Below are 144,179 nucleotides of genomic sequence, written 5' to 3' on the forward strand. Positions count from 1 at the left end.
TATCCATTAAAAACAGTGTTACAAAATACTAATAATGAAGAAACAGACAAAAAATACGACTGTTTCCTGCGTTAAACATCTAAATATCGAGGGAAACTCTGCATGTCACTGCGCATGTCCAAATAAATTATTGTTCGGCGAGGTAGATTTATCTTCATCAGATTAATAAGATAACTAATTATCTTTATCTTTTTTTTTAAAAAAAAAGCCCGTTGGATTCAACACCAGGGACTTAATAACGGCAATGTTTATACTATAGCTGCTAGGGATACTGTTTCCGTAGGCAAATGAGGCTTTAACAGAAACATATTGTATTTTACTAAATCGCATTACTGGAGATAAATCTGATTTCATAAACATCAACAAAACTTAAAGTTGATATTGAGGTGATATAATATTTATATCCAACGTGTGGTTAAAGTCTAAAGGCGTTTTTGTTTTACACTTTAATCGACGTAAACAAATCTATCATTTAATGATGGACATCAAATGGTTAAGCACAGGTTTTCCATGAGGACGCCACTCCCACCCAGACATGCCCATGTTGCAGTTTTGAATGACAGACGACAACAAAAAGATTAAGTGAGAGTAGTTAAAGTAGTCCGTGGTCAAATGCCAGAGGTTAGCCAATCAGGCGTAGTTATAGGGAAGAAACATTTCAAGTGTACATTTTTGATAAAGATTTTTTTTTTTTTTTTTGTATTTTTTTTCTATGTCTTAACATCTTATTCAGAAAAAAACATGAATATTAACAAAATGCACAAATATATCAAATGGAAACTGTCCGTTTGAATTGACACGTATTCCTATTATCTTACCTGTAGACCTGTTACGGAACACGCACGTTAGCACACCTGAACTGACAGGTACATAATTAAGTACATATGTTAATTTCCTAAAGTGGAGACGGGTCGTAAATCTCACCTGTCAGACAAGGTGTACATTACGCACCTACCTTCACTCGACTATTGTTTTTGTTTTGCGTTGTTTTTAATCTGACTACAGTCATCGTATAAATGATAAATTAAAGGAAAAAATAATAATATTGTTTTAATTATATTAATAAAAAATCATCGCTTCATGTTACATGTTTCACATACATGCCTACAATATATCAATGTGCTACCAGATTTGTAAGTAAGTAAAACAAATATAACATCGCACCACATCAATTCACATCAGGAAAATATAACGAGCAAAATGTATCAATACACATACGGGATGAAGTACAACACATCATCGATACATGAGGGCGAAATATAACACAGCATCAATACACGAGGGTGAAATATAACACAGCATCGATACACGAGGGTGACATATAACACAGCATCAATACTCGAGGGTGAAATATAACACAGCATCGATACACGAGGGTGAAATATAACACATCAATACACGGGGGTGAAATATAACAGCATCGATACATGAGGGCGAAATATAACACAGCATCAATACACGAGGGTGAAATATAACACAGCATCGATACACGAGGGTGAAATATAACACATCAATACACGGGGGTGAAATATAACACAACATCAATACTCGAGGGTGAAATATAACACAGCATCGATACACGAGGGTGAAATATAACACATCAATACAGGGGGGTGAAATATAACACAGCATCGATACATGAGGGCGAAATATAACACAGCATCAATACACGAGGGTGAAATATAACACAGCATCAATACACGAGGGTTAAATATAACACAGCATCGATACACGAGGGTGAAATATAACACAACATCAATACTCGAGGGTGAAATATAACACAGCATCGATACACGAGGGTGAAATATAACACATCAATACACGGGGGTGAAATATAACACAGCATCAATACACGAGGGTGAAATATAACACAGCATCGATACACAAGGGTGAAATATAACACAGCATCAATACACGAGGGTGAAATATAACACAGCATCGATACACAAGGGTGAAATATAACACAGCATCAATACACGAGGTTGAAATATAACACATCAATACACGGGGGTGAAATATAACACAGCATCAATACACAAGGGTGAAATATAACACAACATCGATACACGAGGGTGAAATATAACACATCAATACACGAGGGTGAAATATAACACAGCATCAAAACACGAGGGTGAAATATAACACAGCATCAATACACGTGGGTGAAATATAACACAGTATCAATACACGAGGGTGAAATATAACACAGTATCGATACACGAGGGTGAAATATAACACAGCATCAATACACGAGGGTGAAATATAACACAGCATCAATACACGAGGGTGAAATATAACACAGCATCGATACACGAGGGTGAAATATAACACAGCATCAATACACGAGGGTAAAATATAACACAGCATCAATACACGAGGGTGAAATATAACACAGCATCAATATACGAGGGCGAAATATAACACAACATAAATACACGAGAGTGAAATGTAACAGCATCGATACACGAGGGTGAAATATAACACAGCATCAATACACGAGGGTGAAATATAACACAGCATCAATACACGAGGGTGAAATATAACACAGCATCAATACACGAGGGTGAAATATAACACAGCATCAATACACGTGGGTGAAATATAACACAGCATCAATACACGAGGGTGAAATATAACACATCAATACACGAGGGTGAAATATAACACAACATCAATACACGAGGGCGAAATATAACACAGCATCAATACAAGAGGCAGAAATATAACTTAGCATCAATACACGAAGGCGAAATATAACACAGCATTGTGCATTAGGGTGAAGTATAACAAAGGGTCAATACATGATGATTAAATAAAATACAAAGACTTTATATACGTTATCACCTTGGTATGTAAACTAGTCAAATACCTTATTAACTATTGGTTAGGATAAAGACCCAATTCTTCCGAGACAGAATTACGGATGTCGTCTCTTTCACTCGCCGTCCCTTCCCATAGGTTGTGGGCATAAGTTTGATTTTTAATGACGAAATACTTGTCCATCATTTATGATACATGATCATAAAGACACGGATAATTTTTCATTAATGAATCCATCAACTGGCTCAAACAAAAACCGTTATTGCTGGCTCGTGTAGTAGTTCAATAACGTCTTCTTTAAAACATCTTGGGTAATTCCATTCTCAGTTCTAGGACGTATAAGCCAAAGACGTATTGTAACACAGTAAACTCCGGTTTTAGATTAAACGGAATGTGGGCTTCGAATAACTCTTAACAACTTTTGTTCCTTTTTCTATAAGACATTTAATTTTCCCATTCTGTATACTACTTTATCACATTAAACATTTGGAACACCTTCCTTTATTTTTATATGTGTAATGCATGACATAAATCATAATTCTATTGGCTCTTTGATGTCAAGCTATTTAAAAAAGATAACATAGTGTGGAATATGTTACTTCTTTGGACTTAATAATTCAAAGTATAAGTGACGTAGATCCAATTGATAGATGATTTGAGGTTAAAAAATAGACCCATCTCGACATACCTGTCCGCTTTGTAATCAGTGTGGACTGTGTGCCGGTTAAGGAGCACCCGTCTCACCACACGAACCACAAATCAATATTTCATCTATACTTCACTCCTAACTTGGATCTACGGGTGTATATCTATTTGTTAATTCAGATTTTCTTGCTATTCCCTCTATAATACGGATGTTTAACTAATTCCTAGCGGATTTTACTTTTAAATATTCGGGAGCCTATCCTGTAGACATTTCTTATTTTACACTGTGTTATGTAAACGAACAATAAAAGTCACGCGATTTCGCAGTTAACAGGGAAATAGTTTTGCTATTGTTTATCAATTAAAAATGTATTTCGTATGTACTTAACGTCAAATATGCGAAATTGAACGTTAAAACAAATGAAACGTGTTGGTAATCATATTCTGTCACGCAGAGTTTTAAGTCATGTGACATTAAAGAAGACAGTAATTTTTTCAATTTTTTCAATTTTTCAAAATTGACGAGGCAATGGAAATATAAGTATTGCACAGTGGTTTTAACGAGTTCCTCATGACCTTTGCCCACCATGCATCATGTTGCCATATCGACTATAACAACATTAAAACCACTATTAATTGCGTACATATATGGGATCAATGATTCAGTGCACGTATCTTATCTTGTTAGGTTTGGTTTCGGCCGTCACGATTGCCCCGTCACAAGGTCAGGAAACATGCAATAACCACAAATTATCCATAAGTTCACGGTGGTTGATTACGATTGGTCCAGCGAGATTGCACGCGAAGAGGCGATTAAAAGTGAATAATATGTTCCTAACAATAACATTATCGTCGGAATGATAGTCTTTAATGACGATGTCTGTCACCGTTCCAAAATGGCGACTTGGTGTTCAACCAGCCCTCAATAAGATCGTTGTTAGAAATGGGACATCGGTTTTACAGGCGTTTCCCGGCTGGGAAATGAAGGAGATAGGTAATGCCCTGCAGTATGTGTAAAGTCTGGAAATAGATCTTAAAACGGGTTGGATGTGAATAATCGATACCGGAAGGATCAGCTTCCTGTCAACCGACTGATCAGAAACCGAAAATCTTTGTCCAGCCAACCTCGTCATGAATGCCATCAACAAAATGGAGGAAGTGACTCTTTTTAATTCTTGGGTTCCAGAACGAGGTTGTTAATCGTCTGACAAATTCCCTAAATGACACCATCACATATAGCAACAACGAGCCTTGATTTGCCTTCATACACTTGACTTCAAATTAGTGGTTGTTAGCTTCTGGTATAAATGGTGCCAAAATGTCATATGGCACGTATTACATGTACTACGCCCCTGATTCTTGTTCAGCATTATATCATATATTTCCGCAAACTTCCAGATGCAGCATCATGGGGTCCATTCGGAAGATTGGATATAGAGAGGATATGAAGAGGACAGTATGGCTTACAGTAAGAATGACTTACTCTACTTACTTACTGAAAACGCTATCTATAAGTGGAACATTGAGTATGATTACACTTTACAGGATTTAGATAATTTCGACGAAGTAGCAACACTGATAGATATAATGTCGGACGACACATGAACTTGGTTGATATTTTCAATGACGATAATAAATTTCTATGGTTCAACAAGTTGTGCAGGTTTCATTTAGATTCGAAGGATTTCACCGGCAGTTGTGTTCCATTGTACTAACGTTCTTATATATCCATATGGGAGACACTGGTAATTTGCAAAGGAGGAAAAAAACTATACTATAGTCACGATGGAGAAAACTTCTAATGTCATCAAAACGACGACAGGTGGCGCTGGAGTTGGAACTATGCCGGGAATCACTTTGTAGCTATTCAATGTAACGAATGGGCAGACACGTACAAAGAGTACTATGGCTGTGTTATTTATTACGGGTAAGACATATTGCGTGTGTATAGGGAAAATAGTAGAACCATTTGTGCAGTAGTAATGAACCGTCTAACTAAAGGCATTTCTGAGTAAAAAATATCTGTATGAATTGGCAGGTAAACATCTTTATGGAGCGTCTGGGAGTGAATTTGGTAATACGGCCGGTAACTTATTATCTGCATGTAGCGTCTGACAATATATCGAGTGATACGATAGGTGACTTACTATATATATGCAGCATATGATATGAATTCTTAATGGTATCATACTAGTATATTTGTTTTGTTTTGTTGTTTGTTTTTGTGTCTCCTTCATTGACCTTACAAAATTTGACAAATTTTGAACAAAATTGATAAAAAAAACTGTATAAGCTATGGGTCTGTGTATAGTGACCAGGTAACTCTACCGTGAAAAGCATAATTACCTAAAAACAAAGTAATACTTTCGATAAGCCTCGAATTTGTTTATTCTTACAAGTTATGCCAATGTGATACATACATTTTACAACTCGAAATTTTAATCATACGTGGTTATATCACATACATTTTAATAATTATCATTGTAAATATGTAAATAAATTCATATTAGCTGTATTTGTTCTGATACAATTAATAAATAACGAAGATAACTTCAACTGATCAAAAATGTTTACTCTCAATATTGTATATTCCATTCTTATTTTCATCCTCTTTTTCTAACATTTTCCCATTCTGGTCTGAATTATGGATGGAAATTTGCGTAGATCTTTCGCTCACTTAGTGGTTGTATTGGACGACAGTTCCCGTTCAGTGTTATTTCTTCATTTCCATGTCCGTCGTGCATTTTTCTGAAAACTTTCATCTGAAGAACAATGGCAGGATTTTAAAACAATCGTTAAAATGTGTATTTTTTTTTTTATCAGAATTACGTTTGATACGATCAACTGTACTTCTTTTTATAGCATTTTTCACAATTAGTTTTGAATTGAAAATAGATCTTGTGATTACAAACTGTATAGTTTAGAGATTAAACAGAAAATTTGTATTTCTTTAATCATTAACGTTTTGCTTTCATTGGGTCACAGGAAGTGGCAAGGTATGTACTCTTAGATTTTTTCTTGTTATTTTCATTATATTGTTGCTAGTTCCTGCTGTTTCCTACTATATGATACTTGCGTGTAAACCATAATTTGACTTAGGAAGGGAGATAACCTACTGTATTTAAACTGATGTTAACTGGATTTCGTAGGATGACCCAGGAGACACTCTCGAGACAGCCGGGTGTGGTTAGGGACCCATTGTATACATATGCCTCCTTCCGTCGTGGTATAAGAAGGAATGGATTAAACATTGTTTCCTTTCCAGTTTCTGTAAAAATGTTAGAAATATTGAATTGTTAGCAACAAATAATATATTCGCCAGTAAATATAAATTTTACCTCTCTCGACAAAGGAATATGATCAGAATTTTACATTAAAATCGCATAAAATTTAGTATTCACTTCTGTCTCTGAAACCCACCAACACAAAAACAGAAAAAAACAACAAACAAACAAACAAAAAAATAAATAAATAATCAACAAAAAAAACCCAAAAAACAAACAAACAAAACAAAGTATGAAAACATTACTACCTGACACTTCCAGTATATATTTCGCATTATCATCCATGAATCTATCAAAGCGCCCTGTTCGTTCGTCTGTAGCCTGAAAATAATCAAAGCATAAATTAAATGAAATAAATAAATAAAATAAATAAACACAATATATCTTCAAAATGTTCTTCTTTTCTAGGATAGCATATGTCTATGCTTAATTTACCTGAAGTAATAACAGGTGCACATTTTTGATGATTCAATTGTTTCATTTAACATATCCAATTATACTAGCACACATTCGATATCTATCAAAAATAGTATACATTACTTCAATGTTTCTGTTACAGTCGATATCATAATGTTATATAAACAACAAATGATAACGACAAATACCATATTTCTAACTCAAAATCGACAAAACGAGGACACAATACCAACAAACTATATTGTTCTGAATGTAGACTTCTGAAAAGTACAAGGGGAATAAAGACCATGTGTTTCACAGAAGGATGCGTCTTTTATTACTTCGACAGCACCCGCCCTAAAAATCTAGATCAAATTTGCGGTGGTGACAACGGAACCATTAGGCATATAACAAGCATCAAACACGTCTGACTTCATATCTCGTAAAGATATAGGATATGTCATAATTAAATTATGATGTCGACCATTAACCTTCCCGTGGTCTTCACCAACCTACATCTCTTGACACCTCGTGTGCGAGTTTCTTTCTGTGAGTTTTCACAGTAGTCACCAACTATCACGGATGTCGTGACAATGACTTTTGACCACGGACGTTACAGCGTATCATAACGAGATTTGAATATTTCCTCGTGGTACTTCTGATGACATTGTCTTACCTGGAAGAAGACAGCAACTACTGCCAATCCATCTGGCTGTTCCATTGCTTTATCAAAACTCTCGTATTTAGTATTATAATGTACCATATGCATCTGTAATATAACCAAAGTATTCATTAAATACTCGGAAATTTTATATCAAAACAAATGATTTGGGAACCTTTAGAATTGATCCTGATTATTGACAATCAAATATGACATGGCTCACTGATAAATTATCAGCTACAGAGAGATGAATGGCATTATACGGATTTATTCATCGATTTATTAACATATGTAGGCATTTAATTGTAAGTACATTTTACATGTGCTAACTTACTGGCACATACTCGTGTGCAGTAGTACTCGTACGTACAGGGCCCGGTTGTTCAAAAGGTTCATTTTTAAGATGACGATAAAATAATTTGTGGTAATGTTAACTGACAAAATTTAATGAAACTATAGCAAATTTCTTCATATTTGCCCATTTTAAAGAAGATATACATTCGGGATTTAAAGTAAAGAAGAAATCAATACCTTAAGCTAATCAACTGGTACATATATTAATGTAGATATGTTCAAATCACCTGCTACATGGCATAGTAAGTATATCAAAATTAACAAAATGTAAAAGTGTGTTAAGATTAGCTGATACATTTGGAATAGTAAGCATATCATAATTTATATTAACCAGGAAGTGTTTATCTTTAAAAACAAACACTGACGGAGCGGAGAACAATCATAAAGCTATATCCAACATATCTGTCATTCCAATAAACTTACCTCGGCATCCATTCTGTGGCCATTGATTTTGTGCTCAGAGCCACCTTCCTCATCACAGGCAAAGTGAAAGTGAAACTGGATCAGTTTATACTTTACATCCGGTGAAGTTGGTATACCGCGAAGGGTACTGCCATCAACAAGGAGTGAGAACGTCGGAGCGTGACCTGTAATAATTTTGTGTAACAACAACAACAACAACAACAGCAACAACAGCAACAACAACAACAACGATTGTTTTTATACACTTGCACCTGTGTTTCATACTTCCAACAGTGTCTCAGAAAGACGAAACGATATTAAACAAAAACAAATGAAAGTTTATAAACTTTATAAAAAAAAGTCACTTCTCAAACTTTCAAACTGTATTCAAACAAAATCATTTTAAAACAAATTACAACAATTCCACATCAAGTCGGTAATCAATAGAAAGCGCAAAACATAAATACATTATTACAAAAGCGACATTGATCTATTCAGTTGTGTATAATCAAAAAGTATACCGTTGTTAAAGAATTTTCCTCGGAATCCTAAGACTGGAAGGTTGCTGAATTTGATTGAAAAGTTTGTGTAAGTAGTCACAGAATCCTCGACGTTGATTGGAGACTGACGAGTTCCGGTACAATGGCCCCAGAAAAATGACCAATTTTCAGGTCCTGAAAAAACAAATATTCTCCGAATAAACTACGGGAGTGTACATATATATGGAATAAATTTTAAAATAAGATCGTATAGTCAAGCTCTCTTTTACGCGGTAAAACATGTCTACATTAAAGTGTAGAATTTATTAAAAGCAGAAAAATCAACAAAAGAAAAAGCAGAGCTCTGCGCAATGAGACCACCAAACCAAAAGAGCAGTGTCCAGATTAGCAAGTTTGGGCAACAGGACGGTCAGAATCGTTGTAGCTAGTTAAGCAAGGTTGACCAAAGGAACAGTCTGAAGAGTAGTGGCTTGGTTAGCTATTTGTCCAAAGGGACGGTCTGAATAGTCGTAGCTTGGTTAGCTATTTGTCCAAAGGGACAGTCTGAAGAGTAGTGGCTTGGTTAGCTATTTGTCCAAAGGGACGGTCTGAATAGTCGTAGCTTGGTTAGCTATTTGTCCAAAGGGACGGTCTGAATAGTCGTAGCTTGGTTAGCTATTTGTCCAAAGGGACAGTCTGAAGAGTAGTGGCTTGGTTAGCTAGGCAGTCTGAACAGTAGTACCTGGATTAGCTATGTCGAACAAAGGGACGAACCGATTAGTAATAGATGGGATGGAGTAGTATTCCAATCAGCTTGGTTGTGGACAAAAGGATTAGTATTTGATCGTCGCGTTGTGAATTAAGTACACGAATTTAAATGATGATTACATATACCAATCACTTGTTATTACAGCCGGGAAAGCCAAATACCGTTTGGTTTATTAAATACTTACCTGCTGTAAAATGTCATATTTTAAATCAGACTGCGGGATTTGGCGTATCTCTTTAAGTTATGTTTCTATCTAATGCACACGTACCATAAAAGCTGGCTCTGTCATAGTCAAAATCATGCTTCTCTTCCTTTTTAGTTTTGTCGTCAGCTTGTGCAGCGTTGTCGTACTGGTGCACTTTCCCGTAAATACCACCTCTCTCCAAGCTGGTTTTCCAAGGGTCCTGAAACCCATTGAAGCCTTTTTGTAGCCATGAAAAGATTTTTTGTCTCCATAAGTCTCTGGTTGACAATTGTGAGTTTTGTGTCTGGTCGCCCGATGTGGCCGATACCACGCCGCCATTACTGCTGATTGTTCCTGTGTAATAATGACGTTCAGTCCAGCCCTGAGATCCATCATCTGCTGTAAACTTGTCACGTGATACTACGTGATTTCGCCCCCATGTTCCATGAGATCCATCGTTTCCATCCCACGTGCCTTGTTGTGCATTATGCCAGCTTCCAACTGGCCCATGTTGATCGTTGTTCAGACCTCCGGAGGCCCCTTGCTGACTATAGTCCCAGCCCCCAGCAGACCCTTGTTGGGCATGGTCCCAGCCCCCGGCTGACCCTTGTTGGGCATGGTCCCAGCCCCCAGAAGACCCTTGCTGGCCATAGTCCCAGCCCCCGACAGACCCTTGTTGGGCATTGTCCACGCTACCAGCAGACTGTTGTTGCACGTTGTTATGTAGCCCTGTAGATCCAGAAGAAACGACGTAAGAAGTGTGAGACCCAGGATCTCCGTTCCATGCTTTTTGAGATCCAAATTTTCCTGCCCATCTACTTCCGGACCAAGAATTTCCATCTGATGGCCCGTTATTATAACTGTTCTGGCCTCCACCTTGCGACCCGCTCCAGCCATGAACATGGACATACGCACTGCAGATAAGTAGCGAGATTCCGAATGATAAACAACCTCTGTCCATGGCGGCCAGTACACCGTTGTGTAAGTCGTTATTCTTTCCTTGTCCTTATGTAAACCCTATATCTCTACTCGCTCAAGCACGTGCAATGTCAACATACGGAGATATCGTTATAAGACGATTCTTCTGAAAGTGATGCTAATAGGTGATTACATGCACTCCGTCAAGATAAACAAGACGAACACCCACAAGAAATAAACTTATTTGATTTACTGTTAACGACATACATGACCAATGACTCAGTACTGAACACGACCACCTGCCACTGACATGACCAAAATCAAAGTCATCTGTGGCTGAATCAATGCTGTTACACATAAGGTGCATTCATGGGCAAACTGTAACATACACTCACCATTGAAATGGACGGTGATAATGCTCCGAGTACTAGTAGTTCTAATGGGATTGGTGACACGGCGCAGTGTTTGCTTTCCATTTAGTACAGAAATTCATAAGTCTTCGTAAATCCAGCAAATCTGTATAAGATACAAAACTACATTTTGTATTAGTTATATATTTATTAGTGAAAACGTTTCATTTTTACAGAAAGTATGAAAGAATAGCTAGAAAGAAAAATCCTCACTTTTTTAATTAAAAGTGATGACGTAAGTTAAGACTTATAACACTGGTAAATCTAAGGCGTATGTTATTTGCACCCAGCGCATACATAAAAAAGGCGTACCTTTGACGTGTGTCCACCTGATCCGTAGCTAACGCTATTAAACGTCTAACCGCGATATGCTCCATACTTTGTAATTCAAACACAAGTTATTGCAGATCGAGGCTCATTGTACAAGGCGATATTGCAAACCCTGCCCAAATTATTGATATTAAAAGATTAGAAGCATGTTGTATTGGCGAGGAATATTTCTCCCTGCGTGTAAATCGTGTTCTGTGTGTTTAAACATCCTTGCTATTTAATCCAGCGTTACATTGGTATAACAATATTTTCTCATCTGGTCGTATTTACAGAGTATTAAAAAACAAGTTAATAACGCCTAAAGATGAAGTCGAACTAGATACATTTCATTTAAACATATTTTATTTGCATAAACATATTCTAAATTTCATTATATATAACCGTCCTCTTTCACATTGATGTGGCTGCTTACAATGTAAACCTACTCCCTTTTAATTTGTTTCGCTCAAAATGTATAAAACAGTTGTAAAATATGAACAAAAGATTTTTTATTGAGATAACTGTCATTTTGGATATACTTGTATAGATTTCTTTAGATGACGTTCTACAGACTGTTGAGACGATTTAGTTGCAATCAGTATCGCGTAATTTTACATCGAACCACGTGGTAACCGAGACTGAGGTAAGTGATAGACCAATTAGTTGCTTCAACGTTTTTTTTTTTAAATGGCCGTATCAACCTTAAACTTGTTGTGGTTGTTTTATGCAAAGCTTCTGGTATCTGTATACGTAAACATCTAGACTTGGTCAGTAACTACAGTCACCTAACACAGAAAATATCAAAATGGACGGCCAACAACCAAACGTATGTCAAAATAATTCCAATTGGATTCCCTTGTAAATATAACACATAAGAATACAATGTCTCTCGATCGGTTCATGCAGAGATTTTGGATGGACGTTTATTACAAAGATACCAATAACCAAAATTAATAACCCTTAGCCGTTTATTTATAAACTTGAAAATTCAACTGTACATAACAAATTATAGAGTCTATGTTTTATTTATTTGGAAGAAATCCTCCAATAGTGTTGCAAATAGTTGCATAGAAATGAAAAATACTCAACCAGTATTATGAACTACTGAGACGAAGGATGTATGATACTATTTCAGTTCGATTCAATGTATGAAAAGACCGATTTTTTAGTATTCGATATCATCGTCTTGAAATCTATTGAGACTCCTAAAAGAATGCAGAAATGCCGGTTTTTTACTGAGACACAAAAGCCTTATGTCCCAAATCTGACTGCTTGCAATTACCTGGCATCCGTCATATCCGAAAGTTATACAAACAGTCCATCTCTCCCCCCTTTCCCCCATTGAGCCTGGAATACCATGTTAAACATGGAAGGATGTATAGATCCTACGCATCAATCCCTTTCAGTTCATTGATTTTCAAAAATTCATGGCGGAGATTTGTCGGCTACCAGCCTCTAAACTATAGTATATATTACCTACCGTACTGATTGTGTAATGCATTATAAATCGTGTTATATATTAAATATTTTAAGTATGTGTTCTCAGGCGCGGATCCAGGATTTTCGAAAGGGGGGGGGGGGGGGGGGGGGGGGGCAAGTAATTTAGTGATAATGCGAGCGCCGAAGGCGCGAGAGTTTTTTTTTGGTTTTTGGCGAGGGGTCCAGGGCAGCGCCCTAGCTGGTAGGGGTTTCTACAATCTAATTAAAATCTAGATGGTCATTATCACTACGTTACATGAATGTAACGTAGTGATAATAACCATCTAGATTTTAATCAGATTGGGGGTTCTAGGGGGTCGAAGCCCCCCCCTCCCCCGGCGGAAAATGAAAAAAGCAATTTTGCAATCATTCGGTTTGGTTTGGTTTGGTTTATTTTGTTTAACGTCCTATTAACAGCTAATGTCATTTAAGGACGGCCTCCCGTGCGTGCGACATGCATGCGTGTTGTGAATGCGTACGTATGTGTGTTTTGGGAGGCTGCGGTATGTTCGTGTTTAGTCTCCTTGTGATAGGCCGGAACTTTTGCCGATTTATAGTGCTACCTCACTGAAGCATACTGCCGAAGACACTCAGCAGCACACCCCACCCGGTCACATTATACTGACAACGGGCGAACCAGTCGTCCCACTCCTAATATGCTGAGCGCTAAGCAGGAATAGAAACTATCATTTTTAAAGACTCTGGTATGTCTCGGCCAGGGGACAGAACTCAAAGCCTTAAGCTTCCTCACAGGGGCGAACGCTCAACTAAAGGCCAAAAGTGAGGCATTGTCAAGGGAGACATTAGGAAGAAGAAAGTTGCTCAGAAAGAAGAGAAAAGATAAGATCCCAAATTTAGTCGCCTTTTACGATCATGCAATGGGGGCAGCAGGTACAATTCTTACGCCCTGCCCTGCAATCATTCGGGATCGTTTTCTAGAGAGTAAGTTGCTCGAATTCATTGAAGCATTCAAAGTTATATCTGACGTGACTTTGATGTGCGAGAATAATATCGAATGTTTGTAACTTGCTCGTGTAGAGAAAGTTATTGACTTTTCGTTAATATACCATATTCATAAAGTCAACATGGACTAAAAAAAAAAAAAAGACTTTTCGCTAACGGATCAGAAATCGGAGATCGCGGTGTGTTACGCGTGCGTGACCGTTTAAATATATATATTAAGCTTCAATTTTCGGCCATATTATTTTTCAATTTCATTAAAACATGTTTTATTTGCATCAATATATACAAAAGAATTGGGCTTTCAAACTTATATGAAGCCATTTCCCAATTTTATATATGTTTTTAGATATATTCGTGGGGGGGGGGGGGGGGATGTCCAGTAAGTTAGTGATAATGCTTGGCGAGGGGGCCCGCCAAGGCATTTTTAAGTCTTTAAAACAATTTTCGTCCTCCAAAGAGGGGGGGATTCTGTAATACTTTCATATATAAATTTGATGGAGTTAAGGAATTGACCGAGGAACGGTGATGAAACGTGGTCAGGGAGGCTTACATGTAGGTTATCGTCTTCAGGCTGATCACTAACATCATTCAAATCCTTCAGAGACCTCAATATAACCGAACTGATGATAGCTTTAGTAATGGTACTTATTTATTATTATTTGATTTTCCTTTAGTGCTCAAGCATTGGTATTTTTCTCTCTTTTTTTTCTTTAAACTTGCTGCTGATGTACACATAAGGCCGTGTTCATACAATAAACCTTGTCTAGATATATTTAAAAGATCTCATTTATCTTCACGGCAAACATATCCGGAAATATTGTTCCGCTCTATACTAAATTTATCCAACTTATTGGACATCCGGTTGTCTAAATTGTCCTTGATGGAGTCGACACCGTGAACGAAAACAGCTTCATACACGTTTCTTCTGAGATGGCATCGAAGATGATGAAGTCAGCAGGATTCCTGCGTTCCTGTGTTCATCGGAATGGCTCTTCTACAAAGGTAGAAAGCTGTCATTGACCCAAAATCGATATCCTTCATGCTCATAACAATACTACTCTCGGTTCATTCCGGAATTACAATAATAACATTCGGTAACTTAAGTAAGCTTAACGTTATACTGTATTGATAACAGGCGGCTTTGTCATCTATGTGGTTATCAAGTTAAACGTTTGTAATTTTCTGCTGCTGTTGTTAACAATAACCTTGAGCATGGTCTGGATATACGGTATATCCATACCCCCCCCCCACCAAAAAAAGAAAAAGAAAAAGAAAAGAAAGAAAAAATATGAGATTCCTCCCTATGATCAAAATACTACACTGAGTGTATTTCTATCAATAAGCATTGGACAGTCAGAAGAAACCATGACTAATGACATAATATCAGTATATATGTTATGTTTAGTTACAGTATACAAATGCAGAATCATGACTGTACTAGGCTTAGTGTTTCGGTTCGAGTTTACCCATCCTATACTGTCATATTTATTTATTGTACTGTACTGTAGTGTGACAAGAGTGGTACCTACTCCCTTCATCATTTCCCTCATTTCTGATTGACAGACCGTTAGACGACTTCTTCCAGATTGGTTTTATAGTTATGGTTTGAAGAGTACTGGGTAATAAACCTAATATAATTTCCTAGGCTAAAACCTATCTGACCGGATAACCCATAAACAGAAGATTATAAGATTGAAATAAGATTTGTTAACACTATTGATGGAATGTCTGATGATTTGAGAGTGTGAGGTAAGGTTTAGAGTACTGTAGGTCATATAATCATCAGCTGGAGAGAAAATTTATTTTAGTTATGTAGGGTGTGCAGTGTACACTTGTAGCAGAGGGAGAGGTCACTGGTTTAAATTAATCCAGTGAAGACTAGTGTATCATAATATTTCCAACCTGTATTCAATTTTAAGTACAGTTAAGTTATATATATGTATACATTACCATACTAAAAAGATTTTATTTACAATGTCTGTGTTTAGTTCGTCAGGACTGGGCTGGTCACTTGTCACCCTGGTACTTGTAGCTAATTATTGATAGCATCAAAGCAGTAGTCAGTGATGAAATTTCCCAATAATTGGAATATCCCGAGAGTTCCAAGGTCTTGGGTTAAAGTCCTTGTCTGATCATTGCATTTTCACCTCCTTTAATATTAGACACTATCAATGCCCTGCTAAATAGAAATACCCTCCTGCTATACAAAGACTTAATTTGTTGAATGAGGGAAGAATGATCGAGCGCTATAAGCTTGATTGGTTAAAGCAACTGTCTAGCGTGTTCAGAAATCCCAAGTTTTTCCCTCTTAATTTACACAAACACAGAAAATTTATCACCTGTATGCAGAAGTTATGCAAGGGATCCCATTTGAACTAAGAAGGATGTTATAGAATATAATTAATTTTCTGTTAACCAGAAATCAACTGTACCACTAACATGGTGTAGATGTCTACACAGACAGCCTCTAGACCCTGTGTGGGAGGAGAAAGCAAAGAAAGAAATCAAGGGCAAAGATCCAATGGAAACCCTGACATGGAGGACACCAGAGGTATAACTATATACGTTGTTATACTGTCATCAATTAGTATTCAGTCTAGATCGCTAAAGGAGCTTTTTAAAAAAAAAAACAATTAAAAAAAAAAACTACAGGGAACATATTATTTTTTTCAATTTATAAGCTTCAAAATACATCAAACACAAGACATTTGTATCTCTACGCTCTTGATCTGTAGATCATTTATAGTCATAATTTGATATCAACCAATTAAGTACCAAAGGTACCTTCATTTATATAAATACAGAGGTGTGATACAATGTGTATCAGTAACTGTCTTGCTAACTAAAGTAAGCAATATAAATTATTTTATTATAATTATGATGACAGTAGAGGATGAAAGGAAAATTCTGTAGTTAGGATAAAATCAATGTATCTGTGTATAAACTTATAGTAAGTTGAAAATGGAGGCAGCTGGCCATGGTTTTCTATCTAAAGGCAACACATTAAAGCCTGTGATTGCCTTACAATTCTTTGCAGGTAGCGAGTGCAGTTTTCTTCTTTCATCCATAGATTATGATTAACACAATCCTGAAAACTTTTACGAAGAAGAGAAAATTAATGTTGAATGACTTGATGTTTGAAGGAATATCATTCAATTAGAAATAGTAAGTTTAGCTGGTCAGTTTGAAATCCACAAAGCTTAACCTATGTCAACATTGGTAGAGTGTAACTGTTGCTCCCAAATTTGTTACAGTTGACTTGAATTTTTTTTCTTTCTTAATTGTACTCAATTTGATAATTGTCAGGGAATCAACATCAAACCAGTGTATACAAAAGAAGATACTACAGACCTAGAGAAGGAGATCCCGGGCGAGTACCCGTTTACCAGGGGGCCATATAGTACCATGTATACATTCCGCCCATGGACAATCCGACAGGTACTGCAGTCTTTGTCCGACAGATCTAGACAGATATTATCTATTGCTCCAGTCCATGTTTTACCAGGATCAGTAAATGTTCTGTAGTACTGGAGTAGGTAATTTAAAATTGGGCTTTTCCTGGCCTTTTTCTCAACTGTTATATAACTTATATAGATATTTTCAATCTAAAATTGGTACATGTATATGTTGAAACCATGAATATGTCCCATTTGACAATGTTAAGCCTTATTTAAGCAAATTTAGTATTGTTCATAATTTACAATAATCAAGATTAAGTAACATATATATTGGTTTAATTTATAATCTACAGTATTCAGGATTCAGTACCGTGCACGAGAGTAACAAATTCTACAGAGACAACATTGCTGCAGGACAACAGGGACTCAGTGTGGCATTTGACTTGGCTACACACAGAGGGTAGGTACAGTGTTAGATCTATAATTACCTACACACAGAGGGTAGGTACAGTGTTAGATCTATAATTACCTACACACAGAGGGTAGGTATAGTGTTAGATCCATAATTACCTATACAGTGTTAGATCTATAATTACCTACACACAGAGGGTAGGTACAGTGTTAGATCTATAATTACCTACACACAGAGGGTAGGTACTGTGTTAGATCTATAATTACCTACACACAGAGGGTAGATACAGTGTAAGATCTATAATTACCTACACACAGAGGGTAGGTACAGTGTTAGATCTATAATTACCTACACACAGAGGGTAGGTACAGTGTTAGATCTATAATTACCTACACACAGAGGGTAGGTACAGTGTTAGATCTATAATTACCTACACACAGAGGGTATAGGTACAATGTTAGGTCTATAATTACCTACACACAGAGGGTAAGTACAGTGTTAGATCTATAATTACCTACACACAGAGGGTAGGTACAGTGTTAGATCTATAATTACCTACACACAGAGGGTAAGTATAGTGTTAGATCTATAATTACCTACACACAGAGGGTAGGTACAGTGTTAGATCTATAATTACCTACACACAGAGGGTAGGTACAGTGTTAGATCTATAATTACCTACACACAGAGGGTAGGTACATCAGTGTTAGATCTATAATTACCTACACACAGAGGGTAGGTACGGTGTTAGATCTATAATTACCTACACACAGAGGGTAGGTACAGTGTTAGATCTATAATTACCTACACACAGAGGGTAGGTACAGTGTTAGATCTATAATTACCTACACACAGAGGGTAGGTACAGTGTTAGATCTATAATTACCTACACACAGAGGGTAGGTACAGTGTTAGATCTATAATTACCTACACACAGAGGGTAGGTACAGTGTTAGATCTATAATTACCTACACACAGAGGGTAGGTACAGTGTTAGATCTATAATTACCTACACACAGAGGGTAGGTACAGTGTTAGATCTATAATTACCTACACACAGAGGGTAGGTACAGTGTTAGATCTATAATTACCTACACACAGAGGGTAGAGTACAGTGTTAGGATCTATAATTACCTACACACAGAGGGTAGGTACAGTGTTAGATCTATAATTACCTACACACAGAGGGTAGATACAGTGTTAGATCTATAATTACCTACACACAGAGGGTAGGTACAGTGTTAGATCTATAATTACCTACACACAGAGGGTAGATACAGTGTTAGATCTATAATTACCTACACACAGAGGGTAGGTATAGTGTTAGATCTATAATTACCTACACAGAGGGTAAGTACAGTGTTAGATCTATAATTACCTACACACAGAGGGTAGGTACAGTGTTAGATCTATAATTACCTACACACAGAGGGTAGGTACAGTGTTAGATCTATAATTACCTACACACAGAGGGTAGATACAGTGTTAGATCTATAATTACCTACACACAGAGGGTAGGTACAGTGTTAGATCTATAATTACCTACACACAGAGGGTAAGTACAGTGTTAGATCTATAATTACCTACACACAGAGGGTAGGTACAGTGTTAGATCTATAATTACCTACACACAGAGGGTAGGTACAGTGTTAGATCTATAATTACCTACACACAGAGGGTAGGTACAGTGTTAGATCTATAATTACCTACACACAGAGGGTAAGTACAGTGTTAGATCTGTAATTACCTACACACAAAGGGTAAGTACAGTGTTAGATCTATAATTACCTACACACAGAGGGTAGGTACAGTGTTAGATCTATAATTACTTACACACAGAGGGTAGGTACAGTGTTAGATCTATAATTACCTACACAGAGGGTAAGTACAGTGTTAGATCTATAATTACCTACACACAGAGGGTAGGTACAGTGTTAGATCTATAATTACCTACATACAGAGGGTAGGTACAGTGTTAGATCTATAATTACCTACACACAGAGGGTAGGTACAGTGTTAGATCTATAATTACCTACACACAGAGGGTAGGTACAGTGTTAGATCTATAATTACCTACACACAGAGGGTAGGTACAGTGTTAGATCTATAATTACCTACACACAGGGGGTAGGTACAGTGTTAGATCTATAATTACCTACACACAGAGGGTAGGTACAGTGTTAGATCTATAATTACCTACACACAGAGGGTAGGTACAGTGTTAGATCTATAATTACCTACACACAGAGGGTAGGTACAGTGTTAGATCTATAATTACCTACACACAGAGGGTAGGTACAGTGTTAGATCTATAATTACCTACACACAGAGGGTAAGTACAGTGTTAGATCTATAATTACCTACACACAGGGGGTAGGTACAGTGTTAGATCTATAATTACCTACACAGAGGGTAAGTACAGTGTTAGATCTATAATTACCTACACACAGAGGGTAGGTACAGTGTTAGATCTATAATTACCTACACACAGAGGGTAGGTACAGTGTTAGATCTATAATTACCTACACACAGAGGGTAGGTACAGTGTTAGATCTATAATTACCTACACACAGAGGGTAGGTACAGTGTTAGATCTATAATTATCTACACACAGAGGGTAGGTACAATGTTAGATCTATAATTACCTACACACAGAGGGTAGGTACAGTGTTAGGTCTATAATTACCTACACACAGAGGGTAGGTACAGTGTTAGATCTATAATTACCTACACACAGAGGGTAGGTATAGTGTTAGATCTATAATTACCTACACACAGAGGGTAGGTACAGTGTTAGATCTATAATTACCTACACACAGAGGGTAGGTACAGTGTTAGATCTATAATTACCTATACATTGTTAGATCTATAATTACCTACACACAGAGGGTCATACAGTGTTAGATCTATAATTACCTACACACAGAGGGTAGGTACAGTGTTAGATCTATAATTACCTACACACAGAGTGTAGGTACAGTGTTAGATCTATAATTACCTACACACAGAGGGTAGGTACTGTGTTAGATCTATAATTACCTACACACAGAGGGTACATACAATGTTAGATCTATAATTACCTACACACAGAGGGTAGGTACAGTGTTAGATCTATAATTACCTACACACAGAGGGTAGGTATAGTGTTAGATCTATAATTACCTACACACAGAGGGTAAGTACAGTGTTAGATCTATAATTACCTACATACAGAGGGTATAGGTACAGTGTTAGATCTATAATTACCTACACACAGAGTGTAAGTACAGTGTTAGATCTATAATTACCTACACACAGAGGGTAAGTACAGTGTTAGATCTATAATTACCTACACACAGAGGGTCATACAGTGTTAGATCTATAATTACCTACACACAGAGGGTAGGTACAGTGTTAGATCTATAATTACCTACACACAAAGGGTAGGTACAGTGTTAGATCTATAATTACCTACACACAGAGGGTCATACAGTGTTAGATCTATAATTACCTACACACAGAGGGTAGATACAGTGTTAGATCTATAATTACCTACACACAGAGGGTAGGTACAGTGTTAGATCTATAATTACCTACACACAGAGGGTAGGTACAGTGTTAGATCTATAATTACCTACACACAGAGGGTAGGTACAGTGTTAGGTCTATAATTACCTACACACAGAGGGTAGGTACAGTGTTAGATCTATAATTACCTACACACAGAGGGTAGGTACAGTGTTAGGTCTATAATTACCTACACACAGAGGGTAGGTACAGTGTTAGATCTATAATTACCTACACACAGAGGGTAGGTACAGTGTTAGATCTATAATTACCTACACACAAAGGGTAGGTACAGTGTTAGATCTATAATTACCTACACACAGAGGGTAGGTATAGTGTTAGATCTATAATTACCTACACACAAAGGGTAGGTACAGTGTTAGATCTATACGTACCTACACACAGAGGGTCATACAGTGTTAGATCTATAATTACCTACACACAGAGGGTAGGTACAGTGTTAGATCTATAATTACCTACACACAGAGGGTAAGTACAGTGTTAGATCTATAATTACCTACACACAGAGGGTAGGTACAGTGTTAGATCTATAATTACCTACACACAGAGGGTAGGTATAGTGTTAGATCTATAATTACCTACACACAGAGGGTAAGTACAGTGTTAGATCTATAATTACCTACACACAGAGGGTAGGTACAGTGTTAGATCTATAATTACCTACACACAGAGGGTAGGTATAGTGTTAGATCCATAATTACCTATACAGTGTTAGATCTATAATTACCTACACACAGAGGGTAGGTACAGTGTTAGATCTATAATTACCTACACACAGAGGGTAGGTACAGTGTTAGATCTATAATTACCTACACACAGAGGGTAGGTACAGTGTTAGATCTATAATTACCTACACACAGAGGGTAGGTATAGTGTTAGATCTATAATTACCTACACACAGAGGGTAGGTACAGTGTTAGATCTATAATTACCTACACACAGAGGGTAGGTACAGTGTTAGATCTATAATTACCTACACACAGAGGGTAGGTACAGTGTTAGATCTATAATTACCTACACACAGAGGGTAGGTACAGTGTTAGATCTATAATTACCTACACACAGAGGGTAGGTACAGTGTTAGATCTATAATTACCTACACACAGAGGGTAAGTACAGTGTTAGATCTATAATTACCTACACACTGAGGGTAGGTACAGTGTTAGATCTATAATTACCTACACACAGAGGGTAGGTACAGTGTTAGATCTATAATTACCTACACACAGAGGGTAAGTACAGTGTTAGATCTATAATTACCTACACACAGAGGGTAAGTACAGTGTTAGATCTATAATTACCTACACACAGAGGGTAGGTACAGTGTTAGATCTATAATTACCTACACACAGAGGGTAAGTACAGTGTTAGATCTATAATTACCTACACACAGAGGGTAGGTATAGTGTTAGATCTATAATTACCTACACACAGAGGGTAGGTACAGTGTTAGATCTATAATTACCTACACACAGAGGGTAGGTACAGTGTTAGATCTATAATTACCTACACACAGAGGGTAGGTACAGTGTTAGATCTATAATTACCTACACACAGAGGGTAAGTACAGTGTTAGATCTATAATTACCTACACACAGAGGGTAGGTACAGTGTTAGATCTATAATTATCTACACACAGAGGATATAGGTACAGTGTTAGATCTATAATTACCTACACACAGAGGGTAGGTACAGTGTTAGATCTATAATTACCTACACACAGAGGGTAGGTATAGTGTTAGATCTATAATTACCTACACACAGAGGGTAGGTACAGTGTTAGATCTATAATTACCTACACACAGAGGGTAGGTACAGTGTTAGATCTATAATTACCTACACACAGAGGGTAGGTATAGTGTTAGATCTATAATTACCTACACACAGAGGGTAGATACAGTGTTAGATCTATAATTACCTACACACAGAGGGTAGGTACAGTGTTAGATCTATAATTACCTACACACAGAGGGTAAGTACAGTGTTAGATCTATAATTACCTACACACAGAGGGTAAGTACAGTGTTAGATCTATAATTACCTACACACAGAGGGTAGGTACAGTGTTAGATCTATAATTACCTACACACAGAGGGTAAGTACAGTGTTAGATCTATAATTACCTACACACAGAGGGTAAGTACAGTGTTAGATCTATAATTACCTACACACAGAGGGTAAGTACAGTGTTAGATCTATAATTACCTACACACAGAGGGTAGGTACAGTGTTAGATCTATAATTACCTACACACAGAGGGTAGGTACAGTGTTAGATCTATAATTACCTACACACAGAGGGTAGATACAGTGTTAGATCTATAATTACCTACACACAGAGGGTAGGTACAGTGTTAGATCTATAATTACCTACACACAGAGGGTAGGTACAGTGTTAGATCTATAATTACCTACACACAGAGGGTAGGTACAGTGTTGGATCTATAATTACCTACACACAGAGGGTAGATACAGTGTTAGATCTATAATTACCTACACACAGAGGGTAGGTACAGTGTTAGATCTATAATTACCTACACACAGAGGGTAGGTACAGTGTTAGATCTATAATTACCTACACACAGAGGGTAGGTACAGTGTTAGATCTATAATTACCTACACACAGAGGGTAGGTACAGTGTTAGATCTATAATTACCTACACACAGAGGGTAGGTACAGTGTTGGATCTATAATTACCTACACACAGAGGGTAGGTACAGTGTTAGATCTATAATTACCTACACACAGAGTGTAGGTACAGTGTTAGATCTATAATTACCTACACACAGAGGGTAGGTACTGTGTTAGGTCTATAATTACCTACACACAGAGGGTAGGTACAGTGTTAGGTCTATAATTACCTACACACAGAGGGTAGGTACAGTGTTAGATCTATAATTACCTACACACAGAGGGTAGGTACAGTGTTAGATCTATAATTACTTACACACAGAGGGTAAGTACAGTGTTAGATCTATAATTACCTACACACAGAGGGTAAGTACAGTGTTAGATCTATAATTACCTACACACAGAGGGTAAGTACAGTGTTAGATCTATAATTACCTACACACAGAGGGTAGGTACAGTGTTAGATCTATAATTACCTACACACAGAGGGTAGGTACAGTGTTAGATCTATAATTACCTACACACAGAGGGTAGGTACAGTGTTAGATCTATAATTACCTACACACAGAGGGTAAGTACAATGTTAGATCTATAATTACCTACACACAGAGGGTAGGTACAGTGTTAGATCTATAATTATCTACACACAGAGGGTAGGTATAGTGTTAGATCTATAATTACCTACACACAGAGGGTAAGTACAGTGTTAGATCTATAATTACCTACACACAGAGGGTAGGTACAGTGTTAGATCCATAATTACCTACACACAGAGGGTAGGTACAGTGTTAGATCTATAATTACCTACACACAGAGGGTAGGTACAGTGTTAGATCTATAATTACCTACACACAGAGGGTAAGTACAGTGTTAGATCTATAATTACCTACACACAGAGGGTAGGTACAGTGTTAGATCTATAATTACCTACACACAGAGGGTAGGTACAGTGTTAGATCTATAATTACCTACACACAGAGGGTAGGTACAGTGTTAGATCTATAATTACCTACACACAGAGGGTAGGTACAGTGTTAGATCCATAATTACCTACACACAGAGGGTAGGTACAGTGTTAGATCTATAATTACCTACACACAGAGGGTAGGTACAGTGTTAGATCTATAATTACCTACACACAGAGGGTAGGTACAGTGTTAGATCTATAATTACCTACACACAGAGGGTAGGTACAGTGTTAGATCTATAATTACCTACACACAGAGGGTAGGTACAGTGTTAGATCTATAATTACCTACACACAGAGGGTAGGTACAGTGTTAGATCTATAATTACCTACACACAGAGGGTAGGTACAGTGTTAGATCTATAATTACCTACACACAGAGGGTATAGGTACAGTGTTAGATCTATAATTACTTACACACAGAGGGTAGGTACAGTGTTAGATCTATAATTACCTACACACAGAGGGTAGGTACAGTGTTAGATCTATAATTACCTACACACAAAGGGTAAGTACAGTGTTAGATCTATAATTACCTACACACAGAGGGTAGGTACAGTGTTAGATCTATAATTACCTACACACAAAGGGTAAGTACAGTGTTAGATCTATAATTACCTACACACAGAGGGTAGGTACAGTGTTAGATCTATAATTATCTACACACAGAGGGTAGGTACGGTGTTAGATCTATAATTACCTACACACAGAGGGTAGGTACAGTGTTAGATCTATAATTACCTACACACAGAGGATATAGGTACAGTGTTAGATCTATAATTACCTACACACAGAGGATATAGGTACAGTGTTAGATCTATAATTACCTACACACAGAGGGTAGGTACAGTGTTAGATCTATAATTACCTACACACAGAGGGTAGGTACAGTGTTAGATCTATAATTACCTACACACAGAGGGTAGGTATAGTGTTAGATCTATAATTACCTACACACAGAGGGTAGGTACAGTGTTAGATCTATAATTACCTACACACAGAGGGTATAGGTATAGTGTTAGATCTATAATTACCTACACACAAGGGGTAAGTACAGTGTTAGATCTATAATTAGTGGAGGCAGTGATTTAAATTTAATCAATCATGTGCTCTGGTATAAAGATATTTGAGGTATGAGATAAATTTTAACTTATTATTTTAGAGAGCAAATTCTATAACATTGTAGTTGAAAATAGTAAAAGAATTGTACAGTCATACACATGCAGTAACAGTTACTGTAGTAATAAAACAATTTGTGCCTGCAGTTATGACTCTGACAACATACGTGTCCAGGGTGATGTCGGAATGGCTGGAGTTGCTATAGACACAGTGGAGGACACAAACATTCTGTTCAGTGGTATCCCCCTCAACAAAATCTCTACCTCCATGACCATGAACGGAGCGGTCCTACCTGTGATGGCTATGTATGTGGTGTCTGCTGAAGAACAGGTCAGTGTTTACAGAAACAGGTCAAGGTAATTCTAGAAAAAAACAAACCAAAGTAATTCTATAAATAAACAGACCAAGGTAATTCTAGAAATAAACAGACCAAGGTAATTCTAGAAATAAACAGGCCAATGTAATTCTAGAAATAAACAAGCCAAGGTAATTCTAAAAATAAATAGGCCAAGGTAATTCTAGAAAAAAACAAACCAAGGTAATTCTAGAAATAAACAGGCCAAGGTAATTCTAGAAATAAACAGGCCAAGGTAATTCTAGAAATAAACAAACCAAGGTAATTCTAGAAATAAACAGGCCAAGGTAATTCTATGGGAAAAAAACAGGTCAGGATAATTCTGAAATTAAAACTAGGTCAGGGTAATTCTAGAAATAAAACTGGGTCAAGGTGTTTCTAGAAAAAAGAACAGGTCAAAGTGATTCTAGAAAAAAAAAAAGTCAATTTATATTAATTTTAAAAAATAGAGGTAAAGGTAATTCTAGAGAAAAAATGTGTGAAAAAAAAATGTAATGATCAAGCTAGGGTTAACTGAAAGCCCTGTGAAGACTTTGGCCATATCATAGAGTTCAGTATTGCTCACCAATAAGGTTATGTATAAATCATGTATATTAATGTGCCTTTGATTTCTTCCATGTTTATCAATAGGGTGTGAAACAAAGTGAGTTATCAGGGACAATACAGAATGATATCCTCAAGGAGTTTATGGTCAGAAACACCTATATCTTTCCACCAGAACCCTCCATGAAGGTCATCGGGGACATTTTCCAGTACACATCAAAGGTCATAAAATCTTTGTCTATGTGGTCATTGTAAAGTTTTGTATTTTTGATCTTGTTTTAATTACTCTTGTTTTAATCATGGGACATATTGTATTAAATTTTATGGTTAAAAAAAAAATTATTACATAATTATTACAGGGAAACAAAATAGCATTTGCTAGCCGTTTTTTGATAACTTAACTGCAATAGATAGTGTACAAAATGTACCAGACATTGCGGGTTAATGCCTGATAAATACTTTTTGTGTATTTTCTGCACATCAGATGTATTTATTAAGCAGACCCGATTTTGTATATCATATGTTTTATTCATAGTAATTATGTAAGTCTTAAATTGTGTACATTTTGTATGCATGAGTGTTACCTGCTATCAATGCTTAATGTGAATTTACATAAAAGCTATATAAAATGAACTTTTCTGCAGACAGAGACCTGTTTCTAATAATGGTTTAAATCTGTAGCACATAAAAGGATGTATGCATGTACAGGACTTTTTCTCACTGGTTTGGGATGAGGACTTTGTCTTGTTTTGGGAAAAAAATTGGCAAGTTGGGAGAGATTTTTTCAGGAGAAAACTGCAAATTTTGGGAAAAAGTGCTCAGAAAAAGCCCTACAATATAGATCTATAACTATGTACTAAAGCTAGATAAGTAACCGCGACTGTTTTTGATCTTCAGAATATGCCAAAGTTTAACTCCATATCAATATCAGGCTATCACATGCAAGAGGCTGGAGCTGATGCTGTTTTAGAGTTAGCCTTTACACTGGCGGACGGACTGCAGTATATACAGACAGGTGAGCTCTTAGTGTTATAACAGTTGTATCCTGCTGCTACGTTGTCTTAGATTTTCAACGGTGCTATTGTAATATAGTGTTAGTGCTATCAAATCTGGCTACAGTTTTACTAAAACATTTTAATTGAAAGTCCATCCTATTGTGAGCAGACAGTTGCACGGATGTTAAATCCCTTAAAAAACTAAGCCTGAAGACTTAAGAAAAATTCCTTAACTTCCTTAAGTTTTCAATAGGAAGGATTAAAATCCTGAGATGACCACTCAAATTCAGAGCTGGTGGGATGGTACAGTGGTAACACACTTGCCTTTCACCTTGGTGGCCTGGGTTCGATTCCCCTATCGGATGTAAAAAGATATGGGGTCACCTGCCCGACCACGTGGGTTTTCCCAATGTACTTTGGTTTCCTCCCTCGAGCACTTCCATCTAGGCCAACAACCATGATTAATATAAGTTAATATAACTTGTTTTCCAACTGATGTAAAATAGATAAAGTTTACAAATTCAGGGCTGTTAAAAAGTCAACTAGTCTGACTCCATGCAGCTCAAGATATTAATTATATTCCTCCCAGGATTATGCTCCCAAGTTATTTAAGAAATAATTAACGATGATTCGTGTATTATTGCAGGATATACAACGAGGACGAGGATATTTTGCAATTAAATTAATAACAAAGGCCGCAGGCCTGAGTTATTAATTAAAATTGCAAAATATCCGAGTCCGAGTTGTATATCCTGCAACAATACACGAGTCAAAGTTGATTATTTCTATTCTACCATGTACTGTTTAGTTCTGAGATCGACCTCTTTCTAATAGAAAAACAGCAAAGAAACCCCGGGAAAACCTTGTACTTTATTTCTTGAGTATTGCATTATTTGTTGATGAAATATACAGGCAATACAGTACTACGATCAAGAGCATCTATCATATGGCATTGATTTTGAAAATAAAAAAAAAAGGATAAAAAAAAGAAAAAAAAGTGGGGGCCTCCGTAGGATTAGAACTCGCGTCGTGATAAAAATATATTGAAAGACTAACCCATTAGCCCACTCAGCTATAGTAACCTTTTATGAAACGGGTGAATATTAGATATTTAAAATTGTAACAGCCGTGACTCACGAGCGTGTATTATTGGCACGAGCATGGGTTATTGGAAAATAATACATGGATTTTAACCAATCAAAACTGGCGTTACATAGCAAACATGGTAGAATCCTGTATAAAGTAACCTGAGATGTTTATATAGGACAGGGAAATCAGCTACCTTTCACTACCAGTCTAACAACTACATTGTATCCTAACAACTGGAAATAATTAAGAAGCCAGTGGTCAATGATATTAGAACTATTGCATACGGAGATGATGGCTGCCAGGCATATTCAAATGAATGAGTGTATATGATTATGGATCCTTTGTAAATAAATTCTGCTGGATAATCAAGGCATAAGTTTAAAGGTCATGGTTTACATTTTAGGCCTGTAGCAAACTAAGATATAGATTGGTCAAATTAATTATCTTTACCCATTTTTAAGTTCACAGGAAACAAATGTTATTTAAAGAATTAATCAATTTTTTTTCCAAGATAATGGTGGTAACAATTTTTTGTTTTTACTTATATCAACTGTTGTGATGGTTACAGGGTTGGACAGAGGTCTGGATATTGACACCTTTGCTCCAAGACTATCATTCTTCTGGGGAATCGGAATGAACTTTTATATGGTATGTACCCTTTTTGAAATAAAATATTTTGACATTATATTTTCATACAAGTTAAATACTTACTCTCCATGCTTGGTCTACATTGTATTCTGTATTCGAGAATAACATAATCTGTCACCAGGTTCTGATGGTGCATGATTAGCATCTTCCTTTCTAGTTAATATTGAGAGAAGTTCATGTTAAATGTACCACAATGTACATAGAAGTACTAGTAAAAGTACAGATTAATGAATTAACATGTGTCAATTTCTTGTTAATATTGAGAGAATTAAGTACATGTTTATTTGGCAATGTACATACAAATGAAAAAAGTACTTGTTAAAGTACATACATGTACACTGTACATTCATGTGGTGATTTTTGACAGATTCTACAGAAGTTAACATTTAGCCGACATTAGAGAAATCAATATTTCAGTTTAAAACCTCATCAGCTCTTTTTACCTATAAACTAGAAGGTCAGACAGTATAAGTACAAGTATTATCATCTGTCAATTTCTAGCCAAGGCTCCTAAGAGAATTGTCATTGTTATTTAATTACATGTTTTACTATTCATCACATTCCTTTTTTTTCTTTTTCTTTTTTTTTTAGGAAATCGCTAAAATGAGGGCAGCCAGAAGACTTTGGGCACATCTTGTGAAGCAAAAGTTTCAACCTAAAAGTCCGAAGTCATTGTTGTTGAGAGCACACAGTCAGACATCTGGCTGGTCACTCACAGAACAGGTACTGTATACGTACTGACCATGGGTCAAATATAAGCTGTATAATAGGTTCGTAGTATAGTAACTCCAAGAACTAACCAGATATAGAGACAAATCGCTTTAATAGACATTTCCACCCAATGGTAATTCAGACAGAACAATTTTGAATCCAACATTTCATTAATATTTCTCCATTGCTTACAGAGGGCACTTTGGAAATAAATCTGTGTTACCAAAGATTTATATTTTTGGTAATAAATAATTGCAGCTGAAGGTTTAAGCTGAAACATGCTGTGAATATTAATTATATTTACCAGGATCCCTACAATAACATCATGCGGACTGTGATTGAGGCTATGGCTGCCGTTTTTGGAGGGACACAGTCATTGCATTCCAACTCTTTTGATGAAGCCCTTGGCCTACCAACGCCGTTCAGTGCCCGCATCGCTCGCAACACACAGATCATACTTCAGGAGGAGTCTGGCATCCCTAATGTGGCTGACCCCTGGGGAGGATCGTACATGATGGAGAGTCTCACAGAAGACATGTACAACGCTGCACTCAAGGTCATCACAGAGGTCGGTCCACTACATTCTTGTTACAGTTTAGATTTTATGTAGTAGTGCAGCATCTGCCAGCTGTCTATTGTCAAGAAAACCACATTTTTTAGCTTCTCAATCAAGAGGCTTAGAGTCTAAATATATTTTGACAGTATCATATTCCGTTAGAGCTCTCAAGTTTACTCTTATGAATTAATTACCTTGACCCTGCAGCCTCTTTGATATTCACAGGTGTTAAAAAAATTTCAAAGGTTTTTTGATATAAACAATTGAATTCTCTGGTTGTGATGTTTGGCCAAACGTAGCATGCTTTGGATTAAACAGTATTTATTACCAGCAATACATATGTCAATATATACAACAATTAAATACAGGGATATAAGCCATCATGCTTTAATGTATGGCTATGTTAGTCTCTTTGATTATATAACCTTAGACTTACTTACCCAACAGTCACACCTGTTGTCAAATATGTTTGAATATTGCAAAAATTATTCCTCAAAAACTAATTCAATGATTTTGCTGGACCAGAAGAATGCTGAAACGAGCAATGTTATAATGGTCCATGCTTTGGAATTCAAGTGAATTACCTACAATGTAAAAGACAACTTAAAATTTTCATAGTTGATCATTGGTGAGAATGATATATCCATTTAGAGATGTGAACAAAGATGAAATAGAATAAACTTGTCTTAGCCATTTGCTATATATAAATTTTGATTTCAACTTTCCATGGAAATGAAGTTTCTGTAAAATAAATACTTCCGGAATGTTATTTTTAGATTGAAGAAATGGGTGGTATGGCTAAGGCAGTGGCCAGTGGGATGCCCAAACTAAAGATAGAGGAATGTGCTGCCAAGCGACAGGCACGGATTGACAGTGAACAGGAAGTTATTGTGGGAGTCAATAAACATCGACTGGCTACAGAGGAACAAGTGGAAGTCCGGTCTATTGATAATAATCAGGTCCGCGTGGAACAGATTGAGCGACTCAATGCTGTCAAGGCCTCGCGAGACCAAGATAAGGTATGTCAAGGCCTTACGAGACCAAGCTAATGTACGTCAAGGCCTTACGAGACCAAGCTAAGGTACGTCAAAGCCTCACGAGACCAAGCTAAGGTATGTCAAGGCCTCGCAAGACCAAGCTAAGGTACGTCAAGGCCTCACGAGACCAAGCTAAGGTACGTCAAAGCCTCACGAGACCAAGCTAAGGTATGTCAAGGCCTCGCAAGACCAAGCTAAGGTACGTCAAGGCCTCGCGAGACCAAGCTAAGGTATGTCAAGGCCTAATGAGACCAAGATAAGGTACGTCAAGGCCTTACGAGACCAAGCTAAGGTACGTCAAAGCCTCACGAGACCAAGCTAAGGTATGTCAAGGCCTCGCAAGACCAAGCTAAGGTACGTCAAGGCCTCATGAGACCAAGCTAAGAAACGTCAAGGCCTCATGAGACCAAGCTAAGGTACGTCGAGGCCTCGCGACACCAAGCTAAGGTATGTCAAGGCCTCGCGACAACCAAGCTAATGTACGTCATGGCCTCACGAGACCTAGCTAAGGTATGTCAAGGCCTCACGACAACCAAGCTAAGGTATGTCAAGGTCTCACGAGACCAAGCTAAGGTATGTCATGGCCTCACGAGACCAAGCTAAGGTACGTCAAGGCCTCACGAGACCAAGCTAAGGTATGTCAAGGCCTCACGAGACCAAGCTAAGGTACGTCATGGCCTCACGACAACCAAGCTAAGGTATGTCAAGGCCTCGCGAGACCAAGCTAAGGTACGTCATGGCCTCACGAGACCTAGCTAAGGTATGTCAAGGCCTCACGAGAGCAAGCTAAGGTACGTCAAGGTCTCACGAGACAAAGCTAAGGTACGTCAAGGCCTCGCGAGACCAAGCTAAGGTATGTCAAGGCCTTGCGAGACCAAGCTAAGGTACGTCAAGGCCTCACGAGACCAAGCTAAGGTACGTCAAGGCCTCGCGAGACCAAGCTAAGGTACGTCAAGGCCTCGCGAGACCAAGCTAAGGTACGTTATGGCCTCACGAGACCACGCTAAGGTACGTCAAGGCCTCACGAGTCCAAGCTAAGGTGTTGTACTTCTTCTTATATTGATACGCAAATTAAATTTTGCATTTATTATGCTATTTTAATTAGTGCATGCATATTCATACCATGATTTTTTCGGCAAATAATGCTATTTATTTATTTTACCCTCACATCAAAGTTGGCTGACTATACTCGAAGGTTCCGGTCAGTCTATCTGTACAATGCAAGTTGTGAAATTATACACATACTAATTTTATCAGAAGTGTGATAAAAATCCTTCTATAGATAACATTTTCTCTTTATTCACTATATGTGTTGTGAGACCATAACACCATTTGGTCACATGATTGCTAGTCTGATATGTCCTGATTTCATGTTGACAACTTCAAACTTCAATAAAGGGTATTAAAACTAAAGCTAACTACATGTATGATACACTCCATATAAATGGTAATATAAGTAATGTATGTTTGTTATGATCCTACAACTCACATTGCTATTGCTGAAACTAACATAAAACCTTGTACATTATAGAATCATACAATACTCTGTTTGCTATTGGACTTGTAGGTTTAATTCAACTAGATGTATATTTATACCATTTTTAGGAATTATAAGACTTCTATCACACACTTTAGGAAAGTTGTGTTTATTTTCTTCAAAATGCATGTATAAGCGCAAAAAGTATCATACAATATTTCTAGATAAAAAACTTTTAATCCTTGAATTGCTTGGCTTGAATTTAAAGTAGCTCTAATAGTAATTTTTTTCAATAATTCCACTAATAGGCAACAGAATCATTGGAGGCCATTTCTAAGGCTTGTGAGAGTGGTGATGGTAACCTGCTGGGTCTCAGTATGGACGCAGCTAGAGCAAGATGTACAGTGGGTGAAATTACAGACGCCATGACAAAGGTATGACATTATAAAAATATAGGAGTTTACAGGGGGTGTGAATACTGAGACTATGACAAAGTTATGACATTATCAAAATACAGAGACTATGACAAAGTTATGACATTATCAAAATACAGAGACTATGACAAAGTTATGACATTATAAAAACATAGGAGTTTACAGGGGGTGTGAATACGGAAACTATGACAAAGTTATGAAGTTATGAAAATATAGGAGTGTACAGGCGGTTAAATAACTGAGGTCATGACAAAGGTATGACATTATTATAGGGTTGTACAGGGTTCCATCTCCTGGTAACCCTCAATACTTTAATTTGATTTGTAATAAGTTTAAATTTATGAAAATATTTATTGGTAGGAAGAATTATGTGAAATGCAATCACAATATTGTTAATGACAGTATCTGTTTATATTTTAGAAATAAATGTAATCTATGTACTTGTTATATTGTCTCAGTGTTTAATCCCCCTTAAAATGTTTTTCATTTTAACTGTATATTGTATTTGATATTAATTAAACATGTAATGTATAATGATATGATCTGTTTAGCTACATTGTATGACATTGTGATGTATACATTGTTTGTACATGTACTGCAGCTATTAAGCTTTGATTTCATTTTACATTGTTGAATTTATAATTCTGACATTGTAAATTAATTAACTCTTAATCAGAAAATATTGTAGCAGAATGAACAGTGATTTATTCCCATAAAAAATGTGTAATGTCCTGATACATCTGTCATGAAAGTTGTGTTGTTTGTACTTAATTAAGGTGTTTGGTCGCCACACAGCCTCAGACAGGATGGTCAGTGGGGCGTATAAATCAGCTTTTGGGGAGGATGATGAAATAAGCAGAGTAACGAAAAAAGTGGAGGTGATTATATATATGTGATTCCAATAAAATGTTTATGTGACATTTCTAAGAATTACTGATGGGCTTTGATGCCATGTTTATATGACATTCCTCAGAATTACTGATGGGCGTATAGACACCATGTTTATATGACATTCCTCAGAATTACTGATGGGCGTATAGACACCATGTTTATATGACATTCCTCAGAATTACTGATGGGCGTATAGACACCATGTTTATATGACATTTCTCAGAATTACTGATGGGCGTATAGACACCATGTTTATATGACATTCCTCAGAATTACTGATGGGCGTATAGACACCATGTTTATATGACATTCCTCAGAATTACTGATGGGCTTATAGACACCATGTTTATATGACATTCCTCAGAATTACTGATGGGCGTTGATGCCATGTTTATCACCCTTGGTGAGATCAAGTAGAAAAATTAATTTGTTTAATTGATGTGTCATTATACATGTATTTAGTGAAAGAAAACACTGTTGTCTGTATTGTCATTTCCATAACATTATAGTTAATGGTCTGGCTAAATGTCATTTGATTATCTAACTAAGAGGAATATACATGTAAGCGTATGGTGAAATTAGATTGCCAGAGTTATTTCTCTTAGATCACTTTCTAAAGATTCTTTGCCTTCGACAGGCCATACAAGAATATAAACCCATACTATGGTAGAGTTTGACATCAGGTTAGAGGGCCCTCACTCTGATATATACTATATAAAGTTTGAGTTCATCCCAGGACACACAGTTTAAGTTTGATACATTTTGAAAATTATCAAACTTAAAGGATGTCTGGAGAATTTATATGTCTGTATACATAGGTAAAAGATGTTTGGGAATGTCATTAATTAATGTATTTGAATATGATTTGAGAACTTCCAAGAAAACTTTGACATATCAATATAATATTTACTCAAATGTTCCCTTGAGACATGTAAATAAACCCACAATTAGTAAAGGGGGCAGGTAGTAATAACTCTGTATGTCCATGATAAGCTTGCATGTGTACAAGATATCTCTTGAACCTCTTGACTTTATTTCATATTTACACCATAATACCACAAAATAAAATTCTATGACTGATTTAATTTTGGTGGTCATTGGTCAAGGTTAAAGGTGAAATTTGATTGCTTAACAAAAAAAGTTGATTTATAAGATATATCTCATGAACCCCTGGACATATTTATTTTATTGATGATTTCACAGGGAAATATATATGTGTGAGCCCTGGATCTTTGATTTGCTTTTGTCAAAATGGAATATATGAGTGATATTATATATATGAGAGATGTGTTTTTGAACAACTATGCATAACATGAATGGTTTCCTCACTGTTTAAACATTTTTTTCCTAATTTTTATATTTAGTGCTAATATTTAATTGTTTTACTGTATATATTTTTTTCATTTGTCAGAGTTTCTCTGAAAAAGAGGGACGTCGACCTCGTATTCTGGTTGCCAAGGTTGGACAGGATGGCCATGACCGAGGAGGCAAGGTCATTGCTACAGGATTTGCTGACCTTGGCTTTGATGTTGACATTGGACCACTGTTTGCTGTAAGTGTTGCTATGGTTACCTTTCAGTCCCTCCATATATATCATAAGGGACTATACACTTTGTCTGTCTGTGTGTCTTTGTATTACTTACAAGTAGTCTGGAACAGATTCATACTCTACAGGTAAAAAATGCCTATTTGCATGTTTGTTCCTCATTTGATGATGGAGACCTGGGCCGTTTTCATTTATCGTGGTCCGATTGGTTGGCCCAGTATGATCATAGTTGTTCATTTATGAAATAAGGATGGACCTGGTGATTTATGTTGTTTCTTTAGAAAAATCTTGACAAAGACATTCAAGGTCTTTGTTAACATCTGCAGGTCCATCAAGGTATATGCCTGAAATTAAAACAATTTAAAAAATAGATGAACCAGTTTGTCTGCATAAACAAACAACCCCAGCTTGAGTTGTATTCTGAAATCAAGTCTTATGTGACACACTCCAAAACATTGTGGCCATTCATTCACTGTTTATTAGTTTAAGAGTTTATTTCTGACCCTCACCTCTGATATTTGAGTGATGTAAGTACTTTGTGTTTGTCCTTGTACGTCCATCCATGATTTTGTCCTTCACTCTTCACAAGTGATATTGTACATTGTACATAATGTGAATTAGCATTTGGTATGCTATACCATTTTGTTTGGCTAAACTAACTTTCATATTTTGTTGTTTATGATTATGTTTCATTCATTTGGAAGTCAGACATTTAAGTCTGTATTTATATATATATATATTCACAAACATTATGTTTCTGTTACAGAAGATTTTCAATGTGTCCGTAGTGTGTATACCGAAAAGTATATCCATGAATACTGCATTACACTATCTAATATACATCTTCACTTAATTGTTCAGGCTGAATAAGAAGAAATCATGACAACTTCATTCATTGATAGGAATGAGGGATCAGTCTTCGATATAGGAGATTTCCAATGAAAATATTACCCAGGGGGAATGTCTATGATTCCTCCCGGCCCTCCCGTCAACACCCCACACTAGATTTGATAGATTGTTTTATAAATTTTTCACTACCACATCTTTCGCTTGCACAATCCAGCAGTTTATAGAAACAAGGACAGATTTTATCAATCTAACTAAAATCAGATGTACATTGGTGCTATGCTACTCTCCGTATGGATTTAACGTTCATACAGGGAGTAGCGTAGTGCAAAAAAATTATGTACATCTGATTTTAATTATGTAGGTTGAGATTTTATGGACATATAGTGTAGTTATTAACTTATTAATGTTTGTATATCACTTTACGTTAATCATCAAAATGTACATCAAGATGTCTAGGCATATGTACCACATACAGTGTGTCAAAAATCATGATGATGATGAGGATGATAATGAACCAAGCAGTTCAATGCTTGAATTTCATTGAGATTGAGCGTTTGTGGAATTAGCATTAAGGATATTTATATATATTATGTAAAAGTCTTCAAGAATAAAAAAATAAGATTGTTCAGGTATATTGCTACATACAATGTATACATCAAATTGTTCCAGTATATTGCCAAATATGATTATACAGTATATGTGATAATATCCCTCAATATGGTTCAAAAATGGAGAAATTCTCCTTAAATATCAATCTAAAATGGTGATATTTTCACTCAGTGTCAATCTAAAATGGTGATGATTTTACTCCATGTCAATCTACAATGTTGATATTTTCCCTCCATGTCAATGTGAAAATGTGATATTTTCCCGCCATGTCAATCTAAAATGGTGATATTTTCACTCAGTGTCAATCTAAAATTGTGATATTTTCCCGCCATGTCAATCTAAAATGGTGACGTTTTCCCTCCATGTCATTCTAAAATAGTAATATTTTCCCTCCATGTCAATCTCAAATGTCGAAATTTTCCCTCCGCATCAATCTAAAATGGCAATATTTTCCCTGCATGTTCAACTAAAATAGTGATATTTTCCCTCCATGTAAATCTTAAATGGTGATATTTTTTCTCCATGTCAATTTAAAATGGTGATATTTTCCCTCCGTGTCAATCTATAATAGTGATATTTTCCCTTCATGTCAATCTAAAAGGAATATATTCTCCTCCGTGTTAATCTAAATTGGTGATATTTTCTCCATGTCAATATAAAATGATGTTATTGACCTTACATGTCAATCAAAAATGATGTTATTGACCTTACATGTCAATCTAAAATGGTGACATTTCCCCTCCATGTCAGTCTTAAATTGTGATATTGTCCCTCCGTGTCAATCTAAATTGGTGATAATTTCCCTCCATGTCAATCTAACAATATTAATATAACAATTTTAGATTCACATAGAGGGAAAATATCACCATTTTGGTGATATTTTCCCTCTATGTGAATCTAAAATTGTGAAATTTCCCCTCCATATTAATTTAAAACAAAGACACAGACAGTGGTAACTAAAATCTAACAGCTACTTAGCCAAGCAGTGTACGTAGACAGGTAACTAAAATCTAACAACTACTTAGCCAAGCAGTGTACGTAGACAGGTGACTAAAATCTAACAGCTACTTAGCCATTTAGTGTATGCAGACTGGTAACTAAAATCAAACAACTACGTAGCCAAGCAGTGTACGTATACAGGTAACTAAAATCTAATAGCTACTTAGCCCAGCAGTGTAGTAGACAGGTAACTAAAATCGAACAGCTACATGTAGTTAGCCCAGCAGTGTACGTAGACAGGGAACTAAAATCAAACAACTACTTAGCCAAGCAGTGTATGCAGACAGGTAACTAAAATCTAACAACTACTTAGCCAAGCAGTGTATGCAGACAGGTAACTAAAATCTAACAGCTAGTTAGCCCAGCAGTGTACGTAGACAGGGAACTAAAATCTAACAACTACTTAGCCAAGCAGTGTATGCAGACAGGTAACTAAAATCTAACAACTACTTAGCCAAGCAGTGTATGCAGACAGGTAACTAAAATCTAACAACTACTTAGCCAAGCAGTGTACGTAGACAGGTGACTAAAATCTAACAGCTACTTAGCTAAGCAGTGTACATATGTACGTAGATAGGTGGCTAAAATCTAATAGCTACTTAGCCAAGCAGTGTACGTAGACAGGTAACTAAAATCTAAAAGCTAGTTAGCCCAGCAGTGTACGTAGACAGGGAACTAAAATCAAACAACTACTTAGCCAAGCAGTGTATGCAGACAGGTAACTAAAATCTAACAACTACTTAGCCAAGCAGTGTACGTAGACAGGTGACTAAAATCTAACAACTACTTAGCTAAACAATGTATGCAGACTGGTATCTAAAATCTAACTGCAGACTGGTAACTAAAATCTAACAGCTACTTAGCTAAGCAGTGTATATAGATTAGTAGCTTCAAAGAACATCAGAGAACTTACTGCGCACCTATTTACATATTCGCTCCAGTTGTGTGGCCAGTATAAAAGTGGGCGTATACCATGTTATCAGATAAGATACTGCACAGCTTGTGGTAATGAAGGGCTGAATTATACTGATGTTTGATCAATGCTCCTGTAGAGTTAGTGGTTTCGATGACCGACGTCTTTCATCATCAAATAAACAAACAGAATCCATATTGAACCAGTCATATCTGGACATATAAAAAAAAAGATCAGTTTCATTTTGATTTTATAATCTCCATTTTATAGACCGAGGTCATTTTCTTTGGGATATGAGGATAACAGAGTATTCCAGACAGTGTATTATACATCAGTATCTTAGTTTAATTAATGAACTATCCGATTTAACTTATACTGTGATACACTGCCATTTTCTACCCCCAGAATTATTTGAAACATGATAATCATAAAGTAATCTACTCATAGATACAATAGAACTTACTTTTAGCGATAAAATAATTTGGCAACCTAACAGGGCATTAATTCAGAAGCATACGCTGAGCTAAAAATAGTGAATATTGAAAAAAAATAACAGCAGAAAAACAAAACAACCCATCAACTTTGTTTGAAAATGCGTATAGAACCGTTTCCATCTGTAGATTTGTTATTGCTAGACTATAGATAACAATATATATAAAAGATCGATGGTGTACCGTTTCAAAATGAAGAATATTCTTGTGTCATGTTCTTATAGAGTTGACATTTATAGACAGGGGTTTGTTTTAACATAGTACCTGCAGTCTTGTGTGTACAATTGATTAATCAGGCCGTGGATATACCTCTTTGGTATACAGCTAGTTCCGTTTCCCCTGTATTGTCAAAGACAACTACGCGACTTCTATCGGTGGTCGGAGAACACCATATCCTTCTGTTCAAAGTTTTCACCATTGAGGAGTACAGGAATACTTTGACGGGTCATTTTCTGTCAGATTTATGGCCGTAGGTTGCTCAGTCGGAACATCAGTTGACACAGCTGCCGTATAATAAAGGAACAATACACCTTATTAGAACTTGATATTTTCAGTTGACAGTCACATTTTCAGGAATCAAGTTAACTAGAGTTCTCATACGATGTTCTATTTTCCACATCTCGTGGCCGACCTCCAGAGTGTAACGGAAGGATCTGAAGAAAAGTGCACACATGACGTCGGTCGTCTGCGCGTTTAAGAAAATGCATGAAATTAACTCGGAACATGAATCTTCTTAAATAGTGCATCGACAAATGTCTTTAGGAAATGTGGATGCTGTTTTGTAATTAGTGAGCCAACATTTGCCTTAATCTGAATACACGATTGCGACATGGTGCGGAATCATTTGGATCAATCGTAACTCAATGAGGTCCTGTTCTGATCCTCGTCCTGTCCATTTCCGTAAAGGAATCGCGCGCTATGCAGGTGCAGAGTATCAAAGTCTTATCTTACTGATTTGTCGACAGACGAAAGACCACTTAATGGATTTTCTGCAACATTCTGCAACTATTGAATCTAGGGACAAGACCGGCATTTGTCGGTTGTCGAACTACAAATCTGTTCGTAAAATGATCCAGCTAATACCTTATTAACACGTTATAAACAGTAGCTTTCTGACTAGGTCGTCAATGACACATGGCTTGTCGATTTTGCATGCTGATATCCTAAAAAAGCTTTCTATCGCATTGTCTATTTCCTATTCTAAAACCCAATACGGTAATTGAAGGACAGTGTTTACGAATGAAAGGGCGACTGGCGGACCTACGTATGTGCTATCATACTGAAATGTCACACCTAGACACGGTAGCATGACGCCTCACCCGGTCACTGACAACGGGCATAGTCTTTACCGTCACCTTTACAGCACTGAACAGCATGTACCTGGTTCATAGATCACAGTTAAACTGTAGCAGTGTTTGTAATGCAGCCTTATTTTTGGTTTCCTGTCTGTATACTGCGAGTGGGTTTTACATACAGTTGAACTGAAAATTTTTGCTAGAGTATATTTCAAATTCATACAATCTCTTGCAGAGTATAATATCCTTACGCTTGGCACACCTGATTAATTTTTGTCCAGTGGAACATGTTTTATTTGACGGCGTCGACGTTTTAGATGCTAGCTTCAGTTACTGTTAATGTAGCATATATACTGTAATAGGCGATTTTGCTAAAACGTAATATCAATATCTGGAGATTGATTACTTTGCACGTTTTATTATGTTTGACATCTTGGTTACACAGAACTATTTATAAGATTATACTATACACTTATACGTATCAAGGATTCTGGTTGTTGCTATGATATTGACTGTAGCACAGGGTAAATACGTTATTATTACGTGGTGTTTACCGAAAAACAATTCATCCGCCCTACCAGCAGGGCAGGCAAAGTACAAACAAGGATAGATACGGTACTATGATGTGGTGTCTTTCGTAAAGCAGAGTACACACAAGTGTAAGTACGGTACCTTGACGTGGTGTATTTGGTAAAGCAGCGTACACACAAAGATATTCGGTAAAACAAAGTAAACGTATACACAATGGGTAAATACGGTACCATGACGTGGTGTATTCGGTACAGCAGAGTACACACAAGGATAAATACGATATGGGGACGTGATGTGTTCGGTAAACAAAGTAGAAACACGGATAAATACGGTACTATGACGTGGTGTGTTCGGTAAAAGTGCCCTTAGATTAATTAGATTGTTGTGAGTGTAATATAAGTTTTAGGAGATGCACATGTTACGTGATTGGAAGATTGGCAGATAACATCAGATGCGACCTTTTATCATTTCAATAAATGTTAATATGTTGTATAATAACACTTTGCAACCAGTACTTGATGTTCCATGTTAATTTGGAAATCACAGGAGAGGCGTGTGAGAACTGTTGATTACACGACAATACTACAATTCGTCCTCATTAACGTGTTACCCAGTATTTGATGACTTGCATTTCCTCTGCTTTTGCTATTTTTTAGATGCAATTCTAGCCTTCAAAGCAAATTGAAAATGATCCACTTAATTATTGAGATTGCGTACAAATAGGAAATAAACTGCATTGTCAGTGTAACTACAACCACACTACAATCAAAGGTAACCTTGTTGGCCCTATCGGACTGGGGGTACAGGGTTCGTAACATACATGTACATCAGGGCATATACGTCATGTTTGTTTCCAAGTCGCGAGTAGAAATATGATGAATCATAAATATACATCAGGGCTTATACGTAATATTTGTTACCAGATGAAAGTAGATGCAGGGACATTGCTTTTGACTTATCTAGTTGTCCTGGTTGGTAGGTGCTGTTTCTTTCTTATATTGCAGAACGTCTTTTTGTATGTAACACGTTACAGGATTCTAGGACAAAATCTCACAAAGTTATAGCTTATACGCTTTGATGATCGCCCTGGTTGGAGGATTTAGGACAAAATCTCACAAAGTTATAGCTTATAAGCTTTTATGATCGCCCTGGTTGGAGGATTCTAGCAAAAAATCTCACAAAGTTATAGCTTATAAGCTTTTATGATCGCCCTGGTTGGAGGATTCTAGCAAAAAATCTTACAAAGTTATAGCTTATAAGCTTTGATGATTGCCCTGGTTGGAGGATTGTAGGACACAATATCACAAAGTTATAGCTTATAAGTTTTGATGATCACTCTGGTTGGTTTTACCTTTGCAATATGTAGGATGATAGATCGTTTCAAAACACCAGCAATGCAAACCAATCTCAATGCTTTCAGTAACAGCAAGTGACTAAAGAAAGTCGTCAATTCCACAAAAAGTTGATACATAAGAATAGGTGTTTACGTCAGCAGTGGTATTCAGTAAAAGTATACAGGTTACTAGTGATCTCTGGGAATCATTTTTGGTCGGCATTCCTATGCTGAAGGTACATATTGGGTCGTGGGAAGGACGAAATTAGAATTACCTCGGCTGAGATTGATTTCTCTCGTGTAATAGTAAACCTTACTAGGTATTGTACAAAAGGCACTCAAGATATTAACTTCTTTATATTAATATTGAATTAAAGACAGTAGAACAAAATGAATTAGCTGCATCATACAGCTGTGATTGTTCTAGGACTCGTGATACATTTGAGGCGGCAGATGATTTTCAAGATAGGTCGAAACAAATGTCAAAATCTGGATGGGTCATTTATTGTTAGTGAATAAAATAATTTCCAGAAAACTCGCACTTTTTCACACAGGGTTTAGAACAAATTATAAACTCTGACACATAATATAAGTACAGCTCACTATCGTAGAGTCATAAACTGTAAGAGTCACGTCTTAAGTGTTTTGGGCTGTAAGGCTGTCAAAGTTGTCATACTGTAGGTGAATAATAAGTACTTAGGAGAGAGAATCTGTCCTATTTCATCCTCTGTAATAGATCGTTGTGACTGTTATTGATCCTGTCAGGGCCGTAAACTATTTCTAAACCAGCTTGGAAGTGTTGGCGGAAACTATATATGTTCTATCCTATGTAACAGATGTACAGATTTAACTTCCTGGTAAAGTCAGTGGATCAAGGTCGTGTTCTGGCTGAAAGGTTTATTGGTATTCCTTTATCATTGTTACACGATGTATTGTATTGGTTACCACTCGTCCCAGACGAGGAATTGGTTCTACTTCTTAGTAAGTCTAAGAGCAAGGTCGTCTAAGGCACTGTTTAAATGTCCAGTTTGTTAGAATACAACCCAACCCGACCTCTGTAAGAATATAACCCGTCCTTCGTCGGATCAATGTACGAAGTAATACTGTCTGAAGTAATACAGTATAACACTCCAGGCCTTACTCTGAAGAAATGCAATATAACATTATTGGCCTAACTCTGAAGAAATGCAATATAACATTATTGGCCTAACTCTGAAGAAATATAATATAACCGTTTTGGCCTAACTATGAAGAAAAACAATCAAACTCTCTAGTAAGTAGTACTCGTTCGTGATACCATGAATTACGTTCGTGAGGTTTTAGGTTTGATCACAAAATCAATTAGTACCACCCCGACATTTCAGCCACTACCGGTAAACCAGTGTCTGTGACCTTCATTTCGATTGAGCACCTCCAGATGTTGGTAGAGCTGGTTCACTGACCTAACCTGATGGACACTTGACCTAGACACGTGCCAGCCTGTTATAAGTTAACACATTCCCGGCCTCCCACGACCCATATATATTTATTATGACCTTGTTCGTGTAATTGGGGAGAAGGCATTGATACGATGAGGGCTGTCGGGTCCTGTTCCTGTTTTCGTTAGGAATTATATTTCCATATTTCATTTATTTTACCATATCTTATGGATACTTTTATTACAAAAAATTGTCTATGCCACAATCAGTTGATTGTCTCGAAAAGAACCTTTTATTCAATAGTTAGTTCCCAAGCTTGTATTTAACGTCATTGAATTCTATAGAGGCATCAGTTTGATAAAAATTACGGACAATTTAGATAATTGCAAGGAGTGGATATGACGTCATCAATTTATGTCATTGAGGACTAAGGGTTATATATACATTTTGGCGCCATAGTAAAAGCAAAATATATGTCTATAAGCAAACTGAGACCGAGGTATTTTTTCACAGGATTCTGTAAAAAGAGTAGATTGTACCTTAGATGTCAAAGTATCCTATTCATGTTGATAAAGAATAATACGTGTAATTGTATGGATTCGTTTTCTTAATAAATCCAGGTCGAATGAAATTGAAAAACTTACAATATTATTGAAGGCAAGAAGCAGCAGCTGTAAGCCGCCTATATTATTAGACACATATAAGACATAAAACAAGATTGTTGGATTAAGATCTCTCGTGTATTGGGATATAGCCAGTCACACATTTGCCAATTCATACAATCATGTAGTGGGATACAGCCGGCATCAAAATATGCCATCTCATACTATCATATAGTGGGATACAGCAAGTCACACATAAGTCACCTCATGCTATGATATAGTGGAATACAGTTAGTCACACGTTAGTCACCTCATACTATCATATAGTTATATACAGCAAGTCACACATTAGTCACCTCATACTATCATATAGTGGGATACAGCAAGTCACACATTAGTCACCTCATACTATCATATAGTTGTATACAGCAAGTAACACATTAGTCACCTCATACTATCATATAGTTGTATACAGCAAGTAACACATTAGTCACCTCATACTATCATATAGTGGGATACAGCAAGTCACACCCTTAGTCACCTCATACTATCATATAGTTGTATACAGCAAGTCACACATTAGTCACCTCATACTATCATATAGTTGTATACAGCAAGTCACACATTAGTCACCTCATACTATCATATAGTTGTATACAGCAAGTCACACATAAGTCACCTCATACTATCATATAGTTGTATACAGCAAGTTACACATTAATCACCTCATACTATCATATAGTGGGATACAGTAAGTCACACATGAATCACCTTATACTATTATGTAGCGGGATACAGCATGTCACAAATTGGTCACATCAGACTATCATACTGTAGGATACAGCATGCCCCGCAGTAGCCACCTATAATTTTGTTGTTGGTTATATCTGGTTCCACATTGGTCACCTCACGATCATGTCATGATACATATCATGTTCTAAATTAGTCCTCTAATATACCATTTAGAGATGTAAAGGACGTTATGTATTAATCACCCGATAAGATTTTGGATTACTATAGTGTAAGTAGTGGCGAGGAAATGGCAAGTTTTTTTCTGGTTGTAATAAGTACTTCTTAGAAATAGTTTTTGTTTTGTCATAACTTTACATATGAGGATGGTCACATTTGATTTAGGTATGCAGATTTTATTTTCAAACTTGCTGATGTATAGATAAATTGTTTAGTAACGTAGCAGTTTACCCGACATATGGTACAGCTGTATCAATGAGAGATGGCAGCTGTTTATAGATAACATGATAAATTCACACCTTCATCATAAACAATATAGTATAGCGAGGTTTATTGACCCATGGCCTTGTCTTTGTTTATTGAGCGTTGACCTTTCCTTCAGAAAATTACAAAGCTTAATTAATGAATGACTACTGCTGTAAGCAACTCATCATGAATAATGAATGAAATACCTTTAGGAAAAAATATCGTTTAGACTCTGAAACCCTATCATCAGAAGAAGTTTTAAAGCTTTTGTGGTGTTAACTTTCAGACTAGAAAATTGGCTCTGTAGTCGGGCTGTTTACAGATTCCACACAGATCACTTAATTGAGTTTCCTTCGCATTGTTCTGAAACAAAATATAGAAATTGAATAATGGGCAGAGAGAATGAATGTCTACATCATAAATACTTTCTTTGAAATTCTTTCTTCATCTTCCTGAACACAAAAATACTCTACCGTGTTTTCGATGTACAGCGTAGGTATATGGTGATTAGTTCTTACAATTATGTTATATAGACATTATAAACACCAATAACAAGATAAGATGAAGCTACTTTATTGAAATACAGGTACAATGTACTTACCAAATGAAAATCCCAGACTTGTGCACTATAAAAAAAATCACATTCACGCGTACAAGAAAGACCCTAAATGGAGCAATTTGGATGCCTTTTGCCGCTGAATGGTGGGGACATAAAAGCCATTTCCGTCGAATCCACGTCAGTACTCTGAAAGACTGTCCTTACAACATCCTGACAAGCCTTTCATATATTCATTACCAGATATTAGCTCCATATAGGGATACTTATCCCTATATACTCATATTTATCACACGAGGATGAGCTATATCGTTGACTTAACTCCTATATAGGTTGCCTATTATCGTTGACTAGGCTCCTTTGTATATCAAAGGTGTATTTCCTATATCGTTGACTAAGCTCCTACATATATCTATATATATAATGTGGATAGCCTTAATATTGGAATATATAACATAATATCTAATATGGGAAACCTTTAACACTCCATTCTGTTTTGCAGAATTATGCATATCTCCATTACCATCAAATCGCCCTATTTGTACATGTTTGGTGTCTAATTTCCTGTGAATGCCATATGCATTTTAATTTTCCGTCAATGATTGAATCTCCGTCGACGTGATTTTAGGTCATCTGGTTTGAAGGGTCAGAATGACCTATATACATCGTACTCCGAAGGGCGTCGTGCGCCACCCGCCCGTCCGTCGAGAGAAGTGCGTTTACTGTTCACATTCCGAATTCCTTCGGATTCGGTCGGATTGATCTGATGAAAATGATCCTTATATGGTGCTCTACAAGTGTTATCACTTTTCGTGCAGGTCTGAAATCCAAGATGGGCACCATTGCCGCCATCTTGAAAAATACACTTTGAACTTCCGAAGTTCCACTTGAGCTACTGAGCTAAATGTTGGTGAGGATGTTAAGGAAAGGAAGCGGACAAAGTTTACCTATCATTTGACCTCATCGAAAGTTCATATTGCAGCCGTCGACGGCCATTTTGTAACTTGATTATGCAAGCATGGTTTTGCTGAGCAACCCCTATTTCAAACTACTCAAATTGAAACTTGCCACAAATAATCATGAGATGGTGCTGACCAAATACCTGTTCTAATTTCTATGGCAGGTCAAAATTCAAGATGGCCATCATGACTGCCATCGTGAAAAAAAAATTAAACTTCATCTGTTTGACAAGTATCAGTAAACTGTTATTATTCTTTTGGCCTTCTCAAAAAGTTCCACCAATGGCATTACACCAGTTCATTTTGTTTTATAGAAAGATGACCGTTGAGACCCGGGGACCTCTTCTAGCAATACCAAATTGGGACACACACACATTATACATGGGTTTGCTTTGCATATATTGACCACTGCATCGGGAATATCATCGATTCACGTAGAATGGTGCCTAATGGTGGATCAGAATGTCTATTTACCATATCCTGGCTAATTTAATGTAGTCACTATAGTGGATAACGCTCCATATCTAATTAAGATATTCTAATGGTATATAGTGTTTGACTGCATTATATCATCATAACAAATGATCACATGGAAATCTTAGTTAAAATTTTAAGCCTGCTGACCTTCAGGTAGGACATAATATTTGCACACCCTGCTCGAATAGCATAATTTGTAAGAGGAGACCGATATTTAAATCTTATCTCCCTTCTTTCTGAAGAGCTCTTCCCAGTGTCTCGTTTGTCACTTCCTCTTTTTTCACATTTGTTGAGCGTTCGCTACTATAAGGAAAGTTAAATGTCCTGTCCCTTGTCGTGACAAACTGAAGATGTGACTTGGTGGATGTGACGTGTCCAGGTGTGTAGTAGTTTATGTCTGATTGCACATCGTATGTCAGTGGCTATCATTAGTAACAATTAATGACTTCTTTTGATAGGAAGTTTAACAATATCAAACCAAACAAAATCGATTCAGAGCCGAGCCGATGATAGCTTAGGTTTTCCAATAGAAAAAATGGATTTCATCTTATCATATGCAATTTGATTAATTTTACAGCGAAATGTTTTTTTGAATTGACCAATATAGTATATTAAAATATTTATATACATATTTCCTTTATGATTGAATCCGGTAAAGCGTTATGCTGAACTTCGTTGCTCCGTTATTTGGATTCATCTTGCGGAACACTAATGATCTATACAGTTCACGTCGCCACGAGCTATATTTCTGTTTCGGTGACTTTTGATAGAACAGGCATTCCGTTCACTCAGTTTGTGTTTAATGCTTTTTTCTCTCAAATCTATTGTAGAGCCATAATTGTAATGTTTAACTATATATTTTGTTTTACAAAACATGCCATTCAATACATCGGTATGAAAACATTCTGTATTTATTTGAATTTTTAATGAATTTTATTGTACTTACTTAAAGGTTATATTTAAGTGATTGCTATTTCAATTAAATGAAGATTTTTTTTTTTTTTTTGCAAGATCATTTTACAAGATCTTTACTTTCATACATTGGCGCGTACTATTTTGTAATTATCTGAATGTTTTCTTTATCAACTAAATTCTATTAAGTGCATCTAAATGTTTTGAAAGTTTATTGCTATTTCAATTTAATGAAAACATTTTTTTGTAATATCATTTTATAAAATCTCAATTTTAAGATAAATATATGATCCTCTATTCTACTGAATTAAAAATTTTGTATGAAGAATTAGAGTTAACTTGTACTTTCAAAAACTATTAAAATCAACTACAGTATGAGAGACGTTATTGATTTCTTCCCAGACTTGTTTAGCGCAAACTTAATATCCAATTACTGCCTGGTTTATGGGATACCATTTGTGGGCTCACGTTTGTTCAGCTTATACGGAGCCCAGCTGTCTACTGCTGTTTGTAAAACTGAACGCTGTGAGTGTTTATATGGCTATATTCTTTCTCTTATGTATACAAATATAATTAGGGCTCATGATGTGATATACTTTTCAAAACCAGACCCAATTGCATGCTACTTCTTTGGAACATATGTATTACATTAGCGTGTGTCAACTTGTCCTTGTAATGCAAATTTGCACTGTTTCTATTAACTACGATGGGCATTCTCAGTCTTGATGTTACAGTTTGTTACGTTCAGGCCTTATTGAACAAGGTCCTTGGAAAGACATCAAAGTAACCAACAAGGGAATAACAAGATGTAAACAAAGCCGTAGTTTGAACTCAACGTCCTAGAAGTCTTGGGATATCGAGGGAATATATTCAGTGTAAAACATCCCGTTTTAGACTAGATAGCTATCATTCGGATAAACCTTGTCACTTCAATTAGTAATGAATCTTTTTAAAGTTTTAACAGAAATGTGGTAACCTTCATACTTCTTATTGGTCGAATTTCGTACACGGTCTAGTTCCTATCATTTGGTTTGTTTGTTTTTGTTTAACGTCCTATTAACAGCCAGGGTCATTTAAGGACGTGCCAGGTTTTGGAGGTGGAGGAAAGCCGGAGTACCCGGAGAAAAACCACCGGCCTACAGTCAGTACCTGGCAACTGCCCCACGTAGGTTTCGAACTCGCAACCCAGAGGTGGGGGGCTAGTGATAAAGTGTCGGGACACCTTAACCACTCGGCCACCGCGGCCCCTAGTTCCTATCAAAACATGTACATACATGTATATAGATGTATTATGACAGTACCAACACACGGTTATATGTAAAGGTGTATTATAATTCAGGGCCGCGGTGGCCGACATTTTATCATGTCACTAGCCCTCTATGTCGGTTGCAATTTCGAAACCCACGTGGGGCAGTCGCCAGGTACTGACCGTAGGTCAGTGGTTTTTGTGTCGCCTTTGAAAAAGGAGACATATAGGTATTACTTTTCGGCGGCGTCGGCGTCGGCGTCGGCGTCGTCCGGAAAATGGTTTTCGTGCGATAACTTTAGTAGTTTAGAACGGATTAATTCGAAACTTCATGGGAAGGTTCATTACCATGATAGCTCGGACAAGTTCGATAACCAAAATTATTCGCACCTTTTTAAAAGAGTTATAGCCCTTTAATTTTTTGCGAAAATGGTTTCCACTCAATAACTTGAATAATTATTACAGGATTAATTTGAAACTTCATGGGAAGGTTCGTTACCATAATACTGTGGACAAGTTCGTTAACCAAATTTATTCGCACCATTTTAAAAGAGTTATGGCCCTTTAATTTTTTGCGAAAATGGTTTCCATTCAATAACTTGAATAATTATTACTGGATTAATTTTTTTTATTCAAGTCCTAATTTTAAAGAGTTATGACCCTTTAATTATTCGCATACACAGGCGACACCTCCACTTCCGTGGAATTCTTGTTTCTTCGGAACTTCGGCTTTCCTCCACCTCCAAAACCTGGCACGTCCATTAATGATCCTGGCTGTTAATTGGGCGTTAAACAAAAATAAACAAATAAACAAACATATATAATAGTATGACTGTACCAACACATGGTTTAGAACATTGTACAAACGACACTGTGAAAAAGTTTGAGTGTGGATTTAGTCCCAGTATACATAGATCCGTTACGTCTTTCTATTACTCGTCAGTAGTGGTAGGGACCAGGGGTATAAAAATAAAAATGGATGTCAGAAAACCAAAGTTGGCCTAAACAGAAAGGGTTGGTATTTGTGTATGGTTGGTATTTTTGCTAAACACCATGTACATGTTTATATGTAATAGCTCGTAAAGTCAACTTTGACTTCCATTAGATACGGTTGGTATGTTGCTAAAATATATGTCATAACACAGAAAAGGCAACTGTGACTTCCATTAGCACCAATTAACACTGCGGGGTTAGTTTGGAACACGTTCCCTAAAAGTTTTACAATTATCGTATTTAGAAGTTACTAATGTATGACATCAAGGTTTGACGATGAGATAGACGCTGTTGACATAGTTTACCTTGTTGAGGTTATTAGAAGATAAATATTTATTGTTTCTTTTCCAGACACCAAAAGAGGCAGCTCAGCAGGCGCTTGATGCCGACGTTCATGTGGTAGGGGTCAGTTCGCTGGCAGCAGGTCACAAGACGCTGATCCCACAACTCATTGAAGAACTGAGAAACATGGGTCGACCGTATGTATCAAAAATAACATCTTATACAATACATGGATAATATATTAATACGTATGACTATTAAGATCTGATAATTTTTCTCTTCGGATACAGATAAAGTGAAATGGGAATGATTAAGTTTGCATCACCTTATTTACATGCGCTCTTTCTAACATCTGTTTGTTTAAATAAATTTTATTGCAGATAAAAGCAAATAGATTGGACAAAAGTTGTACAACTTACTTACGTCCTTTCCGTAACAAGGGAATATATACTAAATTCGTCACGCAACAGATTATTTTAACTTATATTGTATTTTAACGAAGACGTGAATAAAGATAGAAAGGGGCAGAACAGATAAGAAACACCAACGAAAACAGAATGTGGAGTTGAAGATCTGTTAACATTTTTGAAAACATTTTTACGAGATAAAAGCTAAGATATTCAGCAACCGTTCCACAATGGTTCGATGCTATGTGTAGCACTATTCAGATACGACAAGGGGTCGCGGTCACGAGCCCTCCACCTCTGGGTTGCGAGTTTGAAACCCTCATGGGGTAGTTGCCAAGTACTGACCGTAGGGCGGTGGTTTTTCTCCGGCTTTCCTCCAACTTCAAAACCTTGCCCGTCCTTAGATGACCCTGGTTGTTAATAGGACGGTAAACAAAATAACCAAAACCAAAAGAAATCGGATACGACGCCAAGGATTACTTAACAAACAACCATGTACCTAAATTCAATATATATATTTTTATCAATAAATATTTTCACCTGTTGAATAAACTATATTCAGCATGAGCATTACATGTACTAAATATACCGATAATTTCCCCGTGCTGCACGTGTAGCAATTATTTTTCTGTCAATGTTTTGAGGATAACGTGTTACAAGCATTAAGTCACCATAAAGTTTACCACTGTACTTTAAGCTTCTTTAAACATATTTAATGGAGATAATTTATTCGTTTTATACGTATTTGTTTATAGGTTTCTACCACGTGTTACACTCAATATATAATAAATGCTCCTTAATACGGATGTTTATCAGGATAAGTTAGTCCGATATTTATTGTCTCTGAAATATGCTCCGTTATACGGATATTTATCAGGATGATTTATTCCGATATTTTCTGTCTCTGTCGAAGCATGAGATACATTTTATATAATCGCAGTCTTTAGCGACAAATGTTAAGCTAAGAATGAAAGTATATCAGTCTTATACCTCCACCTACCACCACAATCAATATCTACTCCATTCTGGAAAACTCATTATTCTCCATTACCTTATCTACAAGGTTCCTCTACCCTGCGCTCCAACACCTCCGCTTTAACATAGTAAATCTTTACCAATATCCTTGTAATCTACAGCGTTCCTATAGCATACACTCAACTTGAACAAAGTACTAATAAACCTTGGACGCCGTCTCTCATTTTGAATATCTCAAGGCTTTTCCTAATTTCATACTCGAAAAATTTCCCATTAGTTTTTCGGTTACTGATGATTGCGTTGTGATTCTGCCCTGACCCACTAGCCCATTGCTTAGCCTGCTGGTATGAGAGAGGTTCTAGGTCATGGATCAGAAAGAGCACGTTTTCTCATCATTACCCCAAGGATGCCGTGTTTTTTTTCCCTAACAGTTATACCAGTATCATATGTAAATGTAGCGGTCCGCTTGTTCAGGGTATCACTGTGTTTTAACCTTTGCTCGGCTTCCTAGCCAACCTATTGGGAATGGTCTGAATACTGAACATGTATTTTGAGCCAAGCTAATTGTCTGCTAGGTAATCTGGCGTCAGGTTTACGGCGGCTCTAAATCTGACTGACAGTCGGGAAAGTGAAGATAAAGTTTCATATTTATCATTAAATTGTGAATACATCTGAGAATGGATTTGCGATTATAATTGTATGTTTTTTTCACTTTCGTTTTTGACAGATCGTACATAAACGACTTGAAATACTTTATTCTTTGATAGAATAAATGACTCGAAACCACTAAGAAAAGGTTATTCTGAACTATATGACTCAATTTCGACTGCAAAACATTCCTCATGAAACACTCCAAACCTCAGTTTAAAAAACCGTCCAAACATATTTTCAAGTTGGATGTAAATGGAGAGTTAATAAAATATCTCAGTACTAGAATAAAGAATCTCATCTTGAATGTTTCAGACAAACTTTCCCCATAATTTTTGGCTTTAATTAATCATTTAAACATTGTGACATTATTTATTTTCACAATCATATTCTGTAATGTTTTCCTTGTTTGTTAACCTATTGGTTGACAACGTTTAGTGAATCTTTACATCCACTGTTACCTCAACCCTATTGATGTCATCAATGTTCCTGATTTAAGAACTTCCTGTACAAGGACAAATACGTCTGGTTCATTAATGTTTTGTACAAAAATGAAAAATATTTTCTATGGTAGACTTTGTTTCAAACTATTCAACGATGTGTACCCCTATTTGGCAATATTAAAGTATTCAGAATCACGCAACAATTTGTACTCCAGTTTGGCCATATCAAAATTTTCAGAAACCCGCAAAGATGTGTACCCCAACTTTGGCCTTATCAAAATTTTAAGAATCACGCAACATCATCTTAAAGTATGATAAGAAAGTATTACAAATATCACATGTAACACATTGTAAGTAACAAGCAATGAACCTTTTGTCACACGTCATTGATGTTACAGGGATATTTTGGTAATTGCTGGCGGAGTCATTCCTCCACAGGACTACGAATTCCTCTTCAATGCTGGTGTCGCACAAATATTTGGACCAGGTATGTAATAAAAATTGGACATTACCGACATTTGAACAGAATGGTATGTCTAAAGCTTTAGGGGAATTGTGAAGAGGAAGATTTATGTAGCTGGTAGGCTTTTTGAGAAGTTATCCAAATCGATAATAATAACATTGCACGTGCTTCTGAAATAAATGGCTTGAATTGCGTTGAAAATCTGCCCATTCATCACTTCTTACGCCAACAAAAGTCTTCATTGTTTACATGCATTATATATATTCAGCTCATAACGCTCATCTCAAGGATATATATGTCAGACCTCCAGTTGCTTAATTTGCATCATCAATCTTCATTGTGCGTTCATTTGTTTAATGCAAGCCAAATTGCCTTTTCCACTGGATTTTCCATGGATGACTACTGCTGCCTGTTTCTACGATATAATTCATTTCTAACTTCATTCAAATGATTTGTGTCATCTGCCACCTTAGCGAGATAATATAACAAATTCTTCTTTGTTGGTATGGAGATTTTCCTAAACGGGTTACTAGATCCCGATGACATTATTTACAAAGCGCATACTCTTTGTTAAGATGAAACACTAACTGTCTTCATTTTATGTTGTCATAGGAACGAGAATCCCTGACGCTGCTGAGAAGATCGTTGATGAATTGGAGAAAATAATGAATTGAACATTTATGAGATGAGAGAGTGTATTATTAGTTGTGTGACCTGAAGACTATGAATCAATTGTAGATATCGTGTGAATGAGGGAATTTTTAAGTTTGCCTGGTGTTGGTGAGAAAATTTGCCAAAGTAACAGTGAAGGAAAATTTTACCATATTTAACAAACGAAATGAGATTGTGGTACATGTATACCATTTGGGGCCGAGTTGATGAACTTGTTCTGTGAAAACACATAATACTCCGTTTTATTTTTCATATTTAACTTTGATATAGTGCAAGCATTTTGTAGTTTCCCCCAAGGATACTACTATTTGTAGATAGAGTGTTAACCAAATGTCATGTTGTAAGATAATTTTGAGGACAATGGATATTCTCGGTTTTGAGAAAATATAAAAACAATACGGAGAATACTGACATAATAACAAACCACCTCACTTAGTGTTATTCATGCGCGATGCAAGAATTCGATTGTCGAAATATTTGTATTTACAAGATTAGTACATTCTTAACAAATGTATCCTTTTGAGAAAGGCAAAACTGTATAAAACTCATTTAAGGTATCTGATGATAATGACAGCCGTACCAGACATGAGTCATCTAGATCAGTTACAATTATGTTTGTCATTTTTCTATGAGCGGAAACAAAATGATTGCAGTTTATTGTATTTCAAAGAATGTATACAGGTCTTCAATGTCGCCATACTGATTTCTTACATTCGATGGGAGACCGCTTATAAATTGTATCCACTTTAATAGAATATATATATCTTTTGTCTCTGGCTCCATATTAGGTGATATTCAGTCAGATTTTACTTCAGTTGTAACACACTGACATCATACCCGAATAAAACAAAAACAATTGCATACGTCTCGCGAAATAGATTTTCCCCAAAATTTCTTTTTATATTGATAGATTGGAAACGAAAAGCTGTTTTCAGTTATCTTTTATTATATGAATACTACATGCCTTGGAGGTGTTAATGAACAACTGATCTGTGATAATTCCCTTTATACATACGAGTATTACTTATTTTATTGGTACGCTTGGTTCTGATACTACACTTCCTACGATCTCTTAAACCCAAACACAGGCGCATGAGAGAGGTGCATAGCGAGCATGTTTTTGAATGATAAAGTTCTGTGATTGTAATTATCTATCGATTTTGCGTTGATGTGATTTAAAGTAAACTATTTTATACATGTGATATTTTTGGTATGTTCTGTGTAAAATACAATTATACTATGACCTGGTTTCATTCCATAACTTTTAGTATTGGGTGGGAAAGCATTGTATTTAATGGGAGCATATCTTAAAGATTTGAGCAAGCAATGTTGATGGGACAATGTTGATAATCAGCGCTTTAACTCACCATTATCAGATAGTGGGCTATTCAAATCGGTCTTCTTCCGCCGTACGCCATTAAATCACTATTTCTTGAAAAGCAAAGGAACATTTTCTCAATTTTTTTGTAGGTTCCACTGGTTGGTAGTTACATGTACTTTTTCAATTTGTAATGTGTTCGAGAAAACAGAATGGCCGACAGTTGCCATCTTGGATTTTGACAATTCAATTATGTTATCGTTATTAGCTCACCTGGACCGAAGGTCCGGTGAGCTTATGCCATGGTGCAGCGTCCGTCGTCCGTCGTCCGGCGTCCGGCGTCCGGCGTCCGTCGTCCGTCGTCCGTCCGTCAACATTTGCTTCAAATCGCTACTAGTCATAAAGTTCTTATTGGATTTTGACCAAGTTTGGTCAGAAACATCCTTGGCAGAAGGGGATCAGATTTTGCATAAATGGTGACTCTGACCCCCAAGGGGCCTGAGGGGCGGGGCCCAATAGGGGAAATTGAGGCAATCCCTTTAAATCGCTACTAGTCATAAAGTTATGAATGGATTTGAACCCAATTTGGTCAGAAACATCCTTTGGGGAAGGGGAACAGATTTTGCATAAATGGTGACTCTGACCCCCAAGGGGCCAAAGGGGCGGGGCCTAATGGGGAAATAGAGGTAATTCCTTCAAATCGCTACTTGTCATAAAGTTATGAATGGATTTGAACCCGATTTGGTCAGAAACATCCTTTGGGAAAGGGGAACAGATTTTGCATAAATGGTTACTCTGACCCCCAAGGGGCCAAAGGGGCGGGGCCTAATGGGGAAATAGAGGTAATTCCTTCAAATCGCTACTAGTCATAAAGTTATGAATGGATTTGAACCCAATTTGGTCAGAAACATCCTTCTGGGAAGGGGATCAGATTTTGCATAAATGGTGACTCTGACCCCCAAGGGGCCTGAGGGGCAGGGCCCAATAGGGGAAATTGAGGCAATTCCTTTAAATCGCTACTAGTCATAAAGTTATGAATGGATTTGAACCCAATTTGGTCAGAAACATCCTTTGGGGAAGGGGAACAGATTTTGCATAAATGGTGACTCTGACCCCCAAGGGGCCAAAGGGGCGGGGCCTAATGGGGAAATAGAGGTAATTCCTTCAAATCGCTACTAGTCATAAAGTTATGAATGGATTTGAACCCAATTTGGTCAAAAACATCCTTCAGGGAAGGGGAACAGATTTTGCATAAATGGTGACTCTGACCCCCAAGGGGCCAAAGGGGCGGGGCCTAATGGGGAAATAGAGGTAATTCCTTCAAATCGCTACTAGTCATAAAGTTATGAATGGATTTGAACCCAATTTGGTCAGAAACATTCTTGGGGAAGGGGAACAGATTTTGCATAAATGGTGACTCTGACCCCCAAGGGGCCTGAGGGGCGGGGCCCAATAGGGGAAATTGAGGCAATTCCTTTAAATCGCTACTAGTCATAAAGTTATGAATGGATTTGAACCCAATTTGGTCAGAGACATCCTTTGGGGAAGGGGAATAGATTTTGCATAAATGGTGACTCTGACCCCCAAGGGGCCAAAGGGGCGGGGCCTAATGGGGAAATAGAGGTAATTCCTTCAAATCGCTACTTGTCATTAAGTTATGAATGGATTTGAACCCAATTTAGTCAGAAGCAATCTTGGGGGAAGGGGAACAGATTTTGCATAAATGGTGACTCTGACCCCCAAGGGGCCAAAGGGGCGGGGCCTAATGGGGAAATAGAGGTAATTCCTTCAAATCGCTACTAGTCATAAAGTTATGAATGGATTTGAACCCAATTTGGTCAGAAACATTCTTGGGGGAAGGGGAACAGATTTTGCATAAATGGTGACTCTGACCCCCAAGGGGCCTGAGGGGCGGGGCCCAATAGGGGAAATTGAGGCAATTCCTTTAAATCGCTACTAGTCATAAAGTTATGAATGGATTTGAACCCAATTTGGTCAGAAACATCCTTTGGGGAAGGGGAATAGATTTTGCATAAATGGTGACTCTGACCCCCAAGGGGCCAAAGGGGCGGGGCCTAATGGGGAAATAGAGGTAATTCCTTCAAATCACTACTTGTCATTAAGTTATGAATGGATTTGAACCCAATTTAGTCAGAAGCAATCTTGGGGGAAGGGGAAGGGGTGGGGCCCCATATGGGAAATAGAGGTAATTTCTTTAAATCACTACTAGTCATAAAGTTATAAATGCATGTTGTAAACTCAGAGAGTCTGGACTTCATTATTTCTTTAAAGCAGTTGGGATCCCCACGCTATAACCATAAATAGCATTGTTTGAGGTTAACAAAAGGAATTGAACATGAACATTATTTTGACATTTGGTCAAATCCAACCAGGTGAGCGATACAGGCCCCATGGGCCTCTTGTTTTTTTACATGTACTGGGAGGATATTTCTCAAACCTCACAAGTTCAACTTCATCCCGAGTGTTGAGTCAATTATGAGTGTGCTCGGGAAGACAAAATGGTCGACAGGCGGCCATCTTGGATTTTGACAAATCTAATATAAGGATAGCTGATATAGATATGTTGGATATTATTGGTAGTTTATCATCGCTATTTCATAGAAAGTTCTTGATTCATCTTTCTCAGAATTCTGATGTTCATTCCTCCGTTTCCAAACTATGAGGAGAAAAAAGAGAAAAAGTAGAGAAAATACGAGTCTTACATAGATCCAATCAAGAGTATTTGATGGTGGGCGCCAAGATCCCTCTGGGTCTTTTGTTAATTGTCATGATTAAAAAATGGCTATGATAAATTCACTGTAAGTAACGGACCTCGAACAAACTAACAGTATACTGGTGATTTGTTTTTCCAGGGAATCGCAGAGTATAACAGGATTATGTACGCTCAACCAATAACTTCTTAAACACACTTTTACGACATACTCCACACAAAATCCGTTATCGTTGACAAATTATGATAAATCATTGAAAATCACCGGACGAATTAGCTGAAAATGTGCGAGTTATCTACAGACACTATACGATCAACTCAGAAGGAAATGTGTTCTAGGGTTTTTGTATTAACGAAAAATGTGTCCATCCTTTGCAGAACTCAACACACTCAGGAATAAGTATTTTAGTTTCATCTTTCCTACTTTTATTTGGTATCGGGCTTAAAACTTATTCTGTGACATTTCTTTCACATTACAGTATGCCTATAGTATAACGTGTATAAGATGTGTTCATGATATCGTTTCACTAAGAATACGTAAAATGGGAGCAATAAGGAGATCTAAACATATATATGTATACTTCCAAGAGTACGTAACTCAAAAGGATGAAATGAGGAAAAGTACGAATAAAATTACATTGTGACCTTTAAAATCGCACAAGGAACATAAGACAATGTGTTGCGGAATGTCAAGCGTTTAATACTTTATCGAGGACGCCTCTCACCTCTACCAGTTTCATGTACTGACGTTGCGAATTGGAAACCAGGGTACCTAATCCATTGGATAAAACAATAGATATCAAAAAGGTCAAGTAATAAGAAGAAGTTAAAAGAAACTCACGTAAATTAGTTTTAATTCAAAATTCGTAATTCTAATCCAAAAGCAAAGGCAAGCTTTGAACAACAGGACTTATTTGCGTGCAGTCCATTGGAACGATACCATGAGAATAATGCCAAGTGTTCCGGAAGTCGGTCGTCTCCTGCTGATTGGTTAATTTCATGTGTTGCTAGGCAGCGCTAAAGGAGCAATCCGACATCCGACACGTGTTTGTATCAGAAAACATGTCATAAAGAACTAGTAAATAAATCGGATACAATAGAATTAAAATCATTGATGTGTTTGTATTAATCATAAGCAAGAGGAGGATTAGTGACAAGATTAAAAATGTCTATAAATAACTCAGAAATCGTTATCTAATCCGTAGATGACATTCATTAAAACGTCCGGTTTGTATGGTGGTGGCCATACTGAATACCTATTGTATTGATAACTCTTTGTCAAGGAATGGACCGTCATTACCGTATAAATACTAATGCTAAGTCAATAGAAGTCGTGTCAGTTAAGACGTCATCATTCGTGACCTAGAACTGATATCATATAGATTTAGCGGAATTCCACTAGTGGTGCAGACACAGCACCATATCACTTAACCGGAACATGTTCCGTCATTTGTTGTGCAGACACCACACAATATCATTTAACCGGAACATAGGTTCGTCACTTGTGGTGCAGACACCACATCACACCATACCACTTAACCGGAATATGTTTTCGTCACTTGTGGTGCAAATACCCCAACAGCACACCATACCACTTAACCGGAACATATTTTTGTCATTTGTGGTGCATACACCACACCACGCAATTTACTTAACCGGAACATATTTTTGTCGTTTTGTGGTGCAGTCACCACACCGCGCAACTTACTTACCAGGGACATGTTTTCGCCATTTGTGGTGCAGACACCGTTCGCGCGCCGCTTACTTACCCTGGACATGTTTTCGTCACTTGATGAGCAGACACCGCGTACCTGAATGGAGCACGTTTTCGCCACCTGTTGTGTAGGTACCGCTAACAGGATCGGTTTTGTCCCGATATTGAGTTCCTGTGTTGGCTTTATGATATGTAGCCATTTATGTAATTTTACCGTTTATATATTTATTTAAAGCAATTATATTTCCCAGCCAAACCACAAATGCGTCGGTCATACCATAGTCATGTATCATTAAGCGATATTTGCAGATTAAAAATATTGCATTAATTTTGTAAATTGCTCAAAGATTTGATGCCAGTCGGAGAATTATTTGAGAGATCGGACAGCATTTTCCAACTTAGCATTATATTGCTTCTGAATATAAAAGTCCACAGATATCCCGTGCATTGTATCGGTTTATAGTTTTGACGTGATTACCCCATTCCGAAATGGAGAAGGTCTTGATTGCCCGATGTGACATCCTGTTCCTGTATAGGTACATTGTAACATACGTGTCGTAGACGGACATACAGCGGATAATACCGGAATTATATTAACCTTTATTAATCGCTATGGTATCTCCCTTAATAGAGATTTTCTTTTTATGGACTTTTATTTCTTCGTAGGGATGAATATTGGTGATTATTTTTATTGCCCACCTTAACAAGAATTGATGTTGTTTATCATTATGACGTTATATTTTAGCCGACGTGCTTGTGTATCTATTTTCATCGCCTATCATTTTTTTCTGCTTTTGTCGAATAGGATGATCACTGTCTTCACCGTCATGCACGTTATATTAGAAACGTAAAACATTCTGTGACTATTGTTTATTTTCGCTTATTTGTTTACTCTCATTAGCTAGCTCATTATTCAAATTTATTCAAGATGCAACACAGCATTTGATTGGTCAACGGCAACCAATTGCTGTGTAATATCTATTTGATTCTTGTTTACAAAGATTTTTATTCGTTATCAGATTGTACTGAGTAAACCTGACTGGTTCCTCTGTGATATAATCTATATACTACAATGTTGTACATGTGCAATACAATCACTTTATCTCCGCCAGTTTTATATGTGTCCCTATAGACTCGTTCTTTACATTCCGTGATGTTACATTGTCACTCTCCCTGCAATAAATGTCCAACAATGATCACACCTTTGAGATTCCAAAGTAGCTTATAATCCGTTATTAAAGGTATCGCCGGCGATTTGTACACTTTGATTACCTTTGTGCTGTCCCTGTCCACGTGCATTACACGCGAGTTGTTATTGTTATTATCTCCCCTTATTTATTACAAGCTGATTGTTAGGGTAATTGGTTTCACACGTTCACACTGCACTTTCAGTATTTAACAGTCAAGGTGAACCATATCAGCAGGTCACGAGGACGCGTGCAGTCCCCTGTGGCAGTGTCGAGCAACAAATTAGATTTTCCCTTTAGTTTAAATGGTCGTTAAGGAGAAATGATCTATGAAACCTCAGAGAGTATCATTGTATCCTTTTAAACATCGATTTAAAGATGGTACTTTACCAACAAATTTCAATATTTCAAGAATTAATCTTTGGTCTAGTTAAAATCGAGTAGGAATTAAAATTTTACGTTTCAAAAAATGTTAAATTGCAATTTTAATACTGAAAAGTGAATTTGGTTTGCGCTTATCAACGTTCCCTTAAATGTATCATAATGCTATATTTGGTACATGATAACACATAAAAACTAGTATATAAACACATTTAACCAGGTCTATAGGTCAGACTTTGTCATTGCTGTCGTAGTGCTAGTTGTATTTGATCCCAATTAACAGTGATGTAGTGTCAGAGGGTTAAAGTACAGCAACTTGCACGTATCGACAATTGAAGGACGTGCCAGGTTTTGGAGGTGGAGGAAAGCCGGTGTACCCGGAGAAAAACCACCGGCCTACGGTCAGCACCTGCCCCACGTAGGTTTCGAACTCGCAACCCAGAGGTGGAGGGCTAGTGTTAAAGTGTCGGGACACCTTAACCACTCGGCCACCGCGGCCCCTAGCGTCATCATACAGCTGTCCCGTCTTTTTAGGACTCTTCAGTGATGTTAGGGACATCATACAGCTGTTCCGTCTTTCTTGGACTCTTCAGTGATGCTAAAAGCCAAACATTGCGGAAATCCATAAGCGCAGTTAGGCTGATCGAAATCAGTCTAATGAAATGTTAAAATATAAAACTGTAGGAGTTTTTACCCCGTAATTCAATTGTTATGATCAGTTTTTGGATATTGGATTTTAAACAATATTGCATACCGATGTCATTATCCATCAGAATATTATTTAATGTTCCCCGACCAAGCGAAATGTCTGTTTCCCTTTGTTCTCGTAGAGATTCTTCATAGATATTTAGCCGTGTACCGACATAAACCGAATAGACGAAAACCTATCAGTCCCTCAATATACACAAAACCAAAATAGGAAAATATACCAGTCATCAATATACACAAAACCAAATAGAAAAACATACCAGTCATCAATATACACAAAACCAAATAGAAAAACATACCGGCCCTTCAATATACACAAAACCAAATAGAAAAACATACCGGTCTTCATCAAATAGGAAAACATACTGGCCCTTCAATATACACAAAACCAAATAGAAAAACATACTGGTCTTCATCAAATAGGAAAACATACTGGCCCTTCAATATACACAAAACCAAATAGGGAAACACACAAGTCATCAATATACACAAAACCAAATAGGAAAACATACCGGTCCTTCAATATACACAAAACCAAATAGGAAAACATACCAGCCCTTCAATATACACAAAACCAAATAGGAAAACATACCAGCCCTTCAATATACACAAAACCAAATAGGAAAACATACCAGCCCTTCAATATACACAAAACCAAATAGGAAAATATACCAGTCATCAATATACACAAAACCAAATAGGAAAATATACCAGTCATCAATATACACAAAACCAAATAGGAAAATATACCAGTCATCAATATACACAAAACCAAATAGGAAAATATACCAGTCATCAATATACACAAAACCAAAATAGGAAAACATACCGGTCTTCATCAAATAGAAAAACATACCAGTCATCAATATACACAAAACCAAATAGAAAAACATACCAGCCCTTCAATATACACAAAACCAAATAGAAAAACATACCAGCCCTTCAATATACACAAAACCAAATAGAAAAACATACCAGCCCTTCAATATACACAAAACCAAATAGAAAAACATACCAGCCCTTCAATATACACAAAACCAAATAGAAAAACATACCAGCCCTTCAATATACACAAAACCAAATAGAAAAACATACCGGCCCTTCAATATACACAAAACCAAATAGAAAAACATACCGGCCCTTCAATATACACAAAACCAAATAGGGAAACATACCAGTCCTTCAATATACACAAAACCAAATAGGAAAATATACCAGTCATCAATATACACAAAACCAAATAGGGAAACACACAAGTCGTCAATATACACAAAACCAAATAGAAAAACATACCGGCCCTTCAATATACACAAAACCAAATAGGAAAACATACCGGTCCTTCAATATACACAAAACCAAATAGGGAAACACACAAGTCTTCAATATACACAAAACCAAATAGGAAAACATACCGGTCCTTCAATATACACAAAACCAAATGGAAAACATACAAGTCTTCAATATAAACAAAACCAAATAGGGAAACACACAAGTCTTCAATATACACAAAACCAAATAGAAAAGCATACCAGCCCTTCAATATACACAAAACCAAATAGGGAAACACACAAGTCTTCAATATACACAAAACCAAATAGGGAAACACACAAGTCTTCAATATACACAAAACCAAATAGGAAAACATACCGGTCCTTCAATATACACAAAATCAAATAGGAAAACATACCAGTCCTTTAAAAACAGCTAGAAAACAAACGATGAAGAGTGAAATCATCAACTAAGCATTACAAAAAATGGACTTTCTGTAGAAGCTATGGAGTTTATTTCTGGTCTAATCGGAGTCGTTTGACTGTCATTTAACGTTTTCGTTCTATAAGTCATTATACATGTATAAGGAAGAAAAGAACGTGATAATACTCTATTTATACTGGAAACATTACTTAATTCATTAACTGCGATAATATCACTATTCGGGGATACCTCTATTCTACATATACCCTCGCCAAAAATTGCTAAAGACACCGTCTTAACTATGATAAGGCGGACAGTTCCATATTGGTGTTTCAGTGTTCATAATGGAAAGGTCAAAAATAATCATTATTGAATTTCTATTCCTTGACCGTTCTGTTGGTAGTACATATTACTAGAAATGTTTACTATTGTTTTGAATTAGTGGATAATTCATACTTAGAAATAAATGCAAATATTGTCCTATTTTTGTGATCGCCTTGAATGATCGCTGAATGACATCTGTGATCCAGCCAGACAACAGGTTCTGGCTGTTTGCCGAGGTACTGCCTGGAATCTGATATTTCCGAGTGTCCATCACATACCACGGATTGATTATATTTCTCTCACGGCTGATCGGACTCGACAAAACAAGTGTATTTATAGCTTCCTCCCTACCCTGGGGTATCGAGCCTCGGCGATAAACAAAACCGATTCCAACCAATCTGTTGTAACTAGTGTTTGTGAAAATGTTGTATCTAAATATTTGAACATTTATGTTTCTAACATGCAATTGCTATTTTATATTAAACGCGGATGCAAATGGTATCGCACATGACCAGAAGATAGCGCGTGGGTTATGTGTGGGCTGCGACCATAGATGAGTATACAATATATTTTTTGTCGACTTGCCTACACTCGGACTGCATGCATTTAATTGTATACTGAAACACCTATTATTGTTAAAATATATATATATATCAAACGACAATTTATCACGCGTACTGGTGATATATATGACTAATCAACTCTACCGATTAATTACTTGGAAATCGTATGATGTTAGGATTTTTTCTGCTAGTAACTGTCCTACATAAAATTGATATATTTGTTGGTCAGATCAATCTTAAACATTTTACTATAACTTTATTAATATGTCTGTTAGGAATGTGACTTTATCCTTATCTAACCTAGAAATGTATGACGGGTGTCGTCGTGACCTAGAAATGTATGGCGGATGTCGTCGTGACCTAGAAATGTATGGCGGTTGTCGTCGATGAAGCAGAGGACGCTTACTCTTCCGGGACGCATGACTTCTTGTAAAGCAATGTAGAGGCAGTTGCCTGGTATTGACCGTAGGCCGGTAGGTTTTCTTCGTGTACTCTGGCTTTCATTCACCTCTAAAACCTGGCAAGTCCTTAAATTACCCTGGCTGTTAATACATGTAGGATGTAAAACAAGCTAAACCAAAAGGAAACTAAAGGAAATTAACAGTTTGTTACCACGATGACCTGATCACTTTATGTCTATATAAAGAAAATTAGTAGTTTGTATCCACAATTACGTGATCATGTTATGTTTATCTAAAGGAAGTTGAGGGCTAGTGATAAAGTGTTGGGATATCTAACCACTCGGCTAACGCGGTCCCATGCATATCTAAAGGAAATAACCATCTTTTGCTTGCGAGTTCGAATCTCAAGTGAGTGGGGAAGTTGCTTGGTATTGACCGTAGACCGGTGGGTTTTCTTCGCGTTCTCCGTCTTGCCTCCGCCTCCATAACCTTGCACGACCTTAAATGACCCTGGCTGTTACGTAATAGGACATTAAACAAACTAAACCTAAATTTAGGAAATAAGAAATGCAGTTTGTACCCACAATGACCTGATCATTTAATGCCTATCTAAAAGAAATAAGCAATGTAGTTTGTATCCATATTTACGTGATCATTTTCATGATCATGATATTACGATCATTATCAAGAAACAATAGCATCTTTCTTACTTCAGACAAATTCAGAAACGTACAGGTCTTATATGCCTCTTGCTTATTACTTCATCTACCTAACGAATATACATCATGTTAGATGCTTGCTGACCTAAATACCGTTCGGACGTTACCGATATATCGGAGTTCCTCTCATTGTTTCGTCCCATGTGCGCAGACGTCTATGCTTTCCAAGGTTTTGATAACAAACTATGTTAAAATACTTAACCCATAAAATGCAGACAGTTGGCGCTTACAATCGGAGGAAATAAGATTGTTATGAGTTTTAAGTGAAATGTACATTCATTTATCAAAAAGAAAACTTTTCTGTGCGGGATATCACGTAGCTAGATCTCTTCAAACTAGCACTGACACGTGTCCGAATCCGTCAAATATTTGAACCATTACAATAATAAAAGTTTTGCCAAATCAATCATTTTAAATGGAGTATTTTCAACGAAACTGATGTGGGAAAGAAAGGCGGTCAATTCAGTACTAGGTAAAGATTTATACTTGCGTAGTTCATCAATCTAATTCCGATTTATCTTAACTAACTCAGATCTATGGCCACATTGTATCGATTCTATCACCACAGGCCCCGCCTCCCTCCACTGACCCCTGTCATTGGGATGCGACTCCTCAATTTCTCGGTTCCTGATCGATGTCACTGGCTAATGTGTTGTGTTCCCCTTGGGCACTCGCTGTCACAGCGTCCACAGCTCTGTACTGAGCTCCTACCTGTAACCAAATACTATTTCTGTACTGCCAAGTCGTTGTTATGACATCTTGAAAGATTTTGTGTGATGTTTGACCCCCTGATCAGTTCAGTATGGCTATGCAGTATTATCCATAAACATTGCAATCATGTAAACAGCCACTCACTCTCGGCTTTAATTTCCCCTTATTTGAAGCCCTCCTGGCGTACTTTTACAACAGGGAACATTGCTTCCGTTCCAAAATGAAATTACTTAACCTAATGATGCTATATTGACCAATTCTGTCTCGCTCTCTAAATTATATTAGAAGTATTGATATGTCTAAGTACATGAAAAGTCGTAATATCTTAAGAAATGTTCTCGGACAAAAATTGACAAATTAAGGTTACCCAGAAATACATTCAGTGCTGAGAAGGTCATAATTTTTCTTTAACGCCCTTGTTTCTTTAAAGAGATTGTACAAAAGCCACACGTTATTAGCACTATTAAAGAGTCAAAGTGAGTTCAAGTACACCACACAGCTGGTTCTTCTAGGAGTCGTCTGCCATGCAAAGGGCCAAAAGTGATCATATAAGACGATCAGAAAAAAAACAAGTTAAAAGAGATGTCCAAATCTGGAAGTGGATATACAAAAGACCAACACTTTCAAGAAATGTCTTGATTTCAAAAAACCGTTAAGAACATGTATTTGAACAAAAACGTAACTTGCAGATTATGATAAACAAATTACTTTAGTACATGTAAAATGTAAATAACATGCTGACATTTAGAAGTCATGTATCTTTTTCTACGAGTCGAAGGAACAAACTATATAAAAGTCGTTAGTTAAAAAACACATGAACGCCATCTCTTGTTCAACATTGAATCTATAGAAAAAAACATTTGAAATCACCACAGTGCACGCTACCATGCCCCTTCCACACTTCAACATATTCTCTCGAGTTTTGTGGAGAATGTTAAAATATAACAAACTGGGTACTGCTAAAGAAATATCCCCTACCAGCTCCGTTAAAAGTAATAAAAGTGAATTTTACCTTGACTCAAAAGCACTGAGACTCGATCCTTTCCGAGATAAAATGGTCATTTGTCATTGTGTGGAGTTTAATCAAAATCTCTTTAGGGATGAAGCCTCCAGAACTCTGACAAACTTTGGCGTTTTGTACATGACGGGCATAGAGAAAACCTCGAGTCATCCTGGTTTCACCAGAAGGGAACTAATGGCCATGGGAATTCTTTAAGAATAGATGACATCTTGATTTTACAGATAACATGCAATGTATTGACTTGGATGGAAATAATTGACTCAAGATATTGAAATCAAGGAATACTATCTAGAACCAGTCGTTATTCAATGTTTCCAAATGTATTCACTATTTCTAGGCAGTATCATCTCTACTGATGTCGATCAGGTAGAACCTAGTTGTAAGGGCACTCCAGACTCTTCAACATCAGCCACTTACCTCGATCTTTGCTTACAACTAACCAACAAGGACAGCATACAACAAAGCTATATGATAAGTGTGGTAAATTTTATGTTGAATTGTTAATTTTCCATTTCTTGATAGCAACATCCCTGCATCCCCAACGTACTATGTTCTTTTACGTTTGCAAATATCATATTTCCTTCTGCGATTCGAAGTCAGCCTTGTTTGATGTTGGTGAAATGCATATTGGTTCCATTAATTTTTCACCACCCTAACTCTCATTTGGAATTGTGACTTCATCCGAATTTGATCTTGATTTGTTGGTGTGTGTCGTTGATGACGCAGAAGACATTTAATTTCTCTGGAACACCTGTTATTATTCTCCTTGTGGTTTTTTTCATGAGTCTCTAATCAGTTATATATCTTTTGTTCAAATTTTACCCTCGTTAATCAATTTTAAGTTTAATTATGATTTACGTTATGATTTCATCATTCTTTGATGTTTTTACTAGCCGTCGTTATTTATATGCCCCTGTTGATTCGATATCAAATGTCTTCGTATCATTATCATGTTTCCCATGGGCAACAGAAACAATCAACACAGGGTTGTGATAGATTCAAGTTGGTGAATACTATGGGGATGTTTTAACTTGTATGTACAACAATGTGATTTAATTGTTGACTGTTGCCATATGAATTCCGATGTATCCGGTGTCGTTAATATGCCCGATGGCGTTATTACCACTCCCCTGGTTCCTGTTTCGAGGGACATTTGACATTATTTTGGATTTACTTTGATTTATATTTTGTTGATGTTGACGCTTGCTCTTCCTGAACACCTGGTCTTAGTCTCTTACTTTCAAGGTCTACATGTACCTTCCTTTCCTTTTCTTTCTCTTACTCGTTTTACTAAATATAATTAGGCTAGAATTACTGTTCCGTTTAAATGTCCGTACTTTCCAGAATAATAGTTTTAATAAGATTAAATTGATATTACGTTTAAAATAAAACATTGCACAAACACTTTTCTGCAAGTTGTACTAATAAATGGAAAGCTGAAATAGAGAAAGCACCATTAAAACAACACAATTACTGAGAGAGAAATTGATTTTCTCGAGTTATCCTGGTGCACATGTACTGATGCATTACTCAAAGCTCCAATTGATAGATTCCGGATTTTAAATGGTTTATGATTTTATCTAGTTGGGTCTCATCAAAACTGTGATAAACAAATAGTTCACGACTATCGAGAATTGACAATAGATAGAATATCAACAGCATACACCCACCTAAATAAACCTTCCTACATACACCTACCTACATACACCCACCTACATATACTTACCTACATACACCCACCTACATACACCTACCTACATGCACCTCTCACATACACCCACCTACATACACCCACCTACATACACCTACCTACATATGTGTACATTTGTCGGGGTTGAGGGTCATCTTGTGTTTCTTATACATCCAGCTATGGGTGATCTTCTCCTTGTCCATGTCTGTTTTGTAGGTACACGTACCATACATGGTCTTTACCGTTACATCTCCTTTTCTCCCAGAGTTCACCTATTCTCCTACCGCTTCAGACGTGAGAGATTTCTCTGTCAACCCCTAGGGTATGAGAGATTGCACAAGCTAACCTTCTAAACCGGAAGTACTTCCGGAACTAATCTAGACACTATAGTTCCCGCGTTGTTATTTAATGTTAATTAGTATGCGTAAGAGACAAAGTTTCATGAAATGACAAGAAGTACTCCTGTTAACATCAGAATAGTATCACTGACGCCTTATTTTAGTGTTTTCTTGAATGAATATCGTGAATTAATTTTAGACCTATATCTTCTTGAGTAATGATATTGGTTTGTAATTTTGTGGGTTGTAATGGGTACTACTTCAAATAAAGATAATCTTGTGCCGATATATTATGTTATACCCCTAATCCATACCAGTCTATACCTGTAACATCTCCTTATACATACCTGGTTTGATCTGCCCTGATTTTCTATTGTTTTATTAGAACCTAATGACAAATAGGAAAGCTACACCATAACATACACTACACTATAACAGAGAGAGTATACAAATGCGTGTGGTGTAGACTGCTAACCAATTGTCTGTCTAGACCCCAGTGGCTGATAAATATCACCGTTTGCGACTGAGAATGTCACTAAAAACAATGCCAACAAATTACTTGAAAATATCATACATAATGATAATGTCGGAAATACAAAACAAGAAAACAATTCTCTGTTGCAATTGTTTCAATATAGTTAAGCTACTCAGTCTAGTTTATCATGAGTAAAGTCTCTAAGATACGCAACATCAATACAAATGGGGCCAACCGGATTCTGAACAGGCTCCCCAAGCGACGTACCTCCCAAGGGGATGTAGCTCCCCAGGCGACGTAGCTCCCCAGACGACGTGGCTCCCCCGGCAACGTAGCTCCCTTGGCGACGTAGCTCCCAAGGTAACGTGGCTTTCCAGATAACGTGACTCCCCAGGTAACGTAGTTCCCGAGACGACGTTGCTCCCCATACCACGTAGCTCCTCAGGCGACGTGGCTCCCGGACAACTTAGCTCCCGACGTGACGTACTAAATGCTTGTCTTTCTAAAATATTTTCCCCTATGATCAGTTTTCACTTTTATTATTATTTCCTTTTGTCTCCATGACTGACAAGGTTCCCTTTGTGATCTGTTAATGATTCTTGATGTTGTGACTGTATGAACTTCATCTTACCAGAATGGTATTTCCTATGTTTGTATGCATGATGACATGACAAAGTCACGTTAAACATCCTTTTATTGTATATATATATAAATATATATACTGTAATGTGCGTTAAAGCTAAACTCAGTCAAATCGTTTCTGTCTCTGTAGAGGTTCTATTGGTGTTATACTTTAAATACTAATGACAGAAACGCCTAGCGCCATCGGGAAGTTCATCTAAAATCCCTGACAGTCGTTAGATTTTATAACAATCACTTGTTAATAGAATCTTATCATTTTTCCATCCTTCTTTATTATAGGCCTCTTAAAGGATTTCTCTCTTTCGTGTTGCTTTATCGCACGTCCCTGTGTAAAACGCTAGGCGACAATTGATCCTCTCGTGAGAAGTCCTTTACAGAAAACATGTAGAATTAATAGCTATGTATCACTTACAGCATTAAAAATCACATCATTAATGACTCCTAGATCACAGGGCGATTGAAAGTAGAGAGAGGTTGGTTGAAAATGAAAAGGATAAAGATGGAATGCTGATGGAGTAGAGAGAGGAACTGGAGGCTATTAGGACAGAGACAAAAGATAAAAGTGTAGCGAGAGGGGCTGGAAGCTGTTAGGACAGAGACAAAAGATAAAAGTGTAGCGAGAGGGGCTGGAAGCTGTTAGGACAGAGATGAAAGATAATAGTGTAGCGAGAGGGGCTGGAGGCTATTAGGACAGAGACAAAAGATAATAGTGTACCGAGAGGGGCTGGAGGCTATTAGGACAGAAACAAAAGTTGATAGTGTAGCGAGAGGGGCTGGAGGCTATTAGGACAGAGACGAAAGATAATAGTGTAGCGAGAGGGGCTGGAGGCTATTAGGACAGAGACGAAAGATAATAGTGTAGCGAGAGGGGCTGGAGGCTATTAGGACAGAGATGAAAGATACTAGTGTAGCGAGAGGGGCTGGAGGCAATTAGGACAGAGATGAAAGATAATAGTGTAGCGAGAGGGGCTGGAGGCTATTAGGACAGAGACGAAAGATAATAGTGTAGCAAGAGGGATTGGAGGCTATTAGGACAGAGACAACAGATAATAGTGTAGCGAGAGGGGCTGGAGGCTATTAGGACAGAGATGAAAGATAATAGTGTAGCGAGAGGGGCTGGAGGCTATTAGGACAGAGATGAAAGATAAAAGTGTAGCGAGAGGGGCTGGAGGCTATTAGGACAGAGACAACAGATAATAGTGTAGCGAGAGGGGCTGGAGGCTATTAAGACAGAGACGAAAGATAATAGTGTAGCGAGAGGGGCTGGAGGCTATTAGGACAGAGATGAAAGATACTAGTGTAGCGAGAGGGGCTGGAGGCTATTAAGACAGAGACGAAAGATAATAGTGTAGCGAGAGGGGCTGGAGGCTATTAGGACAGAGACGAAAGATACTAGTGTAGCGAGAGGGGCTGGAGGCAATTAGGACAGAGACGAAAGATAATAGTGTAGCGAGAGGGCTGGAGGCGATTAGGACAGACACGAAAGATAATAGTGTAGCGAGAGGGGCTGGAGGCGATTAGGACAGACACGCACGATAATAGTGTAGCGAGAGGGTCTGGAGGCTATTAGGACAGACGAGAGCTAATATTGTAGCGAGAGGGGCTGGAGGCTATTAGGACAGAGACGAAAGATAATAGTGTAGCGGGAGGGGCTGGAGGCTATTAGGACAGAGACAAAAGATAATAGTGTAGCAAGAGGGGCTGGAAGCTGTTAGGACAGAGACAAAAGATAAAAGTGTAGCGAGAGGGGCTGGAGGCTATTAGGACAGAGACAACATATAATAGTGTACAGAGAGGGGCTGGAGGCTGTTAGGACAGAGACAAGATACAATAGTGTAGCGAGAGGGGCTGGAGGCTATTAGGACAGAGATGAAAGATAATATTGTAGCGAGAGGGGCTGGAGGCAATTAGGACAGAGACGAAAGATAATAGTGTAGCGAGAGGGGCTGGATGATATTAGGACAGAGACAAAAGATAATAGTGTAGAGAGAGGAACTGGAGGCTATTAGGACAGAGACGAAAGATAATAGTGTACCGAGAGGGGCTGGCGGGTAAGGGGAGGTAGATCGAAAGATAATGGAGTAGAGAGAGGGGCTGGAGGAAATGAAGACATAGATCGAAAGTTGATGGAGTAGATAGAAGGGATGAAGGATATGAGAATATAGATAGCAAGATGGTGGAGAATAGAGAGGGGTTGGAGAATAAGAGGGCATATATTGAAAGGTGATGGAGTAGTGAAAGGGGTATGATGATAAGTGGGCGTAGACCGAAAGGTGATGGTGTAGTGAAAGGGGTATGATGATAAGTGGGCGTAGACCGAAAAGTGATGGTGTAGTGAAAGGGGTATGATGATAAGTGGGCGTAGACCGGAAAGTGATGGTGTAGTGAAAGGGGTATGATGATAAGAGGGCAGATATCGAAATGTGATGATGTAGAGAGAGAGAGAGAGAGAGAGAGAGAGAGAGAGAGTTTGTGTGTGTTTGGAGGAAATGGGGACATATATCGAAAGATAAGATGAGATTAGAGTTTAGGACCTTATGATTGGAACAGAGAGGGTCAGAGGGTGGAGTTTGGGAATGTTAGTTAACATTTGCACGTTTACACGTGTTTCAACACACATAATACAGTCTTACGTACCGATATATAATGTGTCTGGTCACGTGTGTATCGGGTCATACATGGAGCAGATAAATGTTTGGACGATGTTGGAATATAGTTACAAAAATCAATGTTGATTTGGTTTACTAATAAAGTTATGAATGCGTCGTAGATTGACATAACCCGATAGCCGTATTACGTCTAGTATAATGAGGGACATCTTTATATCCAGTCGAGACATCGATATCTTTACTGGTCAGTCTTTGTAATGTAAACAAGCCTCCCTTCATTACCATGTAGTGCAGCCAGGTCGTATGAACGGAAAAATCAACCCGTGACAACATGACATTTGTCCTGGAGCAAATAATCGTAGCAGCGAAAAGAAAATCGGTCATCAGCGGAGGCCGGGACGTACTGAAGGCACATGTATAAAGAATTTAGATATCATAAAAGTGCCTAACCTGACTGGGGAGTGCTGCCTTGACTCGAGATAGTTGACGGAATTGTACGGCTCTAGTTATTTGTTATTGAAGGGACCCTTAATACATATTCAAAATGGATGAAATATTGAATTGTATATCCCGGATGAGACACTGTCATACTTTGCAGTATCTGTGTCTTTTTATTTGAGGTAAATAAATAGTATAATTAAAAAAATAGGTGATTATTCGAAATAAATAATTATAAAATGTATATCTGAGTGCCAAAAAATCCCATTTTTTTCTGAGTAAAGTACACTTATTATAAAGCTTTTTTGTTGTTGTTTTTCTTAATGTTTTTTTTTCTTAAGCGTTTATCTCTAATTCCAAAACTTTGTTAACCTTCATTCTAAACATACATTCAAATTCGTTTTTCGTTTAATTTTTTGGTATTCTTGCTGTTTGATTAAAAACCTGTGTAGATACCGTATATAATTATATTCTTTCAACCATCATAACCTAAGTTTATCAAAATGTAAATTTTTGGGTTCAAATAAAAGGATATTAATTCAAATGCAATAAACTAGATTATCTTTCAAATAATTACTCAAGATATAAATTATTTGATTTTAGGAATGCAATCTAAAAATAAAAGCGACAATAACTGTAAAAAATAACTTTTGGAAAATAATATCAGACGTTACACAATTAAGACTTTCCTTAATTACAAAAAATTAAAAGTGTCCGCAGCCGAGATAAATAGTGTTGTAAAACTTGTAAACATATATCTATATTTATAGAAAGGTGTAGGATCGGGTATCGCTATATCTGAAACCAATTTCACTATTTATATGAAGAAATCACCGTTTAATAAGTTTGAAGTCTACATCAATAAAAAAAATCGCTTAAACTTGGTAATTACATGATGAATACGCAACATTTGATCTGTCATTAAAATAAAAGACAGTACTGCTGTGCTCCATCAATGCGGAGAAGGACGAAAACAATTCTACAGACAACAACTTCAAGAAAATAAAAACAAAACAAAGCAATCATTTATGTAGCAGTTTATTTTTGGAACGTTGTACAGATGAACTACATACACAGGATGACAGGTGTTGATTAGTGGTACACACAGCACACATAAACGATCACATTGACTTTGTGCCTGTTACGTGTTTTAAATCACACGTGCTTGTATGCTGCACAATGCACAAGAGCGAGCTGATGAGTACAAGTTTACCAGCTGGTGTAGTATGCCAGGATGTTATGCTGGGGAATAGCAGGCGCACATTTATAAACGCAGAAAATATTCGTGAATAAATAAACCATATTAAAGATATTAATCTAAGCATCACAAATACTCAACACGTGCTTTAATATTGCTTGATAGTCATGTTTTACAATCATCTATGATGTTGTTTATATTAATTCATTGTTCTTAATTGTACCAAAAGTGTGTCTTCCCCTCAAAACATAGCATACCGTGCACATACCATCACCGCCAACATGGTGTACTAGCAATAAAACAAGATCACCAAAACATTCACTCTGATTCACACCAGCTAGGAATTTCTGTAAGAACATGTGTCTCACTTCAGATACATGGCGTTTCATTCTACAATATTTGTGTTAGATCCCCTTGTCATTTTCTTCGACTGAACTTAATTACATTTATCGCAGTTTAACACCAGACAAGAGACAATCAGTACTGATCCCGGCGTGGAGTCTTTAACCCTGTGTAGTACATTATTGTACAGTGAAGTCTGTCTTCATGTACAATTTGACAATACCATTCATGATCAACAAAAATGATGTTTACTTCCAAATGCATGTTTAAAACGCGTACAAATGAAATGAGAATGTTGGTAAGGATGATCTGAAAATGAAATGAGTGATTTGGGATGCTTTGATGAATTAAACATAGGAATGGTGATACAAATGATTATACAAATGGTTGTATTGGGTCGTATTGGGCAACTTGTAATGTTGGAAATACGTGTGATTATATGAATGACGATTTGGAACGATGAGGGAAATATGGACCTACTAAAAAACCAAATACAAGTAGATCACTTACATACCAACACTGTTGACAATTTAGGACGTCTGTGCATTAGTGTTCTCGTCATGTGAGGATGTCTTGAATAAAATATTCATATTATTGCAAAATTGTCGGTTCAAGAATGCCACTGTTACCATGATACCCATGAATATTTGAACACCATAATGTAATATCTACATTTTGTAAATAGTAATTTAGTACGCTCACATAGTAACAACCGTTAATAGACTAGGACTAGGAAAAACTAAACTGACAGTAGATGATGACTCCACACGGGAAATACTGACAGTAGATGATGACCCCACACAGGAAATACTGACAGTAGATGATGACCCCACACAGGAAATACTGACAGTAGATGATGACTCCACACGGGAAATACTGACAGTAGATGATGACCCCACACAGGAAATACTGACAGAAGATGATGACCCCACACAGGAAATACTGACAGAAGATGATGACCCCAACACAAGAAATACTGACAGTAGATGATGACCCCACACAGGAAATACGGACAGTAGATGATGACCCCACACAGGAAATACTGACAGTAGATGAAGACTCTCACACAGGAAATACTGACAGTAGACGATGACCCCAACACAGGAAATACTGACAGTAGATGATGACTCCACACAGGAAATACTGACAGTAGATGATGACTCCACACAGGAAATACTGACAGTAGATGATGACCCCAACACAGGAAGTACTGACAGTAGATGATGACCCCGCCACAAGAAATACTGACGGTAAATGATGGCTCTCACACAGGAAATACTGACAGTAGATGATGGCTCTCACACAGGAAATACTGACAGTAGATGATGGCTCTCACACAGGAAATACTGACAGTAGATGATGACCCCACACAGGAAATACTGACAGTAGATGATGACCCCAACACAGGAAATACTGACAGTAGATGATGACCACAACACAGGAAATACTGACAGTAGATGATGGCTCTCACACAGGAAATACTGACAGTAGATGATGACCCCACACAGGAAATACTGACAGTAGACGTTGACCCCAACACAGGAAATACCGATGGTAGAATATGACACCCACACAGGAAGTGCCGGTGGTAGAATATGACGCCCACACAGGAAGTGCTGATGTTAGAATATGACGCCCACACAGGAAGTGCTGATGTTAGAATATGACGCCCACACAGGAAGTGCTGATGCTAGAATATGACGCCAACACAGGAAGTGCTGATGTTAGAATATGACGCCCACACAGGAAGTGCTGATGTTAGAATATGACGCCCACACAGGAAGTGCTGATGTTAGAATATGACGCCCACACAGGAAGTGCTGATGTTAGAATATGACGCCCACACAGGAAGTGCTGATGTTAGAATATGACGCCCACACAGGAAGTGCTGATATAAGAATATGACGCCCACACAGGAAGTACTGATGTTAGAATATGACGCCCACACAGGAAGTACCGGTGGTAGAATATGACGCCCACACAGGAAACAGTGATGACGACTGACACGAGTAAATAATGACCGGGTTTACAACGTATATCAATTAACAGAACAATAAATCAGTTGTAAAAATAGTTATGTACAATTATTTTCATCTTTATATACATCAACAAGTAATTAATCTTCAAATGTTGTCAAAATCTATATCACATAACTATATACTATGTTTCCATGCATACAACTCTTATCATACTCTACCTGGTGGTCCATACTTACATCAAATTATATGTAAAATCTATGCATACAGGTATATGTATCTTTAAAGGAAAGAGTGCGCGTGTACGAAGACGCACGTGAACACACGATGATAAAGGCATAGTTAATGACAATTATAGATAGCCGAAGTTTGTGTCTGTCATCAAAGCATATTTAAAAATAGGATACTATGTTCAGTAAAACAACACTGTATAGAATCTATTTTCCAATAAAAATAGACAATTACATTTAATTGTTGACAAACTGTTGACAGAGAATTTGTCTCAGACAGCGGTGCGATATCCGTATATCGTTAACATAGTTTATGAAAATATATTGCATCAGTAGACAGTCAATACTAATTATTGGGTAATCGTGATCGGACAAAAGTATATATCCATATCAAAAGAAGGTGCACTATTTCACAGAATCACAATTTATTGAATCACAGACATTGTTAAAAACGTTTTCTTTTGGTACCTGTTAACATTCTATTTATAGCACGACTGTAACAAAAACAAGAGGCACAGGGGACCCGTGTAATCTGTGTCAGTTTACCTTGAGAAATGGCTAGGTTTAATTTACAAGTTTAAAAGACATGCTGGAAACATAAACTGTCGCTTGCTATGGCCCCATTTTCAAAAGTTTATATTTCCATTCTGCTATTGCAATATAGCTGTAATGTCGATAATATCATCTTAACAATATTTCTAATGAAATTCACCTGCATGTAGCCCGCCAATCGCTATCCACATTGAAGATTTTCAATAATCATATGCGAGTTATTCTAAACCTCCGCGTAATCAAACGAAACTAACATTGCACCTCTTGAAAATAACATTATAATCGAGTGAAGGCAAATGTGAAATCAATGAAAGAATGACTTTATACATATAAAGTGCCATGTCTAGCAGTGTTGGCCATCTTACCACACCGCTGAAGGCCAATGAGTGTACTAACCATCAAACTGTGTAAACCAAACATCAAGTATCAACTCTAGATTGGAATAGATTATCACAAGACCAGCATCATAGGGTATACCGACAACCTAAGGTGTTGTTATGTTGTCTTAAATTTGTTTTTATTTGCTCAGCCAGTCTCAATTTTAAAAGTTGCCCTATGCTGCTGATCCCGTCTGAAAATCAACTCCAATTTAGAATTGATATTTAGTTTGTTGGTCTCGAACACACCGGAATGTTTGAAACCACCAAATCTTCCATTATCCACGCGTACAGGGAAATGTTCCCATGTCCTCATATCTACACAAACAACAAAAGCAATCATCATAACCTCGAGCAGTCCCACTTAGTCACAGCTCCAATTCACTCATCTCAAAACACATATTCTAACTAATACATTACCGTCACTATCATCAGATACATCCAATGGAGCCGGCGACGCTACGAGTATTTTCTCGCACATCATTTCGTTAATAGCATTTTTCCAGATTTGTTATACAAAATAATGTTTTAATATTTTAAACAAAAACACGTAACAGAACGAAATGTTGACCATCACGACAGCGAGATTTCGGACATCGGGTCATTACCGTAACTAAGTAACGCTACAGGCATACGTCAATCAATGCGAGTCAATGAAAACAACAAGTTAGGCAGTTGTGCCACCTTTGAAACATATAATGCATGTGAACTGTTACCTCCGATAACGATATTTTCTGTAGATTAATTTACGAAAGGCTGTTCGAAATGAGGGATTAAAGATTGTATATATGATGGGGTTCAACAAACTATTGAAGTACCCCAGCCACAAAAATGTACTCATCATATCAACAGATAGGTAACACTTCTCACCACAAAATGGCCCGAGTAAGGCCCCGAAAAAGAAAGGCAGCCAGCAGGCAATGAAGGCGCCGGTAATAATCCCTAACACACGAGCGGCTTTTCTCTCCCTTTTCATCTCAACTTTCGCTTTTCTTGTTCGTTCTTTATCTCGCTGTCGTATTCGTTTGTGATTATTGTTATTTACTCTCGCGTTTGAGCTACCCAATTGTTTGTTGACAACATATACAGCTGATGGCACCGCTAGATATTGTTCGCCTCCATTTACCGTTACAGTACCGTTTGTTTCAGAAACATTCATTGCAGTTTCTTCATTAACACACGATCCGTTGTATACTGTATATTCATCATGGCTTACGTCACTTCCGGATGAATTATTCCTCGTGGTCGCTTCAGCCTTTGTAATTGTAGGGCAGCCGACAGGTCGTGAAATTCCACTGAAGTGTTTCCGTCTTATCCTCGACCGAGCTGCCATATATATTTTAAAATTTAACACAATCATAAGGGTCATTGGAAAATAGAATGCCCCGACTGTTGAAAACACAGTATAGGCTAAATCCTGACTGATCATACAAACACCCAACACATCCGGGTCATTCCCTGGGTCTTTCCATCCAAATATTGGTGGAATGGAAATGATGGCCGCTACTACCCAAACAATAGCTATCATGATACATATCTGTTTAGCGCATCGGCGTCGTATGTAGTCTATATTAGATACTGCCCAGAATCGGTCAAGAGAAATAGCCACGAGGTGAAGAATGGAAGCGGTGCAACACAAAACATCAAAACAAATCCACATATCACACAAATGGGCTCCTAGATACCAAAATATGCTGACTTGGTTCACGACACTGATTGGCATCACAAGAACCGCCACCATTAGGTCGGTAACGGCCAGCGACAGTATTAGGTAATTCGAAACGCCTTGAAGACTTTTCTCCTTCAAAATAGCGGCTATGACGAACACATTTCCAATTATTGTCGCAATGATCATCAATCCGAGAAGAATTACGATGAAAAGGAATATCGGAAAGCTGTATCGAGGTACATACCACATTGGCACCGCCTCCACCCCGCCTGCGGAAATGTTTGACACATTGCTAAAACTTCCATTTGAAAACGGAGTTGTAATTAACATGTCTGTTTCGTTAGGGATCAATTTATACCCTGTTATGTATATGGAAGTTTTGTTAAGTGGGAAGTTCCCGTACATCATCGTGGATATCACAAATTCAGCACATAATATCACGTGACGTAGGGTAATGAGCTTGCACATCGCCTTCTTTGGTTTAAGTACAATACCCAGTAATCCATTTTGAACTCGTTGAAATCCAAAACGAGAGTATATATGTTGACTGAACAAGTATGTACTCGTTTTTAACACAGTAATCCGAAGCGTTTTTAATTAACGAACCATTATCGTCCCAGTTTTCCCGGCCTTTTTGTTACAAATATAGTTCCCTGGCTCAACACTCCCCGACCAATATGGTACCACAATAATCCCCGGTCTACAGTGCAAAGGACCAGGCCGTGATGAGACCCGGTTTACAGCCATCGCGGATCCATTTGTTGGGTGGCATGGATGTTCTGGTATCGCAACAAAACCGGAAATTGCTTAACTGTGACGGCAGGACGTCCCTGAAAAGAGAGAAAGAGAAGATATATAAATATCAGGCGTAACGTTTCTACACTCAATAGCAAACAAACAGCAAAAGTAGCGAAATGAAAATCGTTCATTAGTAAATATTATTTTTAAAAACTAAACCTTTGCCAACATTTCCGATTCGACATGGGAATACAGCTGGTCTGATGACGCTGTATAAAATGCAGAGGAAATGTCATTAAAAGTTTCCACTAGTAGACCATGACTTGAAATGTCAAACAGCAATATAGTGTATTGCCCTGCATGATGTTATTGTGTACATTTGGCTTTTTATCTCATTGTTTGAATATCAATCCCCACGAACTTGTACATTCAACAGAGAATCCGGGTATGGCCACATGAGAAATGTCCTGTGTATTATTCAACAAGAGTTTTGCAAAAAAATAGCTATTTCCGAAGAACACTGCGGATTTTTCTTCTTTGTCATACAATGTAGAAAAAGCGATTTCATTACCGGTCTCGGATATGTTGCCCCAAAAAAATGTCCGTATATGTTGGAAATCAATTACATTAAAGCTTACAAGCTTATTTCCATTCAGGCTCACAACTTGTGTATAACGTAATGATGAATGGTTCAGAGAGGTGGTTTATGTCATAACAATGTCCATTTCCCTCGAGAGCACGTGACAGACTGTCATTCTACAGCGCAAACACGTAGATTGGTGGAGAAAAACATCTTTACTGTATATAAAATTACCGCAGTGTAATCAAATCATACAAGTAAAATGTTAAAGATCACCTATCGCTCATCAAGTGTCGAAATACTGCTGACCTTCGACTTTCCGTTGTTAAAAATAACGGCCCGATATGAGAAACGTACAAAATTGAATATCCCTAGGTAACGAACGTGCGTTGAACAATCACGGGCTGTAATATGTGTGCACGTTGCAGGATTAGTCTGACATTTCGCCGTTGGATGTGATTATGGCGCAGATTCCTCACGTCCAGGTGCGCCCTTTGACATTCTGTTTCGGCACAATCTCGATGACACGGACTGAAATAACGGGTATCAGACTGCGACAACAGCGAGTGGTTCACTGTCAGTACTGAATAAAAATTGTATTGGTACCTGATACGGATTTGTTTTTCAATTCGCCAAAGTGCTCATGATACATAGTACAAATGGAACAATTGCATTACGAGTGTTTGATGTCCCCCGGTAGTCTCGGTGCATGCTATTTCTCCTTATTACAATGGTCACAACAACTCGGCTTCCTTTTTAACTGTATATACATTGTAAACGTATCTCTGCTGTATATAAAATCATTATTTGGGATTTTATGTCGATCGTTTGTTTATTACCTCGCGTTAACAATAAAAGTTATAGATATCGAATAACTTAGTCGTTGGTAGCTAGACATTAAATTTGACAAACTGTAAATTGTGTAATTCAATTAGATAAACGGGTTAACATTCACACCTAGTCGCGTGTTGGAATGTCAGATGTTAACTTATTTATATATATATGCATGCCCGCCGGAACCAGATAGGAGACTAGGGAGTCTGACGTAAGGTGTTGGAGACAGGGATATGATAGGCTATAACATTAACGAGTATCACTCCGCCATCTCCCAGAGGACTACAATATCATTGCACAAGTCATCGTCCGCAGAAATGTATTACATTACGCACGCGACAATCTCGGACTACTTATCATGTAATCAATTGTACAGTTATTGCATGGCTCGTGCGCAATTGCAAATAGATAACTTAAATAAATGTGTAAAAACCAGTTTAAAAGCAAATTAATGGTATCGTCAAGAACAATTAGGATTTTCAGGGAATTTATAGAATATCGTAAAGACAGAATTACGTATGGATATAGAATCAATATTGGAAAATATGTTTTGTAGTTATTTGTGTTTACGCTGTGTAGTTATTTGTGTTTATGCTGTGTAGTTATTTGTGTTTACGTTGTGTTTTTTTCTGCATGTAGAGTGTTGGCCTTGTTTGGGTTTTTTCTACCTGTGGTGTGTTACAATGAATTTGCGTTCTGTGTCCTTTTCAGAGAATACATTTATGACGAGTCTCGAATTATACCATATATGTCTGGGTGATGATGATGCAAGCTACAAACAAATGTTAACCCAAATCGAAACGTAGCGAAAACATTTTCCTTTAGAGATGCGCACATATTAACGACAATATTAGAAACCGCCATTAAATAAAAGTGGAGGCGTGAACCGTAATTGCTATCTACTTGAAGGAGTTTCTACTAATCTGTACCGTAATTGCTATCTACTTGAAAGAGGGTCTGCTAATTTGTACCGTAATTGCAATCTACTTGAAGGAGGGTCTGCTAATTTGTACCGTAATTGCTATCTACTTGAAAGAGGGTCTACTCATTTGTACCGTATTTGCTATCTAATTGAAGGGGTTTCTACTAATCTGTACCGTAATTGCTATCTACTTGAAGGAGTTTCTACTAATCTGTACCGTATTTGCTATCTAATTGAAGGAGTTTCTACTCATTTGTACCGTAATTGCTATCTAATTGAAGGAGTTTCTACTCATTTGTACCGTAATTGCTATCTAGTTGAAGGATCATCTACTAATTTAATAGTATTTTACCCGCGAATGGCAGATGAACTGATTTTTAACTTCAAAAGCAAATATGTAAAATATTTACTAAATGGGTAAAACGCTTTATAAAACAAAACTCTTACTTTCTAACATGCTTGATAGTGTCCCCCATATTAATATATTTACTAAGAGGATATACAGGTATGTATTAATATCACAGTAAGATATTATATCTGTGTGTGGTGCTATTGTAATACAGGCCATGTCCAAGTTCTAGCATATCATCATATTGGAGTTCATGACGTTATGAGCGCTAAAACGGTTGGAGCACCATAATATGCTATAAAGGGCTCTTTGGAATTACTCTAAATCACGATTTAATAAATGAGAAAATCCGAAATAGATCATTAGTAAGTATCTTTTGAAATATTATCTGTAGTCTAATTTTCTCCCATGGGAGGCCCCACTTCTGGGAATGGTGACAGCCTCCGTGACAAGTCTCCCTGGAGCCAGTTTGCGTGCTCCGAGTCTGCCATATAGTAATTAGGTATTTGAGAACATAGTGTACGAGGACACTTTGTAGCCGGCCACTTATTCGGTGTGTGGCTGTGACGGGTTGATGATGTGTATGATGCATACCGGCTGGGCGTACACATCCTCTCTTTTGACCACGTGACCCGTGCACGAACATTTTACCGGACTTCATGCCGTGACGAAATTCGCGGACCAGCATCTCCAGACAGTACGCCCTGATGACAAAGCTAACTACAACACACATTCAAAAGTGCTTTCAAGAAATAGTCTTTTCCAAAGTGGGCTTTGAAACCACCAGACAATGTTTTATCTGTCAAGCCAGATTGTGGCTATGTTCACATGCGAATGTTCATATGACAATATGGGAACATCACGTGCAGTATTTCCTTGTCGCTGTTGGTATTTGCTCTCGGTTCAATACGTCTTTTAGTAATACAAGAACAAAAGGCCGAATTGGCCTACAAAGTTCATCAGGTAGTCTCTACTCTGATGACTAAAGGTCTTTCAGATAATCAAATCCATGATTTAGTCTCAGGAATCTACCAGCCATGTCTTGTAAATTCTTGGCCTTTTGGTAATTGCGAAGAAGTTGTTTAAAGAAAATTATATACTCCGAACGGTCGATGCACGAAAGACGGATGCCTCACCTATACGAAAGATAAATGAACTACCCACTGAGTGGAATCCTAATCAGTGCTTAAGACTGAGTGCTGTAGAAAGGGGTCGTAATATACCATAATTTTAGATTGACATAAGCTAAAACATGGACACTAAAACACAAAATTTTCGCATCGTTTATGATTGATTTTACAATTGGGTACTAATCGGACAATCACGATATGATGGCTGTCGTAAGTATAAAACCGAGGATCAGAGAGAATTGTTCCAGTTAAGTTAGAGACAATGACAATGATGGCTGTCGTCAGTATAATACCTAAGTTTAGACAAGAAGAAAACATGTATTATGATGCCCAATGTGAATTTTACTCTTGGTTGCACAATAAAAAAGAAGTGCATATGGATATCGTGTGAGCTTTAATATATATAGTTAACAGGTTACCATCCGTTAATGTAATTCAAACTACAATACGCACAAAATAGTCGTAAAGAATTTCTGTAATAATCAGTTGTCACATATATTACAGTTGTCAATACTTACCGAATATAACGCGATTTCCGTTACCGTGACCATCCCAACTATTCCCTCCAGGACTACAGACTACTAGACCGTTACTAACGTACTTTTACATTGTAATTACGACAAAGCATATCAACAGAGGAGGGATTGTCAGCGAATCTAGATAGAATGCAAGTACAGGATCTCTAAGTAAATATTAACTCAAGTGAATGATTTTTAGATAAAAAACAAAGAAATCGATCATTTGCTGCTGCAAATGATTGGAAACCTATTTACCGTGTACAGTAAATATTGACACGGAATCTGGTGTTCTAGGTCTTGAAGCAATTATTTGAAAGCTAATTGATTAGTCTGAACAAGTTATAGGTACACGATACTGTTGTAATCAGAGTAGGCTGATCAACATTGGATCTACTAGTTGGTGCACGTATCCACTCATTCGAAACAGATCCGGTTAACGAGCTCAAGCTCTTTATTCAGCTTTTAGTTTTTCAGCTTATTAGCAAATGCGTACAAATGATACAACAAAGTGTCGTGGCTTACAGCGTTAGGAACTGTAACAACATAAAACATATACAATAAACAAATATAGTTTATCAAAAAAACTATATTAGTTGATCTTATTGTAACATGCACTAGGAATACAACGGAGCGGTCACCCATCCAAGAGCTGACCACGCTGCTTTACCTCGGTACAAAGACACAATACACAACTGCATAGCCAAAAAGCAAGTTCTTGGGATATGCACCTTAAATTGCCATACCCCTTCACCGATAAGCCTTGTCCCGAAGCTTCCATGGATTCAACCTGGCACCCTCAGCACACATAACTATTCCTATTGTTATAGCGGTGCCGCCTCATGACTAGACCCCCTAGTCACCAACAAGTTTCCAATGACAATATTTTTTCAGGAACACTGTGTTTCCCATGCTATCAGAGGGCACCCTACATGATACCAAGCCCGTTCGCTGCTACCAAATGTTATCACTGGGTACACGGAGCGGTTACCCATCCAAGAGATGACCACGCTCGACGTTGCTTAACTTCGGTACACAGACACGACACTAAACCGCACAGTCACAAAAGATAGCTATTGAACTGTGCAGCTGAAATGCCCATATCCATGAACCACCACATACTTTTAAAAATTTTCATTGATGAAAATTTACCTAAAATTATTAATACTTTATGATTTTTAATAATTAGAGTTATTGGACAAGAGCATGTAAGTATTACGGTATCTAGACAACGCACCTAGATTGCAGAAAATAACACTTAATCATCTTTGTATAAAACCAGATATAGGGTAAGCTCACATCTTATGCTATGGTTAAGTATAATTATCAAAACAATCCGAAATCATTGATAATGAGCTAGAGTTGCAAAGGTGATTCATTTTCACCTTGCGATACTCCTAAATTGATAGCAAAACATTCAAACCACACACTTTTAACAGCGACATAAATTTGAAACAACTATAGAGAGAGTTTACACTTTTAATGAATTAATTCAAATCTTTAAAAGGTTCAATCAAATTTTGGAATTAATTGGGAAATTTTCACAAACTTTAAGTAGGCCACTATTTGATTAAACAATGACGTCACGTACCAACTAAAGGAACATGATACTGTTTAACAATGATTCTGCCATACTTATCTAACGAGATTTCAGTTCACCTCTCTCACAGGACAATTTTCACTCCAGAAAGTAACACAATGATTTTGTCATACTTGTCTAACAAGATTTCAGTTCACCAGTCCCACAGGAAATTTTTTACTCAATAAAGTAACACAAGAATTCTTCCATAGTTACGACAGTGATTATACATTTTACTTGTTTCTCAGCTTTCACATGGAAATACTTACTTCGGAAAGTACCACATGGAATTACTTTAGATTTACTTAACGACAGTAATTATATATTTTACTTGTCTCTCAGCTTTCACAGGTAAATGTTTACTCAAGAAAGTATCAATATTTCGAAGTGACGGTTTCATACGATAGCTCAGTTACTTCTCTGGGTGCAATGGTGACCTTGACCTTTGTTCGAGTTTTATGCCAATGTTCATACATAACAACAGTGCGGGTTCCATTTTGATAAAACAGTGGCCTAACCGCCACGCTAACCTTCTTTACTTTATTATTAATTAACAAAATGCAATTAACAGCAGCTTTAAGGTTAAATTCGTAATTGGAAAGCTGCTAGAATGCCAATGGTTAAATATTCAATATATCCCTGGTTTGATTACGATAGTTTTTAGACAGAATCTTTTAAGACAATACCGGAAAGTATTAGCCAGACTCTGTAACACAAAGATAAGTATTAATTGTTTTACATTAACAAACGTAAATCAAATTATGCACTTTTTAATGAAAGCATAGAAAGTTAATGAAATACCACTGATAAGATGTTCAATGTATTGTTTTAAGTAACAATGAGTAGAGAGGTATACTTTCGGTATATTATTTCATTATTTCATATCCAATCAGTGCCATAAATAGGTACATATGTGCATTTTTCAGTAAATATCTGAAACACCTTTATATACATTTATTTATCCCCACACCTCACACTGTCAGGGTGAACGGTGGTAACTTTACAACACATTTTCTCACTTTTTTTTTCGTATTTCAAATACATCTAATTTTAAATGTTTATACAATGTTCAAAATACATACCTATCAAAGAAGCCTACAGAAGAGAACATAACTTAATCCGTAACAAAAAAAAATCCTAAGACTTTGTGCAACCTGTAATTCAGGAAGAATTGCATTAAAATTGCTTTTCTCATGCCTCATTTGCCAATCGGTTTGATCAATGTTATCAATTATTTCTAATCCAACTGTAAGTAATCACATAAATCTTCCAAACATTATGCCGCCATCCAGTAAGAAGATCATACTTCAGACATGTTTATTTATTAACCAGTCATTAGAAATGTAGATGCATATATCCAATTTGATTAAGTAACCATTATATTATTATTTTCATGATGTTTAGCAATCATAAAGCTGATAAAGTTTGAACTGATTATGAACATTAAACATTTGTTTTTGATAAGTATTAGTAAGCATTTCCCAAGCAAGAATTACACCTATTTATGCCTCGCCTTTTCCGCTTTGTCAACGTAGTCAGCTTTAAGCTAACTCAGAAATTCTCTCAAATTTTAAATTGTTTTCCCCAAAAAACCCAATGTAACCAAAAGAACTTCCACTTGATAATATGGACGCAACCTGTACACATAGGCACGTGTTAATACTGATGTTATGTGATCTGTCTATACACCAAGTTTGGTTAAAGTTGGACTTTTATACTGAGCAGCGGATCTCAACGCAAAATTTTAGAGTGAAATATTGACGACGTCACCACCGAAAAGGTAACACAATATTCTCGCTTCGTGACTTCGTCCTAGGCGAGAAAATAAGTTCGAATGTTATTCCTAAAATATGCAGTTATAATTAAAGTCTTTCGATTTCTGATTTCATTATCTGTGCTGTTGTCAAGAAATGACGCCCAAAATATAACTGTTGAAAGTGTTCCTTCAGTATTTATCATTTTATTATATCAAGCATTTTCGAACTTATAAACTATTCTTGATTATATCATTGTATAACTTTGTTTATATTACAGCTTCTGAAGCATTTCTTCAAATCATAACAGATATAGTGTCCAAACGAGCGGCATGCGTCACTGCCAGCACAGAGCGGTGACTGTCACCTCAAGAGTTTTCCAAATATATACTTAGATATAATCTTGAGGACAAGTTTATCATACCAAAATCCGTTGTTTTCGACTCAGTTGCCTGAGCGACGGATATTGACAGCTAAAGTGTCCAGGCTATGGCTAAAAGAACATCAACGTAAAGGTCACGGCGTTGTTGTACTTGTCTGCCTACCTAATATATACATAATGTACTCGTGATTAAAGTACGACAATCAATACTAACGTACCAACCTTCTACACCCTCGAGAAATTAAAAAAATCCTTTTTAGTCTATAGACAAAAGACATGCCAGTGCGTTTTCCCTTTCAACAATGGAAAAACAGAAACCCCGGTAGAAATATCTTTCTGCTACTCGCAAAATCTCAGACTTACAAGTGCATTTCTTTTACCTCAAAAGCAGAAGCTATACGCAGTCGATTTCTCTTTGACATCCCTTCTGGGTTTGCATAATTTGTGTCCATGGCATCACTGACGAGTTCAAGAAGGACGAAACAGCTGTGTGGTGTAAGCAATTTTATTAACTATTCATGACTCGAAATTCTCTACATGAATGTCTTTTGTAAATCATCGAGTAGATGATAGGAATATATATATTATATAATCTTATGTTAATATGTGAAATACCTAGAAAATGTAAACAAGCAAGTTTGATAACAATGTTGCTGAAATACCACTCGACAAAAACCAGCATGATAGTATTATATGGATCTTACTTATACTAGTATATCATATCATTAAATAACCGAAAACACAGGGTTGTCCTATATCAACGCCTAAAAAGACACAACGTCTCTCATGAAAAGCAGTTATAAAAGTATATTGGATTGCTGGTTTGATTTTTCTGAATCAGAGATACACAACATTTTTCTTTTCAAGCTTGAAGGTTTCCTGACTATTCAATCTTTACAGGTCGACAGCTCATCGTCCTGACATTAATGATTTTATCTTTCTGGATTGATACGACTCATTTTTAGACAGAACCTAAGAATCATATAGAAAACACGTAATTCTGATAATCATTTTGTGAATTGAAGCAATGGAATATTGGGTGAATAGTTGAAACAAGCTTCATGACGAGATGATGACGTCATCGTCGATGGGACAAAATCAATACCGTACAATCAATGAACTGCATATTTCCTTACATACAAGATTCATCTTAAACTAATTACATTTCTGGTGTGTGTTCGTTATATAACCTTACTAACTAAAACATCGTTTACATGTGTGTAAACATCAAATGTGACGTGTAGGAATACATAAGCCGGACCGGTGCACATTGCGCAATTAGTGTGAATGCGCAATGACTATTTTCGTTTCTGTTTTAACATTTTTTTCTAATAAGATATTAATGTAATATATAGAGGTTACACAACGAGTGGTTGTTGGATATGGAATTTAATTCACACGAGTAAGTTATTTTTTAAAAGTTACAAAAGACACGAACTTTAGCGAGTGTTTTTTGCAACTTTTAAAAAATAACTTACGAGTGTGAAATAAATTCCATATCCAACAATTTCGAGTCGTGTGACCTGTTTCTACCACAATAATATCGGCTTGAATCAAAGGGAAACGTGGCCAAGTATAATTTCGCGTATGCAAATAAAGTGTACCGGTGACGTCCGGGACCCGGTGATGTGACGTCATTAGATTATTGATGACGTCAATAACAATTGCAGCTTGGGTCAAAGTTCACCGTGTTAGCCAATCGAAATGCGTATAGAGTTTATACCACGTGTGGTATAAACAGATTGTTAATCAACAGCTGTAATGATTAACTGATGGTCTGAGAGTTGAATAACACATGGTATTGTAGTAGAAATAGAGGTTACACAACGAGTGGTTGTTGGATATGAAATTTATTTCACACGAGTAAGTTATTTTTTAAAAGTTACAAAAGACACGAGCTTTAGCGAGTGTTTTTTGCAACTTTTAAAAAATAACTTTCGAGTGTGAAATAAATTCCATATCCAACAATTTCGAGTCGTGTGACCTGTTTCTACCACAATAATATCGGCTTGAATCAAAGAGAAACGTGGCCAAGTATAATTTCGCGTAAAGTGTACCGGTGACGTCCGGGACCCGGTGATGTGACGTCATTAACTTATTGATGACGTCAATAACAATGGCAGCTTGGGTCAAAGTTCACCGTGTAAGCCAATCAAAATGCGTACAGAGTTTATACCACGTGTGGTATAAACAGATTGTTAATCAACAGCTGTAATGATTAACTGATGGTCTGAGAGTTGAATAACACAGGGTATTGTGGTAGAAAGTAGAATTAACTAATAAACGATAAAAAATGAAATGTTTGAACTATCTTACATGATTCGAATAAAATAAACGATGTTCCTCTGGAACTATATTGTGTTTTCCCCGTAGTTGACAACCTTTCCCGCCAAACTAGAATCGGCTGTTTAGCGATTCCATTAATTGTCCGGCTGTCATGTCTCTTGATATGTTCTGATCTTTAAAGGTCTGAACTGACATGTTTTGATCTTTAAAGGCCTAAACTGACATGTTCTGATTTTTATTTCTCTGTGTCATCTATTATTTTGCAGATATACAATACGATCTGGCAACACGACCAATCGTCCAAACAAATTAAAACAAATCAGAAGATGTTAAATTGTTTAATATAAAGATATGGTATTAGTCTCTACCAAACGTTTACAATATCAACTCATGATCGCGTATGTCCGTGGCCGAACTCTGTGATAATGCAAAAACGCCGACATTTTACGTCCGCTAAGTAAATACACATAACCAAGTCGTACGGGCACTGAAGGAATGAGAACTGGAATGGGGAGGGTCAGAACTAAAGGGGTGGTGACAATTAGCACTCAGAGGACAGACCTTTCTACACTCTCGTGTCCATTAATAACTTCGGAAGTTGCCATGGTGACACCGCATATAGACCCAAAACTATTGGTTAATGTTTGTGATCGTAACTCGCTGATATCCATGTAAAGAACTCCGGTAAAATGCCAAATGGCTACCATTACCATACCGCGACCAGCACAGAGGAACTCTGTTACTGCTGTTACGGGACACGGCTTTATTGACGATTAGCGTCCATCAAAGGGCACAGATCTTTTCTACAGAATATTAGCCTCCGTAATCAGTCCTGATTTGGCTGAATCCTGTGACGCTAACACAAGATAGGCTTGACCGCATTGTATAAGCTCAGTCTCCTTACAAGAACAAAACAAAACAGCTCACGCATACTGATACAGGAAAGCGAACACACAAATTAAAATTCTGTATTTTGACATTTTGTATTCCAGTGTTTTCAATAGAGGAAAATCTGAGAATAAAAGGCAATTTCTAAATTAGGCTTGGAATCATTGCTACCCTCCGGCAATCTAACCATACTTGTCCTGGTCACGTGCTGGACTCCGTCTGACGCAAGGAGACTGGCCGAACGATGACATTACTTAACGAAAAAATCGTTCAGATATATTCGCCTGGAAGGAAAGCGCAACCAGGCTTGATGTAAAACTAGTTAGCAGCGTTAGTAATTTCTTTACGCGAACTCTGAGAGAGAATTAATCTGATTGATAACAGGATTACAACAATTTGATTTGTCACGTGATCGGAGCAAACCGGAAGGATCATGATGTCAAAATGTAGCTGGTCTAATGAGTCGTGTTCTTTTAGACGCTTAGTTTCACATGCTGCTATTTAGCTGATTACAAACAGGGTTTTTGTGTAGCAGTATCCTTCCATGATGTATGTCTATCAGATTGCCACTAAGTCCCGCCATTATCGTATGGCTCTCTGTATATTTAATTACTGTGTGGGTGACAGAGAGAGGGGACCGAGGGGGAGATATGCACTGACCCTACCGCCAGAAGTCCTGGGTACATGACATAGGCAAAGCACAAACCTAATAAAAACGCTTTATTGCATTTGTTTAATTCGATAGATAGACCGAAGTCGAGAAACATTTTAGCAAGCACTCCACCAAAAATTATTTCTTATGCAATAACCATTTTTATACCAAATTCAAAAGTGTCATTTCAGATGAGTTTGACAAGTCTTGTTAGCCCTTATTAGGTAACCATTATCCACGCGTAATGTCATGTAAACTATAAATGCCATTTCTGATTAGTATGACAAGTCCTGTGTTCAAACATCACGTGACCACATACAACTACCATATCAGATGGGTGTGACAAGTCCTGTCATCACATATCACGTGACATCACGTAATATCATGTTAGTACTACAAGTGTCAAAAAAGATGATGTGACAAGTCCGATCATCACACCTCACGTGATCTCACGTGATCTCACGTCAGACAAAAACTGTCATATGAGATGATGTGATAAGTCCTGTTATCACGTAAGGTCATGTCAGATGGGTGTGACAAGTCGTGTCGTCACACATCACTTGACCTTCAGTCATATCATATCATGACAACAAGTGTCATATGAGATGATGGGACAAGTCATGTCATCACACATCACGTGACCTCATGTCATATCATATCAGGACTGCAAGTGTCATATCCTGGCATGATTTGGTCCGATCATTACATATCACGTGATCACACATCATATCATGTTAGAACTACAAGTGTCATATAAGATGATATGGCAAGTAATGTTATCACACATTAGGTAACCAAATCCACACGTTGCAACATGTAACGACCAGAAATAAAGGATATTTCCAAGTCGTCACAATGTTGGTATGTTCTGTTAAGCAGCCTCACTACTGGGCCATTTTGATTGTTTCATCAGTGGGAACCGTTCAGAGATAAAAGTGATCAAATCACAGGGGAAGTTGGGTAAATTCTCCAGTTCATGTGTAGTATTTGGTATTCATGTGTAGTATTTGGTATTCATGTGTAGTATTTGGTATTTATGTGTAGTATTTGGTATTCATGTGTAGTATTTGGTATTCATGTGTAGTATCTGGTATTCATGTGTAGTATTTGGTATTCATGTGTAGTATTTGGTATTCAGTAAAACATTAAACCTCCAGTTCATGTGTAGTATTTGGTATTCATGTGTAGTATTTTGGTATTCATGTGTAGTATTTGGTATTCAGTAAAACATTAAACCTCCAGTTCATGTGTAGTATTTGGTATTCATGTGTAGTATTTGGTATTCATGTGTAGTATTTGGTATTCATGTGTAGTATTTGGTATTCAGTAAAACATTAAACCTCCAGTTCATGTGTAGTATTTGGTATTCATGTGTAGTATCTGGTATTCATGTGTAGTATTTGGTATTCATGTGTAGTATTTGGTATTCATGTGTAGTATTTGGTATTCATGTGTAGTATTTGGTATTCAGTAAAACATTAAACTTTTTGATTACCAGGGACGACGTTAGAGCCCCTGCGTGTAAAATAACGGGGGATTGATTATGTAGCTGAATCTGTGGAGCCATATTCTGATAATCAACAAGGCTACACGCCATTTTAAATTGACGATATATCATACTAGCCTCCAGTGTGCTGTGACTTGATTATCAGATCACGACAGAGGATCTTGTCCTACTGTTGATGACAACAACGTAACTATACTTTTGTCTGTTATTACCTGGTATGACTGGTCTGTTATTACCTGACTGGTCTGTTACTTACGACAGATAGATGATCTCCTTACGTCATACTGACGCCACATAGATAATCCCCCATGTCATACTGACGACACATAGATAATCCCCCATGTCATACTGACGACACATAGATAATCCCCCAAGTCATACTGACGACACATAGATAATCCCCATGTCATACTGACGACACATAGATAATACCCCATGTCATACTTACGACATATAGATAATCCCCCATGTCATACTTACGACACATAGATAATCCCCCATGTCATACTGACCACACATAGATAATCCCCCATGTCATACTGACCACACATAGATAATCCCCCGTGTCATACTGACGACACATAGATAATCCCCTATGTCATACTGACGACACATAGATAATCCCCCATGTCATACTGACGACACATAGATAATCCCCCATGTCATACTGACGACACATAGATAATCCCCCATGTCATACTGACCACACATAGATAATCTCCCATGTCATACTGACCACACATAGATAATCCCCCATGTCATACTGAGGACACATAGATAATCCCCCATGTCATACTGACGAAACATAGATAATCCTCAATGTCATACTGACGACACATAGATAATCCCCCATGTTATACTGACGACACATAGATAATCCTCCATGTCATACTGACGACACATAGATAATCCCCCATGTCATACTGACGACACATAGATAATCCCCCATGTCATACTGACCACACATAGATAATCTCCCATGTCATACTGACCACACATAGATAATCCCCCATGTCATACTGAGGACACATAGATAATCCCCCATGTCATACTGACGAAACATAGATAATCCTCAATGTCATACTGACGACACATAGATAATCCCCCATGTTATACTGACGACACATAGATAATCCTCCATGTCATACTGACGACACATAGATAATTCCCCATGTCATACTGACCACACATAGATAATCCCCCATGTCATACTGACGATACATAGATAATCCTTCATGTCATACTGACGACACATAGATAATCCCCCATGTCATACTGACGATACATAGATAATCCTCCATGTCATACTGACGATACAAAGATAATCCTCCATGTCATACTGACGACACATAGATATTCCCCCATGTCATACTGACGACACATAGATAATCCCCCATGTCATACTGACGACACATAGATATTCCCCCATGTCATACTGTCGACACATAGATAATCCCCCATGTCATACTGACGACACATATATAATCCCCCACGTCATACTGACGACACATAGATAATCCCCCATGTCATACTGACGACACATAGATAATACCCCATGTCATACTGACGACACATAGATAATCCCCATGTCATACTCACGACACATAGATAATCCCCCATGTCATACTGACGATACATAGATAATCCCCATGTCATACTGACGACACATAGATAATCCCCCATGTCATACTGACGACACATAGATAATCCCCCACGTCATACTGACGACACATATATAATCCCCCATGTCATACTGACGACACATAGATAATCCCCCATGTCATACTGACGACACATAGATAATCCCCTATGTCATACTGACGACACGATAATCCCCATGTCATACTCACGACACATAGATAATCCCCCATGTCATACTCACGACACATAGATAATCCCCCATGTCATACTGATGACACATAGATAATCCCCCATGTCATACTGACGACACATAGATAATCCCCCATGTCATACCGAAGACACATAGATAATCCCCCACGTCATACGTACGACACATAGATAATCCCCCATGTCATACTCACGACACATAGATAATCCCCCATGTCATACTGATGACACATAGATAATCCCCCATGTCATACTGACGACACATAGATAATCCCCCATGTCATACCGAAGACACATAGATAATCCCCCACGTCATACGTACGACACATAGATAATCCCCCATGTCATACCGAAGACACATCGATAATCCCCTTGGGTCATACTTACAACACATAGATAATATCCTGACGGTATACTTACATGTACGACACAAAACTAATTTCCTGACGTCATCTTTACGATAAATAGAAAATCCCCTGACGTCTTCCTCAATACACATTTAAATGCAGATAATCCCATCACGATACACAGATAATCTCCAAAACGTGATAATTGCAATATGTCGCTACATGTAAGTCTATCGGGCAAAAATACGTAGCTATCATAACGATGGAAAGAAGGTATACTGATGATAACTACTGTATACATATAATTGATCTGAATTATCTGGTACAGGGTAACTTACATAGGTATGTATTTCAGTGGTGGAATACGTCCCACAAATCGATCACACTATGACATTCTTACCGGTTAAATTCATGTCGACTCGTGAACATCTGATTTCAAATCATTAAAACGAAGGAGGAGGAGGAGGAGGAGGAGGAGGAGGAGGAGGAGGAGGAGAACAACAATAACACGCGCTATATGTTTGCAACGGAATATATTTAACAGGCTGCTGTAGAAAACTTGCCTGACACCTGAAGGCGTGTATGTGTAGGTTTCCAAGAAAAGTCCAGAACAAGTCGACATTTTAGGTAATTGATTTAGTTAATCGGTATTAAACCAATCAGAAGACATGGGACTCTCCGCTAATCTCCAGTGACATCAAACCAATGTTTAAATCGGGAATCGATGGAAATTAATGAGAAACGCATTGCCCTGTTTTGTTTACTCCTTCATGACGACATTTTTGCAGCCAACGTTGTAAATCGGAGAATAATTACCCGTATACAATGCCTTATGTTACAGCCCCAGGACGTTCTGTGTCTCTTCATTTTTCAAATAGGACAGAAGAGTCACTTCAAATAATAGTTGTTGATGTATGTTACGCTTAGCTGCACGTGTAATACACGTTGTCCGTCACACATTAGCCATGTGCCTACGTACTTTGTAAAACCTTAGACGTAGTTGGCGATTTCAGACTTCGATAACTAATTCAGAAGTTTCTTTTATTTACCTTTTATTTAAATCGTAAGTAATTTCCAAATACAGATAGCAATTTTATCAATTATAGTTAAACCGTATCAGATACATCTATTTTAGGTTTAACATCAGAAAATAAAATAATGTTTATGGTTATCAGAGGGTCATTTTTGGTTGTCATAGTATCATTCATTGTTGCTTTGCATCATATGGTTGTCTTTGTATCATATGGTTGTCTTTGTATCATATGGTTGTCTTTGTATCATATGGTTGTCTTTGTATCATATGGTTGTCTTTGTATCATATGGTTGTCTTTGTATCATTAATGGTTGTCATAGTATCATTTATGGTTGTCATGGTTTTATTTATGGTTGTCATAGTATCATTTTTAGTTGTCATACAGTAGTGTTATTAGTATCAATTTGATAATTATACAAAATTTAGCACACTCCTCTTCGTAAACAACCATTTATTAAATGCTTATGCAATGTCAAAATAGAATTTGTATAACCAGGTAGCTTTTACTAAATGCTTTTCATCGCAGTACAGGTGTTTACAAACAATCCATTCAACAAGCCCAGTTATACACGCAGTTTACATACATCGGAAACAAATAACGAAATCGGAAACCGCAGTTCCGACGATTAACTGTCTATGAATGGAACATTTGCGTTATTGAAAGAAGTGTTTACATGTATCGCATTTAGAAATCATGTATTAATGATTAGGGCTGTAAAATAATGGGCTGTGTAGAGAATGTTGATACACATAGAATACAATAGTTCCCCCAGGTATCCCGTAAACAGTGAACCATTTGCGCTATGTATTTACCGGCTACAAATGTTGCTTTATTTCATTTTGGGATACTTTCCATTTTTTTTTAATATAAACTAATAGTCCCGATTGATTTTAGCATTAATTATTAAAGGCGTACAGTGTTTAGATTTTTAACTGAATTTATAAATCCATTATAAAGAGCCCAGTGTTTTTTAAGACAAATGAAAAAAAATGTACAGCAATATTTAGAAAAATTCGATAAACTTTAAAGTTTATCTAGCGATACAAATATTTTAAAGGTATCTATAATTAAAAATTTCTTATCTTTATCCATGAAAATTTTTATGAATGAAAATATTTATTTTATAAAGGAATAGTTTTTTTTCTTTTTGCGATTTCCCTGTCAACTCACCAACTTGTTTCTCTACCTTGAACACTGTCTCTCACCGAACCTAATCCATGATTTCGATCACACGACTTTCCCGTAATACACAAGCTCTGTTTTCACATTTCCATTGTTCTTTCAGGGTTTCATATTTCCTTCCTATAGTCCCCTTGATACACAACACTGTACGTATTCCATTCAATATTTCTTACTTTGTGAGTTTTCCTTTCGTCGTGACATCGCTCATTCAAGTAACTCCACCTGAACAAGAGCTGAGGCTAGCGGAAACCAGTTTTCCTTCTTACAGTTTACAATAGCAACGGTTTACAAAATAGTTTGTCCTGAAACAATGTCAGCGCGTGTGTTACGTAAGAAATCTATATGTAGCACAATTTATCTACAGATATACTGATATCTGTGTATGTAATCCAAAGAGCAATGTTACATGGTTCACGGTGTAGAGTGGTGTGGTCAGGCAGATATATGTGTCTTGGTTTCTCTTGGAGATAATTTGATTCAATAAAGTCATTATATGGCTCTCAATAAGACTCTCTTCTTACCAATCACAGACAAGAGGTCTTCCAAACAGTTGTTACATTTTTAATCACAGGTTATTAGTTGTTGTGTTTTTGTAATAAAGATAAAATTCATGTTTTACCGAGCAGGTTTTATGAAATAATAATATTGAAACATTTTTTTTAAATAACCTTATATACCTACATAGCTCTATAGCACAAACGTATATTTATACATTATAGCATTCTTTTAATTGCACTATGATCTGATAGTGTTGTCGAGAGTGGCATAGTACCCGAGCCGGAGACGAGGTCTGATAGTGTTGTTGAGGGTAACATAATATTGTACCCAAACTGGAGGCAAGGGTACTGTTCCATCTCGATAAAAAAAAAACAAGAGTGCCCTTAAAGGAAGGCAATATTTCTTTGATACATCTAACTTACATTTTCTTTTTAATTGCAATATTCATACTGTGAAGTTCGGAGCACAAACTTTACCATACTGAAATAAGTAGAACAAGCTAAACATATAAATATGGGTAAGTCGAATGAAATGATTTAACATTGAACTGTAAAATAAATTTTATTTTCATCATAAATTATTAATGTTCATTAAATGTCACTTATGCCATTTCTTTACTGAATCAGATTTAGCTGCTTGTAATTTCATCAAAATGGGGAATTAAATAATATCTACACATTGAATATATCTTATATCAAATTCATATTGAAATTAGAATAATTACATTTCTGTAATTATAGTTATTATAAATATGTATATATAATTACAGTTTTATACTCATAATAACTTACATAATGATAGATTTATTATCATCATAAGTATATTGTTTTAGGGTATTAATGCAAATAGTGACACCGTCAGGTATAAAATCGGACGCACCACAAAAAGTTAAGGAAATATAACAATAGATTGGCAATACACAGTTCCTGTATCCAAATATGTCTTTATTCGTGAAAAAATAGATAAATATTGCTTATATATGGTGTTCCGTTAGGGCCAAATTTCCAATATCGCTCCTTCGCTCCATCGACCTAAACGCGAAGGAGCGAAGAAGCGAAAACATAATGGCGAAGGAGCGAAGTTCCATCGCGCCTTCGCCATCGTTTTTTCGCTCCCTCGCCATAGTTTTTTCGCTCCTTCACTTCTTCGCTCCTTCGCTCCTTCGCTATCGTGTTTTCGTTCCTTCGCCCCTTCGCGTTTAGGTCGAAGGAGCGGTATTGGAAATTTGGCCATAACAGAACACCATACTTATATAATTGATACACGAATATCTCAGAATCTGAAACTGCTCTTGGATTATGTTTCAATGTGTTAGGACAAAATACGTCTCCCATATGGGACAGTACAGATCTAGGCAAACTCGTCAACATGTCCATCAGATCAATATAAATTAGAATAGCTAATTCTAAATGAATGAGGCCGATATACCAGAATCTAGTTGGGGTTTCATTGATCCAATAAGCTGTAGTGTATTTGAAAACCGAATTAGCTTGCCTAACAAGCCCCCTTGTACCTTGCTTATACAATCCCTATTGTAATCAAGCCAATGTATACAAGTCAACGCGAGTATTATGGGATAGAATTACGGGGAATACCACGGATGCTCAAGTGACATGTTCAGCGATCAACAGCTGTTAGTCAATCATACAGAAACAGGTAAATCAAGTTATAGATAAGTTAATATCAGCACTCGAAACCTTTACGAACTCAGCCTAAAGTACAGTCGTCATTCATATATTACATGTACAAATATATATATATATACAGAAGTTTTACCTTCATACATCACATAATTTTAACCTCCCTGCATTAGATAATTTTAAACTTTCATTTTTATACATAACATGAATTTAGCCTTTAATTTTCATACACTGCAGAATTTTAAATTCTAGCCTTCATAAATTACAGAATTATAACCTTTAATGTTCATATTTATCAGAAGATTTTATTTTTTTGTTTTCACGAATTAAAGAATTTTAACCTTTAATTTTCAAACAACACATAGTTTTTACCCTAAACCTTATAAAGTATATCACGAATTAAAGATGTTTGTTTTCATGAATCACAGAATGTTTGCCTATACCTCATGATTTTAACCAAAATCACCATGTTTCAAAAACATAATGTAACTTTAACCTAAACCTTAATACATCACACATTTTCAACCTTCAACCTTTAGTCAACATAGAATTTCAATATTTAGTCAAAAACATAACCGAACTTATCGAATCATCCCCAAAACATAAACTAAGTCAGTCATTCAACACATCAATTCAGTCAGTCATTCCAAAACATCAACTAAGCCAGTCACTTCAAATAACATAATTAGTCTTAATCAGTATGCCGGAAAGATATGATCGAGTACAATGCATTTCTTCATTGTAGTTGTTACGTTGACATTGTTTCCGAATTCTAATCATCGGAAATACATTGAGAATGAATAATGCCGAGGAAACATCATGATTTCTAACAGTAATGTTAAGTATTTACACATCTAAGTCGAAAAATACATTTAAGCTTGCACCAGGAACCCCGAGGGAGAAGTTACACGTGAAGTCGATCGAGATATGATACTCTACCAACCACCGACATCAGGAATCGCAATACAATCTTATAACAGTGACCTTTTTAACTTTAGAATAAATCCCAAGTCTGTAGTTTGAACAGAGAAGTCAATAATTTAAGTCAGACTAATCTAAGCGTAAAATAACGAGGCTGCCTATCTATATATGTTTATACCACGTAACAGTGAGCTTAACCTTTTGAAGTCGAGCTGGGAGTAGCCCCGGAGGTGTATTTCGGTATGGCGACCCACTTTGAACAAGCGTTTCTTATTTTCTGTTAAATATTACATGAACCGCATTGAGTATCTTAATATTATCGCATTCACCATTTTTTTTTTTTTTTTTTGACGATTAGGAAAGGTTCTTAACAAACTTGAGCATTAGAATAAAAATAGAAATATTGTTTTTTTATATATACATGTATATATATATATATACAATCATCATGTTTTGCATTTTCAGGATTTCCTTTGTTATAATTCAAAGTGATTACCCGATTGAACATATTCGTATAAAAACTAAGCAATGGTACCTATAAACAATTTCGAATGATAGCATCACCAGTTACAGTGACCTTTGACCGCTTTACATGGAATGTTAGAACGTGCAGAAATTCTATGGTATCTGAGTTTAGTTTTACCATATAGTAACGTGGGGGGTTCTGATTATAACGGTAACTCGGCATGTTAAGCTGAAATCTGCAGGACTTTGGACATTGAAACCTGACTCAACCTGACTCAATCTATTTAAAATTAGCGGTATTGAACGAGTATAGATGTTTCTTTTTAATTTGATAACATGAATTTGATCCCGAAACGCAAACCAGACTCATGAACATAAGGAAAGCAACATGCACGTGCTTTACACGTTTGATAGGCCTTAGTAACTCGGCTAATTGTGCAAACACGGGTTTACTATTTACACAGCAACCTACCTTTTAGCAGAAATGTCGATTCCAAAGCAAGCACTATGGACAAGGAAATCCTGAACGACGTACAGATGTACTTTTACCAAGCAAAGAAACTAAACGGTAATGGCTTCACTATTTACCAAACCTCTACATTCTTACACTACAGCCAATCAGGGCGTTAAACTGCTCAATATCTGCTTATATATATAGATTAATCTAGGGTGCTATCTTTACAGATCAAATTAACTCTGACATATAACGCCTACAAAACTCGACTGGTTAAGACAAGGGTCAATCGAATTTTACACTGACCATTTGCTAGGTTCAGAGTGCGGTGAACATCGTGATGCGTAGGCAAAGATAGCCGTGAACTGCATTCATCGCAAAGTCATTAGTCGCCTCGGGCATAGCTTCCTATCAGGAAAGTGACTGTTTATTCTGTATATATAAGAAAGCTCATTATTTTTTTCCGGCTGAAATTAATTAGGAAGTCCTTGATACTCTTAAGCAACATGATTATATGTGACTAATGAGTAAACCGTTCAAAGAGCGTGGTTGAACTAGATCTTTTTTAATTATTTGCTACATATATTTTTTTATAATGGCCGTATGTTTATTCCTGGTTATGTATTGACCGCGAGGTAGGAATCTGATCGTACCATGTGTTTGGATTCCAAGAATGACCGCATGTTGAATTCACAGGCGGCTAACGAACCCCACGCATACCGAAATAATGACATATTTATAAACATCTATAAATATATAAACAGTTTTCCGTTCGTGCCAACCACGAGTGTTGCATCCAGTTATTCACCTTCTCGGCGAGAGACGTCATGACATTCATCAAACACTGATATTTATTGAAAAGCAATGTAAAATGTAAAATTTTGCACAGAATATTATATAAACTTTGTGACATCATAAGGTTGAATCGAAATGAACAACCTGGATAATAATAGTCAGTTTTTCATATACGGATATTAATTTTATCCTAACCCGCTATTGACCATCATCACAATTGATCATGGTCCGCTTCCTTCTGCTTTTCAACCCAGGGTATTTGTCGCCTAAAAGCCGTAAGACGCTGAGGTATAATTTGTCCTTGTGAATCTAAATGGGATGAAATAGTTAAACCTATGTGTTCATTAATTAATACCACACTCACTTGACAACCATAGTGCATGGCGAATTGTCAAATTGTTGATGTTACATGGTTTAATTCAGTTAAAGAGTTGTTGACGGCTTGCAAGGTCAGCCATATTGACTACATCAAATATGCCTCAGCCAGTCGGAAGTTTGGAGTCTGGCATAATGGTCAGTTTTAGGTATATGGTATCAATATAGTCGTACATTCACGGTACAGATCACATGGAACGGTAAAGTGTAATTGCACCAGTTCCATGGTAACACAGAATATTATAAAATGCATGTGAACAGTATGATGCAATTGTTATGTAATGTTGAAAATAGGAAAGCCGCCGTGTTTGTCACGCGAGAGAGTTGGCCTTGGTTGTCTATGGTTAAAATGGCCGTAATGATTGCGATGACTCGATTTCAAATCGAACATCCAGTGATTAATAACATTGATTGCAGCCAGATACGTGACGGGAAATACACGTGTAAAAGATTGGTCAAGTACCGAGAGTACTCTAATAGATGTCAGGAAAGTTTGATTACAAAACAGGAAGCTATACTGATGTCAACTGCCGATTACAGGCCTTGGACGGCTTCTGTAGAAATGTGCATGTGATTTTAACAGGGCAGACGAGCCTTCGTGACACGGTACCTCTTTTACCAGCAAACTGTATAGTATACGATAGATCTCGCTTTCTTATATGTTATAGACGCGTTGGCCGCCCAGAGAGGTATTTATGTATTAAGTTACAGCGTGTAACACATGCATTACGTGAAATCGTGTGACTAAACAAATTCATCTGCGACATCCAGCCATAGGGGTACGTCACTATCGCATGGCTTTGTAGACACCAGAGTTTTCTTTTCTTTTTTTAACCTGAGTTTTATGTGTAACCTTAAGACTTATAACATGTGACGTGCCCCTGTGATCCAAATGTATGATTTAAGGGAGAAATATTACGAATGAACTATAGAAATGGAGGAGTGCTCAAAGAATAATGGAGTGGAATGTAAACAGGTAGTCTGAGAAAGGTGTGTGAAAGGTGTTAGTAGGGCGTAAGGTGTAAGGTGTTAGTAAGGTGTTTGTAAGGTGTTATTAAGGTGGTAGTAAGGTGATAGTAAGGTGATAGTAAGGTGTTATTAAGGTGATAGTAAGGTGTTATTAAGGTGATAGTAAGGTGATAGTAAGGTGTTATTAAGGTGATAGTAAGGTGATAGTAAGGTGATAGTAAGGTGTGGATAATGTGTTAGTAAAGTATGAGTAAGATAATAGGATGTGACCAAATTGGAAGTGTGACCAAGAAATTAGCAAGGTGTGAGTAAGGTGAGAACAAGGTGTGAGTAAGGTGTGAGAAAGGTGTGAGTAAAGTGTGGGTAAAGTGTGAGTAAAGTGTGAGTAAGGTGTGAGTAAAGTGTGAGTAAAGTGTGAGAAATGTGATAGTAAAGTGTGAGTTAGGTGTGAGTAAAGTGTGAGTTAGGTGTGAGTAAGGTGTGAGTAAGGTGTGAGTAAGGTGTGAAAAAGGTGTGGGTAAGGTGTGGGTAAGGTGTGAGTAAAGTGTGAGTAAGGTGTGAGTAAGGTGTGAGAAAGGTGATAGTAAAGTGTGAGTAAGGTGTGAGTAAAGTGTGAGTAAGGTGTGAGTAAGGTGTGAGTAAGGTGTGAGTTAGGTGTGAGTAAAGTGTGAGTTAGGTGTGAGTAAAGTGTGAGTTAGGTGTGAGTAAAGTGTGAGTTAGGTGTGAGTAAAGTGTGAGTTAGGTGTGAGTAAGGTGTGAGTAAGGTGTGAGTAAGGTGTGAGTAAGGTGTGAGTAAGGTGTGAAAAAGGTGTGGGTAAGGTGTGAAAAAGGTGTGGGTAAGGTGTGAGAAAGGTGTGGGTAAGGTGTGAATAATGTGGGGTTAATTTGCATGAGACCCACAAAACATAGGACAGCATGCAGCTACCTCTGCTGGGATCATTTGCATATCTAGTACCACCAATCAACGGTTTGTATATATGGATAATTACCTTCAAACTGGTCTATAATTCAGGAATTTCAACCATTGTTGAACAAAAATTGATTTTTTTTATTACAGAGACAAGTAGACAATAGAGTATGATTATATTAATCAATTATACAAGGAACCAAGTGCACACTCTTACTATATATACATATCAACCAATGAAAACCCGTCCCGCCGCGCTATTATCTCCCGAACACTACATCGCCATGGTAACCGATACACGAGACGAAGTGTGTCCGTCTTCTGCACATTAACGCCTTTTCTTCCTAGAATAAGCCGGCAGATGATGGTTTAAAACACCCAGGTAAGGTATACCTTTCGTTCAATCATTTAAATGCAACACAATCGATACCGTATATTATAATTTCAAAAGAACTGTTTTACTAGACTTTTACTACTACGTGCACAGATCCTAAGGCAGTATATCACGTCCACAACCACACAGACGAGAATTCGTTATATATTGTATTTAGATATATGCCGATGTGTTTAGTGACATTATTAGACGTTTTGTTGGCTAGCTCAGGATTTGGTAAAAGTAGCATCCATCGTTTACGCTGTCAGTGTAGTACAGACGCTCTTTCAAATATCGACAATACCCCAATCACAACATAGCCCTAACTCTAAACCCAAAACCTAAAACCAAAACCAAAACCCCAAACCCTAAACCCTAAACCGAAACCTCAAACCCCAACCCAAAACTCTAAACCCAAAACCCAAACCCAAAACCCAAAACCAAAGCCCAAAACCCAAATCCCAAAACCAAACCCCAAACCCTATACTGAAATCTCAAACCCCAACCCAAAACCCAAAACGCAAACTCCAAACCCCAATCCCTTAACCCAAACCCAAAACCAAAGCCCCAAACCCAAAACCAAAACCCAAACCCAAAACCCAAAACCAAAGCCCCAAACCAAAATCCCAAAACCCGAAGCCCCAAACCAAAATCCCAAAACCCAATACCAAAACCCCAACCCCTCAGCCAAAACTCAGAACCAAAGTCCCAAACCAAAATCCCAAAATCCCAAAACCCAAACCACAAAGCCCAACCCAAAACTCAAAACCCAAAACCAAAACTCTCCACTTCAAAGCCCAACCCAAAATCCTAAACCCAAACTCAGAGCCCCGAACACAAACCCAAAACCAAAACCGCTAAGCCCTAAACCCCAAACCCCAACCCTTAATCCGAACCCAAAACCCCGACACAAACCGACAACTCCAACACTAAACCACAAACCCAACCCAGCCGACCTCAAATTAAAAGCCCAAACCCATCCCCAATACCACCCAAAACTCCTCTGCTTATTTTACAAACATTTCTCTACAACTAAATTTAGCATCACCTAGACAAATGTATCTGTAATAAACACGGGGAAATATGTATTCACGGCATTATCAATTGTACGAACAAAGTATCTGACATACTGCATATTGCACATGCGCGTTCATGAACAGGATACATCTTCCTGTCTGAAGACGAGATTTGTGATTGCTCAGTCTACAACATACAGCAGAGATTGATTATTTTTCTAACCACAAAAATAAATAACTTAATTCTGCTTGTAACAAGCATTTGCTTTGGCTTTAAAAAATGTGTTATCAGCTCATAACCAAAAAAAAAACAGAAAGAAAGAAAGACGTCGCCGTTTGTAACAACGCTTTTGATTGGCTGATACAGCGGCACAATTATTATTAAGAGAAAATAGTCCATCAATAACAGTGAATTTCCACAGGGATTGTGTATAGTAAATTGGATTATTAAGATTAACTTGAATATATATATTTCATGTTATGGAGATATAACACAAAAAAACTGTAGTGTACTCGCAGCGGTTTATTTATGACGAGAGCACACTTCGGTTATCGATCATTAACAAATTTGATTATGTTTCCTAAAAATGTGATATTTAATATCGAAAAGTGATAAATCGAGATTATTAATGTTATTTTGTCGAAACAATGTTCCCGTCTGCACCCGCTGCGCACCAAAATTGACAATGTAAGTCTTGTTACTATGCGGAAACTGTGCTTAAAACAAGGAATTAGATGGCATATGCATATTGGTGGAACGAGGACCTTTTCAAAATATGCTAAATCATTCCTAGTTATGGACGGAGAGGATTTTCTTCCACTTATTCGTGCATGAACATGTTTGCATGTGTCATGGGTTACATGCAAATTTAATATTTGCAGAATTTTAAATAGAGGTGATTGGTTATTACTCTACTACCCTAGCCTGATAAAGATAGTTTTGAAGACATATTGTAAATGTCCATGGATACTGTTTTATCGCCTTCCCGTGTTAAATCTCAGCTTGGAATACGTACTCCAATACACGCCCTGATGTTTGATGAAAATGTGTATGTAATTATTGGTATTTGACTATCTTAACATGCTGCTCGTAAAGATAAAACACGAAAACTTTCAAACGTGTGTAACATGCGTCCGTCATGCACTTTCGTTAAACACACATGTCCGTCACATGTCCGTGGCGTCAATCACATCCGATACAAGTGTCCGTCACATGTCTGTCACATGTCCGTCACATATCCGTCACATATCCGTGACGGCCATCACATCCGATACAAATATCCGTCACATGTCTGTCACATGTCCGTCACATGTCCGTGACTGACATCATATCCGATACAAATATCCGTCACATGTCTGTCACATGTCCGTCACATATCCGTCACATGTCCGTCACATATCCGTGACGGCCATCATACCCGATACAAATATCCGTCACATGTCTGTCACATGTCCGTCACATGTCCGTGACTGCCATCATACCCGATACAAATATCCGTCACATGTCTGTCACATGTCCGTCACATATCCGTCACATGTCCGTCACATATCCGTGACGGCCATCATACCCGATACAAATATCCGTCACATGTCTGTCACATGTCCGTCACATGTCCGTGACTGCCATCATACCCGATACAAATATCCGTCACATGTCTGTCACATGTCCGTCACATGTCCGTGACTGCCATCATACCCGATACAAATATCCGTCACATGTCAGTCACGTCCATCATTTCATTCACTCATCTCCGTCACATTCATTGCGCATAATTGTCGCGCTCATCAGACGATTTTACTCCATGACGATGTAGCACGTTGTTCCTAATGAAGGAGGAAGCATTGGTATCTCCTTATTATCACACACAGGACGTTTCACTGTGATTCAATTTGGATACATCGACTCTAATCAGTCGCGTAATTGAAAAGCCATATCCTGGTGGTCTTATCGGCCCATCACAGTCTGTCGCTCGGATTTCCTACCGCAATATACAGAGATTGTTAAATAAATCCCGAAATCAGTTCGGTATGAGTTGTACGGGACATCAATGGGATACATTTTCACTGGTAATTAAAATTTCACGTCAATTTAATTTGTATTTTTATATATTATCTTTTGGGTGCATAAACTTCCAGGAAATATGTAATAATTTGGAATATGTAGAAGCGAATTTAAGTAGTTTTTATCTATATTCAACGCGTACTCGATTTACAATATATAGAGTATGAAGGTGTTTAACACAAAGCTTCGTTGGCTACAGATCAACATTTCATAAGTAACATGTAAGTGCGTACCTTATATATTAAGACCAGTATTGTATGATGGAGAATGTCAGTATTGGGAATGTCAGTATGGAGAATGTTATTATGGAGAATGTCAGTATGGAGAATGTCAGTATGGAGAATATCAGTACGGAGAATGTCAGTATGGAGAATGGCAGTACGGAGAATGTCAGTATGGAGAATGTCAGTATGGAGAATGTCAGTATGGAGAATGTTGTTATGGAGAATGTCTGTATGGAGAATGTCAGTATGGAGAATGTTGTTATGGAGAATGTCAGTATGGAGAATGTCAGTATGGAGAATGTCAGTATGGAGAATGTCAGTATGGAGAATGTCAGTATGGAGAATGTCAGTATTGGGAATGTCAGTATGGAGAATGTCAGTATTGGGAATGTCAGTACGGAGAAAATCAGTACGGAGAATGTCAGTATGGAGAATGTCAGTATGGAGAATGTCAGTATGGAGAATGTCAGTATTCGGAATGTCAGTACGGAGAATGTCAGTATGGAGAATGTCAGTATGGAGAATGTCAGTATGGTGAATGTCAGTATGGAGAATGTCAGTATGGAGAATGTCAGTATGGTGAATGTCAGTAAGGAGAATGTCAGTATTGGGAATGTCAGTACGGAGAATGTTGTTATGGAGAATGTCAGTATGGAGGATGTTGTTATGGAGAATGTTTGTATGGAGAATGTCAGTACGGGGAATGTTGCTATGGAGAATGTTTGTATGGAGAATGTCAGTATGGAGAATGTCAGTATGGAGAATGTTTGTATGGAGAATGTCAGTACGGAGAATGTCAGTATGGTGAATGTCAGTATAGAGAATATCAGTATGGAGAATGTCAGTATGGATAATGTCAGTATGGATAATGTCAGTATGGATAATGTCAGTATGGATAATGTCAGTATGGATAATGTCAGTACGGAGAATGTCAGTATGGTGAATGTCAGTATGGAGAATGTCAGTATGGAGAATGTCAGTACGAAGAATATCAGTATGGAGAATGTCAGTATGGAGAATGTTGTTATGGAGAATGTCAGTATGGAGAATGTCAGTATGGAGAATGTTGTTATGGAGAATGTTTGTATGGAGAATGTCAGTATGGAGAATGTTGTTATGGAGAATGTCAGTATTGGGAATGTCAGTATGGAGAATGTCAGTATGGAGAATGTCAGTATAGAGAATATCAGTATGGAGAATGTCAGTATAGAGAATATCAGTATGGAGAATGTCAGTATTGGGAATGTCAGTATGGAGAATGTCAGTAAGGAGAAGATCAGTATGGAGAATGTCAGTATAGAGAATATCAGTATTGGGAATATCAGTATTTGAATTACTAAGTTATTCTATAACAGTTTGATTGGCTTAAAGTCAAGAAATAGTTTGTTATTTCAAAGAAAACAACTAGTTTTATTTTACATACAGCATATGGGCTATCTTATATAATATCATACCTTATAAAACTTTATATAAGATGTTTCATATGCTTTATACGATCATAATATTAACTATATAAACTATCTTATAAAAGCTATTACATTTCTTATATGCTAGAATATCTTATAGATCATATGAGATCTCTTATATACTTTATAAAATATCCAATAAAACAAATAAGATATCTTATATGCTTTAAAACTTCTGTAGAAATTGTAAGATATCAATTTATTGATATACACTATATAGTATCATATATAGTATTTGAGATTTGAAATACATAAGATATCTTATATAGCACAAAATTTGAATTTATATAAGATATCTTATATAGCACAAAATTTGAATTTATATAAGATATCTTATATAGTAACGAGATTTGAATTATATATGATATAGTATATAGTCACGAGATTTGAACTATATAGACTATCTTATATAGTAACGAGATTCGAATTGTATGAGATATCGTATATAGTAACGAGATTTGAATTATATAAGATATCTTATATAGTAACGAGATTTGAATTGTATACGATATCATATAGAATAACGAGATTCGAATTGTATAAGATATCTTATATAGTAACGAGATTTGAATTATATAAGACATCTTATAAAGTAACAAGATTTGAATTGTATAAGATATCTTATATAGTAACGAGATTTGAATTATATAAGATATCTTATATAGTAACTAGATTTGAATTATATAAGATATCTTATATAGTCACGAGATTTGAATTGTATACGATATCATATAGAATAACGAGATTCGAATTGTATAAGATATCTTATATAGTAACGAGATTTGAATTATATAAGACATCTTATAAAGTAACAAGATTTGAATTGTATAAGATATCTTATATAGTAACGAGATTTGAATTATATAAGATATCTTATATAGTAACTAGATTTGAATTATATAAGATATCTTATATAGTCACGAGATTTGAATTGTATAAGATATCTTATATAGTAACAAGATTTGAATTGTATAAGATATCTTATATAGTAACAAGATTAAAATTGTATAAGATATCTTATATAGTAACAAGATTTAAATTGTATAAGATATCTTATATAGTAACAAGATTTAAATTGTTTAAAATATCTTATATAGTAACAAAATTTAAATTGTATAAGATATCTTATATAGTCACGAGATTTGAATTGTATAAGATATATTATATAGTAACAAGATTTAAATTGTATAAAATATCTTATATAGTAACGAGACTTGAATTATATAAGATATCTTATATAGTAACAAGATTTGAATTGTATAAGATATCTTATATAGTAACAAGATTTGAATTGTATAAGATATATTATATAGTAACAAGATTTAAATTGTATAAGATATATTATATAGTAATGAGATTTAAATTGTATAAAATATCTTATATAGTAACGAGACTTGAATTATATTAGATATCTTATATAGTAACAAGATTTGAATTGTATAAGATATCTTATATAGTAACAAGATTTGAATTGTATAAGATATATTATATAGTAACAAGATTTAAATTGTATAAGATATATTATATAGTAATGAGATTTGAATTGTATAAGATATCTTTTATAGTAACGAGACTTGAATTATATAAGATATCTTATATAGTAACGAGATTTGAATAGTATATATCATATTTGATATCTTATAAACTATAATGTATCTCTAACCGTGTACTAGATATCTTATAAACTATAATGTATCTCTAACCGTGTACTAGATATCTTATAAACTATAATGTATCTTTAACCGTGTACTAGATATCTTACATAATCATGAAATATACGTGTAAGACATCATATCTAACTTCAACAATGTCCATGAACAACTACATTTTAGTACAACTAGTTTCAGCACAACCTTTTTTCTGTACAACAAGCTTCCAGCTAAATTAAAGTACGACTAGTTATCGAAACAGCTATATTTCAATCACCAATTCTTCGGTACAACTAGATTAAGTACGACTAGATTACACGTTTTCAGACTCCCACCTGTAACATGCACCTGTATTTTTCACCTGTAGTTCTCACCTGTATATTCTATACCAGATATATATATGGTATAGGAAATGGTATACACGTACATTACGTCATATACCGAACAGGTTGTACCCTGGATTATATAGGACGGAGCGTTTCTCACCCGGTGGTGCTGTACAGAGTTGATATTTTGTATCATTAACAGGCGCTCTATAAACAGCCTAGTTTGTAATTAAACCAACAGGATATCTTACAACCGTTTTTTAATTAAATCAACCAATCAATTTTAAAATTATAACCCTTCTGTCCGGTTTTTAACCATTGTCTGGTATCCTATTGGAACCAAGACTTTTGTATAACAGTACTTACCTTGACGAGACCTGGCCCGCTACCTAGTCTATACAATCCCATGTTTCACTCAAGCAGCCGTATCACAAACTACTCTAGCAGCTGTTTATAGCCATAGTCATGTCTGCCCATTTAGTAATTCATGTATATAGATTTTTCATAACAGAACTAATGCACCATGACGTTTTAAAACACTTGGCATACATGGATGGCTCGTCGTGTCACCAGTCCTCCCTTCAGATTAGCCGGCCAATCACAGGAGAGTGTGGAGTTTTTGTAATTAAACTGGTACAGACAACGTCTCCTGTTTGGTACCTAGGCCGGATCTGAGAGTTGCTTTTGCTTCTAAACGTTCGGTATAACAACTAGATCAGTGCTAACCCACAGTGGCCAATTTCGTTGGCACTATTTTTAGATTAAAAATCTGGAAAATAGATTCAGTGTTAACGGTATTACATTGGCAGGAGCTGTTTTAAGCTGGGGGTTGCTCCTTTTCTTTCATACGATGCTAAACTTTTACACAGACATAAGAACAACAAATACATACTACATAAGGACACGGAGTGTATTGGCGAACGCAATCCAACCCAAATCATATCATTAAATAATTCGTAAGGATGGGAGAATAAACTGAAACGTAAAACAATGAATACAGAAAACACATACTACAGAATCATGAAATAATGAATACAGACAAACATACTACAGAATCGTCAAATAATGAATACAGACAAACATACTACAGAATCGTCAAATAATGAATACATACACACATACTACAGAATCGTGAAATAATGAATACAGACACACACACTACAGAATCGTGAAATAATGAATACAGACAAACATACTACAGAATCGTCAAATAATGAATACAGACACACACACTACAGAATCGTCAAATAATGAATACAGACACATACACTACAGAATGGAATAATGAATACTGATACACATACTACAGAATCGTCAAATAATGAATATAGACACACACACTACAGAATCGTCAAATAATGAATACAGACACATACACTACAGAATCGTAAAAAAAATGAGCAAATACATAAACAGTAGAACAATACTAAATCACGCCTGATACATTATTTACGTAACAAACAACAGACACATTATTAACATCAATAACAACAGTTACACTATCATCATAGTCAACAACAGACAAACTCTCAACAAGTCAAACAACAGATAAATTATCAACATAGCGAATAACAGATAAAGACAAAGTCTTATCTCAGCAAACACCAGATACACAGACACTCTCTCAACACAGCAAACAACAGATACACGGACACTCTCTCAACACAGCAAACAACAGATACACAGACACTCTCTCAACACAGCAAACAACAGATACACAGACACACTATCAACACAGCAAACAACAGATACAGAGACACTCTCTCCACACAGCAAACAACAGATACAGAGACACTCTCTCAACACAGCAAACAACAGATACAGAGACACTCTCTCAACACAGCAAACAACAGATACACAGACACACTATCAACACAGCAAACAACAGATACACAGACACTCTCTCAACACAGCAAACAACAGATACAGAGACACACTATCAACACAGCAAACAACAGATACACAGACACACTCTCAACACAGCAAACAACAGATACACAGACACACTCTCAACACAGCAAACAACAGATACACAGACACACTCTCAACACAGCAAACAACAGATACAGAGACACTCTCTCAACACAGCAAACAACAGATACACAGACACACTATCAACACAGCAAACAACAGATACAGAGACACACTCTCAACACAGCAAACAACAGATACAGAGACACTCTCTCAACACAGCAAACAACAGATACAGAGACACTCTCTCAACACAGCAAACAACAGATACACAGACACACTATCAACACAGCAAACAACAGATACACAGACACACTCTCAACACAGCAAACAACAGATACAGAGACACACTATCAACACAGCAAACAACAGATACAGAGACACTCTCTCAACACAGCAAACAACAAATACACCGACACACTCTCAACACAGCAAACAACAGATACAGAGACACACTATCAACACAGCAAACAACAGATACAGAGACACTCTCTCAACACAGCAAACAACAAATACAGAGACACTCTCTCAACACAGCAAACAACAGATACAGAGACACACTATCAACACAGCAAACAACAGATACAGAGACACTCTCTCAACACAGCAAACAACAGATACAGAGACACACTATCAACACAGCAAACAACAGATACAGAGACACACTATCAACACAGCAAACAACAGATACACCGACACACTCTCAACACAGCAAACAACAGATACCCAGACACACTCTCAACACAGCCAACAACAGATACAGAGACACACTATCAACACAGCAAACAACAGATACACAGACACACTATCAACACAGCAAACACCAGATACACAGACACACTATCAACACAGCAAACACCAGATACACAGACACACTATCAACACAGCAAACAACAGATACAGAGACACTCTCTCAACACAGCAAACAACAAATACAGAGACACTCTCTCAACACAGCAAACAACAGATACAGAGACACACTATCAACACAGCAAACAACAGATACAGAGACACTCTCTCAACACAGCAAACAACAGATACAGAGACACACTATCAACACAGCAAACAACAGATACAGAGACACACTATCAACACAGCAAACAACAGATACACCGACACACTCTCAACACAGCAAACAACAGATACCCAGACACACTCTCAACACAGCCAACAACAGATACAGAGACACACTATCAACACAGCAAACAACAGATACACAGACACACTATCAACACAGCAAACACCAGATACACAGACACACTATCAACACAGCAAACAACAGATACAGAGACATTCTCTCAACACAGCAAACAACAGATACAGAGACACTCTCTCAACACAGCAAACAACAGATACAGAGACACAATCTCAACACAGCAAACAACAGATACAGAGACACTCTCTCAACACAGCAAACAACAGATACACAGACACACTATCAACACAGCAAACAACAGATACAGAGACACTCTCTCAACACAGTAAACAACAGATACACAGACACTCTCTCAACACAGCAAACAACAGATACAGAGACACAATCTCAACACAGCAAACAACATATACAGAGACACTCTCTCAACACAGCAAACAACAGATACACAGACACACTCTCAACACAGTAAACAACAGATTCACGGACACACTCTCAACACAGCAAACAACAGATACACATACACAATCTCAACACAGCAAACAACAGATACACAGACACACTATCAACACAGCAAACAACAGATACAGAGACACTCTCTCAACACAGCAAACAACAGATACACAGACACACTCTCAACACAGCAAACAACAGATACACAGACACACTCTCAACACAGCAAACAACAGATACACGGACACACTATCAACACAGCAAACAACAGATACAGAGACACACTATCAACACAGCAAACAACAGATACAGAGACACTCTCTCAACACAGCAAACAACAGATACAGAGACACTCTCTCAACACAGCAAAGAACAGATACACGGACACAATCTCAACACAGCAAACAACAGATACACAGACACACTATCAACACAGCAACAACAGATACAGAGACACTCTTTAACAGCAAACAACAGATACAGACACTCTCTAAACCAACACGTACCAGACACATTCAACACAGCAACAACGATCACGACCACTACAACACAGCAACAACAGATACAGACAACCTTCAACCAGCAAAAACGATACGGACCCTCTCAACACGCAAACAAAGATACACGACACCTTAACAGAACAACAGATACCAGAACTCTAACCACAAACAACATACACGACAACTTCACACAGCAAACACAGATACACAGCACACTCTCAACAAAACACAATACACGGAACACTATCAACGCAAACACGATCGGACACATTCAACACAGAAACAACATACAGGACTCTTAACACAGCAAACACGACACAGACACACTCTCTCAACACAGCAAACAACAGATACACAGACACACTATCAACACAGCAAACAACAGATACACAGACACACTATCAACACAGCAAACAACAGATACACAGACACACTATCAACACAGCAAACAACATATACACGGACACACTCTCAACACAGCAAACAACAGATACACGGACACACTATCAACACAGCAAACAACAGATACAGAGACACTCTCTCAACACAGCAAACAACAGATACACCGACACACTCTCAACACAGCAAACAACAGATACAGAGACACACTATCAACACAGCAAACAACAGATACACAGACACACTCTCAACATAGCAAACAACAGATACACCGACACACTCTCAACATAGCAAACAACAGATACACAGACAAACTCTTAACACAGTTAACAACAGATACACAGACACACTCTTAACACAGCAAACAACAGATACACAGACACACTCTCAACACAACAAACAACAGATACACGGACACACTCTCAACACAGCAAACAACAGATACACATACACAATCTCAACACAGCAAACAACAGATACACATACACAATCTCAACACAGCAAACAACAGATACAGAGACACACTATCAACACAGCAAACAACAGATACACAGACACACTCTCAACATAGCAAACAACAGATACACCGACACACTCTCAACATAGCAAACAACAGATACACAGACAAACTCTTAACACAGTTAACAACAGATACACAGACACACTCTTAACACAGCAAACAACAGATACACAGACACACTCTCAACACAACAAACAACAGATACACGGACACACTCTCAACACAGCAAACAACAGATACACATACACAATCTCAACACAGCAAACAACAGATACACATACACAATCTCAACACAGCAAACAACAGATACACAGACACACTCTCAACGGATTTTTTTACATCAACTGACTCTGAATGAGGAAAAACATACATCATTTACTTACTTGTAAAGACAATGGATTCGTAAACAAACTTATTCCTGAATTAATTCGGTGAGTTCGGGTGGTCTGGAGAGGTCCACGTACTACCAGAGAGCAAGTTCAAATAATTTTCTATTTACAAAATCAATACAAACTTATGTGGTGATTTGTATTGGGTTAGAAGAACACCAGAACAAAGAGTGAAACTCACATACAAACGTAAATCTGTTACGTGTGTGATCTACCCTAACTGTCACTAGCTATCTCATCTCTACAGAATCACAGAACCTCTAAAATTGTAAAACATTTTACTTCCAGTATTTGATTATACAGTATCAGCGAGCAACACACTTGGTGAAATTAGTCACAGTTGATATTGGTATGGCCGATGTATCTTGGTTTAAGGAAGTTAAACGCCTCCTCATCTCGTCCTACACACGACCAGTTTACAATTATGGACAATTCATGGTGAAAATGATGTTATTTTGTTTTCCACTCACAATACTACAGCTTATGTACATGTGCAATTACAAGAACTGTGTTGTCAACAGAGCAAGCAGTCAAAGAACTCTAGTTTTTATCATGATACGAGTTGTTCAGCTCGGTTGAATAGAACAACTGTCGTTAATTGTTATGTTGATTTTTTTCTCTCTTTTTGTTAAGATTACCGACCCGTGGATAGAGAAAGTTTTTATGTGGCGGTGACCCCTTGTTGTAGCTGGTGACTACCTTTCTGATCATCATGCGGACGACCAATCACATGATATCCAGAGTAACTGGGATTGCGCATCTTTCCGAAAACACATCAACGGCAACACATGACGACACATTGTGGAATAAGTTAACTACTTTATGTTTGTTTGTTTGTTTACCAAATAAATAGAATAAATATTTATAGAACATCTTGGTACCTTATGATCTGATAACAATGGTGTACCAATACACATTAGGTTATATCTATCAATCCTTATCTCCCTAGGATCGGTCTACACCAGTCTGTGTGATGAGGAGCAGACACATTATTGAACAAATATTGACAGAAAAGCTGCAAGGTCACTAATAAAGATACCACTAGATATATACATTATATACCAGGCATTTAATGGGACAATGGCGGGCGTTCAGGGAACTGCGTTTTTGTCCCAAGGTCATAATTCATACCACTATACCTCAAGTTAAGCATTCGTACATCAATACCTCAAGGTCTGTATCCATACTTCAGACCTCAAGGTCAGCATTCGTACTTCATTTCTTCAATGTCATTCATACCCTAATACTTCAAGGTCATCAATACTCCAATACCCCAAGGTAATTCATATGCAAATACATCAAGGTTAGTCCCACTCCAAAAGTTTAAGGTCAGCATCTGTACTCAAGGACCTCCAGGTCAGCATTCATACTCAAATACATCAAAGTCAGCATTCATACTCCAATACATCAATGTCATTCATACTACAATACCTCAAGGTCATTCATACTTCAATACCTCAAGATCAGCATTCGTACCTTAATACATCAAAGCTTTTCAATACTTCAATGTAAACATTCATACCCAAATATCCAAGGTCATTCTTACCAAATAACTCAAGGTCATTCATACTCTGTCTGGACGAATACCGGATGTTGACGTGGGTATCAAACAATCGTATGGCCTGTCTGGGTAAGTACCGGATGTTGACGTGGATATTAAACAATCGTATGGTCTGTCCAGACGAGTACCGGATGTTGACGTGGGTATAAAACAATCGTATGGCCTGTCCAGACGAGTACCGGATGTTGACGTGGATATCAAACAATCGTATGACCTGTCTGAGCGAGTACCGGATGTTGACGTGGATATTAAACAATCGTATGGCCTGTCTGGGAGAGTACCGGATGTTGACGTGGATATCAAACAATCGTATGGCCTGTCTGGGACAGTACCGGATGTTGACGTGGATATCAAACAATCGTATGGCCTGTCCAGACGAGTACCGGATGTTGACGTGGGTATAAAACAATCGTATGGCCTGTCTGGGAGAGTACCGGATGTTGACGTGGGTATCAAACAATCGTATGGCCTGACCGGACGAGTACCGGATGTTGACGTAGGTAGAAAACAATGGCCGTGCGACTATTGGACAAACTAGACTCGTTTTAGAAAGTGTAAAGGATTAGACACGAATTGACAAACAGTTAAATCATTTGCATGAGTAACAGGCGATGCTTTATATTTCTGCACGATCAACACTGCAGATGTTCATTATTGCGTGTTACGAAAGCATGTTCGTCAACTGTTTACCCGGACAAGTGGACGTGCATGCACGTAACAGGTCAGGTGAACCCAGCCAATCTGCACTTCCGACAGGCAATCGTTTAAAATACCGTGACTTTAGTTTTGTTGTGACTGCCAAACAGGATTTCGATAAATCGATTTAATCTCCAAAGTGTAAATTATTCAAGCTTGGGTGTTTCTGTAGCCGAGAGTCGTAATACACAGAGTAACGAGTGTATGTATATTGTCTTTCCACGGTGAACTTTCGACCCTACCGTATAAACAGCCAGTGCTACTCACTGTGTGACCCACCAGTAATGAACACATTAAAAATGTATCGCTGATGGTTGTTGTCATACAGATTAGATTTCAATTGTTCTAGAAAACACAAAAAATTGTTGCATGTATAAGGCTGTACATTAAAATTGGCATCGCTCGAACGACTAAATAGCTTATTTACTACTGGTACCGACTGCACTTGATGTTCAATATTTGCAGTGCACATTTTCTACTACTACACCTGACAAAGCAGAGCAGTCTTGGCGCTCTGAAATTTTAGCGCATCACCGAAGATGAACAAAGAACAGCGATGACTGGCGCTTCAGTGATGATTGGCGCTTCAGTGATGATTGGCGCTTCCACATTTTTTTCTTTAGAAATAGAGAATACAGAAATAGTGATTATCTCGATTATAATTTTACGCAATTGCAGCGCCGAAATAAGATAACTGCTAAAATAAGGCTATCTACAGTATCCGTGGTTTTGTAGTATGGCTGTACAGCGTACCGCTACAGAACTAGTATAGGAATATGGATAGATTTTACATTAGATCATATTCAGACTGACCAGTTACGAAGGACGGGGGGGTCAAGGCTGACCACTAACGAAGGGCAAGGGGTTAGGGCTGACCACTAACGAAGGGCAAGGGGTTAGGGCTGACCACTAACGAAGAAAGGGATCAGGGCTGACCAGTAACGAAGAACAGGGAACACAGGGCTGACCAGTAACGAAGGACAGGAGGTTAGGACTGACAAGTTAAGAAGGACAGGGAGAAACAGGGATGACCAGTAACGAGGGACAGGGGGTCAGGGCTGACCATTAACGAAGGACAGGGGGTTAGGGCTGACCAGTAACTAAGGACAGGGGGTTATGGCTGACCACTAACCAGGGACAGAGCTGACCAATAACACAATGCTAACCTGTAAACGAACACATTGAGTTACAATAATACCAGACGGGTTGATCAGAGGCGATAATTCTGACAACCCCTGTAATCTTATAACACAGCTGTGGAATCATCCATTGATCTCATTGATTACGTAGTAGAGTGCACAATGAACTATATGTTTACCCGTGGACAGACAGTGACCTCACGCTTTTGTTATAATGAAACAACTGAACAAACAATTAGCCTACAGTATGTAAACAAGGTTTAACAATAGAGAGTGCCCACATTACAAGGAATCCGTAATTCTGACGAGAGAAAGATAAATCGCGGGCATATACTGACAAAACTACATACTTGCCTCGAAATAGATCAAAGAGAATCAGAGAAAGTGTGGTTCTGAAGGGTAAGCGTCTTCTATACTTAATCGACGACACCCGTCATACAAATATAGGTCAAATCGAAGACACCCGTCATACAAATATAGGTCAAATCGAGGACACCCGTCATACAAATATAGGTCAAATCGAGGACACCCGTCATACAAATATAGGTCAAATCGAGGACACCCGTCATACAAATATAGGTCAAATCGAGGACACCCGACATACAAATATAGGTCAAATCGAGGACACCCGTCATGCAAATATAGGTCAAATCGAGGACACCCATCATACAAATATAGGTCAAATCAAGGACACCCATCATACAAATATAGGTCAAATCGACGACACCCGTCATACAAATATAGGTCAAATCGACGACACTCGTCATACAAATATAGGTCAAATCGAGGTCACCCGTCATACAAATATAGGTTAAATCGAGGACACCCGTCATGCAAATATAGGTCAAATCGAGGACACCCGTCATTCAAATATAGGTCAAATCGAAGACACCCGTCATACAAATATAGGTAAAATCGAGGACACACGTCATCCAAATATAGGTAAAATCGAGGACACACGTCATGCAAATATAGGTCAAATCGAGGACACCCGTCTTGAAAATATTGGTCAAAGACGGGTAGGCTATATATTCTAAACATGAGAACTACCTTGACTACAACATGAACAGACAGTACAAACATTTAAGGATTGAATCTTGATTTGGTCGATTTCATGGGGTCATGAATTGAGTTGCTCTTGAGACAAATTTAATGAACTGCGAAGCAGTTCATGTTGAATTTGTCTCAAGAGCAACTCAATTCATGACCCCATGAAATCGACCAAATCAAGATTCAATTCTTATATTTCAATTGGTTTTTTTTTCGAATAAAAAAGTCGGTCTAGATATTAATGTCTCGAAGCTTGTGCAAGTCCAAATGCGGAAAAGTCCGAGGAGTTCCGGATTGTGCATGTCTAGTTAATCGAGTAAAAGAGTCCGCAATATTAGGATTAAAAATAGCATTATTTTGTCAAAATAGAAGAATTTAGCATACCTGGTCTTTCATAAAATACAAGAATACATAATAAATTTGATCATTTTAATAATTATTCCATGTTAATAACAACAATGTAGAAAAAGTGAAATCGTCCCGCGGAAGGATTTTAACCATGTATTCATACGCACTGATCAGTGTTAATCTGGTCAAATTCATGAGCAAATGAAACAGATTAAGTTTGGTAGTTTCATTGAGTCCAACTTGAGTAGAAATTGAAATATTAGGAGTTAATCGAAAATCGACTTTCAATGATTTGTTTCATGATGATTTATGTTGCAGCTGCGCTTTTGAGATTTTCCTATAATTATATTAATAGTGAAGCTGAAATTTTAAAATATCTTACGGAAATGGAATAAATAGATGATTTTGTGGAACTTTATTCTGTTTACTTCCTGTAGTTGTTTTTGTTGTTTGTTGTTGTTTTTTCTCGTTTGTAAACTGTATGATTCTTTACAGATATTCTAAATGACGCACGTCATTAAATGAAGGAAAAACACCCGTAATTATAAGTAAAAGTAGATAATTGTGAAACGAAGGCAAAACCACCGTTATGTTACCTAAGTCAAACAATTATAGTTCAATAACCCAAGTGTAGACAACTCTTTTTATTTTTCAATAACTTTAGCATAGAACGTGACGTGTTATTTTTAAAACAATACAAAAATGTAGATATCAGTATAAACCTTTTATTTTGTTTAGTTTATGAGATCATCCAATTGAGCACAAGGTGATTTGCATAAACATGAATGATAATTAATCATATTAAGAGGAGCGTGACCAATGATTATATTACATCCGGTAAACATCAGCCGATTCTTTGATATTTTGTTAAGGGGTCATCTTAGGGCGTACTCTGAGTTATTATAAGAAAAGATAATTTTATTATCAATGAACTTGGTTGACAGATCTACGCTTGCATATTCTGCTTGTGTCCAGGAACGATACAATGTACATTAAATTATGCATGAGAGAACAATAGGTATTGTAACACAATAGCATGGACACACCTGTAATTGCTTACTTCATCACCTGTGCATTATTTCCTAGTAATTCATTCCGAACCAAATATTTATTACATTATTGAATCAAAGGATCGGTAGTTAATTCGACGTATGCTTATAGCGCTATTTCGGGAACAATATATTATATCAAGCATACAATGGTTCATTCGTTGCCGTGAATAATTATACCGTACTCTAAGTTCGTGCCCTCTGATTAACAACGGTATAATCATCCGTCATGAACAGTAGAATCCTTGAATATCCGGTTGGCATTATAAATACTACACAGGTATATTTGTACCTATGTTTTATAATCAGGGCAATGCCCCATTCCAATTGGAATATTCATTCCGAGACGTTGTATATAAACACCAATTCACTAACTATATGACGTCTACAGTGTTCGTTTACAATGCGTTCTGTTCTTGTTGCTACGGTTGTCAACCCTCCGTCTTATTTTTAGAACAATACCTGGATGGATTTATACACGGAGGTCGTGTCAATGAAACAGAATACTCTTATCATTTGGGAACACCCGGGCCTATATTCACGAAACAGTGATCATGCTGAAATACACATTGATTGTTCAGGATCAAATACTTTTTGTTATAAATTTCATATCTGAATTAATATTTGGTTCAATGGTTTAAGTGAATTTCGGAAAAACTTCAAAAGATATTATTTTCGGTATTCAGGTTTTTTCTTTTAAATTGCTATTTCATGAAGCAACTTTAACGGAAGTTAGGTTGAGCACAGATTTCATGTTTTGGTATGAGAATGGTTCCATGGATACGGACCCAGGGATAAATCACCTCGTGCTACAGGTACACTGTTACGTCACGTGTTGATCTATCTTTAGTTCATATTTCCCAGATTCTTATTTCTATTTTTAGTAACAGGAATAATTTCGGTTAACAGGTATTTACTATCTTGTTTTTACGGCTAGTGCTTATTTGGGTACATGTTGTGTTATCCTATCTCGTTCAGCATCAGTTGCATTTCGTATTTGTTCTTAGTGTTGCATGTACTACTGTCATGGTCAAGTCATCACTTTGTAAGTCTTTCAAACCATGTGGAAGTCGTGTCATCTCCTGCAAATCACGCGCTATAGCTTACAATTCCCCAGCTGGACTCGCCGATTACTATAAAGTATATGTGTTTGGACAACAACACTATGTGCATTCACAATTATAACCACTCTACCTGTACTTCTCAAATAAAAAGACATGCTTATAACATGACTTGTTAAGGGGAAAACTGCATATACATAATTAAATACCTATATAGTATCAATACACTACTGCTCTCGTTATGAATATTTCTCTGAATACTGATGTTCAAAGTATATATGTACAAACGAAAATACAGATGGAGGTTTGATATTTCCACATCATTGAAGGAACACTGATCGTAAATTATCTTTCCAAAACTCGTTAATTGTGTGCCCGATAATAATATTATTATCAAACTGACCAGGCCACGACCCTCATCACTGCAGTATCTGCCGATAAGTAATTAGAACCCGATATCTGATACATGTTTGCCAGTTTGTTTATCCAACGTCACCGCCATTATCGTCATATTACAGATTGGTGAAAACAGACTCCTAATGTAATATCGGAGAAAAATGTCGGGAAACATGGCCATTTCCGGGGATAGTCACAAACATATCACTACCCTGGCTGCCATAGCTATTTACAATACATATATATATATACATACCCTCCTGAACCTGGAATCAAAGTCACAATGGGCTTCGGAGTATACTCTAAATACTATAGTAGCACATTTATATTTTGTGTTACGACTCCATAGCATAAAAATATATCTTCCAGTTAATCCTTACAGTTAAATCAATGTATGCAATAGTTGTGGAAATTCTTTTTTGTTGACGGACTCTTTTCTCTTTAGAAATTATTACACCGCTGTATTTGAAAGGGTAATGTTTAAAATGGAGAAAAAAAACGTTATCCATTCCCTCGAAACACTCGGTCATATTCTTAGTTTTCTTCAAAGACACCCGTAAAAATAAATTCTTTGTTCATCTTCTATCTTGATCTTGTTGATGAATTTGAATTCGAATAATGATTTGGGGCAAACTATGCATATTTCTTACAGTGCCCAGAATAGGAATTTCTAAATTCATAAGATCAATCTTTATTGATTAAACTGAAAAGGAAATCGTGTTTGAAAGTAAGATTTTTTTCTATAGCAATAAGCAAACCGTCATCTAGACCTCTCTTTCTGTTCTTAATTAAAAATCTCATAAAACGGTCGCTTCGTCTTAATTTCGCTAAACAATCGCAATCCTTTAAAGTGGAAGGAAGTTGATTTAATTACTCTGTCAACACCGAATTTGATTAAAACAGTAAGATAATGGCTGCTTCTGAAATCGTTTAGTAACTTAAATATTACAATACATTTAACGAACTGAACGATATCTGATGTCACCCTTTCGAACGGTAATACGTAGATACTGCGGCACCATGTACAAGAGTTATTATTACTCATTTAGTAGGTTACTGTAAATCACTTAGATTTTGCGAATACTTTATTTCGCGAGCTTACCTTTTCAGACATATTCAAGAATATGGTTTCGTGAACACTGAGAAATGACTACAGAACCGTGGACTCCGCAATACTCTTACATCGGTAATCGATAGCTTTGCGACAATCCAAATGTTTTTTTTGGGTTTTTTTTGTTGTTGTTTTTTTGTACAAATAATCACGAATGATTCTAATTCGCGATTGTTTCTCTTCGCGCGTTAACGTGAAAATATCGAAAAATTCCCGAAATATAAGTGATCTACAGTATTACGTCATAATAATGACGTGGTTTAATTAAGCAATAAACTGCCTAGATGCGGCAGACCTACTGGTATAACTGCCACATGTGTCACAGACAAACTGAATGGTGCGCGCTAGCGCACCATGATTGTTTGTCTGTGACACATGTGGCAGTTATACCAGTAGGTCTGCCGCATCTAGGCAGTTTATCGCTTATATTTACGTTCTATTAATGAATCGCAAAAATAAAAAAAAATATGAAAAAAATCTTCCAAAATTCAAATTTCCCGCTTTCTACCGTCAGGTCAGGTGAATATCTAGAACGGCGCACAAGTAACAGCTGACGTCAACAACTTCAGCAACTTCAGTTATACTCTCATAGATGAAGCTGCTTTTGGTAGGGATTTACTAGTAATATATAAGGGCATTGCCACACCAAATGTAAATATTCATTTGTAGTTAACAGTGATGTAACATCTATGTCATATGGTGGTAAACAGGATAAGAGAAAAATAACCACTCTTCCCCTTGGGAGGGACACAGAGGTATCTCAACCCTTTAGGTAAGATATTGAAGATGCCAAATAATCGTACTCGTAAGGCCTTGTGGTTAAGAATCTTCACTCGGGTTGAGATTCCCCTGTCCCACCGAAACTCTATATTATAGGCAGCTCTTCTGTACGTTAACCCATGTCTCATACATATTTGTATTTCCTAGAATCCCCCCCCCCCCCCCCCCCCCTACAACATCTACTAATTAGCAATAGAAACAAATCCATAAGTCTGCTAATTAGCAATACAAACAAATCTAGAAGTCTACTTATTAGCACTATAAACAAATCTACAAGTGAAATAATTTAGCAATACACACAAATCTACAACCTCTACTAATCAGCATCAGAAACAAATCGATTTCGTGCATTTCGAACTGCTACTTTCCCACCTGCCCCATGACAATTAAAACTGTTGGTAATTTGTATAGATCATTCGTCATGCTTCGTTGATTTCTTGTAATGTTTTTCAAACGTGACAATTTCTCGTGAAGATTGTGATCTTTGTGTGTAATTGATTGTATTCCCGAGCGATTCCGTGTGTCCCTAATGTATATTAATGTTTGTCAGGAATGCCATATCTGATTAAAGTAGACTCCATCTTTCAGGTGTAAATTAGTTAAATGTTGTATAAATGTCTGTTATAACCGACATTGATGAACGTTCTGAATGTATAATACCATTCTATAGTGTAATCCAATATTATGACCTTAAAGTGTTGTATACCGTATAACACGTTTTTTTCTTAAGCCTTGCTACATTGGGTCACAAAGATACAAATGTACGGTGTGAGTTATAGTAACGTCATATATAGGCTAAAAATAGTATAGGCAACTTCAAACACCTGGGTCCCGTCTTCTTAAACTACTTACAAACTTATTACAAGGTAGACAGTTTCAAAACAGAGAGATACTCCCTCAAGCCGAGAGAGAACAATGACTCTAGTCGACGAGATTAAACCCAGCAACTGGCGGAGTCATGAAGGCGATAATCACTAACTAATTAACCGACCGACCGTCAAACCAACTAACTACTCACTCGCTCACTAACTAACTAAAATTTGTGTACTATACTATTCCTATACTTGTAACATATTCTTATATAATGCTATATTTTATTCTTCAAATACTAATTAAATTACTAATTAACGCGTTATTACTGAACTCGATAATTGTTTAATTGCAAAAAGAAAAAGAAAAAGAAAAAAAAAATACTAATGCAGGTTTTATTTTAAACATCATCATGACATGACGTCTTATCTTAAATTTACAATTGGCCAAGAAGACCGATTGTATACCAATATCTATCAACTCGATATGAAGCACATAACTACCTCGTCAGGAGCATGCCTCGATCTTTACTTACAACGGAAGGAACAGCTTTCTACGAAGGCGAATAATAAAAGTGAGTTTCATTTCCCCACTGTGAACTTGTGAACTCGGTATTTCTCGATACACTGCAGTAATATCGACATGCCACAGTCTATTCTTTGTTTAAGGGCTGGGTCTTATTATTATGACTTCCGGTAAAGATGTCGACCGCTGATGGGAAAATACAATACAGAGTATTCCAGGAGATGCATGTCGGTCGATGGCAGCAATAGGGACATTGTATTGTTTACTCCGTGATCTTACTGGAAATATTTGTGAGATATGACGTTCGACGTGTTCGGTGTTTATTGGTATGCATGGTCGTCCTGTTGACACGACCCACGTTCTCAACAAGAATGCAAAATTTGCATAGTGGTCCTTTTGACACGACCTCAGTCTTCAATAAGAGCACGTGACATTTACTTGGTGTGCTGTTGACACGACCTCAGTCTTCAATAAGATCACGTGACATTACATGGTGATCTTGTTGACACGACCTGAGTCTTCAATAAGAGCACGTGCCATTTGCATTGTGATCTTGTTGACAAGACCTGAGTCGTCAATAAGAGCACGTGCCATTTGCATTGTGATCTTGTTGACACGACCTCAGTCTTCAATAAGAGCACGTGACATTTACATGGTCATCCTGTTGACAAGACCTGATTCATCAATAAGAGCACGTGCCATTTGCATTGTGATCTTGTTGACACGACCTCAGTCTTCAATAAGAGCACGTGACATTTACATGGTCATCCTGTTGACAAGACCTGAGTCATCAATAAGAGCACGTGCCATTTGCATTGTGATCTTGTTGTCACGACCTCTGTCTTCAATAAGAGCACGTGACATTTACATATTGATCCTGTTGACACGACCTGAGCACGTGATATTTACATGGTGATCCTGTTGACACGACCTCAGTCTGAGGTTAAGGAAATAGTTACACTATTGATGAGGTCAAACTTTCTCATTTTTTCGTACTTCTAAGAGTCTCCGTGGACTTTTTTATTCAAATATTTCCAATTTCGAGCAAGATTATTTTTTCATATCATTGCTTCAAAGGTATTTTCACAGTACAATGTTGTAATATCCTAACGCTATTCTGCCAATAGGGGGCCGCGTTGGCCGAGTGGTCAAGGTGTCCCCACACTTTATCAATGCCCCTCAACCTCTGGGTCGCGAGTTACAAAACCCAGGTGTGGCAGATTCCTGGTAACAAAATAAACCAAACCGTCAATGTAAAACGATTTCGAATAAGCCCTTAGAATACATCCATTTTGTTTTATTTCATTTCTAGTTAGTCATATAGGATACATCAATTTTCGAAGTATATTCTCACATTGTAACGATTTTGGCTCAAAGCTACTATTCTATTTACAAGTTTACTTTCACTGTTTTAGTAAATCAAATCTTAGACCTATGATATAAACCACACGCTTTCTACTACATACACACCAGAGCTATTCAAAAGAAAACACAAGATTGAGATTTTATCAAATTATACATTTGCTGATATTTTAAGACTGCAACTGACGCAATCTATAACAACACTTATAGGCTTCACTTAACTTGTATTCACAATGCTGCAAAACAATAATAGCCTCAACAAAAAACAGATTCTTACGAGATCTGTGGGCATTTATTTGGTGGGTAAACAATAATTTTGTGACGAGTTCGAGAAACAGTTTTTCCAAAAATATCCCGAATTGACGTATGCTAATTCGTTTATGAATGACAGAACGTGAGAGTGGAACTGCGGGCCCATCAGTCACGAGGAAATTGATCGTAAACAAACGCAGCCTCGTGTTGGGTTGGTGAGCTCGACCAAAGTTAGGGAGTCAGCTTATTTCTATTTGATTTGAGGTCGTGTTCTGGTGTCGTGTTGTTGGTCATCTTAATTTTGTTTGATGGTAAAAGTTGTGATGTTATATAATTTTGTTTGATAGTAAGAGTTGCGATGTTATATAATTTTGTGTGATAGTAAGAGTTGCGATGTTATATAATTCTGGCGGTTGAGGGTTAATCTATCCTTGGTGTATAGCATGAGTGTAATTCTAATTCGAGTTAATCTTGATATTCTAAGTAGCTGTGATCGATATTTGGGATTAGTGTCGAAATTAGACTTATTGAGGATGCAATCGGGAAGGTAAAGTGTAATGTGCTTAAGTCTGATGATCGGGGTCAGTCAGTACGGCAGCTTCTTTCAAGTTATAAGAGTTCGGTTTGTTGACTTGTTTCAATCGTTCAGCCTCCATTAGGTTGGTGGCTGCTTGGAGATTTAGATTATTCAGGGTCAGCAGTCCGTTTGTGTTAAGTCTCGTTATACCCTACACAAGCCATCCATTCATTCTTAACAGTAATGACCAGTTATCGGGACCGACAGTCTGTTTCGGTAAACCTTGCCTTCTTTATGGACCGTTGTATACTTTCTAGGTAACGTGTCCCTCTGTAATGGCAGATAATGACTATGTTTTTTAAGGTACTATCGTCAAACCTAAATACCCCATTGTTTACCTAATAGAAGCTTAACCATGTCTGTTCGTTGCAATACTGTGTCCTCATGATGCCGGGTTTAATTAAACAGCATTTGCAATCAAACACTTCTACGATTGACATGTATTTATACTTACATTCTGAGTGTTGGTTCTTTATATGAACATTCCAAGTGAAAACAACAAACATTTGACCATGAAAACAATATGAATACATCATGAAAACATCGTATCGTTTCACGTGCTGATGTTCCACACAATACATCAGTTTAATATTAATACACCAGAAAAAATAGTCCCCGTTGCTTTTCATTGTGGGTTTTTTTCGCCATCGTTTCACACAAATTATTGTATTTTAAGTTATTTGATGTCTTTTTCTTTTTAATAAAAAGAATATATAAAAAGACTGCGGAAGGACTCGGTAAACGATGACATGGTGCATTAGCGGGATCACCGGCTGTTCCATTCATTTTGCAACTTTTTGTATATAGCTATCAAAAGTTAAAACTTAAAAATTACTCTCTTCTCTATGTTTCTATTCCAAATCATCCGAATGTAAATAAAGAAATGTTTTTTTGTTTGTTGTTATTATTATTTTTCATTGCGGCCATGAATAGCAGCAGCTATCTACTTATCTTCCACAGGATATATAGATAGCTACTGCTATTTCTAGCCGCATTGAAAAAAAAAAGATCTAGTCAATCCCTTTGTAGCGAGGTCTATGATTGGCTACAACTAATCAGTTTTGTTGCAAATTGCTGATTGTAAGACGGTGATTGTGATTGGTTAGACCGTTGCATATTTTCTTCGTGTTTCTAAAACAATTGACGTTGATTGAAGGCCAGCGTCTCCGTTACAGTAAACGTTGATGAATAGGCATTTGTTTTCTGATATTGATTGCGAATATTGCTTGAAGACAAATTGAACGCAGACTATCAAATACAACAATTGGAGTTTCGTTGTTCGAATATTTATATCGGAATATAACTGGCACATTGACAAAAAAGCCAAAGGTCAAACCGTGGTCAACTAAAGATAACGGTACACAATAGGTATATAATAGGTATACAATAGGTATACAATAGGTATAAGGTATACAATAGGTATACAATAGGTATAAGGTATACAATAGGTATAAGGTATACAATAGGTATAAGGTATACAATAGGTATACAATAGGTATAAGGTATACAATAGGTATAAGGTATACAATAGGTATAAGGTATACAATAGGTATACAATAGGTATAAGGTATACAATAGGTATAAGGTATACAATAGGTATAAGGTATACAATAGGTATACAATAGGTATAAGGTATACAATAGGTATATAATAGGTATACAATAGGTATAAGGTATACAATAGGTATAAGGTATACAATAGGTATACAATAGGTATAAGGTATACAATAGGTATACAATAGGTATACAATAGGTATAAGGTATACAATAGGTATAAGGTATACACTAGGTATACAATAGGTATAAGGTATACAATAGGTATACAATAGGTATACAATAGGTATACAATAGGTATAAGGTATACAATAGGTATAAGGTATACAATAGGTATACAATAGGTATACAGTAGATGTGGAGACAGATGATCTCGATTGGATCAATACCCGAAACCCTTTACGTTTCACAAAAAACGTTGGACTATGTAATATATATAACGTTGGACTATGTAATATATATAACGTTGGACTATATAATATATAAAGTTTTATTGCGTTCAACGACATTAACATTGATGTGTTTAAAACATAGTATTTGAAAATGGCTCCCGCAAGGACCACGTTTTCTGTTTTAGGGCAGATGGATAAATCAAGGAAGAGGAGAGAGAGAGAATACGAATTTCTAACGTCATTATACACAATGTTGAGAGGTTTAACAAAAACGTTCATTAGAAGTGCAAATGCTGAAATATTCAGGCCGTGATCCGTTTTGGGTATTGACATTTAGGAAAACCAGAAAAGCTGATTGGTGTTTTATGAATATTTAAAGTAAGCCCTGGTGATATTTTAAAAACCATTCGACATTAGACACGACCATACATTAATGAATTAAATTCACCGACATGATTTTTATTGAATAAAGAGAGTGAAAACCTGGTTTTGTCATATTAGTCTCTGGTAAACATCATCTAAACGAAATCCTATCATGCTACAGATAATATAGAACAAAATAATATAAAAGATGGATGGTTACAGTATAACGTTATACAATACATTCATGAGCCGTACTTTCCGACAAGCAATTGGGACGCTTCAGGTCACGAGTCCTACATTACGACAAACAATGCGGACATTCCAGTTCACGAGCCCTACTTTCCGACAAGCAATGGGGACAACTCAGTTCAAGACCCCCACTTTACGACAAACAATGGGGGTATTTCAGTTCACGAGCCATACTTTACGACAAGCAATTTGGACGCTTCAGTTCACGAGCCATACTCTACGACAAACAATGGGGACGCTTCAGTTCACGAGCCATACTTTACGACGAACAATATGGATGCTTCAGGTCACGAGCCATACTTTACGACAATAATGAGGACGCTTCAGTTCACGAGCCATACTCTACGACAAACAATGGGGACGCTTCAGTTCACGAGCCATACTTTACGACAAACAATATGGATGCTTCAGGTCACGAGCCATACTTTACGACAAACAATATGGATGCTTCAGGTCACGAGCCATACTTTACGACAATAATGAGGACGCCTCAGTTCACGAGCCATACTTTACGACACACAATATGGATGATTCAGGTCACGAGCCATACTTTACGACAAACAAAATGGATGATTCAGGTTACGAGCCATACTTTATGACAAACAATGGGGACGCTTCAGGCAACGAGCCATACTTAACGCCAAATAATGGAGACACTTCAGCTCACGAGCCATACGGTACGAAAAGCAATGAGGACGCTTCAGCTCACGGGCCTTACTTAACGATAAGCAATGGGGGCATTTCAGCTCACTGCCATGCCTTACGACAAACAATATTAACATTTTAGCGTACGATTCATACTTTACGGCAGCCATTGGGGATATCGGATATCTACCGGAAACTTGATATCGATACACTTTAATTTTCTGAGATTTTATCATAAAGTTTAAGTGATAATATTATAATGCAACGACTATACTCATTTCGGAGGACTAATTTGGTCAAGTTTGGTCTTATTTGATCGGCATATTACATACAAACATTGAACAAGTGAGAGAAACTTGATATCATCTTCAACATAGAGACAAATTCCTCGACAGGAACATGGCAACAACAGGAACCAATGGAAGTGACATATGTACTGGACATCACCAGAAACTTGATGGCCCGGAGCGGAAGTAAGCCTTTCAATCAATGTATCACTCGGAATACCTCGAACAATTCCCTGCAGTCATCTAACCTTTAATGGGAGGTACTGAAATCGGGATGTTCCGAATGACATCACTTATAACTTTACATTTTTCGCTCCCCTGTAATGTTGTGATGTGTGTAAGAAAACATGACTAAATTACTCACCACTTAATTCGCGCCAGAGGTGTTGTTCTTTCACCCTTCTTGTGTTAATGTGTAGTATCTCTGTAAAGATAAAAAAAAAAAATAATAATAATTAGCCTACTTCCAGTTTGTTGTGCAGAAGTAAAGACTTAAAAAGTAATAATCATAATATGAATCGCTCATAGTCACGGTAATCGGTGTTCACAAGAGTCATTATCACCTTCTTTAAGAGCGATACTCATATCATCTTAATCTGGTAATAAAATGACTTCCGTAACACCATCTTCACTCGTTGGTGCATTTCCGTGGTTACGAGGCTGCAGTTTAGGTTGACAATAATATGCTACAAACGTAATGACACCACACTTCAAAGGATTGTCGTAGTTAAAGAGACAATTTCATTATGATACTCGCAGTATTGTCCAGCGCTGAGCGACAACGGCTAATGTCAACCTCACCATTTATGTGATGTTGACTTTGAAGTAATTTGTTTTAACATCTGTTTGTCCTTTTGTCACTGCAAATAGTACAGTCTGTCTGGAGAGTGCTGATGAACGATGAATAAAGCATGTGCCTTTCCAGAAGTCGATCTCCCATTTTATGTCCAATTGCAGACCTTCCTGTTTGAACTACATTATATGAGCGATGATTCAAATACCACAGGGCAAATTGGGATCCATTTGTAATATGGCTGTCAGTATTAATTTTACATTATCTTCAAAACAGATAGAACGTAAACTTGGCATCCTTTTATCACTTCGCCACAGCAGACAAAGTGATGATACCGCGTCCTATAGACAGACGTAGCGGTAGTAAAAATGCATGTACACGGATCACGTGATAACCAGGAACGGACACTCAAGTTAATGTGGTGTTCAGATGGACACGACACTTGGCGAATGTCGTGGTTTGATGAACACGACAAAAAGTGAATGTCGTGGCCAGACGGACACAGCTGTCTTTGACAAATGCTACAGTAGAGCCGACGAATGAGTAGTGGACATCGTGTGGACATAATCTATCGTCTCCACGGTGTTGGCAGTCCCTCGTCAATATAAACGTAGCTACGGAACGTTTTGGTGCCGTGTTTTATGAAGCAAGGCGAACAATGTCTGAGCGACATCAATTTTTTCCAATATGGCTTTTTTTGAGAATAATTGTGTTCTGGTTTTCAATTTATCATTTAAGTCCGCTGCCTGACTGAAAATTGGCATTATAGCTAATTTATTCTAATATTTCTGTAAATTGTAAACTTTAATTACTTTAAAACAACTGCGAAAAAAGTTATATCAGCTTATAATAATCACGCTTGTTGGTTCGGAAGGAAGCGCGGAGGTATCTTACTGTTGGAGGAAACAGGAGTACCCAGGAGGAATTCCACGTGGTCGGGCATGTGACACATACTTTTTCACGTCCGGTCGGGGAGTCGAACCCTTGCCGCCGAGGTGGACGGCAAGTGTGTCAATCGAAAAACTGAATATCCATTTAACCTATGCTATTTCTGATACAATCTTGTACGAAAAGCAATTACTATGACAATAGTTATTTTAAGAGTAGACGTGTACGTAGAATAAAATGGGGACAGATAAAAAAAAATATATACATCACGATTTCAACGACCAAAGGAAAAATCCCAAACTTCAAAAGAAAAGCAATAGATGGTGACACAAAGCTGCCATTAACTGGGTATAGCTTGTCATCAGTTTGCTGTAATGATAAATTTCTAGGTCTGTCACTCCTACATGATGCTTTTATTATTACAACAAACAGTATTGAAGAGTAAGAAAAAAACAATTCTTCATGCACAGTCGTGAATGAAATAATCACAGAAAGATTAATACAGAGACTCTTGAAAAGAAGGACAAGGCTCAGAGGACCAAGCGTTTCGACAAGACAAGCTTCCTCTGCTTCATTGACGACACCCATTGTGTAAATCTAGGGCAAATCCGGTATGTCACATTCTGAAAATGAGATCCGGATAAGAGATAAAGGAGCAAATGGGTTCATTAACGAACAAGCTAGGTTTCATCCAAAAATGTTATGATGAAGATGAGACGTAACTGTACAGTTGATGAATTAAGATAGACCTTTTGGATATCTAACTCCGAGGGTTGTTAATTTTGCTTCTTTCACAATTGGTGGGTGCTAGGCATGAACTTGACCGGGACTATTTTTCAATTACGTGGTTCAATACGTTTAGATTGGCTAACGCTTGAAGGCTACTCATGACGCCCCGGAAATGATAACGCACAAGACAGGGTTCGCTATTATTTTTCTTCATATTTTAAAGTCATGTATATATTTCTATCAATTTATTGCTTTGAAAATAATAAACTTGCTCATTACTTGTTATGATTTGTAATAAATTGTAGTATTTCTACACATTTGCGAAATTGTCCCTTGTGCATATTAATTAGCGGCATTTCACTGTAGGTCATGTCCTTACACCCCATCTGATTTTGTGAACATTTATCCTCAAACTCGCTTTTCTATTGTGGTATAAAAGGCCACACACACTTATGGTTGTGGTATATTGTTAGTTATTTTCTCAAAGTTACTAAACACGTTCGCAAAAGCTTTTTGTGACTTTTGGGGCCTCGGTGGCTGAGTGGTTAAGGTGTCCCGACACTTTATCACTAGCCCTCCACCTCTGGGTTGCGAGTTCAAAACCTAAGTGGGGCAGTTGCCAGGTACTGACCGTTGGCCGGTGGTTTTTCTCCGGGTACTCCGACTTTCCTCCACCTCCAAAACTTTTATTAACCTAAATTAACCTCTCTTCTATCGTTTCCAAATATTTGACCTCATTTACAATATACATTACAATATATGTGTCATTTTTGCAATCTTGTGGTACAGTCGCTGCAACAGGTACTAGACGGACTGTTATAAGCCTGACGTGTTTATACAATGTACGTGTAGTTTAGTGTGTTTTAGATAACTGTTCAGTACTCCTAGAAGTTTACATTAATCCTCATTTCTCCAGTATTTTTAACTGCTCTCTAAATCTATAATTTATTCATACTCTGCTGCCGTTTTATCAATTCGGATTTACAATGACTGCTTCTGTTATTATTAGTGGCGTCAGTGCAGACTTTTCATGTGGGTTTGATGTATCAATTTTATAATACCGAGTTCTGGTGTTAGAATGCACCCATAAACCTCGCTGTAACCAAGCACCATACCTGAAAGTGTATACAGTACCACGGAACATCAAAGTCACTGTCTGTGATTTTCCAGACAATATTAGATATAAAATAGAAATGAACCGGTTATAGCAGTATTCCTCCATCAACATCAAAAACTAAATATGGATATTTTCATTATTTTATGACGAAACTAAGATGCTGTTAGTATGATAAATACGTTTCAATTATATGTTTGTGCAGAGGGCATTGCATATGATAAAGAACGCGGATGTTAAATTCCAATAATATTTGCACTTTCAACAAACAAACAACCATAGACTTTGTAATATATATAATTTTAATAATACACTACACACTATTTAATTAAAAACGAGATGAATATTTGTTTAACATGTACAAAACTATATATGATGATCAACAACAATATTAAGTACATATCAAAAGTATACATTGTAAGTATAACAATCGACATTATGTAGCATTGTTTAAGTTGTACCAGCATGGGTACAAGTAGCCAGCACATTTAAAGAGGCTTACCCGCAGACGGACCGGTAAACGGCACATCTCCGATCACTAAATAAACTTCAGTACACGTTTCTATGTGACAAAATTAGAGGCTTTCCGACTTTATTTCTTGAAAACAATTACAGAATATGTATTTAAAAGACGTTTTAAAACTCAACCTGAGAGGGAAATGTATGGAATATAACGGCAAATCTTCTTTGAAAATCGCCGCTGCCTTTGAAGTTATCACTGTGCGGCACTGTGCACGTGCTTGTTTCTTTGATGTGTCAATCAAATTAGACTTATTGCGGGTTGCGATTAAATAAATAATATTTAAAAATGAGGTTTTAATATCACTTTTCAGCGTTTTATAAGGAAAATAAAATGAAAAACTCAACAATTCCAACAATCTGTCATGTGTAAAAAATCTTTTTCTATTAGCCAATTTTTCTGATCTCTCTGCGGGCAAGCCTCTTTAAGTATAATTGAGTTAAAGACACACGGTTTGTCGAATAATGAATGCAAAACGCTGTCGTCCTATTAAGGTCGCCAATGATCATAGTGAAGTGACCCAGTAGGGGAGGCAGGGAAAGGGGTCAAAAAGATACTAGAATAGAAAGGGGGTCACGTATGTTATACTTAACGGGTAACGACAAAGCATGTTATCAATAAGGATTCGTGTAATATTGTACCTACAATAGTATTTTTGAAGTGATAATAACAGATAAAAATCTGCCATTTACACGGTTTACTTCTTTACTGATTTAAAACAATAATCCTATTATATAATAGATATTGATTTTTGCTATTGTTTAATATTTCGATGTGTTATTGACCTAAATTTCAGTATTATCACGCCCCTATCTGACACCTTAAAGATAGGTCTATTGTAATTCAGAGTATAATCGAAAACAGGTGTTAAATTGTCAACTGAAAATAATTGTGATTATTTGTCTTTTTTCTCTCGTGCTAAAGAAAGTTGACGCCTTCGTGAGTATCAAGGAAAGAATTTAATATAAAACCTTGTAAACGGCATACAGTTCATTTTATGATTAACGTGTAGCAATGCTTCTCTTTCTTAATCTGGTTACTCATCTCGAAATGAATATTGAACCACGAAAATGATGAAAGAATGGTTATTTTATGACAAGGTAGAAAGCAAATTTAAGTTGATAAGGACTTTTATTCCCATTTGCAATTTGTCGAGGTATTTTCCGGATCCTAACTACCGGTGTTGGATCGATAATTACTGCACTCGCTTGCCACACGTGACCGATAGCCTGAGATCTATAATGTAAGGATAGAGACTATTCTAAAGTGCTTTGCTGAAACTAATGTGTATGCTTTTTAGTTATTACATGAATCTATCTTGCATCCATATTATAGGGGAACATCCAATTTAACTTCCGGTTTATGGAACCCTTTGTCCTTTATGGCTACATCAATACAGAACATAACGATTCATACAATATACCTACAGATTTAGAAGTTATATAAGAAATAAGCAATTGGATAGTAATTTGTTGACATTGCACGTGGTATCTATGTGATAGCTAACACAATACCAAACCAAGGTACTTATAATTATTGACCGATAGCCGATTTGCCAGAACATACCTCAAAAAGTCTATTATACCAGGTAGCAAATCTGTCCACACATAATGAACTGTACTAGACAAATGTTCGACTCATCACATTTTGGTAATATAAACATTGTAATTTCAGGCGTGGTGTTTCGGCCTTACCTCGATTATCTACCATTATATATAGAATATATGTTTTATTTGAATATGATCTTCAGAAGACGTGATTGCTAACACTTGTGAAAAGGCTATATCGTTAAATATATATCTGTGTAGTTTGCCTATTGCAATCCAAGCTTCCCTCCACTGTCCTGCCGTGCTGGGGTCAACTGGTAACGCCATTCTGAATCCTTATCGCATATTGAAGTGTGTAAAAATCCCATTAGCTGATAAGCAGCTCACATTTAAATTAAAACGTGTGTAAGCTATGAGTAAATACTTCAGTTAGCAGCAAGGATTACATGACGAGGTTGTATAGATACATATTTAAAGAAAAAAAAACCGACAACACGTCTTTAGCGCTTTCGTTGCATCCGTAGGGATCAAACTTATATAAAATGTTATCCCAACGGACGAAGTAAAACATAAAGAAAAAGAAAAAAAACTCAGTCTGAATATATAGCAAGTCGGCATACCAGTAGTTTTTACCTTGAACAGGCAAACACACGGATCCCGTTCTGTCATATATTCGAAGGAAAAATTTTAATCCGATTAGGTCAGGCAGTCTAGCTGGAAATGATATACACCCTGAATCTGCGACATAAACAAAGTCAAACACGTGTTTCCTGAATTTGCGACACAACCAAAGTCAAATAAAGGGGAATCCTGAATTCACAACACGAAGTCAAACACATGTGTGTCCTGAATTCGCAAAAAAACAGAGTGAAACACATGTGTATACATGTACTTAATTCACGACACAAAGTCAAAAACACATGTATCCTGAATCCGCGACACAAGCAAAGTCAAACACATGTGTATCCTTAACTTGGGTAAAAAAAGTACAGGGAAACAAACGTGTATTCTGAATTCGCGACACAAACAAAATGAAACACACGTGTATTCTGAATTCGCGACACCAAACAACCGAAACACGTGTATTCAGAATCCACGACACCCACAAACCGAAACACACATGCATCCTTGATATGTCAGCAGATCGACTGATACGAAAACCAAGTACATCATATACCTTGATTTAACGTTAATAAATCATCACATGACATAAACAATGAGATACAATAACAAAGCACTATCGATCTTAAACATGGCATTATACATTATATAATTAAGCCTGACCTACCAAGCATGAAATGTAACGTACATACGATAAACTTTTTCAGTTAAACAGCATGATACTCATAAACTAACTCTAATAATCATCGTCACATAAACCGACTGTAATAATCATCGTCACATAAACCAAGTGTTATAATCATCGTCACATAAACCAACTATAATAATCATCGTCACATAAACCGACTGTAATAATCATCGTCACATAAACCAAGTGTTATAATCATCGTCACATAACCAACTCTAATAACCATCGTCACATAAACCGACTGTAATAATCATCGTCATATAAACCAACTCTAATAACCATCGTCACATAAACCGACTGTAATAATCATCGTCACATAACCAACTGTTATAATCATCGTCACATAAACAAACTGTTATATTCATCGTCACATAAACCAACTGTTATAATCATCGTCACATAAACCAACTGTAATAATCATTGCCACATAAACCAACTGTAATAATCATTGCCACATAAACCAACTGTTATAATCATCGTCACATAAACCAACTGTTATAATCATCGTCACATAAACCAACTGTTATAATCATCGTCACATAAACCAACTGTTATAATCATCGTCACATAAACCAACTGTTATAATCATCGTCACATAAACAAATAAATAGAAAACTCAATTTCTGGTCATATCATGGCTCTTCTAGTCAACCTCATTCACATAAATCACTTTATTGGAACAAGTTTTCATGGATACTTTTAATTTCAATTTTATTAACATTTAATTTGATTCATCAATCAATTGTCAACTGAACATGATGTTCATATCGATGGCAGGACTCGGCAGATCATTCCCTTAATGACAGCAACTTGTCAATGACAGACATCTCGAATTAACAAAACCTAAATAAATATTGACAACAAACTTTATTATACTACATTTTTACGGAAATATGTTGTATTTCTATAAATCAACTACCGAGCATTGATAGTAATCCTAGATAGCAAATGAAGGGATGAAATTGAAAGATTTTGTTTAATATATCAATTTCAACTTTTTTTAACGTTATCAAGATTGTAGAAAACAGGGAGAATACATAAACTAACAATGACTATCCATGCAAAAGGTCTAATAATATATCATTAGTATATCTGAATTTATATATGTATGCATCAAATTTTATCCAATGAGAACGGTGTGCCGATAGAATAAAACCAAGACAGTTCGGCGAAATACAGTCCACTCCGGAGCAAATAATGCAAATATGATGAATCCGTGTAGAAACTAATTACAGACAGTGATTGTTTGTCAGAACCATCGTGTTCAGTAATTGAATA

At 37.0% G+C, this 144,179-nt stretch overlaps 2 protein-coding genes across 2 annotated transcripts; one reads left to right on the forward strand and one right to left on the reverse strand.

The window, feature by feature from the left end:
* The first annotated feature begins 14,920 nt into the window (after positions 1 to 14,920).
* On the forward strand, positions 14,921 to 56,939 carry LOC117343768 (methylmalonyl-CoA mutase, mitochondrial-like). The gene is made up of 17 exons (XM_033906256.1): positions 14,921 to 15,075; positions 16,493 to 16,624; positions 17,380 to 17,511; positions 17,825 to 17,931; positions 26,314 to 26,497; positions 27,153 to 27,287; positions 27,963 to 28,080; positions 29,718 to 29,797; positions 30,389 to 30,520; positions 30,816 to 31,076; positions 31,841 to 32,083; positions 33,887 to 34,012; positions 34,789 to 34,890; positions 36,315 to 36,455; positions 52,199 to 52,326; positions 55,001 to 55,089; positions 55,678 to 56,939. Exons 1-17 carry the CDS (start codon positions 15,004 to 15,006, stop codon positions 55,737 to 55,739), a joined length of 2,244 nt encoding a protein of 747 aa, XP_033762147.1. The 5' UTR covers positions 14,921 to 15,003; the 3' UTR covers positions 55,740 to 56,939.
* Positions 56,940 to 76,421: 19,482 nt separating this feature from the next.
* On the reverse strand, positions 76,422 to 82,568 carry LOC117343801 (5-hydroxytryptamine receptor-like). Its single transcript, XM_033906313.1, has one exon. The coding sequence runs from the start codon at positions 82,209 to 82,211 to the stop codon at positions 80,787 to 80,789; it is 1,425 nt and encodes a 474-aa protein (XP_033762204.1). The 5' UTR covers positions 82,212 to 82,568; the 3' UTR covers positions 76,422 to 80,786.
* Between the last annotated feature and the right edge of the window lie 61,611 nt (positions 82,569 to 144,179).

The sequence above is a fragment of the Pecten maximus genome, chromosome 15, assembly GCF_902652985.1.
Source record: "Pecten maximus chromosome 15, xPecMax1.1, whole genome shotgun sequence".
NCBI lineage: Eukaryota > Metazoa > Mollusca > Bivalvia > Pectinida > Pectinidae > Pecten > Pecten maximus.

What these genes read in the sequence shown, in the direction of transcription:
- LOC117343801 (XM_033906313.1), bottom strand. Translation starts at nt 82,211, where the DNA reads ATGTGCAAGCTCATTACCCTACGTCACGTGATATTATGTGCTGAATTT.
- LOC117343768 (XM_033906256.1), top strand. Translation starts at nt 15,004, where the DNA reads ATGGCATCGAAGATGATGAAGTCAGCAGGATTCCTGCGTTCCTGTGTT. An exon ending in GACTTGGCTACACACAGAGG is followed by an intron (nt 17,932 to 26,313) that starts GTAGGTACAGTG and finishes TTGTGCCTGCAG; the next exon opens with TTATGACTCTGACAACATAC. An exon ending in GAGTAACGAAAAAAGTGGAG is followed by an intron (nt 34,891 to 36,314) that starts GTGATTATATAT and finishes TTCATTTGTCAG; the next exon opens with AGTTTCTCTGAAAAAGAGGG.